This window comes from Culex pipiens, chromosome 3 (assembly GCF_016801865.2).
Source record: "Culex pipiens pallens isolate TS chromosome 3, TS_CPP_V2, whole genome shotgun sequence".
NCBI classification, from domain to species: Eukaryota; Metazoa; Arthropoda; class Insecta; order Diptera; family Culicidae; genus Culex; species Culex pipiens.
In genome coordinates, this window is record NC_068939.1 from 140135886 (window position 1) to 140279234 (window position 143349).

At 39.9% G+C, this 143349-nt stretch overlaps 10 protein-coding genes across 11 annotated transcripts; 6 read left to right on the plus strand and 4 right to left on the minus strand.

Annotated features, from left to right (window-relative positions):
* The first annotated feature begins 15136 nt into the window (after positions 1 to 15136).
* LOC120425870 (uncharacterized) lies at positions 15137 to 28512 on the plus strand. The gene is made up of 2 exons (XM_039590492.2): positions 15137 to 15319; positions 20653 to 28512. The coding sequence occupies exon 2, from the start codon at positions 20957 to 20959 to the stop codon at positions 25598 to 25600; it is 4644 nt and encodes a 1547-aa protein (XP_039446426.1). The 5' UTR covers positions 15137 to 15319; positions 20653 to 20956; the 3' UTR covers positions 25601 to 28512.
* Positions 28513 to 31913: 3401 nt separating this feature from the next.
* LOC120425862 (elongation factor 1-alpha-like) lies at positions 31914 to 33598 on the plus strand. The gene is given in 2 exon segments (XM_052710172.1): positions 31914 to 32171; positions 32174 to 33598. Coding segments are annotated over 2 exon segments (546 nt in total). The 5' UTR covers positions 31914 to 31936; the 3' UTR covers positions 32485 to 33598.
* Positions 33599 to 43583: 9985 nt separating this feature from the next.
* Positions 43584 to 53955, minus strand: LOC120425860 (circumsporozoite protein-like). The gene is made up of 2 exons (XM_039590483.1): positions 53821 to 53955; positions 43584 to 44588 (listed from the first exon to the last, which is right to left on the minus strand). The coding sequence occupies exon 2, from the start codon at positions 44580 to 44582 to the stop codon at positions 43584 to 43586; it is 999 nt and encodes a 332-aa protein (XP_039446417.1). The 5' UTR covers positions 44583 to 44588; positions 53821 to 53955.
* A 1159-nt stretch (positions 53956 to 55114) lies between these two features.
* LOC120425867 (MAU2 chromatid cohesion factor homolog) lies at positions 55115 to 57604 on the plus strand. Its single transcript, XM_039590489.2, has 3 exons — positions 55115 to 56159; positions 56221 to 56683; positions 56740 to 57604. Exons 1-3 carry the CDS (start codon positions 55229 to 55231, stop codon positions 57200 to 57202), a joined length of 1857 nt encoding a protein of 618 aa, XP_039446423.1. The 5' UTR covers positions 55115 to 55228; the 3' UTR covers positions 57203 to 57604.
* Positions 57605 to 62528: 4924 nt separating this feature from the next.
* On the minus strand, positions 62529 to 94785 carry LOC120425859 (uncharacterized). The gene is made up of 8 exons (XM_039590482.2): positions 94571 to 94785; positions 93300 to 94513; positions 90068 to 90180; positions 89427 to 90014; positions 69918 to 71131; positions 64003 to 64479; positions 63707 to 63941; positions 62529 to 63639 (listed from the first exon to the last, which is right to left on the minus strand). Exons 1-8 carry the CDS (start codon positions 94703 to 94705, stop codon positions 63494 to 63496), a joined length of 4122 nt encoding a protein of 1373 aa, XP_039446416.1. The 5' UTR covers positions 94706 to 94785; the 3' UTR covers positions 62529 to 63493.
* LOC120425857 (poly [ADP-ribose] polymerase) lies at positions 85696 to 90465 on the plus strand. Its single transcript, XM_039590480.2, has 3 exons — positions 85696 to 86069; positions 87401 to 87660; positions 87730 to 90465. Exons 1-3 carry the CDS (start codon positions 85811 to 85813, stop codon positions 90211 to 90213), a joined length of 3003 nt encoding a protein of 1000 aa, XP_039446414.1. The 5' UTR covers positions 85696 to 85810; the 3' UTR covers positions 90214 to 90465.
* Positions 94786 to 95326: 541 nt separating the features above from the next.
* LOC120425864 (zinc finger protein 260-like) lies at positions 95327 to 99270 on the plus strand. 2 transcript variants are annotated; one of them, XM_052711122.1, is made up of 4 exons: positions 95328 to 95625; positions 95682 to 97022; positions 97675 to 97885; positions 97952 to 99270. In XM_052711122.1, the coding sequence occupies exons 1-4, from the start codon at positions 95482 to 95484 to the stop codon at positions 98005 to 98007; spliced, it is 1752 nt and encodes a 583-aa protein (XP_052567082.1). In that variant the 5' UTR covers positions 95328 to 95481; the 3' UTR covers positions 98008 to 99270. The 2 variants fall into 2 exon arrangements, with proteins under 2 accessions (XP_039446419.1, XP_052567082.1); XM_039590485.2 differs by lacking the exons at positions 97675 to 97885; positions 97952 to 99270 and adding an exon at positions 97127 to 97341 and having other exon boundaries at positions 95327 to 95625.
* Positions 98862 to 100709, minus strand: LOC120425865 (ER membrane protein complex subunit 2-like). Its single transcript, XM_039590487.2, has 4 exons — positions 100500 to 100709; positions 99873 to 100438; positions 99719 to 99814; positions 98862 to 99660 (listed from the first exon to the last, which is right to left on the minus strand). The coding sequence occupies exons 1-4, from the start codon at positions 100531 to 100533 to the stop codon at positions 99454 to 99456; spliced, it is 903 nt and encodes a 300-aa protein (XP_039446421.1). The 5' UTR covers positions 100534 to 100709; the 3' UTR covers positions 98862 to 99453.
* Positions 100710 to 103255: 2546 nt separating this feature from the next.
* On the plus strand, positions 103256 to 106124 carry LOC120425868 (DNA replication licensing factor Mcm3). Its single transcript, XM_039590490.2, has 3 exons — positions 103256 to 103461; positions 103534 to 104823; positions 104887 to 106124. Exons 1-3 carry the CDS (start codon positions 103396 to 103398, stop codon positions 106006 to 106008), a joined length of 2478 nt encoding a protein of 825 aa, XP_039446424.1. The 5' UTR covers positions 103256 to 103395; the 3' UTR covers positions 106009 to 106124.
* A 5991-nt stretch (positions 106125 to 112115) lies between these two features.
* On the minus strand, positions 112116 to 112962 carry LOC120425858 (uncharacterized). The gene is made up of 3 exons (XM_052709980.1): positions 112731 to 112962; positions 112328 to 112670; positions 112116 to 112271 (listed from the first exon to the last, which is right to left on the minus strand). Exons 1-3 carry the CDS (start codon positions 112859 to 112861, stop codon positions 112116 to 112118), a joined length of 630 nt encoding a protein of 209 aa, XP_052565940.1. The 5' UTR covers positions 112862 to 112962.
* Positions 112963 to 143349: the final 30387 nt, after the last annotated feature.

Sequence of the window (143349 nt, forward strand, 5' to 3'; positions counted from 1 at the left end):
AAAGAAGTAAATCAACAAAGAATAGGCAAATGATAATTAGACTTGGTATTACTAGTACATTAGGGGAAGGTTTATTTTAAAGAAAACACACAGTTTGTTAAAGCAGCATTATTTGGAAAAAAGAGTGCAAGCATTGAGAGATACGAGAATCAAGAGTTAATAAAATCAAAACCAAGAAGAAGTACGAATCAGTCGAGCAAAATAAAAACAGGAGATAGATGGTAGCTGGAAATTGATAGGAGAGAAACCCCGCTCTGCGACGTTCAGGTACATCCGCAGCAATTGAATCAACATACTGCGAATCAAAACAATACCGTCTACAATCACAAATAACTTCCCTTTCCCACATTGACGCGCCCCTTTCTTCTAGCCGTCTCGACTCTGACCCTCGCTGGTCAAAGGCTTACGATCCGTTTCCACAGGCCACCAGCTAGGTCATCATGAAAACCAAGCCAACGTGGAGGTAAGAAAATAGGACACTTGCAAGGAACTAGAGCTATACTGTCCTGATCAAGAATGATCTAACAGGACTACGGACGTAGTCAGTGACGCTCCTTCCAGGATGTTCCTCGCCTGAGCGTCAACTGAAGAGGTATCATCAGTATCATTCACCGTTGGCCTGCAACAATCAGTGAACAAAAAAAGAAAATATTTTTTAAGATGCAAAACTCAATTAAAAATCAAAATAGACGTTCAAACACTTGAAAACATTTCTTAATGTGAAACAGTAAGGCAGCGCCATATTGACACCACGACTCGAGTTTTTGGAAGCACCTTCAAACCTACGGAGCTCGCGACTGAAAACTACAAACGTATCAATAATTTGGTATTCGATATAATAATATTGAAATTTTTCAATTTGTTTACTATGTCGAACACAGAATCTTGAAATCATGAGGGAAAAGCCTAACAATTATCACTAAATTTGCTGGCACAAAAATTTTAAAATTAAAACTGAAACTGAAAAAATAATTATTTTTTTAAATATTTATGAAAATTTAAAACAAGTAAGAAATTTCAAAATTTTAAAATACAAATATAGAATATTTTTCACGAAGTCCTATAAACAAATGTAAACATTGAGTGAATCCCTCTCACACCTTTTTTAAATGTCCATTGGATTAAATCAGAGCAATGAAAAATTTAAACAAGTAATAAATTTCAAAATTTTAAAATACAAATATAGAATATTTTTGACTAGGTCATATAAACAAATGTAAACATTGAGTGTGCCCCTCTCACACCTTAAATAAAAATAAAAAAAAATTAGAAAATTAAAAACAAATTAAAAATTTAGTAAGCCAAAAGTTTAAAAGAAAAATTAAACTCAAAACATTTTTTTTAATTAAAAAAACTGAACTAAAAAAATATAAAACTTTGAAAGTTTTAGAACCGATTTTTTCTTTTTAAACATTAGTAAATTTTTTTAGGAATTTAAGCATTTAACAATTTAAGCATTTAACAATTTAAAAACCATTATCAGATTGGGTCTGGGGTGAGATTGGGTCATACACATTTCTGCATTTTTGAATAACCCAATCTCAGCCGCCAGACCCAATGCACGGGATTGAAACTCGTCTGAAAAACCTGTATCATTTTCTCATTCGAAACATTGGCGCCACATGGTGGTAGCTGCCCTGTATATTACACTGTGAAATTATCCATGGTCAATCCAAGGAACCAGAAGGTGATAACAGAAATGTCTGTCCAAAAGGGGGCTGCAAAAAAACTTATTATTTTTAACAAATTTTCGACCAAATCAGCAACGAATTACAAGTTTGACAGTCCAACTACTGTTAAAAGTGTGTTTTGTAATTTGTTTTTGCATAACAACATTTTTTTTTTACGAAAGTGCCAAAAATATTCGTGATCACCTTTTGCCTCTTGGTGGTGCTTTGTGTTAGTATGTGTGTGGTGGATGTTTGCGGACGTGCACGCAAAACACAGAACAGTGAGAACTAGCGAAAATGCCTCACTTTCTTCTGAAACAAGTCGCCATATTGAAATTGCTTGAAGATTCATACCCGTGCCCAATGTCAAAGAGAAAATATAAAGAAAATATAATTAAATGACCGATTCTTTCGTGACGGGACAACGTTTGTACGCATATGTTTTCAGTTTTTTGCTGATAACTTTAAAATCTGTGGAAAAAGGTACCAATATTTATACAAATTTGGAAAGAACATTAAATTTCCTATAAGATTCACTCCAGCAAACATTTAAAAACACAAAGTTTGAGTCAAGTGAGATACAAATGTAGCGTGACGGGACAACATCGTACAATTGGATCATTTTGATTTTTATACACAAAAGTGAAGAACTCTGCTCTCCTAGTAAGTTAAAAAAAACCTTTTTCTACAGTTGTTTCTAAAATGAAAAACGAAGATTTTGCTTCCTGGATCACCTAATTTCGTCAAATTTTGTTGATTTGACATGTACTTCTTTTCGTGACGGGACAACGCAGATATTTTGCAAAAGAGGGTTTTGCTCGCGTTGTCCCGTCACGAAATGAAGCAACTGTGAAAATCTCTACTGACTAGTCAACTTTAACTAATTTGGGGTCGCTGAGCTCGAATATGACTCCTAGAATACTCCAAAGTATTCAGGGAATGTGCAATCCAAGATGGCGGCCAATATGGCGGTGCTAGAATATTCGATATTTTATAAAGAAATGTAACAGGGAATGAACAGGTCAAATTCAACTAAGGGTTGTTGAACTCGAATATGAGCCCTAGAATATTCCAAAATACTCAGGGAATGTGCGATCCAAGATGGCGGCCAATATGGCGAAGCTAGAAAATTTGTTTTTTTTTCAGATGTGTAACAGGCTATCAACGGATCAAATTTAACTAATTTGGGGTCGCTGAACTTGAATATGAGCCATATAATACTACAAAGTACTAAGGTAATGTGCAATCCAACATGGCGGCCAATATGGCGAAGCTAGAAATTTTGATTTTTTTCAGGGCAATCAACGGGTCAAATTTAACTAATTTGGGGTCGCTGAACTCGAATATGAGCCATAGAATACTCCAAAGTACTCAGGGAATGTGCAATCCAAGATGGCGGCCAATATGGCGAAGCTAGAAAATTGAATTGCATTCCCTGAGTACTTATTTATTTATTTGTCACCATCTTCGGCATTATGCCGCACAGACCGTTCTAAGGACTTTCGAATATTTTAAGGCGTATATCCGAGTTCATCATCCTCAAATTAATTAAATTTGACCTGTTGACTGCCTGTTACATTTCTGTATAAAAAATCCCAATATTCTAGGTTCGCCATCTTGAATTTCACATTTCCCGAATACTTTGAAGTATTCAAGAGGTCGTATCCGAGTTCAGCGATCCTTAATTAATTAAATTTGACTAGTTGAAATCATTTATGGTGGTTTTTCCATTCAGCCGCCATATTAGACGCCATCTTGAATATCTCCTTCCCTTTGAGACTCAGGGAAATCAACAGGCAAATTTGGATTCAGGAGGGTCGAGACACGATTTGCTTCTAGACACGAGAAATTAGCACCTTTTTTTGAATTCGTGCCTTGACCAAAAAGTTGGCGTGACGGGACAACGCAAACTTGCGTCAGTCGTAACTCTGGTTCCTTTTGACCAATTTTCGATTTCTAAGAAGCATTTTAAAGGGTTTTTCGAGTAAGAAGAGAATCCAAAATATGATGCAAATCCGATTTCACGAACCATTGCAAACTAAACAATTGTAATTTTTCGTGACGGGACAACGCTTCCATATACCCCCTTTTTAAATGTCCTGTATAATTTTATACCTACAGAATCTGCTTTTGTCAATAAGAGGGCTTATAAAAGAGTCGATTTACTATAAAATTCCGTTTAGAATGATTAAATATCTGCATTCCATCCATTAATTTGAGCAATTCGACGCCAACATTTCAAAAAGCATCATGTACAAACCATGCGTTTTGAGAAAATCGCATTTGAATGTTGAGCATCCATTTTCAATTCCCATTTTAATATAAAAGCAAAATAAGATGTTCTAATGATAACAAACGATGAAAAACGTTGCTTTTATTGATACTTGATCATCCAAATTCAATAAAACATTATTTCCGTAATTTTATTTGAGAAAAACAAAAATATTTTGTTTTGAAATCACCAACGTCTATATCACCCTGCTGTCATTGAGGGAGACGCTTTGTTATGATTCGTTTTTCTTCGCCGAATGTACATGGCGCTTTGTTCATATTGCTTTTTTTCCGTCACGAGGTTCATGTAGTCTTTTGTTTGACAGGTTGACAGGGCTAAATAAACAGGGACTGCTGATGGCAGAGATTTTGTTTATGTTACTTTATTTAAAATCATGATTAAACAGACTTTACTGAAGTAACTTTTGCTCATTTTTGGTGGAGAGGTAGCTTATTAGGAGTACTTTCAGAATATGCAATAACCCAGAAAGTGTCAAAATGTACATGATGTCTTTTGAAATGTTACCGTCGAATTATTTAAAAAAGTTGGGAAAATTAAAAATTTCCAGCGTTTATACATTATACAACTTCTGCTCACAGATATGTTTAGAATAGGAACATCGATGTGGAAATATGTTTTTTGTGCGGTTCAAATAGTTGTAAAACATGGAAAATTAACAGATCCATCCACAGTTCAACTTGAAAAAATGAATGCTTGGTAAACAAGCGCTAAGAATCGGTCAAATCAGAAAATTATCAAACCAAAAAATGCAAAAATTTAAAAATTCCAAAAACTAGGAATGTGATTGAATTTTGATTGTTCGAAACTTTGTCAAGATTTCATTTCAGACAATCCAACAAAGAAATTTTAATGTTTCGAAAAATGTGGGTTTCTAACTAACAAACGTCTGATTTTCTGTAAATTGAGATTTAAAAATTTAAGAATTTTTGTATTTAGGAATTTTAGAACATAAGGATTTGAGAATTAAGTAATTTTAGAATTAAAAAAATTAAGCATTTAGGAATTTCAGCAATTTAGAATTTAAGAATCGTCGTTCGAGGGGTGAAATTGGGTCATACAAATTTCTGCATTTTTTTATGACCCAATCTCAGCCGCCAGTCCCAATGTCACTCTGGATGACGGAATATAAGAATTGAGCATTTGGGAACTTAGGGATTTTTAAATGAAGGAATAAAAGGATGTTTGAGTTAAGAAAATCAAGAGAAAACAAAATATTAAGTTGGAATGACAAGTCCACAAGCCCACATTTCAACATTTTAATCAATTATTCATGACAAAATTGTGTTAATGCAATCATTACTAAGTTTTCAATAGGGCGTCCAATTTTCCGGGTTTAGAATTTCCCGGGAAACGGGAAACATATTTTTAAAATGGCGGGAATTCCCGGGATCCCAGTAATTTTTTTAAACAGTTATAAAATCTATGTATTTTATATAGTTGTTATATTTTCAAGCTAAAGATCGTAGAATTAGCTCAATAATATAACGAGGTTGACTTGACTTTATAGCTGTCGGCCACTATTCCTAGTACCAACCACTAGTGTCTTCCTTTTAACTACAAGTACTTCGCCGCCCTGGGCTCCTAAGTGTATGAAAGTATGGCACGGAGCGACGGCGCCGGATACCCATATTTACACTCAGAATTTTCGAGCGCCCGCCGCGGGATTCGAACCGGCAACCTTTGGATTGAGAGTCCAGTGCGCGGTCCGATTGATCCACACGGGCGGGACTAAATAATATAAATTGGTGATAATCTACATTAAATGTATTAAATATTATTTTCAATATAAACAAGGACGAAATTGAATTTAAAAACGTTTTTTTGTGTCTTTGTTGTGCTTTGGATTTCAAACGAACTACAATTTTTTATTCCAATGTGGTTCAAATTTAATAAGTCTTTCATAAATATATTTATTTTATTTATTTTTTTAATATGACATGATTAGAAAAGTTTAAAAAATTCATTTGAAAATGTATAAAAAACAATAAGCGACAAGAAATAAAATGACAAACTAGTCAGTATAAAATTTTAGATAAGTTTTAAATTTTTTGTTCTATATAAAACATATTTTACAAATTGTGTTTGATGAAAAATAATTTAATTTGAGCTATTACACTACGGCAAACAAACTCGCACTTTTGGCAGTTTACTATTTAGTTTGCCTGCTTTGTTTGTTTGCCTGGTTTTGTTTGTACAAACGTCATTCTGCATACATTCTGCCTTGTTTTCGAGTTTGGCAAACTGTCAAACACGAAAAAGTGCGAGTTTGTTTGTTTGCGGTAGTGTAATAGCTCCTTTAGGCTGTTGCAAATATTTTTCGAAGTTTTTGTCTCCACCCCTTCAAAAACGGTCTCAAAAATCAGGGGACAAAAAAAATATTTTTTTAACTTTAAAATTTTAATGTGTGCAATCGGCTAAAAACATTTCAATATGCATTCCTCTGCGTTGAAACCTCGTTTTAAACATATTTGAAACATGTTTAAATTAATTTAAACATATTTTAGTGAGTTTTACAGCACCGGAAAGTTAATTTCCGCAAAAAAAAATCGTTAAAGCTTAGATTTTTTGAAAACTAATGAAAACTGCTGTGTAATGAGAGATCGAAGTAGGTCGCGCTGCGGGTCGGACGCAAATTTTTGTGCTCCTGTCATTTACATGGAATTTTTAAGTTTTTTATGTTTGAGACAAAATTTAAATGTCTCTAAAATTATTCGAACGGTTTGTGAATGTTTTAAAACTTGTGCACCTGGTGAAGGAGGAAACTTTTTCGTCCGCGCCGGAAGAGAAGTGAGAAGGAGACCATCAACCAAGTGAATTACAAAATTCGCGTTACGGGACAGCTTTATACCGGACGGCGCTGGGTGGCGATTGCCATCCAATTCTGGTCAGAAGAAGATTAGTGGACGTTGGCCAATATGCACAACTAGGTGGAGCTGAGGGTCTGAAATATTGGAACCGTTAGGATCGCTAATCAAAATTTGGATTTGTGTTTCTGCGGCATAAAACGGCTGTTCAAGATCGTGTTGTTCAAACCCGGTGAGGAATTTCCTTTTTGCATCCTTATTTAAATTTCAAGTGTTGCAGGAGCGGCCGTGGCTGACTGGTTACGGTGTTCACTTTATAAGCGAATGGTTCTGGGTTCAATTCCCATCTGCTCCCAATGAGAAAGTTAAAGAAATATTAATTCTTGAAATTCCTGAACATGAACAAAAAATCAAAATTGCTCGAGGCGGGGTTCGATCCCCGTCCAGATTCGCGGCTTTATGAGCATGACTAGAATTAGGAATACTGCTAACAATTATATACGCGCTGGATCTTTGTCCATATGACGAGTGTCCGGAAGTTCTGAATAACGTTTGGATCAAATTGATGCAAACGTTCTTTAGGGCGGGGCTTGTCGATCCAGCGGAGGTACCTCGCGCTCGGCTAGCCAGCGTAGAAATGGGTCACCGAAGCTTGGCAGAGCTAACACCTTCCAAATGCCTATGCGAGTTATTTGCATGTATAGGAGGTCAAAATCTAAAATACATGGAAACAACTCAATTTGTAAGAAGCGGCCGCGTGGCCCCGTTTGGTTGGTTGCACACACACACACACACACACTAATGAAAACTGCTGTGTAATACATCTTTGCATTGAAATGTTGAAATTCTGTTCGTTCCTTCGCAAAAAACAGCCCTATATTTTTTTCAAAGAAATTTTTTCACGTAATGCAAAGAAATTTTTTCACGTAATCCTAAAATGAAGCTTAGATTGCTGATATTATTGTTTACAGCGATAAAGCTTATTTTTCTGAGTACAATGACCCTTTGTACGACCACAAAGAGTTTAAAATGGATTTTTAAATCAATTTTGAAAAATTATCCTCGCGGACCTTCTTGACAGAAAAGCTCCTACTTGACAGCTCGTTCTAAAGGCCATAGTTGATCCATCGAAAAAATGTTGTCTTGTCAAAAAAAAAATTGCATTAAAATGAAAAAAAGTGATCAGAAATGGTTTTTAAGCGTGTTTTTTACCGTTGTACATAAAAATTGACATAGGGCTTTAGTACCCAATTCCCATTTTTTGGACTTGTGTGAATCGAACTCCTTTTTTCCGGCGGCTCCTTTTTTCACCCAAGCACCTCTAGCGGCCAATGAGAGAACTATGTACTCCTAGACTCAAACCTGAAATAACGCCATCTGTGTGCACAGACAAACAAAAAACGTTACATAATCCACCCTTACCCAGTCACGATGTTCTAGCAGGATTCTAGCAGAGTTCTTACAGAGCTGGATATTCTTACAGAATTCTAGCAGAAATGTTCTACCGTTCTAGCAGGATTCTGGCAGAACCAGCTCTACTAGAATATTTCGTGACTAGGTTGCTGCCTTCCTCACTTTTAGAGGGAAAATAGACACAAAAGAGCGGACCTTTCAGTGTTCTATCAACTTGATTCATTATTCATACCATCAGATTGGGTAGTCAGATCTTTAGGGCACTTATCTGGAGTTTTTTTAAAAGGTCCAATAAACCAAATTTTCAGTTTTTGCTTTTTGGGTGTTTTTTAATACCCCTGACTCAAGGCGGTTTCAAAAACACCCAAAAAGAAAAAAAACTGGAAATTTGGTTTATTGGACCTTTAATGCTAGTATGCAGATCGAAAGGAAAGGGGTCAAGAAACAGCTTTACGAACAGCAGAACAAAGGTGAGGGAGCGATTTCTTGGGGCTTCTTGGGGCCTCTCTGACTTGCTTGCGCTACCGCTGCTGCCCATTTGATTTTTTTCTTGACCGGTTCCTTCCGAAGTGCGTAAAAAATTCCTGTTATGTGCTTATAGCTTTTGATCCCTATAGGGTTGTCGGATCTTCAATCTTTTGAACTCGTTGGAAAGGTTTTTTTACAAAAAACACCCTTTTTACAATCTTCTGGACTTTTGTTAAAATCGTTTTTTTAGCGTAACTTTTGAGGAACTAAACTTGATCGAAGTAGGCGGCGAGGCAGGTCGGACGCAAATTTTTCTGCTCTTGTAATTTTTATGAAGTTTTTCGGTTTTTTTTTCTATCTGTTTGAATTAAAACATAATAATTCGGATGAAATCGACCAAACCAATGAATAGGGATTGTAGAATATACCCATAGCACTCATAAAAAAAAAAATGATGCATATGAATGTAGTGGCAAGCGTTGGGCCACACCAGCCCAATCTCCCTTAGAAACTTAATATTTTCAGATATTCCCCCCTTTATGCGGCTCGTATGATATGAAGGCTCATGAAATCGACCAAACCAATGAATAGGAATTGCAGAATATACCCATAGCATTCATATAAAATGATGCATATGAATGTAGTGGCAAGCGTTGGGCCACACCAGCCCAATCTCCCTTAGAAACTTAATATTTTCAGATATTCCCCACTTATGCGGCTCGTATGATATGAAGGCTCATGAAATCGACCAAACCAATGAATAGGGATTGTAGAATATACCCATAGCATTCATAAAAAATGATGCATATGAATGTAGTGGCAAGCGTTGGGCCACATCAGCCCAATCTCCCTTAGAAACTTAATATTTTCAGATATTCCCCACTTATGCGGCTCGTATGATATGAAGGCTCATGAAATCGACCAAACCAATGAATAGGGATTGTAGAATATACCCATAGCATTCATAAAAAATGATGCATATGAATGTAGTGGCAAGCGTTGGGCCACATCAGCCCAATCTCCCTTAGAAACTTAATATTTTCAGATATTCCCCACTTATGCGGCTCGTATGATATGAAGGCTCATGAAATCGACCAAACCAATGAATAGGGATTGTAGAATATACCCATAGCATTCATAAAAAATGATGCATATGAATGTAGTGGCAAGCGTTGGGCCACATCAGCCCAATCTCCCTTAGAAACTTAATATTTTCAGATATTCCCCACTTATGCGGCTCGTATGATATGAAGGCTCATGAAATCGACCAAACCAATGAATAGGGATTGTAGAATATACCCATAGCATTCATAAAAAATGATGCATATGAATGTAGTGGCAAGCGTTGGGCCACATCAGCCCAATCTCCCTTAGAAACTTAATATTTTCAGATATTCCCCACTTATGCGGCTCGTATGATATGAAGGCTCATGAAATCGACCAAACCAATGAATAGGGATTGTAGAATATACCCATAGCATTCATAAAAAATGATGCATATGAATGTAGTGGCAAGCGTTGGGCCACATCAGCCCAATCTCCCTTAGAAACTTAATATTTTCAGATATTCCCCACTTATGCGGCTCGTATGATATGAAGGCTCATGAAATCGACCAAACCAATGAATAGGGATTGCAGAATATACCCATAGCATTCATATAAAATGATGCATATGAATGTAGTGGCAAGCGTTGGGCCACACCAGCCCAATCTCCCTTAGAAACTTAATATTTTCAGATATTCCCCCCTTTATGCGGCTCGTATGATATGAAGGCTCATGAAATCGACCAAACCAATGAATAGGAATTGCAGAATATACCCATAGCATTCATATAAAATGATGCATATGAATGTAGTGGCAAGCGTTGGGCCACACCAGCCCAATCTCCCTTAGAAACTTAATATTTTCAGATATTCCCCACTTATGCGGCTCGTATGATATGAAGGCTCATGAAATCGACCAAACCAATGAATAGGGATTGTAGAATATACCCATAGCATTCATAAAAAATGATGCATATGAATGTAGTGGCAAGCGTTGGGCCACACCAGCCCAATCTCCCTTAGAAACTTAATATTTTCAGATATTCCCCCCTTTATGCGGCTCGTATGATATGAAGGCTCATGAAATCGACCAAACCAATGAATTGGGATTGCAGAATATACCCATAGCATTCATATAAAATGATGCATACGAATGTAGTGGCAAGCGTTGGGCCACACCAGCCCAATCTCCCTTAGAAACTTAATATTTTCAGATATTCCCCCCTTTATGCGGCTCGTATGATATGAAGGCTCATGAAATCGACCAAACCAATGAATAGGAATTGCAGAATATACCCATAGCATTCATATAAAATGATGCATATGAATGTAGTGGCAAGCGTTGGGCCACACCAGCCCAATCTCCCTTAGAAACTTAATATTTTCAGATATTCCCCCCTTTATGCGGCTCGTATGATATGAAGGCTCATGAAATCGACCAAACCAATGAATAGGAATTGCAGAATATACCCATAGCATTCATATAAAATGATGCATATGAATGTAGTGGCAAGCGTTGGGCCACACCAGCCCAATCTCCCTTAGAAACTTAATATTTTCAGATATTCCCCACTTATGCGGCTCGTATGATATGAAGGCTCATGAAATCGACCAAACCAATGAATAGGGATTGTAGAATATACCCATAGCATTCATAAAAAATGATGCATATGAATGTAGTGGCAAGCGTTGGGCCACATCAGCCCAATCTCCCTTAGAAACTTAATATTTTCAGATATTCCCCACTTATGCGGCTCGTATGATATGAAGGCTCATGAAATCGACCAAACCAATGAATAGGGATTGCAGAATATACCCATAGCATTCATATAAAATGATGCATATGAATGTAGTGGCAAGCGTTGGGCCACACCAGCCCAATCTCCCTTAGAAACTTAATATTTTCAGATATTCCCCCCTTTATGCGGCTCGTATGATATGAAGGCTCATGAAATCGACCAAACCAATGAATAGGGATTGCAGAATATACCCATAGCATTCATATAAAATGATGCATATGAATGTAGTGGCAAGCGTTGGGCCACACCAGCCCAATCTCCCTTAGAAACTTAATATTTTCAGATATTCCCCACTTATGCGGCTCGTATGATATGAAGGCTCATGAAATCGACCAAACCAATGAATAGGGATTGTAGAATATACCCATAGCATTCATAAAAAATGATGCATATGAATGTAGTGGCAAGCGTTGGGCCACATCAGCCCAATCTCCCTTAGAAACTTAATATTTTCAGATATTCCCCACTTATGCGGCTCGTATGATATGAAGGCTCATGAAATCGACCAAACCAATGAATAGGGATTGTAGAATATACCCATAGCATTCATAAAAAATGATGCATATGAATGTAGTGGCAAGCGTTGGGCCACATCAGCCCAATCTCCCTTAGAAACTTAATATTTTCAGATATTCCCCACTTATGCGGCTCGTATGATATGAAGGCTCATGAAATCGACCAAACCAATGAATAGGGATTGTAGAATATACCCATAGCATTCATAAAAAATGATGCATATGAATGTAGTGGCAAGCGTTGGGCCACATCAGCCCAATCTCCCTTAGAAACTTAATATTTTCAGATATTCCCCACTTATGCGGCTCGTATGATATGAAGGCTCATGAAATCGACCAAACCAATGAATAGGGATTGTAGAATATACCCATAGCATTCATAAAAAATGATGCATATGAATGTAGTGGCAAGCGTTGGGCCACATCAGCCCAATCTCCCTTAGAAACTTAATATTTTCAGATATTCCCCACTTATGCGGCTCGTATGATATGAAGGCGTCTCGTGGCGCAGGGGTAGCGGCTTCGGCTGCCGATCCCGATGATGCTATGAGACGCGGGTTCGATTCCCGCCTTATCCACTGAGCTTCTATCGGATGGTGAAGTAAAACGTCGGTCCCGGTTTCTCCTGTCTCGTCAGAGGCGCTGGAGCAGAAATTCCACGTTAGAGGAAGGCCATGCCCCGGGGGGCGTAGTGCCAATAGTTTCGTTTTTTTATGATATGAAGGCTCATGAAATCGACCAAACCAATGAATAGGGATTGTAGAATATACCCATAGCATTCATAAAAAATGATGCATATGAATGTAGTGGCAAGCGTTGGGCCACATCAGCCCAATCTCTCTTAGAAACTTAATATGAAGGCTCATGAAATCGACCAAACCAATGAACCGGCGGACAAAATTTAACCTCAATCTTGTTCGTGTACGTGTACATTTGCACGTACTTCCATCAGATGACGGCTTACATCCAAGGAAACTATATTGGGCATTACATTGAATATTTAATATTTCAAAATGATTTTATTTTTCAGCGTTGTCTGTTAAAACCCTTCGGAAGTCGCGTTGTTTGGAGTTTTTTTTAAGTGTCCTTACAAAGCGTGTACAAAGTCCAATTCGGGAGCAACATTTGAAAGGGGCGGTACGACATTGTTCTTACGGCCTTTCGTCCCATTTAAACGCGTGTAATTAAAGGCCGTAAAGCAATGTCGTACCGCCCCTTTTAAATGTTGCTCCAGATTTAAAATAATTTGGGCATTAATGGCGTTTATGCCCAATAATTCGACCTTCTTGTCTAACTCCACGGAATTCACATTCTATCATCATCTGGCGCCCTGTGATTGGTTGAAAAGGTTTTGCGTTTGACAGCCATAATCAACTGTGATAACTGTTGACAGTGGTGTCAGATAGTTAAATGGTTGATGTGATACAGACATACTCTGTCCTGATGTTTTAAAAATTCTGTAAAATGGCAAAATTAGAATTCTCATAACTTGCTTAACTTTAGCCTGGTCTACAATAGGAAACTCGCAGGATCGCAGATGCAAGCGCAAGTTTTAAACACATGCAAATCAATCTGATCTTCTACAATAAGGATTTCTAGGCCCAGTGAAAAAAATATAATTTAACTTTAAAATGACGAACTTCTCGTCACAGTGTCCTGATGCAAACAATGATCGAGCTCGAGCTGTCACAGCCCTGCGAAGTATGTTGGCTGACATATCGGGCGGCCAGTAAAAAAAACAGCTAGAAGTCGCCTGACAAAAAACTTTTGCTAGAAAGAGATAGGAAACCTGATGCAAACAAACCTCCAGCTGTAGTGTAAACATACTTTGAATGTGTTGGTAAATTTCTGACTAGAAAGCCTTATGGCAATGCTGCGGTGCTGCGATTCTGTACTAAAATCGCAGACCGCAGGTCACATGTTCTAAATTTTGAAATAAATGAAAATTTTCGCAGGATTTCTGCGTTGACAGTTCCTAATGGGAAATCACAGCAACCAACGCAGCCCATTGTAGATACTCGCAGGAAAGTCTGCGTATTTTGAACGAAAAATTTTCACATCTGTCATCGCGGCGCTGCATAGGATCGCAGCAGTTTCCCGATGTAAATCAGGCTTAACTTATTCAAGAATAATACTTTTTTGTATCTACTCTGATTCCGAAAAAATATGAAAATTGTTGAAGTTTGGTTGGGCGCATGCATTACTGAGTGTAGTAGGCGTACTGCGGTATTACGTATTTGTCAAAATCATAGACCGAATAGCAAAATTTGCCAATTTATTTTTTTAAAAAAAAGGTCCTATAAGCTATTTTTGTTCATATGTTTACAGGACCTAATAAAAAAAAGTCTAGATTTACCGTTTATGATAGTACTGTCAGTCCCCACAGCAAAACCACATCGCCCTACTGTCAAAAAAGCTAAATATTAAGACCGGGTTATACGAAAAAAAATTAAAAGGGTTATTTTAGAAATGTTATTTATTTTTGGAAATGCATCCAAAAAACTGAAGATCTGACAACCCTATCGAAAGTTATGATCACTTAAGTTTTCAAAACAAGCCTCTCTGAAGCCGGAGCTCAAAAACTTTCATAAAAAAGCGGATGAATCATGCATATCCTTTCTTTGACTGAGTAATCAAAAGATCTTTTCAATGCATTGAAAAAGATGGAGATTTGTCAACCGTATCAATAGTAAGAATATTTTGAATAACATTATACTAGATCCATCAAGCGACCATCGTTGTATTCGTAATCAAAAGATCTTTCAAGTTTAATAGATCGAAGATCTGACCTATCCAGGTTTTTAAGCGAAGATGGCGTTCGAATGGTGAACGTCCGAAATATCAAAATCGCGCAATAGCACCAAAATTAGAAAAAAATGTGTCTGTCATGCCATGGCACACTTTTTTCGTATTGTTGGTACCACGGCGTGATTTTGACATTTTGGGCATTCGCCTTTCAAACGCCATTTTCGCTTAAAAACCTGGATAAAAAGGTTATGAGTACACTCAACCAATCATTGACTTCCAGGTTTACAAGGAAGAGGAAAATCGTTACCAAAAAGTATCAACTCATCTAAACGAAATCATGGAATGATGGAAGTCGGCATGGTCGTAATGTTTTAAAATAAAATGCTACAGACATTTCCTCATTTCAGTACATACATTGCAAAAATAGCAAAACAGGCATCCCTGCATCAACATAAACTCAGGGGTGGTAAGCGAGTCTTTCCACCCGGATGTGTTTCAGTTAGCTCCGTAGTTTGGTGTATTTTTTCGCGAACTGGGGATTGTTTAGGAAAGTTTTTGAGAAAAGGTAAGTGAACAGTTAGTAAAACAGAATTGGTTGGTGAAATTACCTGCAAAAACATAGAAATTCTAAAATTCAATGCATCTATGTGTGAGTGTGTGTAGGTGATATTCACCTGCTCAGTCAAGAGAAGGCTGTGTTAGCAGTTTGGCAAGGGAAACAGATTAGCCAATGTTTGACAGATCCAAACGCGCTGCACACCAACAAGCAAAGCAAAACTGGCATATGCAAAATATACGTTGCGCAAGTGTGACAAGGGGGAAAAGAGATGGGGGGTACGTGAGACTGTGACGTCACGCTAGACTATTTCTTGAATACTGAAAATTCAGTCTTAAAATAAAGCTATCAAAGTTTAATGTTTAATAATTAAGACGGTCACCGCAAAACTAGAATGATTTGGGGCAATGGGGTTGGGACCAAATTGTTAGGATATTGGCCACAGCCTGAAGTGGCCAGTGCCCTGGGGAAGGATCTCCCGGTGGGACATTATTCGAACTATACGACTTGGGGCAATATGGGTATCAAAATTCATGGTTTTTGAAACTGGTAATGAAAATGGCTACACTCAACTCCCGGTGGTTGGTCCCTTTTTCGATTGACACTTTTTTAGTTTGTTGGTTGGTCAAAGTCAAACTAAAAAGACGAACTGTCACTTTTTACACGACGCTCACGCACACTATCAAAACAAACGTTTGATAGTGTGTGTGTGAACTCCGTGTAAAAAGGATGTCAACAGTTGGTGTCAAACCATTGAGGTTTGAGTGTATTTTGACCGGATTGACCACCCCCAGAGTGGCCAGTGCCCTGGGGAAGGTTCTACCGGGGGGACATTAATCGAACCATACGACTTGGGGCAACATGGGTATCAAAATTCATGGTTTTTGAAACAGATAATGAAAATGGCCATTTTGATCGGATTGGTCAGACCCGGAGTGGCCAGTGCCCTGGGTAAGGTTCTACCGGGGGGACATTAATCGAACCTTACGACTTGGGGTAATATGGGTATCAAAATTCATGGTTTTTGAAACTGGTAATGAAAATGGGCATTTTGACCGATTTACAAACTAACCCGATTTGGAACCAAGGTGACCTGATTTTGACATATTTCAAGAACCCTCAAGAAGAAGAAAGTGGAATTCTACACCCACGGCCGAAGAAGCGAACGATTTCAGTCGTTCTTCGTGGTTTACCTGATGAACTGAAACCGGATGAGGTCAAGTACCTGCTGAAGAGGGATCTCAAGCTGGACGCGCTGGAGGTGCATGTCATCAAGCGGAAGGAAAAGTCCACCGTGGACGAAACTCCTTAAAGTGTGGATACACCAATCTGAAGAAGCTCTCTGCAATGAAAGTTGTGGCAAGCACTATCATGCGGTTGGAGGCCTACCGGAACAAGCGGCCGAACGTGACCCAGTGCAGGAACTGCTAGCAGCTGGGTCATGGAACCAGGAACTGTCACCTCAAGGGAAGGTGCAACAACTGTGGGGGTCCCCACAAGACGGACGAGTGCAAAGTCCAAGAAGCCGAGCCGAAGCGGTGTGCCAACTGCTCTGGAGCCCACGAAGCCACGGACCGCAGCTGCCTCAAGCGTGCAGACTTCATCCAGAGGCGCCAGCAGGCGTCGAAACCGAAACCGCCTGCAAGGAAGGCGGAGAAGCAGAGTCCAGCAGTTCCGGCGTTTACACCGGCGGAGTTCCCTCCGCTGTCGGGAGCTGTGGCACATTTTCAACGAGTACAGCGCCAAGTTCCAGACCTTCAAGACCCGCGTGGACCAATTAAGACTCGTTAGTTACATGCTCGGCAAATACGGAGGAAAATGAGCATCTTTTTTTAATGTATTAACCATAATGTAGAAAAACATAAAATTTCATATTTCAGAAAATGTATTAATTCGACTTACAAGATGATTTGCAATCACTCCTGAAAGTTTCACGAAGATATTTCATGATTAAACTGAGTTAGAGACGATTTACGCTCATAATTTTGCCATGCGCAAAGCAAACTGTCAAACTTTGTGAACGTTTTTCTCTGAACACCGAGTTGTTTTACGGGTGCCACGATATCTCGAGATGGGAAGGACCAAATTGGCTGAAATTTGAGGTTAAGACTTACAAGACATATTCCGTGTGCATGATGAAGCCCGATTTTGAAATTTTGCATTTTAAAAAAATACAACGATTTTTGACGAAGAACTTCGTCTTAGGGCTCTATACAGGGTAGCAATCCAAAATTTCGCGAAGCGAGATGAAACGCTTTGGTTTCACTTTTCCCTCTCGGCAAATTTCCCCTCTTCTTAGCGCACGCTGGTTGGTTGAACAAACGTTTCCCAATCAGTCAATCGAGAGACGTGAGATTGATGTATCTAAAATCACCCCCACTCTACCTCATAATTTTCGGGTCGTCGACGGGCAACAAGCGAATAAGGAGGTATAGGAGAATGGGTGCAAAAAGGCGGGGCATACGTCCCCGACCTAAATCAATAAAAAGCGGCTCGGTCAGTCCCGAAAATTCATTCTGTTGCTGGACGTCGACGAGCCAACACCAGGAGCAGATGGCCTGGAGGCCCGGTAGCAGACGGCCTGGAGGCCCGGGGGCAGATGGCCTGGAGGCATGGAAACGCCAAGACATGCCAGCCGGCATGAGCGGGAGTTGACCATTGGAACTGGCAACCACCTAGAGTGGCCGGAGCCCCCGAGGGTGTTCCGATAGGGGGACATTTGCGGAACCATAAGAGTTGGGGCAATATGGGTATCAAACTTTAGGGTTTTTGATACTGGAAATGAAATTTGACATTTTGGCAGTAGTGGCCACCACCTGGAGTGGCCGGAGGCCCCGGGGATGTTCCGATAAGGGGACATTTGCGGAACCATAAGAGTTGGGGCAATATGGGTATCAAACTTTAGGGTTTTTGATACTGGACATGACATTTGACATTTTGGCAGTTGGAGGCCCCGGGAGCAGGAGTGTAGCCAGATTTTAGATTTGGGGGAGGGGGGGGGGGCTGGAAGAAGAAATTTTCTTCTTCTTTACATCTTTTTCCCTCTCTCCCAGATGTCTTCCAAAAAAATTAGGGGCGGGGGGGGCGAAGCCCCCGTTATCCAACGTCAATTATGCGGAAAGCAATTTCCGTAACTAATCTTATTCCAGATTTCACTAGCAAACCAAAAACTCATTCAATTTTTTTGGTCCTATGTCTTTCGGTTATGTCTCTGACATACCATGAACATGAGCATGAGAGACCACCCATGGTTGTCCTTCTCCGTTGCTGAACAGGACCATAATATCCCATCAGCACAACCGGTCACACGCTTCAACGATCAAATGATGTTTCCCTTATCAACAGCATGCATGAATGCGCTGGAAAGATAAAACATCACGATCATCAAAACTAGAGCCGGTGCGAATAGGAAACAGTCGTTGGCCACCAACGGCGCCCGCCATGTCAGTTTGTAGATCTCGAGGGAATGGGACGGGAATGTTAGTTAGCACAGGCTGCTACCAAGGGTGGGTTCTATACGATATCCACACCCCCGCGTGTGCCGGAAAACTACTTCTACTTGGGATTTTGTTAGTGGGTAAGGGTAATGGCCAGGATTCAACATAGAGGATGATGATGCGACCCAATAATCAATAAATTTTGTTTAATGGTGTGATGTATTATGCATTCTCAAGGCAATCAGTCGGAGTATGCGGATGAGACTATTCCCGGTTATTTGGTGTTGAGTTTAGCATAAATGATTTAATCTTAGACAGCCGGCTGTGGAAAGATAAAACCAACTAAAATGCGAAAACGCGAAACCGCCCGGATCGAAATACACACACAATCGGGGGGACAACAAAGACGGAAACGGCAACGAAAATCCTGCGCGAGGACCGCGACGCACACCGTTCAAATTCTCCAACTCAACTGTCAAACATCCCGAAACCGCCCGGATCGAAATACACACACAATCGGGGGGACAACAAAGACGGAAACGGCAACGAAAACCCTGCGTGATGACCGCGACGCACACCGTTCAAATTCTCCAACTCAACTGTCAAACATCCCGAAACCGCCCGGATCGAAATACACACACAATCGGGGGGACAACAAAGACGGAAACGGCAACGAAAATCCTGCGTGATGACCGCGACGCACACCGTTCAAATTCTCCAACTCAACTGTCAAACATCCCGAAACCGCCCGGATCGAAATACACACACAATCGGGGGGACAACAAAGACGGAAACGGCAACGAAAATCCTGCGCGAGGACCGCGACGCACACCGTTCAAATTCTCCAACTCAACTCAGAAGTCTCTGACATACCATCTTGAACTTTTTTTCACATAAACTTTTTGAAAATCGGACTTCGGACCGATTTAACGAGTCTTCACTGCCCTGAAAACAGATGTAAAAAAAAGTTTAAGTGTGTGCTCAAACCAACCTTGGGTGGTTTCTTGAAGAACCGACCATTGCCATCGCCTGTCAGACTGCTTTTTGACCGCGCCGAACCAGCTTTCCGAACAGGAAGCTTATTTCTGCACCAAGGGTAATGTTCGGTCTACACCCGAACGTTTTGCAGTGATTTTACCTAACTTCGCGCTATCAGTGTTCAGCGTGCAGCCGACGCAACGCTGCCAACCTGACAGCGAAGAGAGAAGGAGAGAAAACCAAGAAAAAAGGCGCGCGCTGTCCGCATTTATACGCTCACCTCGCACCCTACAACTTTAACTTTAATAAATAGAGTTATCTACGTGCGCATGTATTGCGTGTACGCAGGGTTACCAGGTGAAAATTTGAAAAATCTGGCAAAGTATCGATTAAAAATCTGGAAAAATCTGGCAGACGAAAATCTAACAATTCTGAATGATTAAGAGGAAGAAGGATATGAATTATTTCAAAAGTGTTTAGATTTCAGAGGTTTTAACTGATTTTATGTCCTAAAAAATGTTGAATTTACATTTACTTTAAGAAAAACTCATTCTAAATTTTATGATTTTTGATTAAATTCGCTCATTTTAATCAAAAAGTTGTTCAAAATGGGCATTAAGTGAAAAATCTGGCAAAATCTGTCAATATCTGGCACTGAGAAGGGTGAATCTTTATTCTGGCTGACACTTGAAAAATCTGGCATTCCCAGATTTATCTGGCAACCTGGCAACCCTGCGTGTACGTACACGAAGGGTTTTAGGTTAAAATTTGTACCCGCCAGCAAAAACAAATGGTAAACTAGTATGCCTTCTTAGATAACTCTATAGTCTGTAGAGTCCTCCCGTGACAATTTCACCGCCGACCGAGTTGTGACGCAACAGGGTTGTGGAGTCGTTTAACACTATCATATTTCATATTTCGTTTCAGATACATCAAATTGCTGCTAACAACTGGATACGTCTACCACCCCTTCATATAACAAGTACTTACTCAATATTTAAAAGTTTATGAAGGAGCTATTACACTACGGCAAACAAACAAACAAACTCGCACTTTTTGACAGTTTGTCAGTTTGCCTGCTTTGTTTGTTTGCCTGGATTTGTTTGTACAAGCGTCAGCCTGCATACATTTTGCCTTGTTTGCGAGTTTGGCAAACTGTCAAACACGAAAAAGTGCGAGTTTGTTTGTTTGTTTGCGTTAGTGTTATGGCTCCTTAAGTAATACCACAGAAATGAGTTTCCGTAAAAATCGACGAATTGACACAACCACCGATGAGGCCATTAAAATTATCATTGAAGCATTTACAAAGTTTCAACAACCTTTACAAAAAATAAATGTTAAATCGCACATTTTTGAAGAAATTTGTTCAAACTTGCATATGAACAAAAAACAAAAATATAAACATAAACAATGCTTACTAATAAACCACCACATTGAAAAGCTTTTAAAAAATGCGGAAACATCTGAGCAAATAGTAGAATGTAAGATCCTTACAAACAATGATAAAGTTGTTATATATAACAATGCTGTTAAGGATAAATTAGTAGAAGAAGTTGACCATAGTGTGTGTGTGAATAATTCATGTGTAGAATACGTTGATGCAAGTGACACGATAGAAGAAATAAATCAACACAGCAATAATGAAATACAACACGAAAGAAACAACAAACCAGACGAAACACTTGAAGAAACATTTCCTACAGAACCCTCGCGTATGGACCAAGTGAATGAAAGTGATCACAACAATAACAGTAATAATGCTTATCCACAATACAATATAAGTTTTCCTTCTTCGGAAGCTCACTATCAATTAGACGTAGAATTCGTAAGTGAAATAGACTTTAAAAGAAACAACAAAAATAACCCATTAATAACACTGAAACATAACATTAAACAAGTGAATGAAAGTGAAAGTAGTGGTAAAAGTGAAAATTTCGGTAGTGATAAAAGTGAAACTGAAATAAGCAACCTCAATCATGATGCAAGTAATGGTTCATTGAACCAATACTTGCAGTACAGTGTCAGTTCTCCTTCATCGGGAGCACATGATCAAATAGAGATGGAATTTGAAAATGTAATGGACAATGATAGAAAAGAGAGAAGTGAAAACATTCAAAGAAGTGGTAAAAGTGAAAATAGAGAAGCAGACATTATCAATAAACAAGTTATGCAAGAAATTGATAAACAAAGTGAAGGTGATTTGTTACAAAGTCATAGTGAGGATCTAGATCAAGTAAACATACATGCTGATGAGAACAAAAGCGAAACTGAGAAAAAACAACAAAGCAACAATGAAAAAAATAATAGAAACAATAGAGATCACAAAATATTAGGTTGGAGGTCAGCTGACTTTACATCGACAGGGTTAAGTTTTATTTGGACAAGACAACAATTTGCTCTTATCACAAATAACAACTTGAAAGGTCTTACCACATATGATGATTCACATAAAAACAGAAAAGAAGCTGAAACATTACAGAAGGCAGAGGATATAACTTCTTATCATGACTTGATCAGAGATGTACATCCTACTTGTGTTATGTACGTTCACAAAGCAAGGTATACTCCTGGTTTAAGCAAAATGAAAACCTGCACTATAGAAACAGTCTGCCAATTCCAGGAATGTAAACGGTTTATTTTAAGAGCCAAATTTTTGAACAGCGGTTCTGAAGATATAAAATTTGACATTTATGAAGACATGAAAACAATTAACCACCCTGTCCCGATGGCTACACAAATCCGAGCTAAGGAAAGAATAATTTGTTTGCAAAAAACGTGCAAGGTTACGCCAGTAGATTACCATCGGAATGCAGTTATGGAATACTCAAATGATCCAAGAAGAGTTGAAAATAAACTTTTGAAAGATGCAACAACAGCAGAAACCATAAGAAAACTATACGAGGATAGGAGAGCGCGAACGAGAGAAGATAAAGACCACTTTGTTTCTCTACAAAAAATGTCGGACAAACCTGACACATTTATATGGCATTTATCATATAAACCATTTTTATTGATTATTTTAACCGAAGACATGATAGCAACTGTATTACAAGCAATTAAATTGTATGGTCCTTTAGACTGGTATTTCGACGCAACTGGATCTTATTGGAGAGATCCTAGAAATTGTCACATTAATTCACAACTATATATGTATAGTTTGATCACTAGATTTGCATCTAATGTAAGAAATGAAAAACTTATGACTTTTCCATTGGCAATAATATTTACTACAGCACATAATACCAAAAACATCGAATTGTTTATTTCATTGATTCTCAATGCCATTGAACGAAGAACCTCAAAACATAACTACGAGATTTTTCGGACAATCACAACCGATTTTGCTATGTCAAATTTAAATGCGTTGACAAAAGCATTGAACCAACTCACGATTGTTGAATATTTGAACAAATGTTATAATTTGATCGAAAAGGTTGAAAAAGAAAGCTCCGTAATAGATATTGTAATAATAAAACTCTGTTCCTCTCACTTATCTAAACTTTTTGAGAAGGCAATATGGGGGTTTTTCAAAGATAATGAAGCTACGGGTCTTGTTGTCTCACAAATTTTGAAGGCATTGTATAATATTCGCAATATTGATGAAATATACAAACTATTAAAAAAACTTTGGCAATATTTGCTGTCAGAATGTGAAGAAGAGAGAATTGCTACTTACCAAAATCTGAATGAATACAAACTCAAAGTTACGGGAAAACGATTGTATGGACGATCAGAACATGTTGTAGATATTAGTTGTTCAGATCAAGCTGACATGAGTACAGAAGAACAGAGCAAACCGAATGATGAGAATAAAGAAGAGTTTAACTCGGACACTATTTACGGTAACAGTCCTTTCTACAAAAGAGCCTTTTTAGACTTTAAATCTATTTTGAACAAAAAAAATCCAGATTTTGAATTTTTAAATAAACCTACATGTGACTTCATTTTGATGATCATTCGTAGGTACATAACATATCTAGTCCTTTTTACGCCTACGCTAACTTTTAAACAATATGATGGGTTGAGTAAAGATGACAACGATGCAGCTAATCGCGCAAACAATGGTGTGATTGAAGCGCACCACAAAAATACCAAGCAGGATATAAGATCTATGGAGCTTTTTGTAGGGAAACCACCTATACGTTTGGATGATTATATAAAATTCGTTTTCAAGAAAGATATTGAAGCAAAAATAGTTTCGTTCAAATTACAGATTCCTAATTCGAGAGTTACAAGAAATTGTCGATCAACCGAAAAGAAAAAATCCACAACAACTCCTACTAGAAAAAGAAAGTCACGAAGTTTAGAAACAACTCCTGCGAAAGTAAAAAGAAATTACACGCCATCAATATCCAACTCTATTATGATGTCTAAAATGCGATTGTCCGATATTAAAAATACTAGAGAGACTTTTGTTAAGAGGATTCAACCTATTTCTCATACTAACTTGAGCGGTACAATTAAAAAAACCAATAGAAAGTTGTTCTCCCCATCAGTTAAACATAATTCTAACTTTATTTCTATTATTCCTGATGTGACAAAAACACCTGTTGCAGCATCAACACCGAAAAATGAACAAATAATAAATAAAAATAGAATGATTCAACAAACAACCGTTGAGAGCTTACCGAATGACAGTACATTGAGTGCTTTAGAAGTGATTCCGGAGGAACAATCAGAACAACTAGAGTTTGAAGATGACGCTAAACTACAAGTTGCGATATCAACGTCACGGCAAGAACAAAAAACCAAAAAAAATAAATTAATCCCAATAACTACAGCTTCAGCAACAAGTGAATCCCAACCCACTAGTAGTACGATAAGCGCTTTGGAAGTTATACCAGAACAAGTGGATGTATCTTCTAAAGCTAAAGAAAGTGATCTTTACTATTTCTCGGATAACACTGCAGCATGCTATGGAATTAGTTATCAAGTACAACCTAATTACTTAATTTCGAATGTTAATTACTATACAAAACCTAGACCTGAACAATGCAATATATTGAATGTGGCAGTAAAGCAACAAACAACACTAACATTTGAAGAAATTTTTTGCCTGTCCAAAAAAAATTACCAAACTAAATTGATCAACTTTTTGGTTGATTTTTGTATGCTTATATTTTCATCAATGTACAAGAAATCAATCTCAATTTTAAAACTTTCTGATAGTGACATAATGTTGGGAATTCTGCGACCATCAAGAGATCCTGAAGTTAATAATTATAGAAAAAAGCAAATAATTGATATTTTTACAGATCATTTTAACTGTAATCAAGTGATTCTTCCATTATTGCGTTACGAACATTACACTTGTGTAATAATTGATCAAACTGCAAATACGTTCTGTTTATTAGATTCATTACTTTTCAACAATGAACAGCGAACTATGATTAAAGCAACTTCACTGAAAGAAAGTTTTATCAACAACATTTCAAACATGTTAAAAGATTGCCACGGAACCTTTGATGCATTTATAGAAAATATGAAATCACTGAAATTAATATATAGACAAAATAACTATCAAACAGATGATTATAACTGTGGAGTTTATTTACTTAATAATGTTGAAATGATCTTGCAAGCAAAAGAACCACTTTACGATGGTTCGTTTAATCCTACTAAGTATCGAAAACACTTGATAAACGTCATCATCACGCATTCAGATAATGTGTTAAACATTTGCCCGGGGTGCTCAGTAATTGAAAAGTCTTTCTTTGAAATAAACCCATCATCACCTAAGAGTTTGTCTATTAACACTAGTATAAATGATTGGATAGAATGTGTAGTTTGTAAGAGATTTTGGCATACATCTTGCGCTCTTCGAAAGCATGATCCAAATAATATGTCATCTTTTACATGCTTAATGTGCCAATGAAACCAATGATCAAATGACCGTAAGTAAAATTAGATAAATTTGATAAATAAATCACTTTTACGAAGGATGTACAAAAAAAGTAATGTTTGACTATTATGTTAAACGAATATCTATAAAAACACCAATTCCAATCTACTTGGAAATAATACATGCATAGAATATTAATGCAAAGAACTATGTGTATGTTTGTGTTAATGTTACTATATTAGTGCATGTTTGTATGTGTAGTAGAATGTAACAAAATGGGTCATTTTTGCGGGCATTTAAGGGTATGATCCCCTAGGTGAACTGAGCTCGAATCCCAAATACGAGCTTGATAGGTTACGATAGGACCTGGCGCTTTGACTTTAAAGTTTCGGTGCGGTGCGTTTTGGTTTTTCTAAGTTTTGAGTCCCGTTTAAAATTCAAAGTCAAAGCGCCAGGTCCTATCGTAACCAATCAAGCTCATATTTGGGATTCGAGCTCAGTTCACCTAGAGGATAATGCCCTGAAATGCCAGGAAATTTCACCCGTTTTTCTACATCCTTATGTGTAGTGTTTAGGTATTGTGTGCGCGCGCGCGTGTGTGTGTGGTAATGTATTAGTGCATGTATGTATATGTAGTGTTGAGGTATTAGTGCATGTATGTATATGTAGTGTTGAGGTATTAGTGCATGTGTATATGTCGATATGTTAGTGCATGTAATGTACAAAACAAAGAATCATAACGATTGAGTCAACTCATCTAATAACATTTTTATCTAATCACAAACCAACCCTATTTCAAGATACTGAAAGGGATACATAAATGATATTCAAAATGATGCCAAGGCGGACAAAAAAAACCCATACCAAAAAATCTAACATATTCGTTAACGTATAATGTCGTAAACCGGTTTGGGTTAAATCTGCCAGTTATTTTTTTTTATCATGTAGAGCTTATGTATCTCTAAAGTTTCTTGAGATGTAGTTATGAAATGTACTTTGGTTAAACAAAAGAATACTGTTAGCCCAACTACATTTTGATTGTATAACTGCCGGTCACAAGCCCGGAAAAGATGAGTGACCCAAACCGAATACACAAGAACCCCTTTTTACGCTCCTCGATTTACGCCAAAATCGTCGTTTACTCTCTCGAAAACCCCGATTTGCGCTCAAATGCCGTTCGAGTGAACATATATGAAAAATCTGTGTAACTCTTGATTTCCTCCTAACATCATTCTTTTAGAACTCTTGAATCGAACAGACGCTCAAGTCTTAAGCCTGATCTACATCGGGAAACTGTTGCGATCCTACGCTGCGCCGCGATGACAGATGTGAAAAAAATTCGTTCAAAATACGCAGACTTTCCTGCGAGTATCTACAATGGGATGCGTTGGTTGCTGTGATTTCCCATTTGGAACTGTCAACGCAGAATTCCTGCGAAAATTTTCCTTTATTTCAAAATTTAGAACATGCGACCTGCGGTCTGCGATTTTAGTACAGGATCGCAGCACCGCAGCATTGTCATTGTAGAAGATCAGATTGATTTGCATGTGTTTAAAACTTGCGCTTGCATCTGCGATCCTGCGAGTTTCCTATTGTAGACCAGGCTTTATTAAACTCTGGACCATAACCGTAACCTACACATAAAATATGTAAACAAATTCATCGTATAATCAGAGAGATCTGTCAGACGGTTGGTTGGTTGGCGAATGACTGGACATGGCGTACCATAGGTACTTCGAGTACCGCAGGAATAAAATAAACCCACCAAGCGGACCATTAGCCTCTTGTCCAGTAACTCCGATACTCTGAGCTCCCCGCGGCGCTAGCCAGGATACTAGTAACCATTGGAGAGATCGGGTAACCAACCCCGGTGGGAACTATGGTAGTATGCTGACAGAGAAGGGGGGCTCCATCCTCTTCGGAGGGTGTAGCTATGCCGATAGGCCTCGTGAGAAAGGCCCCCGTTACGGTGACGAGAGAAAACCGGAGTTGGGTCTCGGTAGCTTCAAGGTGGCAGCCCCACCCCGAGACTAGGTATTCGCAGCCCCAATCCGGCTGCCTACCGAAAATCACACCATTACGAACAATCAAGAAGAAATAAGGATCCGGAACAAACGGCATAGACCTAGGCACGAAAAGGACACCGATTGGAAACTCGGAACATGGAACTGCAGATCGCTACGTTTCGATGGGTATGAGTACGCTGAACGAGCTCAAACTCCGCAACTGCGATGTTGTAGCACTGCAGGAGATGTGCTGGCAGGGAGCGAAGATGTGGGAGGATGATGCTTTGGAGCTCACCATGTACCAGAGCGGCGGAGCCGAAAACAAGCTGAGAACCGGTTTCATAGTGTTGGGCAAGATGTGGAGTCGTGTGATAGATTGGGAGCCGATCGACGACTGGATGTGTAGATTGAGGATTAAAGGCCGTTTCTTCAACTATCACATCTTCAACGTACATTGACCACACGAGGAATCATCCGATGCCGAGAAGGAAGCGTTCTACGCGAAGCTGGAGTAAAAGTACGACAGCTGCCCGCAGAGGGACGTCAAGATCGTCATCGGAGATATGAACGCCCGCATAGGAAGGGAGGAGATGTACAAGCCGGTGATCGGGCCGAACAGCCTGCACACCGTCACGAACGACAACACCCAGCGGTGCATCAACATCGCAGCCTCCCGCGGTATCGGCAGTGCCGCTGAAGCCGCGCTAGGTAGTACGGTCCGAGTTGGAAAGCAGCGCTGGTTCGACGAGGAGTGCCAGCGGATACTTGACGAAAAGAAAGCAGCTTATGCGGTGAAGCTGAGAGCCGCAACTGATGAGAACGTGGCCAGATACAAACAAGCGCTGAAACAGCAGAGAACGGTCGTCAAACTCAAGAAGCGCCAGCTGTTTCGGCAGAATGAGACGTGAAAGTTCTACGAGAAGGTTATGGGCTGCGATTAGCAGAGAAGCGAGTCAGACGTGCGTTCCTCACACACAAAAAAAAAAAAAAAAATGTGCAAAAAATGCCTCACGGCAAGAAAAAGAGGCGGTCCTCACCAGCAGGATCGGCAGATTTGAAGAAGCTAAAGAATGCCGAAACGCTACCTGCAAAGCCAGGCAGTTTGAGCAAGAACGCTCAAAATTCGTGTGGAAACCAGTTCGCTACCCTCCCTTTGGACGTGAGCGAGAAGGAAGAATTTGAACGACGGGAAAAGGTGTCACCCATTTTTGTGAAAACATCGTCATCGGATTCGGTGCGAAAGTGGCTGGCCGGGTTTATCAAATCTGGTGCTTTACGAGCTTCCATTCGCTTGTGTGCTGATGGACTCAAAATTCTGCTACCTACCAGCACGGGTATGAATCTTCAAGCAATTTCAATATAGTGACTTGTATCAGAAAAAAGTGAGGCATTTTCACTAGTTCTCACTGTTCTGTGTTCTGCGTGCACGTCCGCAAATATCGACCACACACATACTAACACAAAGCGCCACCAAGAGGCAAAAGGTAGTTACGAATATTTTTGGCACTCTTGTTAAAAAATATGCGGTTTTGCAAAAACAAATAACAAAACAAACTTTTAAGTGTAGTTCGACTATCAAACTTGTAATTCGTTGCTGATTTGTTGGTAATTTTTTAAAAAATATTTTTTTTTTGCGACACCCCTTTTGGGCGGACATTTCTGTTGTCACCTTTAGGTTCCTTGGATTTGCCATGGATAATTTCACAGTGTAATAAACAGGGCAGCTACCACCACGCGGCGCCACCGTTTTGATTGAGAAAATGATACAGGTTTTTCAGACGAGTTTCAATCCCGTGCTACCAGAAAGGATTACAACTACGTTCGGGATTTCCTGAACAGCACAAAGATTGAATACTACAGGTAAACGCCCCATGAAACAGGTCCTCCGTGGCCTGTACGACATGGATGTGAGTGTGCTGAAAGAAGAGCTCAAAACTCTTAAGTTGAACGTGATCGAAGTCTTCAAGATGACGAGACATTCCAGTTTGACAGCTCGCCCAGAGCAGACGTGTGTCCTTTGATTGGAGCTTAGCGCGTTTTTGACGGTGTTTTTTCTAACTTTCGCCGACGGCCATGGCGGCGGCCGCGACGGCGGAGAGTGAGTGGACGGAGCACAGGACCGAGGATGGAAGGCTGTTCTACTGGAACGCGGCCATGAAGAAAAGTGTGTGGGAGAAACCGGACGGGTTCCAGCCCAAAACGCAGGCGGCGACGGGCATGGAGGTGGAAGACTCCGAAGGAGGAGGAGAGGACGGGGGCGAATTTCGTCCCGTGATCAAGGTTCGGCGCAGGAAGGCTAAGGAGGAGATCAACGACGGCAATGGCCAGGAAGTGGAGAAACTGCTCAGCAACAACAAGTTCAGCCCGCTAGCGGAGAAGAGCAACAACAACAACAATGCGAACCCAGCAGCAGAAAAAACCACCCCCGTGGTGCCAGCACCCGGCAAGTCGGCCGGGGAGAAGAAGCAGCCGCCGCTGGTGGTGAAAGAAACGAGTTTCGCCCGCCTTGCGAAGGTGATGTCGACATGTGATGTCCAGCCGGAACACAAACTGACGCGGTACGGCACAAAAATTACGTGCTTCTCGAGCGACGACTTCGACACGGTGCAAGCTCACCTGAAGAAGAACAAGGTGCAGTTCTATACGCACGGAAAGCGCAGTGCGAGACCGCACCGGGTAGTAATGCGAGGTCTCCCGAACGCGGAACCGGATTACGTCAAGGAGCTGCTCAAGACGGAACATCAGTTGGACGTCTTGGCAGTACACGCCATCAGGCGGAAGCAGCAGCTTCCCGCCATCGATGAGACGCCTTTCATCGTGCTCTTCCCCAAGGGGCACACCAGTTTGAAGGAGTTGAGTAGCAAGGTAAAGAAAGTGGGACCAGTCGTCGTCCGGTGGGTGGCCTACCGGAACAAAGAACCGCACGTGACCCAGTGCAAGAACTGCTTGCAGTTCGGTCACGGAACCAGTAACTGCCATCTCAAGCCCAGGTGCAGCAGCTGTGGGGGTGCCCACAGCACGGAAAAGTGCAAAGCAGAAGAAACGGAAGCCAAGAAGTGTGTCAACTGCTCTGGATCTCACGAGGGTCTGGACCGCAGCTGTCCCAAACGTGCGCAGTTCATCCAGTCGAGGCAGCAGGCGTCCAAGCCGAAGCCGCCAGCATGGAAGAAGGACAAACAGACTCCGGCACGTTGACCGCGGCGGATTTTCCTCCGCTACCTGGAGCGGTGCCGTCCGTCGGGACGGAAGAAAAACATCCTCGTCCCGCAGGAAGAAGTCCAGATAATACTGGCGCCGGCGCCGGTGCATCCCCGAAGGCGGATCAAGGCGAACCGAAGCTGTACAGCGAGTCGGAGCTGTGGTCCATTTACAGAGAATACAGAGGTCGCTTGAGGCAGTGCAAGACACCCGAGGAACAGATTGACGTGATCGCACACTTGCTGACACATGGCACGAGAAAATGATAATCTAGATCAGTTCCGGTTTTTTTTTTATTTTTCTTTTATTATTTTTTGTACTTTTGATCCTCGGTCCTAACCTGGTCACAGCACCTAAAAGGACCTAATAAAAATAAGTTATGAACAAAAAAAAAAAAGATGACGAGACACAACATGGACATCAAGTATCGTGATCAACTGTACCTGGTTCATCTCGAGAAAGAATCGACAACGCCGTCTGAGCTGAAAGCAGTTCGGGCAATTTTCAACATCATCGTGACTTGGGAACGTTATCGTCCAGTGCACCGTGACGTGACACAATGTTCGAACTGCTTGCAGTTTGGGCATGGTGGAAGGAACTGTTTCATCAAGAGTCGTTGTGCAACATGCGGAGGTGAGCACAAAACTCAAGCTTGCGAAACAATCAACGAGAACATCGAAGCCAAATGCTTCAATTGCGGTGGCGACCATTCGACAAAGAATCGGAGCTGTCCAAAACGAGCTGATTTTGTAAAAATCGGCAGCAAGCGACGACGAGGCACCAACCAAATCGTCGCAAAACTCCACCAGCATACACGGGCCAGCATCAACGGATCAAGGCAGTAGCTAGGCCAAGGGGTAAGACACAGAGTAACTGAGTGACTCAATTTTACAAAATTACTCATTGTGGCTCAAAGTTACTCAGAGTTACTCAAGCTTCCCCATGATTTTTTTTTTCACCGAGTTGCGGAATTTGTGAATAAACCAGTGTTTGACAGAGCTTGACAGAAGAGCGTGTTTACAGTTAAGTTAGAAATATTTTCACGCCACGATGCTGCTAAAGTTTCCATAGTCATCATTCAACGAAACCCAGAACAATCTATTCCGCCTGTTACGGATTTCGCTGATCGTCGCCGCCTGTACCGGTGAATTCAAGACCCAAGAGAATGCCCTGCTCGCCTTCACCCCCCGGTGTCAAACAGCTGATCGTCGATGTCAACAAGATGGAATCGTACAACGAGGCCCGTTTCGAGAAAATCAAGAAGGAAGTGTCGTCCTACATCAAGAAGATCGGCAACAACCCGACCACCGTCGCTATCGTGCCCATCTCCGGATGGCACGGAGACAACATGCTGGAACCGTCTAGCAAGATTTACTAGTTCAAGGGATGAGCCATCGAGCGCAAGAGGGCAAAGCTGACGGCAAGTGCCTGTTTGTGACTATGGATGGCATCCTGACGCCGACCCGCCCCACCGACAAGCCCATGCATCTGCACCTAAAGGACGTCAACAAAATCGGTGGCAAGGGAACGGAAACCGGTGTGAACAAGCTCGGTATCGCCATCGTATTCGCCCCGGTCAAGTCCGTCGAAATGCACCAAAAAGCCATTCCGGAGGCCGAGTCCGGAAACAACGTCAAGAACGTGTCTGTCGAGGAGTGCGTTGTGGTACGTCGCCGACTCAAAGAACTCATCGTGCTGAACCACTCCGGTTAAATCTCCAACGTATACATCCCAGTGCTGGCTTGCCACACCGCAAGTCCACCAAGGATCATCCAAAGTCTATCGAGTCTGGTGATGCCGCTATCGTCTTCCGGGTCCCACCCAATCCTTTTTGCGTGGTAGCCGCAAAGACCACCAAACAACATTCGATACTAGCGACCACGAGGACAGTTCTCTTGAGTGAACCAGAAGACGATTTCCGTTTATTTCCTGCGGGTACTTGCGAGAATTCAGCTATTTTCAAAGGAGTCAAACAAAACTAATAAATAAAAGTGTTTATTTTTGCTTGGTTTTTTAATGCGGTCGGTTTCGATACCTTTGGCGGCCGATGGCCTGGTTGAGCAGGTTCTTGGCGCCGTGACTTAGGAACGTGTCACACTGATTTTAAACCATGTTCCGAATCGCCCACGAACCGTTCCGCTGAATAAACTTTCTGGCCGTGTGGATTTTCATAGTTTGGACGATCGTTTCGGTGATGCCGGTTTCGAAGAGCGTTTATTGTCACGCAGGCGACGGCGTGGGCCTTGTCAAACTCCATCCGGATGTTGTCGTCCAAGATGAGGAAGCGGAACAGAGAGCACGCCTGCTTCATAAGACCCTTAAAATGCTTCAACACGCGAACATCGTCAGATCGCGTGGCGATTCATCTCTTAAATGAATACCTTTGCAACCATTGCACATAATGGCTCGATCTTTCGACTCGGACTACAGCAATTTGATTTGTGGGTTTCACAAGCTTGTGGTACGTATCACAAGTGAAGATCGAAAACGACTGCCAGTAGTCGCGGGACAGTACGGGGAACTTGATTTCTACTAATCCACTAGCACCCTACACACATTTAGATCATCCTCCTCCAGATGACGATGCGGAGACGTCCTGCAGCTGCTCAGCGCAAAACAAAATATTTCGTGTGTGAAATGCCGATTTTTTTACGCTCCACGTTGTTTCTGTTCAAGCTTGGTTTTTGCGTCTGTCAAAGTCAGTCGTCTCTGGAGCCAAATGTCAGTGTCAAAATTCGTTACGTCGTTTGGGAGGATTGAAAAAATTTGAGTGGCTCAATGTTACTCAAAATTATTCAGACTTTCTCAATATAACTCTCTGTCCTACCCCTTGAGCTAGGCAGTAGTGACCTGTATTCACCACAAGAACTTCTGAATATTTTCATCGAGATGACAACAACACTGCGTGTTTGCAAAACTCGTGCGAAACAAGTAAGAACGCTTGGAGGATTTATCTTAAAATACAGTTCGCAGTTTACTCGTTCTAATGATTTCGAATATTTCAATGAATAAATTTTGTTTTAGTTTTGTGTTAGGATTAGTTGTTGAAGTGTTTTTTTTCTTTTCTACCTAAATCTATTCGATTCAATGCAAAAATGTAAAACAATTTGTAGTTTATGTGTAGTGAATGTGAACAAAAAAAATAAAAATCAAAAAATATAACAAAGATGAAGAGCATTCAGCCATGCCACTTAGAATGTAAATGAAATGTAATTATTATAAGATAGTTCAATAAAGAAACTTAATTACAAAAACCCGATTTAATCCCACCTGGGGTGAGATAGAGCCTTTCTTACAAAAGGAAGTTAACGGCAGTTGATTTTTTTTTTAAAGAAATAGCAAAATAAAGAATGGTCCATTCATAATACAATTCTAAACTCAACCTTATTTTGACAAAGAACTTTGTCCTAAGGTTTCTATACGGGGTGTCAATCCAAAATTTTCGCGAAGCGAAAACGTTACGTGACGAATTCCCCTCTCGGCAAATTTCCCCTCTTTTTGGTGCACGCTGGTTGGTTGAACAAACGTTTCCCAATCAGTCAATATAGAGACGTGAGATTGATGTATCTAAAATCACCCCCACTCTACCTCATAATTTTCGGATCGTCGACGCGGCAAAAAGCGAATAAGGAGATGTAGGAGAATTGGTGCAAAAAGGCGGGGCATACGTCCCCGATCTAAATTAACAAAACTAGGCTCGGTCGGTCCCGAAAATTCAGTCTGTTGCTGGCCGTCGACGAGAACACATCAGGAGCAGATGGCCTGGTGGCCTGGTGGCCCGTTTGCAGACGGCCTGGAGGCCCGGGAGCAGATAGCCTGGAGGCATAGACACGCCAAGACATGCCAGCCGGCATGAGCGGGAATTGGAATTGGCCACCACTTGGAGTGGCCGGAGTCCCCGGCGGGTGTTCCGATAGGGGGACTTTTCCCGAACCATAAGAGTTGGGGCAATATGGGTATCAAACTTTAGGGTTTTTGATACTGGACATGAAATTTGACATTTCAGCAGTAGTGGCCACAATCCGGAGGGCCCCGCGGATGTTCCGATGGGGGGACATTTGCCGAACCATAAGAGTTGGGGCAATATGGGTATCAAACTTTAGGGTTTTTGATACTGGATATGAAATTTGACATTTCGGCAGTAGTGGCCACCACCTGGAGTGGCCGGAGGCCCCGCGGATGTTCCGATGGGGGGACATTTGCGGAACCATAAGAGTTGGGGCAATATGGGTATCAAACTTTAGGGTTTTTGATACTGGATATGAAGTTTGACATTTCGGCAGTAGTGGCCACCACCTGGAGTGGCCGGAGGCCCCGGGGATGTTCCGATGGGGGGACATTTGCCGAACCATAAGAGTTGGGGCGATATGGGTATCAAACTTTAAGGTTTTTGATACTGAACATGAAATTTGACATTTCAGCAGTAGTGGCCACAATCCGGAGGGCCCCGCGGATGTTCCGATGGGGGGACATTTGCCGAACCATAAGAGTTGGGGCAATATGGGTATCAAACTTTAGGGTTTTTGATACTGGATATGAAATTTGACATTTCGGCAGTAGTGGCCACCACCTGGAGTGGCCTTAGGCCCCGGGGATGTTCCGATAGGGGGACATTTGCCGAACCATAAGAGTTGGGGCAATATGGGTATCAAACTTTAGGGTTTTTGATACTGGATATGAAATTTGACATTTCGGCAGTAGTGGCCACCACCTGGAGTGGCCGGAGGCCCCGGGGATGTTCCGATGGGGGGACATTTGCCGAACCATAAGAGTTGGGGCAATATGGGTATCAAACTGTAGGGTTTTTGATACTGCACATGAAATTTGACATTTTGGCAGTAGTGGCCACCACCTGGAGTGGCCGGAGGCCCCGGGGATGTTCCGATGGGGGGACATTTGCCGAACCATAAGAGTTGGGGCAATATGGGTATCAAACTTCAAGGTTTTTGATACTGAACATGAAATTTGACATTTCAGCAGTAGTGGCCACCACCTGGAGTGGCCGGAGGCCCCGGGGATATTCCGATGGAGGGACATTTGGCGAACCATAAGAGTTGGGGCAATATGGGTATCAAACTTTAAGGTTTTTGATACTGAACATGAAATTTGACATTTCAGCAGTAGTGGCCACAATCCGGAGGGCCCCGCGGATGTTCCAATGGGGGGACATTTGCCGAACCATAAGAGTTGGGGCAATATGGGTATCAAACTTTAGGGTTTTTGATACTGGACATGAAATTTGACATTTTGGCAGTAGTGGCCACCACCTGGAGTGGCCGGAGGCCCCGCGGATGTTCCGATAGGGGGACATTTGCCGAACCATAAGAGTTGGGGCAATATGGGTATCAAACTTTAGGGTTTTTGATACTGGATATGAAATTTGACATTTCGGCAGTAGTGGCCACCACCTGGAGTGGCCGAAGGCCCCGCGGATGTTCCAATGGGGGGACATTTGCGGAACCATTAGAGTTGGGGCAATATGGGTATCAAACTTTAGGGTTTTTGATACTGGACATGAAATTTGACATTTTGGCAGTAGTGGCCACCACCTGGAGTGGCCGGAGGCCCCGGGGATATTCCGATGGAGGGACATTTGCCGAACCATAAGAGTTGGGGCAATATGGGTATCAAACTTTAAGGTTTTTGATACTGAACATGAAATTTGACATTTCAGCAGTAGTGGCCACAATCCGGAGGGCCCCGCGGATGTTCCAATGGGGGGACATTTGCGGAACCATTAGAGTTGGGGCAATATGGGTATCAAACTTTAGGGTTTTTGATACTGGACATGAAATTTGACATTTTGGCAGTAGTGGCCACCACCTGGAGTGGCCGGAGGCCCCGGGGATATTCCGATGGAGGGACATTTGCCGAACCATAAGAGTTGGTACAATATGGGTATCAAACTTTAAGGTTTTTGATACTGAACATGAAATTTGACATTTCGGCAGTAGTGGCCACAATACGGAGTGGCCGAAGGCCCCGCGGATGTTCCAATGGGGGGACATTTGCGGAACCATTAGAGTTGGGGCAATATGGGTATCAAACTTTAGGGTTTTTGATACTGGACATGAAATTTGACATTTTGGCAGTAGTGGCCACCACCTGGAGTGGCCGGAGGCCCCGGGGATATTCCGATGGAGGGACCTTTTTCGAACCATAAGAGTTGGTACAATATGGGTATCAAACTTTAAGGTTTTTGATACTGAACATGAAATTTGACATTTCGGCAGTAGTGGCCACAATACGGAGTGGCCGAAGGCCCCGCGGATGTTCCAATGGGGGGACATTTGCGGAACCATTAGAGTTGGGGCAATATGGGTATCAAACTTTAGGGTTTTTGATACTGGACATGAAATTTGACATTTTGGCAGTAGTGGCCACCACCTGGAGTGGCCGGAGGCCCCGGGGATATTCCGATGGAGGGACATTTGCCGAACCATAAGAGTTGGTACAATATGGGTATCAAACTTTATGGATTTTGATACTGGACATGAAATTTGAAATTTCGGCAGTAGTGGCCACACTCCGAAGTGGCCGGAGGCCCCGGGGATGTTCCGATGGGGGGACATTTGCCGAACCATAAGAGTTGGGGAAAAATGACTGTTAAACTTCTAAAATCTGTTTCTGGAAATTTAGAATAACTATTTCGTAATCAATTAGAGCCCTGAATAGGGCAGCTCAGCTCCACTTGCAATTTTCATCCCCTTAGTTCGATAGGACGTTGATATTATGTCTTAAAACTTTACAAATCAAACAGCCTGTTTCAGAGCCACGAAATAGACCACAAAAGAGTTGTCTTGTGTAATTATAAGGGAATCATGGGGAAATTTGGATCGGACGTTCTAATCGAAAATTTCAACAATCATCTAGCAAAGTTCTTTGTCATACTGGTCATGTGTAACATAACCACCTGCACCTTTTTTCACATAACTTATAAAGCGCTGGTTTTTGCCCCATTTGCCATGGCCGGTTGTAAGCTGTGCTCGCACACAAGCATTTTCGATTTTTAAAATCAGAACAAATTATTTTTGAGGCAGAGAATTAGCTCACAATTTGCGATGTTCGTAATGTTTTCTGCATATCGCTAAATTGTTCGTATTCTCTGAGTGTTTTTTGCACTTTTCAAAATATTAAAAATTAACGAGAAAACAAAATAATTCCGTCTTGCTCCAATGCGTTAAAGTGGTTACAAAATGACTGGCAGAAAGTGTTTCAACACCCGAGAATTTGCCGTGTTGTAAACAACGATGCAACGGTAAAGCCGCATAAATGTTCTTGAAAGCTTTGAAACGCCTACTGTAATTCACTAAACTGTCATTTAGGCGTTAGGCAAAATTGTGAGCTTTCAATAAGCAAGCATTTAGGCGTTTTTGGGATTGGGAAGCATACAACGAATGAGCGCTCGGTGGGACTTCACTACGACAAACGCAAACGTACCGAATAAACCACCTTGGTGCGCTGGTACGATGAACAAAAATACTAATACACAAAAAGGCTAGTACCGAAGCTAGAAAACCAAACCCGCGATGTGCGTTGTCACTGGCACATGGGAAGCTTAGACGTTTCCCAGAAATTCGTTCGCTCAGAGTTCGATCAGAGAATGAGCAAAACAAAAAAGAAAGGCAAAAGAATGAGCATGAGGCTTCAGAACAGATAGCTGCTTGCGTCAAGTTTGCGTTCACTGAAGCTTAGCATAGAAAATAATGATAGGCGATGTGTGATGAACGAGCAATCGATAAAGCAACTTGCACTAAAAGGGGGTAATCTAGTATCAAAACTCTAAACGCGCCAGCATCACGCGCCAGCATTGCTCGCGTCTGCATGTGAAGCTCAACTTGACAACTTGTCGACGAGGCGACGAAAATCGATCGTCCATGATTTTTTGCAGATTTTTCGAATGAATATTTCTCGAGAAATGATTTGGGAACGAAGCTTGATTTGGCGTCGGAGCCAAAAGCAAACCCTATACCTTTCTTTAGTAAGAAAGGCAAAAATGGAAATTTTCTAAAATCTGAACGGTAAATCCGAATGAGGTCAAATTTGTTTCAGAACATCGAGTATGGTCTAGATTATGATGTGGAGAAAAAAAATTAGATAAAATGCCAAAGGAATAGTTTTGGCATTTGATGAAAATTGGCTTTTACCTTTTTTAGGGGTTTTCCCCCTCACAGTGAATTAGTCCACAAGCTGTAAATCAAGAACCACATTACCGACATGGATGAAAATTTGGGAGGATGTAGGGCTGGAAAAATGCAATTTTTTGGATAAATAAACGATTTCAATACTTCAATTTTCGACCGAATTTTCATTTGAAAACCGCCTGATTTGGTGAAAACACACTCCGAGTCCCCATAAAAAATGGATAAATTCAAATTTGGTATGGAACTGGTTCAGGTTCAGCACATCCCCTTTCAAATGCGCCCAAGAGAGCTCAAATCCATAATGTGGGCTCTGAGAAACCCCCTACCACAAAATTGAGCACTTTTTTACCACACACGGACGTCACGCGTGCTCTACAGTAAATTAAGCGCCAAAATTCGGATATTGGAGGTAGACCAATTCTGTCATTGTCAATCGATCGGGCGTCGAAAATCGATCGTTCATGATTTTTTGCAGATTTTTCGAATGAATATTTCTCGAGAAATGATTTGGGAACGAAGCTTGATTTGGCGTCGGAGCCAAAAGCAAACCCTATACCTTTCTTTAGTAAGAAAGGCAAAAAAGTACGAGAAGGTTAACCGGTCCCGCAAAGGCTATGCGCCGCAAGCCAACACTTGTCGGGGCGCCGAGGGGTACCTTCTTATGGACAAAGGCGAGGTGTTGAACAGGTGGCAGCAGTTCTTCAACTAGCACCACAACGGCGATGTAGCGCATGGAGACGGCTTCGAAGCCCAGCTTAGACCGCCCGCTGCTGACCAACAGTTCCCGGCACCTGATCTGGAGACAGTGAAGAAGGAGATCAGGCAGCTGAAGAACAACAGGGCCGCCGGTAAAGATCGGTTACCCGGTGAGCTCTTCAAATATGAAGGAGAGCAGTTGGCGAGGGTGAACCACTTGGTGATCTAAGATCTGGAGGGAGGAGAAACTACCAGAAGAATGGATGGATGGTGTCGTATGCCCTATCTGCAAAAAGGGCGATAAGCTGGACTACGGCAACTACCGCGGCATCACGCTTATCAACGCGCCTTATAAAATCCTCACCCAGATTATCTGCCGTCTGCTGACACCGTACGCACGGAGTTTCGTGGGCATCAAGGGTTACGACAAGATGACAGCTTATCCAATGCGCTGTTTAACATCCGACTTGCGGGAGTTGTGCGAAGAGCGGGTATAGACACGAGAGGCATGATTTGCAACAGGACAGTCCAACTTCTTGCTAGAGACGGTGAAAAGGGTTTACACCGCCCTTAAGACGCAAGCAAGACGAATTGGATTGGCCATGAATACGACGAAAACAAAGTACTTGAAAGGGAGGGGCTCAAAGGACGTTGACCACCCAAGACTCATCCCTTTAGCTGTGGATGGCGATGTGCTGGAGGAGGTGAGCGAATTCGTATACACTCAAACCCCGATGGTTTGACACTAACGGTTGTCAAACGAACGGGGTCACGTTTTAGTTTGACACCCCTTTTACACGGAGGTCACACACACTACCAAACGTTTGTTTTGATAGTGTGCATAAGCTCCGTGTAAAAAGTGACAGTTCGTCACTTTTTAGTTTGACTTTGACCAACCAACGGGGTACAAACTAAATGCCGTGAGGCATTTTTGCACTTTTCAGGAGTACCTCACTGATTGGTGGTCCACAAATGAATGAGCCCTCGGCGTGATCCAAATCACAGGTCTGCCCAACCTTTTCAGCTACATTTTTCACATTTTTGATCGTCAAAATTACAATTGTTGATTTTTTTTATGATTTCATTGATGGAATCGGTTCTCAAATGACCAGTGAACATAGCTTTGATAAAAGTTTGAAAAAATATTTTTGCAGGTCGTTTTTATATAAGTTTTAAGTGAAAAATTGGGTACTAAAGCCCTATGTAAATTTTTATGTACAACGTTAAAAAACACGATTCAAACCCATTTCTGATCACTTTTTTTTTCATTTTTTTTGACAAGACAACATTTTTTCGATGGATCAACTATGGTCCCCTTGGAACGAGCTGTCAAGTAGGAGCTTTTCTGTCAAGAAGGACCGCGAAGTTAATTTTTCAAAATTGATTTAAAAATCCATTTTAAACTCTTTGTGGTTGTACAAATGGTCATTGTACTCAGAAAAATAAGCTTTATCGCTGTAAACAATAATATCAGCAATTTAAGCTTCATTTTAGGACCCAATTGGTCCGGCCCGCGGGCCGGATTGATTTTTGACGTAAAATGTAGATACAAACGACTTGTTTAAATATTTTTTCAAACTTTTGGTAAAGTTATGTTCACTGGTCATCTGAGAACGGATTCCATCAAAGAAACCATGAAAAAATGAACAATTGTAATTTTGACGATCAAAAATGTGAAAATTGAGCCGAAAAGATTGGGCAGGCCTGGTATAGGGGATTTTCTCCGGGTGATCAAAAACACTTTGAAATTCACCTTCCTAACAAAACCTTTATAATTCTGATCACTATTTACAAGCACGTCTTTACTCAAACGCGCTTTGGCTCGCGCCGTTTTCGTCCGTTGCGTCGTTTTGTGCTGTCACATTGGCAGCGCCGTCGCCGACGCAGGGCTGGACTCACGCACACTGGGCGCAAATCCGGGCAAAACATTCTGTTCAATGTCGACGTGCTCACCTGGCTCTGGCACGGGGACAGATTCTGGGTCGTCCGATTTGGCACAACCTCGTTCTTCTGACGAGGCCTCGGTGTTCAAGCGGCAACCGTTGTACACCGTGCACATCGGCTCGCTACGGTCGCTGTCCGAAAACAGCGGACAGGATTCATTGACGAGGAATTGTCGCAGTGTTGCGTTGACCTACCCGCTCGAAAACCGCACTGGTATTCGCCGACAAATGTCTCGGTCTTTGGTCGCAGCTTGCATAGGATTCTGGATAGTACTTTGTACCCTGACTTGAGGATTGTGATGTCTCGATAGTTGGCACAATCGAATCTTTGCCCCTTCTTGTAGATTGGGGTGACGAGCCCGCCTAACCAGTCGGTCGGAAGCTGTTCTTCGCACCAAATGTGTAGAATGATTTGGCGCAGGATCTCGGTCATCCGCATCCGTGCATGAAAAGTTTGGGCGGAAGTCCTTAACAGCCTTAGCCACTTCCTCCAGCGTTAGCACCTTTTCCATCTTCCTCAACCTGTTTGGACAATTCCATTTCCACATCACGGGGAAGGCGTGGTTTTCCTTCATACACCGTTGACAGTTGCGTAAAACCTTCACTTATCGTTCGCATTGTACACAGAACCCCGATGGTTTGACACCAATTGTTGTCAAACCAACGGGGTCACTTTTTAGTTTGACAGCTCATTTACACAGAGCTCAAACTTATTACCAAACGTTTGGTTTGATAGGAAATCTGAGTCCCATGTAAAAAGTGATAGTTCGTCACTTTTTAGTTTGACTTTGACCAACCAAAGAGGTACAAACTAGGGTACAAACTAAAAAAGAATCATAAGAAAAAGTGACCAACCACCGGGGTTGAGTATTGTGCTTCTGCTTCGCCAAGTACCCTTTCGTCGTACTTCCGTTCTTTTCGGCGGTGGGTTCGTTTCTCAGCTCTTCGCAACCCACTGTATCGGTCGCAGTTTCAGCGCGTACCCTTAACCAGCATATGTTTTCTGGCCTCGTTCTTCTCGTCCGATATTTACTGGCACTCCGCATTTGGGTTTGCGTTCTCTGGTCGTGCCGATCACTTCGTTGTGTTGACGATGCTCTGGAGGGCTACCCATTACTTTGGTGATCTCTAGGTGTACTTGTATTTCACCCAGCACGATAAAAGCTCTCCCTAGCTCGCGTGTATTCCGCTCGCCGTACTCTCGGTGGTCCTTCCCCTTCCAGCACACCTCCTGCAGCACCACGACTTCGAGACCGCGGAGCCACAATTCGTTGTAAAGAATTCGGTCGCTTCCATCGAAGTTGAGAGACTTACAGATCCTCGTCTCGAGTTTCCAATCCCTGGATCCCCGAAATTTAAATTGGCGATTGGATCAGCTCGCATCTGGAGTTCTCTGCACTTGAGTTTTATGAGGGGTGCGTGTAGCCATCCGGAAACTCCACGAGAAATTCGTCCCATGGAACACCGAGATAATGTTCTTTACGCGTCTAAGGTACTTCACGAAAAACTAAAATCAAATTTCGATCGCGAAAAAGATGTTACTTTTCTTCGTTCGTTCGCGCACATGAAAAAACATTTTCCTTCCGTTCGCGGTTTCCTTGGTGACGCGCAACGCGATTTGCTAGGTCACACAACCTGACGAGTTGACTTTTATTCGAGCAAAGAGGGTAAACACAAAGTGGGTTGTGTTTATGTAAAAGAATGCGCGTGGCAAATCATACTGCGCCTAAAGCTAAACTAAACCTTATCACCAGGGCCGCACTTAGGGATGACTTCCAACACTTCCGAGTTTCGTTATGCCGGAGCAACTGCTTCATTTTGGCGTGATCACGTTCCTCCGTTATGATTTTCCATTCCTAGGAGCAGAACACATGGAATATTTTATTTACATCGGCACCTATTAAACAACTTGACTGCGAAATGGTTTTCTGGGGACAATTTCATTGGAGAAATCAAGACAAGATAAGGGGAGGGATATACAGAAATAAAAAACCAAAATGTATGGAATCAGTTTATAGCTGTATTTTCGCTAATATCTGTACTGGTTGGCCGGGTACAGTAGCTGCAGCAGTGCCTGCATTACCTGCGGCGACGGTGACGGCGACGGGGCCGGGGCCGGGAATGCGCCGTATCCAGCGTACTGGGCGTTCTCTACGGTTGGGTAATTAGCCCAATTCGAATGTCCAGCCTGGTAAAAATGTCCACCATTGCCCCCAACGTTCACTCCATTATTCGGCGCCAGAGCGCCGCCCGCACCCCCAACGATACCACCGTAAATAGGCGCAGTACCGCCCGCTCCGCCTCCACCATGGTGAATGGCCGAAACACCTCCGGCACCCCCACCAACATGGTGAACCGTAGCAACAGCGCCCGCGCCTCCGCCACCATGTTGAATGGCCGATACATCGGTCGCTCCACTATCGCCCGCTCCACCATCACCTGCTCCACTACCGCCCACTCCATTACCACCCGCTCCACTACCGCCCACTCCACTACCACCCGCTCCATCATGGTGAACGGCCGCTACAGCGCCCGCGGATTCACCGCCACCATGTTGAATGGCCGAACCACCGCCTGCTCCACCGCTACCAACTCCTTCAGCAACTTCTCCTCCCGTGGTCGGCAACAAAACACCGTTCCCGCCGTGGCGCCGTTCCACCGAATGGTCCGTTCGATCCCGAGAAACGTCACGCTCGGGCCCATCAGTGCGTTTATTCGGACGGGCGCGGCGATCGTGGTATGACACCGGGTAAGGCAGGTACGTTACGCATGTTTCAAGGAACGTTGAGCGCACCTGGCGGTTAGCAACCAGATTCTTAAGGTCGTTCTCACAGGCTCGAAGATTGTCGTAGAATTCGGCCGTGATAGAGACGCGGCGTGGAACCGTGCATGCGGCTTCCAATCCGTGCTCCTTGATCGCTTTGCCCAAGTTGTTTGCTGATTGCAGCAAAGCAAACAAGTCGACTGTAGAGACATTAATGATGGACCGCTTCCCATCTTTGTTTCGTTGGTCGTTGGGGTTGGACATTGCGATCTGAAAAATATAATAAAAGAATCTTCAGTAATGAAATGACTTATATTAGCATGACTGATGTCTTAAATGCAGGAATTCGAAAGCAAACTAGCAAGATTAAAAATAAAAGAAAAACGTTACTTAATCCACCCTTAGGCTAACACACCCCTGAGGGCTCCGGCCAATCCGGATTGTGGCCAGCACTGCCGAAATGTTGAATTTCATGTCCAGTATCAAAAACTATTAGAGTTTGACACCAAAATTCCTTAAACTCTAATGGTTCGGCAAATGTCCCTCGATCGGAACACCCCTGAGGGCTCCGGCCAACCCGGATTGTGGCCAGCACTGCCGAAATGTTGAATTTCATGTCCTGTATCAAAAACTATAAGAGTTTGACACCAAAATTCCTTAAACTCTAATGGTTCCGCAAATGTCCCTCGATCGGAACACCCCTGAGGGCTCCGGCCAATCCGGATTGTGGCCAGCACTGCCGAAATGTTGAATTTCATGTCCAGTATCAAAAACTATTAATGTTTGACACCAAAATTGCTTAAACTTTAATGGTTCCACAAATGTCCCTCGATCGGAACACCCCTGAGGGCTCCGGCCACTCCGGATTGTGACCAGCACTGCCGAAATCAAAAACTATTTAAGTTTTACACCAAAATTGCTTAAACTCTAATGGTTCCGCAAATGTCCCTCGATCGGAACACCCCTGAGGGCTCCGGCCACTCCGGATTGTGACCAGCACTGCCGAAATCAAAAACTATTTAAGTTTTACACCAAAATTGCATAAACTCTAATGGTTCCGCAAATGTCCCTCGATCGGAACACCCCTGAGGGCTCCGGCCACTCCGGATTGTGACCAGCACTGCCGAAATCAAAAACTATTTAAGTTTTACACCAAAATTGCTTAAACTCTAATGGTTCCGCAAATGTCCCTCGATCGGAACACCCCTGAGGGCTCCGGCCACTCCGGATTGTGACCAGCACTGCCGAAATCAAAAACTATTTAAGTTTTACACCAAAATTGCTTAAACTCTAATGGTTCCGCAAATGTCCCTCGATCGGAACACCCCTGAGGGCTCCGGCCAATCCGGATTGTGGCCAGCACTGCCGAAATGTTGAATTTTATGTCCAGTATCAAAAACTATTAGAGTTTGACACCAAAATTCCTTAAACTCTAATGGTTCCACAAATGTCCCTCGATCGGAACACCCCTGAGGGCTCCGGCCACTCCGGATTGTGACCAGCACTGCCGAAATCAAAAACTATTTAAGTTTTACACCAAAATTGCTTAAACTCTAATGGTTCCGCAAATGTCCCTCGATCGGAACACCCCTGAGGGCTCCGGCCACTCCGGATTGTGACCAGCACTGCCGAAATCAAAAACTATTTAAGTTTTACACCAAAATTGCTTAAACTCTAATGGTTCCGCAAATGTCCCTCGATCGGAACACCCCTGAGGGCTCCGGCCAATCCGGATTGTGGCCAGCACTGCCGAAATGTTGAATTTCATGTCCAGTATCAAAAACTATTAGAGTTTGACACCAAAATTCCTTAAACTCTAATGGTTCCACAAATGTCCCTCGATCGGAACACCCCTGAGGGCTCCGGCCACTCCGGAATGTGACCAGCACTGCCGAAATCAAAAACTATTTAAGTTTTACACCAAAATTGCTTAAACTCTAATGGTTCCGCAAATGTCCCTCGATCGGAACACCCCTGAGGGCTCCGGCCACTCCGGATTGTGACCAGCACTGCCGAAATCAAAAACTATTTAAGTTTTACACCAAAATTGCTTAAACTCTAATGGTTCCGCAAATGTCCCTCGATCGGAACACCCCTGAGGGCTCCGGCCACTCCGGATTGTGACCAGCACTGCCGAAATCAAAAACTATTTAAGTTTTACACCAAAATTGCTTAAACTCTAATGGTTCCGCAAATGTCCCTCGATCGGAACACCCCTGAGGGCTCCGGCCAATCCGGATTGTGGCCAGCACTGCCGAAATGTTGAATTTCATGTCCAGTATCAAAAACTATTAATGTTTGACACCAAAATTGCTTAAACTTTAATGGTTCCACAAATGTCCCTCGATCGGAACACCCCTGAGGGCTCCGGCCACTCCGGATTGTGACCAGCACTGCCGAAATCAAAAACTATTTAAGTTTTACACCAGAATTGCATAAACTCTAATGGTTCCGCAAATGTCCCTCGATCGGAACACCCCTGAGGGCTCCGGCCACTCCGGATTGTGACCAGCACTGCCGAAATCAAAAACTATTTAAGTTTTACACCAAAATTGCTTAAACTCTAATGGTTCCGCAAATGTCCCTCGATCGGAACACCCCTGAGGGCTCCGGCCACTCCGGATTGTGACCAGCACTGCCGAAATCAAAAACTATTTAAGTTTTACACCAAAATTGCTTAAACTCTAATGGTTCCGCAAATGTCCCTCGATCGGAACACCCCTGAGGGCTCCGGCCAATCCGGATTGTGGCCAGCACTGCCGAAATGTTGAATTTCATGTCCAGTATCAAAAACTATTAGAGTTTGACACCAAAATTCCTTAAACTCTAATGGTTCCACAAATGTCCCTCGATCGGAACACCCCTGAGGGCTCCGGCCACTCCGGATTGTGACCAGCACTGCCGAAATCAAAAACTATTTAAGTTTTACACCAAAATTGCTTAAACTCTAATGGTTCCGCAAATGTCCCTCGATCGGAACACCCCTGAGGGCTCCGGCCACTCCGGATTGTGACCAGCACTGCCGAAATCAAAAACTATTTAAGTTTTACACCAAAATTGCTTAAACTCTAATGGTTCCGCAAATGTCCCTCGATCGGAACACCCCTGAGGGCTCCGGCCAATCCGGATTGTGGCCAGCACTGCCGAAATGTTGAATTTCATGTCCAGTATCAAAAACTATTAGAGTTTGACACCAAAATTCCTTAAACTTTAATGGTTCCACAAATGTCCCTCGATCGGAACACCCCTGAGGGCTCCGGCCACTCCGGATTGTGACCAGCACTGCCGAAATCAAAAACTATTTAAGTTTTACACCAAAATTGCTTAAACTCTAATGGTTCCGCAAATGTCCCTCGATCGGAACACCCCTGAGGGCTCCGGCCACTCCGGATTGTGACCAGCACTGCCGAAATCAAAAACTATTTAAGTTTTACACCAAAATTGCTTAAACTCTAATGGTTCCGCAAATGTCCCTCGATCGGAACACCCCTGAGGGCTCCGGCCAATCCGGATTGTGGCCAGCACTGCCGAAATGTTGAATTTCATGTCCAGTATCAAAAACTATTAGAGTTTGACACCAAAATTCCTTAAACTCTAATGGTTCCACAAATGTCCCTCGATCGGAACACCCCTGAGGGCTCCGGCCACTCCGGATTGTGACCAGCACTGCCGAAATCAAAAACTATTTAAGTTTTACACCAAAATTGCTTAAACTCTAATGGTTCCGCAAATGTCCCTCGATCGAAAACCCCTGAGGGCTCCGGCCACTCCGGATTGTGACCAGCACTGCCGAAATCAAAAACTATTTAAGTTTTACACCAAAATTGCTTAAACTCTAATGGTTCCGCAAATGTCCCTCGATCGGAACATCCCTGAGGGCTCCGGCCAATCCGGATTGTGGCCAGCACTGCCGAAATGTTGAATTTCATGTCCAGTATCAAAAACTATTAGAGTTTGACACCAAAATTCCTTAAACTTTAATGGTTCCACAAATGTCCCTCGATCGGAACACCCCTGAGGGCTCCGGCCACTCCGGATTGTGACCAGCACTGCCGAAATCAAAAACTATTTAAGTTTTACACCAAAATTGCTTAAACTCTAATGGTTCCGCAAATGTCCCTCGATCGGAACACCCCTGAGGGCTCCGGCCAATCCGGATTGTGGCCAGCACTGCCGAAATGTTGAATTTCATGTCCAGTATCAAAAACTATTAAAGTTTGACACCAAAATTCCTTAAACTTTAATGGTTCCACAAATGTCCCTCGATCGGAACACCCCTGAGGGCTCCGGCCACTCCGGATTGTGACCAGCACTGCCGAAATCAAAAACTATTTAAGTTTTACACCAAAATTGCTTAAACTCTAATGGTTCCGCAAATGTCCCTCGATCGGAACACCCCTGAGGGCTCCGGCCAATCCGGATTGTGGCCAGCACTGCCGAAATGTTGAATTTCATGTCCAGTATCAAAAACTATTAATGTTTGACACCAAAATTGCTTAAACTTTAATGGTTCCACAAATGTCCCTCGATCGGAACACCCCTGAGGGCTCCGGCCACTCCGGATTGTGACCAGCACTGCCGAAATCAAAAACTATTTAAGTTTTACACCAAAATTGCATAAACTCTAATGGTTCCGCAAATGTCCCTCGATCGGAACACCCCTGAGGGCTCCGGTTACTCCGGATTGTGACCAGCACTGCCGAAATCAAAAACTATTTAAGTTTTACACCAAAATTGCTTAAACTCTAATGGTTCCGCAAATGTCCCTCGATCGGAACACCCCTGAGGGCTCCGGCCAATCCGGATTGTGGCCAGCACTGCCGAAATGTTGAATTTCATGTCCAGTATCAAAAACTATTAGAGTTTGACACCAAAATTCCTTAAACTCTAATGGTTCCACAAATGTCCCTCGATCGGAACACCCCTGAGGGCTCCGGTTACTCCGGATTGTGACCAGCACTGCCGAAATCAAAAACTATTTAAGTTTTACACCAAAATTGCTTAAACTCTAATGGTTCCGCAAATGTCCCTCGATCGGAACACCCCTGAGGGCTCCGGCCAATCCGGATTGTGGCCAGCACTGCCGAAATGTTGAATTTCATGTCCAGTATCAAAAACTATTAGAGTTTGACACCAAAATTCCTTAAACTCTAATGGTTCCACAAATGTCCCTCGATCGGAACACCCCTGAGGGCTCCGGCCACTCCGGATTGTGACCAGCACTGCCGAAATCAAAAACTATTTAAGTTTTACACCAAAATTGCTTAAACTCTAATGGTTCCGCAAATGTCCCTCGATCGAAAACCCCTGAGGGCTCCGGCCACTCCGGATTGTGACCAGCACTGCCGAAATCAAAAACTATTTAAGTTTTACACCAAAATTGCTTAAACTCTAATGGTTCCGCAAATGTCCCTCGATCGGAACACCCCTGAGGGCTCCGGCCAATCCGGATTGTGGCCAGCACTGCCGAAATGTTGAATTTCATGTCCAGTATCAAAAACTATTAGAGTTTGACACCAAAATTCCTTAAACTCTAATGGTTCCGCAAATGTCCCTCGATCGGAACATCCCTGAGGGCTCCGGCCAATCCGGATTGTGGCCAGCACTGCCGAAATGTTGAATTTCATGTCCAGTATCAAAAACTATTAGAGTTTGACACCAAAATTCCTTAAACTTTAATGGTTCCACAAATGTCCCTCGATCGGAACACCCCTGAGGGCTCCGGCCACTCCGGATTGTGACCAGCACTGCCGAAATCAAAAACTATTTAAGTTTTACACCAAAATTGCTTAAACTCTAATGGTTCCGCAAATGTCCCTCGATCGGAACACCCCTGAGGGCTCCGGCCAATCCGGATTGTGGCCAGCACTGCCGAAATGTTGAATTTCATGTCCAGTATCAAAAACTATTAAAGTTTGACACCAAAATTCCTTAAACTTTAATGGTTCCACAAATGTCCCTCGATCGGAACACCCCTGAGGGCTCCGGCCACTCCGGATTGTGACCAGCACTGCCGAAATCAAAAACTATTTAAGTTTTACACCAAAATTGCTTAAACTCTAATGGTTCCGCAAATGTCCCTCGATCGGAACACCCCTGAGGGCTCCGGCCAATCCGGATTGTGGCCAGCACTGCCGAAATGTTGAATTTCATGTCCTGTATCAAAAACTATTAGAGTTTGACACCAAAATTCCTTAAACTCTAATGGTTCGGCAAATGTCCCTCGATCGGAACACCCCTGAGGGCTCCGGCCAATCCGGATTGTGGCCAGCACTGCCGAAATGTTGAATTTCATGTCCTGTATCAAAAACTATTAGAGTTTGACACCAAAATTCCTTAAACTCTAATGGTTCGGCAAATGTCCCTCGATCGGAACACCCCTGAGGGCTCCGGCCAATCCGGATTGTGGCCAGCACTGCCGAAATGTTGAATTTCATGTCCAGTATCAAAAACTATTAATGTTTGACACCAAAATTGCTTAAACTTTAATGGTTCCACAAATGTCCCTCGATCGGAACACCCCTGAGGGCTCCGGTCACTCCGGATTGTGACCAGCACTGCCGAAATCAAAAACTATTTAAGTTTTACACCAAAATTGCTTAAACTCTAATGGTTCCGCAAATGTCCCTCGATCGGAACACCCCTGAGGGCTCCGGCCACTCCGGATTGTGACCAGCACTGCCGAAATCAAAAACTATTTAAGTTTTACACCAAAATTGCTTAAACTCTAATGGTTCCGCAAATGTCCCTCGATCGGAACACCCCTGAGGGCTCCGGCCAATCCGGATTGTGGCCAGCACTGCCGAAATGTTGAATTTCATGTCCAGTATCAAAAACTATTAGAGTTTGACACCAAAATTCCTTAAACTCTTATGGTTCCACAAATGTCCCTCGATCGGAACACCCCTGAGGGCTCCGGCCACTCCGGATTGTGACCAACACTGCCGAAATCAAAAACTATTTAAGTTTTACACCAAAATTGCTTAAACTCTAATGGTTCCGCAAATGTCCCTCGATCGGAACACCCCTGAGGGCTCCGGCCAATCCGGATTGTGGCCAGCACTGCCGAAATGTTGAATTTCATGTCCAGTATCAAAAACTATTAATGTTTGACACCAAAATTGCTTAAACTTTAATGGTTCCACAAATGTCCCTCGATCGGAACACCCCTGAGGGCTCCGGCCACTCCGGATTGTGACCAGCACTGCCGAAATCAAAAACTATTTAAGTTTTACACCAAAATTGCATAAACTCTAATGGTTCCGCAAATGTCCCTCGATCGGAACACCCCTGAGGGCTCCGGCCACTCCGGATTGTGACCAGCACTGCCGAAATCAAAAACTATTTAAGTTTTACACCAAAATTGCTTAAACTCTAATGGTTCCGCAAATGTCCCTCGATCGGAACACCCCTGAGGGCTCCGGCCAATCCGGATTGTGGCCAGCACTGCCGAAATGTTGAATTTCATGTCCAGTATCAAAAACTATTAGAGTTTGACACCAAAATTCCTTAAACTCTTATGGTTCCACAAATGTCCCTCGATCGGAACACCCCTGAGGGCTCCGGCCACTCCGGATTGTGACCAACACTGCCGAAATCAAAAACTATTTAAGTTTTACACCAAAATTGCTTAAACTCTAATGGTTCCGCAAATGTCCCTCGATCGGAACACCCCTGAGGGCTCCGGCCAATCCGGATTGTGGCCAGCACTGCCGAAATGTTGAATTTCATGTCCTGTATCAAAAACTATTAGAGTTTGACACCAAAATTCCTTAAACTCTAATGGTTCGGCAAATGTCCCTCGATCGGAACACCCCTGAGGGCTCCGGCCAATCCGGATTGTGGCCAGCACTGCCGAAATGTTGAATTTCATGTCCTGTATCAAAAACTATTAGAGTTTGACACCAAAATTCCTTAAACTCTAATGGTTCGGCAAATGTCCCTCGATCGGAACACCCCTGAGGGCTCCGGCCAATCCGGATTGTGGCCAGCACTGCCGAAATGTTGAATTTCATGTCCAGTATCAAAAACTATTAATGTTTGACACCAAAATTGCTTAAACTTTAATGGTTCCACAAATGTCCCTCGATCGGAACACCCCTGAGGGCTCCGGCCACTCCGGATTGTGACCAGCACTGCCGAAATCAAAAACTATTTAAGTTTTACACCAAAATTGCTTAAACTCTAATGGTTCCGCAAATGTCCCTCGATCGGAACACCCCTGAGGGCTCCGGCCAATCCGGATTGTGGCCAGCACTGCCGAAATGTTGAATTTCATGTCCAGTATCAAAAACTATTAATGTTTGACACCAAAATTGCTTAAACTTTAATGGTTCCACAAATGTCCCTCGATCGGAACACCCCTGAGGGCTCCGGCCACTCCGGATTGTGACCAGCACTGCCGAAATCAAAAACTATTTAAGTTTTACACCAAAATTGCATAAACTCTAATGGTTCCGCAAATGTCCCTCGATCGGAACACCCCTGAGGGCTCCGGTTACTCCGGATTGTGACCAGCACTGCCGAAATCAAAAACTATTTAAGTTTTACACCAAAATTGCTTAAACTCTAATGGTTCCGCAAATGTCCCTCGATCGGAACACCCCTGAGGGCTCCGGCCAATCCGGATTGTGGCCAGCACTGCCGAAATGTTGAATTTCATGTCCAGTATCAAAAACTATTAATGTTTGACACCAAAATTGCTTAAACTTTAATGGTTCCACAAATGTCCCTCGATCGGAACACCCCTGAGGGCTCCGGCCACTCCGGATTGTGACCAGCACTGCCGAAATCAAAAACTATTTAAGTTTTACACCAAAATTGCTTAAACTCTAATGGTTCCGCAAATGTCCCTCGATCGGAACACCCCTGAGGGCTCCGGCCAATCCGGATTGAAGCCAGCACTGCCGAAATGTTGAATTTCATGTCCAGTATCAAAAACTATTAGAGTTTGACACCAAAATTGCTTAAACTCTAATGGTTCGGCAAATGTCCCTCGATCGGAACACCCCTGAGGGCTCCGGCCAATCCGGATTGTGGCCAGCACTGCCGAAATGTTGAATTTCATGTCCAGTATCAAAAACTATGAAAGTTTGACACCAAAATTACTTAAACTTTAATGGTTCCACAAATGTCCCTCGATCGGAACACCCCTGAGGGCTCCGGCCACTCCGGATTGTGGCCAGCACTGCCGAAATCAAAAACTATTTAAGTTTGACACCAAAATTGCTTAAAATCTAATCCCAACTGAATGTAACGTAATTAAGGAACGCACCCTTAAAAAACACGTATTGAGTGAGCGGGTCTTCACGGGTCATTTTGTTAATCAAACCTGTTTCTACATTAATTTGATCGAGAAATTAAAAGTGAGAGTGTATGCAACATGGAGTTTAACTTTCTGTGAAGTTGCTGTAAAGATTACCACGGCCCTTTTAAAAGTTTATTTCCATGTTGCACGCACACACTCTCACTTTAAATTTCTCGGTAAATTGTATCCACTTACCTTTTTCTCAAAAACGTTCAATTAACCAGTTCGCACGAAAAATTTAGCACGGAGCACAACACCACAACTGGATTGAAATACTTCCTTACGACAAATGATTTGATGTTGATTTCAGGGATGCTGGTTTTGTTTTTTGACTATCTGGCAGCTCTGCCAACCGTTACCACAGTTGATTATTGCTGTCAAACGCCAAACCTTTTAAACCAATCACATGGCGCCAGATGATGATGGAATGTGAATTTCGTGGAGTTAGACAAGGAGGTCGAATTATTGGGCATAAACGCCATTAATGCCCAAATTGGTTTAATTGGACTTTGTACACGCTTTGTAATGACACTTTTAAAAAACTCCAAACAACGCGACTTTCAAAGGGTTTTAATAGACAATGCTGGAAAATAAAAACATTTTGAAATGTTAAATATTCAATAGGGGTTCTTACCATAAAAATCAAAAATTTTGCTGTTATTGTTATCAATAAAGTTTATTTTTAAATTGTTCAAACTATTTTGACTTGTAAAATTTTTCGTTAAGTTAAGTTAAGTCTTATTAACAATCCTAACTGTTTAGTGTAAGGTTCAAAAACAGTTGGAATCATTAGAATTACTCCACAAAAACGTCATCATTTGACGATCAGTTTGTTAAGGTTTTGAATAGTGCCGTAACTACATTTCTTTTAGTAGTGATATAGTTTGGACTATTCCCCCGATGGTTTTTGATTATGGGGAGGGTATTAGTTGGGCTGTCCCGCCCGTGTGGATCAATCGGACCGCGCACTGGACTCCAATCCAGAGGTCGCCGGTTCGAATCCCGCGGCGGGCGCTCTAAAATTCTTTGTGTAAATATGGGTATTCGGCGCTCCTTGCCATACTTTCATACACTTAGGAGCCCAGGGCGGCGAAGTCCTTGTAGATAAAAAGGAAGACACTAGTGGATGGTACTAGCAATGGTGACCGACAGCTATAAAGTCAACTTCATTAGTGGGCTTTAAAGGAAAAATGTGTGGAGGTTCGAAAAAACTAGCTGAATATTTGAAGTGTCATTCATATGTTTATAGGACCTAATAAAAAAAAAACTCTAGGATTGAAAATAAGGAGTTAGATTCACGTTTTTTTTTGTTTGTCTGTGCACACAGATGGCGTTATTTCAGGTTTGAGTCTAGGAGTACATAGTTCTCTCATTGGCCGCTAGGGGTGCTTGGGTGAAAAAAGGAGCCGCCGGAAAAAAGGAGTTCGATTCACACAAGTATTTTTTGGCAACACTGGCCCAACAAGAAACGTCAAACTTTGAAAAACAACAACAAAAACAAAATCCGCGTCGTCGTCGTCGTCGTGGAAGCTGTCCTTTTTTTCGCGGCTTGCGTGCCAATTCCCTGCTCGGTTGTGGTCGATTCCTCGAAACCGGCCGCGCTATGACGTCCTCCCAGGACGCGTGCTACATTTCGCTGCTGGGACTGGCCGAGTACTTCCGCACGTCGTCGCCGCCCAACATCAAAAAGTGCATCCAATGTCTGCAGGCGTTGTTTACGTTCAAGCCGCCGCTCAAGGTGGAGGCCCGGACGCATCTGCAGCTGGGGCAGATTCTGATGGCTTATACGAAGAATACCGAGCTGGCGCGGAATCATTTGGAGCAGGCGTGGATGCTGTCGGAGAATATTAATAATTTTGACGACGTCAAGTTTGACACGGCTAGTTTGTTGGCGCAATTGTACCAGCAGCAGGAGCAGAGTTCGCTGGCGAAGCCGGTTCTGCGGAAGGCGATCGAGCTGTCCCAGCACAATGTGTACTGGCACTGTAAGCTGCTGTTTCAGTTGGCGCAAACTCACGCGACGGACAAGGAGTATGCGCTGGCGTCGGAGCTGTTGGCGGTTGGGGTGGAATCGACGGACGAGTCGAACGCGACGTATTTGAAGTCGTTGTTTCTGCTGAGTCGTGCCATGATCATGATGATCGAGCGCAAGAGCAGCGACGTGCTGGCGATTTTGAACCAGGCCGGGACTATCATTGATAATGCGATTCAAAACATTCACCTGAAGGAGTACCTTAAGGTGTTCTTCTTCGTGCTGCAGGTGTGCCACTATCTGCAGCTGGGCCAGGTGAAGACGGTCAAGACCAGTCTGAAGCAGCTGCAGCAGAGCATCCAAACGATAATGGCGCCGAACTGGCCGTCGGACGAGCAAATCTTCGGCCAGAACAGTACGGAAATGTTCATGTGGCTGCCGAAGGAGCAGCTGTACGTGCTGGTGTATTTGGTGACGGTGTCGCACTCGATGATGGCCGGATACATGGACAAGGCGCAAAAGTACACGGAGAAGGCGCTGACGCAGATTGAGAAGTTGAAGTGTGAGTATTTCCGGAATTGTTACTCGATTTCCTTTTGCTCATTTAATACTGTTTCTTCCAGCCCAGGAGAACAAACCGATCCTGGCGGTGTTCCAGATCATCCTGCTGGAGCACATCATCATGTGCCGGCTGGTGATGGGCAACAAGTCGCTCGCCATCAAGGAGATTGCCCTGGCCAAGGACGTCTGTCTGTCGTCGTCGCACAAGTTCCTGCTCAAGAAACATTCCCCCCAGCTGCACTGTCTCCTGGGCCTTTACTCGATGTCCGCCAGCCTGTTCGACCACGCCGAACGGCAGTTCTACACCTGCATCCAGGAGACGACCGAGCGGGACTTGAAGCTGTTTGCCAACCTGAACCTGGCGATCGTGTATCTGCGGATGAAGCGCGAGCCGGATCTGCGCGCCATTCTCGACCAGGTCCAGCAGGAAAATTCCCTCTGCTCCAACAGCCAAGCCCTGATGGGAAGCTTCTACTACGTGCAAGGCTTGAACGCGTTCCACAAGAGCAGCTTCCACGAGGCAAAGTAAGTAGAGGTGAGGTGACTTCCAAGACATCACTTAACCCTCCTTCTTCTTTCAGACGCTTCCTCCGCGAGACCCTCAAGATGGCCAACGCGGAAGACCTGAACCGGCTGACTTCCTGCTCGCTCGTCCTGCTCAGCCACGTCTTCCTCAGCATCGGCAACTCGAAGGAAAGCATGAACATGGTGACGCCGGCGATGCAGCTCGCCTCCAAGATCCCCGACATCCACGTGCAGCTGTGGGGCAGTGCCATACTGAAGGACCTTCACCGAATGCTCAAGGAGCCCGCCCTCGAGCAGGAAGCGTACAACAACCATCTGAACTTTTCCCAAAATCTGATCGCCGACCAGCTCAAGTGCACCAAGTTCCAGGAGCACACGCTCATCAACTGGATCCAGGGCGATCCGCCGATGCCGATGCTGACGACGCAGGAGCCGATGATGGGCGAACCGTCGCAGGCGGCTGCGGCAGCAATGCGCGTTGCGGCGGGAGCACCTGGCCAGCAGGTCATCTTTCAGTAGAGCGTGTTTGTGTGTGCGTTTCTGTGTGTCTTTATGATATCTTCTACATAATAAGCTCGAAAAGTGCGGTTTGAGTTTTTTTTTTCCCACGATCATGCATCCAGTTTAACGTATCGAGTCGACACTTGATGAAATACATTAATCCTACCCACAAATAGCAAAAGTTGTTTCATATTGATAAGGCACTTCTGATCTTTCCTTCATCTGGGGCGTATCGGGATAGCAGTTTTAGCAATATTTTGCCTAACATTTTGCTTTTTGAAGTGGTTTCGGTTAGACCAGATTCAGAGCAACAAAAACTGTTCAATCATTCCCAAATTTAAAGCTTTCAAGTGCTCTAAAACGTGCTGTCCCTATTCAGATTGTAGTCCCGTTTCGCCCCAGTTGACGGTATTTGAAAAATCGAAACAAGTACGAAAGATTCAATTACATTCGAAAAAACTGCCCATATCTCGAAAACCGAAGCAGCATTTTATCAAAAAAGTGGTATTTCGATTGCGTATTTAAATTGGCATCAAAAGATAAGGCAAAAAAAAATCTCAGACCACCCTCTCTAGTGGACAGTCGCCAAATAAAAAAAAACTGCTACTGTTTGAAAGAATAATGAGCAATTCCAGCCCAAAACAGGAATTCTTTAGGTACTTTTTTCTCGACCCTCTCCGATTTCAATGAAACTTTGTAGACATGTTATCCTAGGCCTATATAAGCCATTTTTGTGTATATGGAGCCAGTTACACTCGATAATGACATTTGAGAAGGGCGTAAGTGTTTTAAATATTTTTGTATTTCGTAATTTAAATATTGATTTATCTCGAAGCCGTTGCATCGTATCAAAAAGTGGTCAAAGACAAACTTGTAGGAAATTTGACGGGCTTTCCGAAAAAATACACTGAAAGAAAAAAACACTCCCCCTTTATGAGATTTTTTAATTTTTAAGTTTAAAAGTCAAATTTGAAGGTGAGCCCACAATTTTTTTTCGCTCAAAATTTTTGTGAAAATAGCCTAAGACGTTACAAACAATGCAGGATGGAGCAACTCACCTTAAAAAAATACAAAAATCATTAACTGAAATTGTTTTTTTGAAAAGTGCCCTAAACTTCAAAATATTCAGAAGCCGAATACGGGAATCGATTCTCCAGACAATTTTACATAAAAGTTTCCATATTGACCATTGTCCTAAGTCCAATCCTTGTGAAGTTACAGCGGTTTTAAAAATAAACGTTACTTAATCCACCTTTAGGTGGTTGGTGCCTTCCTCGCATATTTTTATCAAACTATCTGAGATCCGGACTCAAAAAAGTTTATTAAAAACACTAAAGTACTTATAACTTTTGATAGGTTTGTCAGATCTTCAATTTTTTGGGCTTGTTGGAAAGGTCTTTTGATTACCTATCCAACGATGGGTCGCATAATAGATCCGGACAACTTTTTAATCAAAATATTTGAGATCCGGCCTCAAAAAAGTGTATAAATAACACTTAAGTGCTCATAACTTTTGATGGGGTTGTCAGATCTTCCATCTTTTGAACGCGTTGGAAAGGTCTTTCAAATAAATTCCTAACAATATGTAGCATGACGGGTTTTCTTACAAAAACCACCCTTTTTTACAATATTTCAAACTTCAGCCAAATCGTTTTTTTAGCATAACTTTTGAAGTACTTTTCAAAACGTCATAATATTAACTAGGGTCTTGTGGGACCCCAAGACGGATCGAATGAGATCAAAACGGTCCAAATCGGTCCAGCCAGTCCGGAGATAATCGTGTGCATATTTTTCGGCACGGACTCACATCCAGACACACGCACAGACATTTGTTCAGATTTTGATTCTGAGTCGATAGGTATACGTGAAGGTGGATCTACGAGGTCATATAAAGAAGTTCATTTTTCAAGTGATTTTATAGCCTTTCCTCATTGAGGTGAAGGCAAAATTGTTGAAAAAAGAGGTTTTTGGATGGTTTTTGGCAATTTCTATAAGACAGACTTAATTTTTCAGTCCCGAAAATATTTTTACCGGAAAGCTCGTCCAATTTCCCATAAGTTTGTCATTGACCACATTTCTATTGGATGTATGGGCTTACAGATATAAGCTAATTTATAATCCAGGTTACTTTACTACACTGAAAAAATATTATGTATGCAGTTATCGGCCTTCTGGTCGTCGGGGACCACCACAGGCACGGGTACGTTCGAACCGGTTACTCCTTGATTCTCGTTCTGTGGAAGACAAACAAAAAAAAAACGGTTGAAATAGAAAGTTTGAATTTACTGGAGTTGCGAAAGGACATTTGTGGATGGGTTTTATTCACGGGTTCACACGAATTTGAACATAAATTTAAAACGAAACTCACCATCGCCGCAGACCCATCGTCAGCGCTGATCTATGATACCTCGCTGTCGTCCAGGTTCTCGGTTCTTTCTAGGTTCAACTCCTGTAGAAATATAATTAAGGATTGATCCTAAATATATTGATCGTAATTTGAGGGTTTGAGATAAACTTACCTTACATAATTCAAAAGCTGTATCCAACAATGACTTCGGATTGTTTTTCATTATCGCTTTAATTCGTTCCTGCATTGTTGTACAATCCAGGCAACTGTGATGACAACGTTTGCACTTTGTAGCATCTAGGGTGTGTATTCTTAAATGGCTTACCAAGGCATTGTGGCTTACTGCACGGTGCCCGCACATTGGGCAATTCGTTACGAAGGTTTTGCTCTTCTTGGTGCAACACTCTTTCGCGTGTTTGCTAACGTACACAGAGAAGCAGTCATTGCAATACGTTAATAAGCTGCACTCCCCCGCGGGAAAACGGATTAAATGTTTTGTAAATGCATTCTCTTCACTAAACACACTTTTGCAGGATGAACACTTTCCGAATACAGCAAAGTCGCTTTCACAGAATTTGAACTGGTAATGTACAAAACTTAACGTTTCAGACAGTTCTTCGATTTTGTCCGTTGGATAAATTCCGTACTCTTCGCCTAGCCGCACCAAACTCCATTCGTTTTTCAATGTAGTCAGTACCAATATCTTGGTGTTAGTGTCAACAATAATTTTCTCGCTTTCGGTTTTTTTAAGTTTCATCAAATAATCCGCCGAAATGTTCTCAATCTTATCGAGCTCCTCATCATTTTGTCGTTGTTGACATTCAGTCGTCCTACCGACGAATGGACAAAACTTTCTGAAAATAATAGAAAGTTAATAAAAATATTATTAGTGTTATAACAAGCTATTTCAAAACAAATCGGCGTAGAGATAGTGTTTGACAAAGAATATAAAATAGTAGTTTATGCAACAAGTTGCAGAATGAACTAGATATTTTTAGCACACATAGTATTTATCCAACTCGGTAAACCACGTTGCATAAGAATAAGCATTATTGACCACCCGCAGTTGAGCAATTCTCTACGAAATCGCTCAATTTTAATTTTTGTATTTTTTAATCCGGCTGAAACTTGCAGGCCAAGGATTGATACCTAAGAGCATGCAATGGCACTGACCTTGTTGCGTGCTCTTCGGTTGACGTCCACGTAAGGAACATCCTGGAAGGAGCGCAACTTACTACATCCGTAGTCCTGTTAGATCATTCGAATTATCTTGATCAGAACAGTATAGCTCTGGTTCCTTGCGAGTGTCCTATTTTCTTACCTCCACGTTGGCTTGGTTTTCATGATGACCTAGCTGGTGGCCTGTGGAAACGGATCGTAAGCCTTTGACCAGCGAGGGTCAGAGTCGAGACGGCTAGAAGAAAGGGGCGCGTCAATGTGGGAAAGGGAAGTAATTTGTGATTGTAGACGGTATTGTTTAGATTCGCAGTATGTTGAGTCAACTGCTGTGGATGTACCTGAAACATCGCACAACGGGGTTTCTCTTCTCATCTTTCTCAGCTACCATCTATCTCCTATTTTTATTTTGCTCTACTGATTCGTACTTCACCACTAATTCTTCTGTTTACCATTTGGTTTTGATTTTATTAACTCTTGATTCTCGTATCTCTCAATGCTTGTCACTCTTTTTTTCCAAATAATGCTGCTTTAACAAACTGTGTGTTTTCTTTAAAATCAAGTCTAATTATCATTTGCCTATTCTTTGTTGATTTACTTCTTTATTTATTCATTTAAATAATTTTATATCTTGCCCATCATAACAATAATCTAAGCTTGTTTTTTTATCTCTATTTATTAACTATTGCCTTTTTCTACATCTACTACATCAAGCTTATTCTTTTTATTTTTTAACACACAATTATGATTCTCTTACTATTGCTTCTTTATAAAGTATATTCTCCTTTACTGTCTATTGTTTTCTAACAAGTGAGGTTCGAGCCCTTACTCAATTTATGGAATGATTGAAGGAATAACACAAATACTACTATTGTACATTTGCTATTTTTTTATAAAATGCTTAGGTCCAGAAAATTGTAACAAAACACCGCGACATAAGAATTATCAACAGATAAACACGACTTAACATTAGGGAATATTTCAGGAGAAAACAATACACAGTAAAATAACAATTAGTTTTTGAATTCAAACTAAAAATAAAACAGTTTTTGCTTTAATGAACGTTGCTAGGCACACTATAAATGGTTAGGCGCTTATACTTACATCAAACCCTACGTAATGTACCACCCCCGGCCGAGTTAAAATGCGTAACCGGAAAAGAAGGTGTGCATGCCTGGCACGAACACTCAAAGCGTGTTCTAGCGTGCTGCTCGTACTGACTCAGAGCAAGGGTGAGATGTAGGTGTAAGGGCAGTGCGTGTTCGTCGGGAACCTGGTGCATAAGATCGGTCAAGGCCCGTTCTTACACTGAAAATTGCGAATTGCGAATTTTTAATCCGGCTGAAACTTTTTTGGTGCCTTTGGTATGCCCGTATGCCCAAAGATGCCATTTTGCATCATTAGATTGTCCATATAATTTTCCATACACATTTGGCAGCTGTCCATACAAAAATGATGTATGAAAATTCAAAAATCTGTATCTTTTGAAGGAATATTTTGATCGGTTTGGTGTCTTTGGCAAAGTTGTAAAATGATACACGGTAAAAAAAATTTAAGCGATATTTTATTTAACTTTTTGTCACTAAAACTTGATTTGCAAAAAAACACTTTTTTATTTTTTGATTTGTTTTAGAGGACATCAAATGCCAACTTTTCAGAAATTTCCAGGTTGTGCAAAAAATCTTTGAGCGAGTTATGAATTTTTGAATCAATACTGATTTTTTCAAAAAATCGAAATATTGATCGCATAAATTTTTCAACTTCATTTATGTTGTTCGCTTATTTTCAAGGGATTATTTCTTTCAAAGTGAGTAGAATTGCTTTCATTTTAAAGTTATGTATTCCATAAAGACCACTGTAAAGACTACTTTGTTTTGCACGATAGATTGAATAAGCCATTTAGCTAATACATGTATTTGTATGAATAAATTTGAACTTTTGCGCTTAAGAGAGATAATCATAAGAACTTGCTTAAGGAACTCCGGAGTTCGCGGGATCTAAACAATGGCAACCACAATAAAAACAGACTTAAATAATTGAGCCACTTAAAAACTAAATAAAAAAATACTCTCGAAACCGCTCGACCCGGAGTTACCCTAATCACATCGATGCTTCACTACTGCTTGAACATTGGTAACAGCCATTTAGCTATAATTGTTTTGTTTTTTTTAAAGATATACTGTCATGAATATTGCTGGATTTTACACTGGAACAACACGCGATTGCCTTACTTTAATATTGGCATTATACTACTACTGATAAAGATACGATTTATTTGGTTTTGTAATTATTTTTAAGTATATTAATTTATGACACTATTTTTTGCAAGCGATTGTTTCTAAATATTTATTTAAAGCGACGAAATATGTTTAAAAAAGAATTTAAAGTTCCAATATTTTAAAATGATAAAAAAAATCATTTAGAAACATTCGAAATATTGGAATTAATGTTTTTTTTTTAATTTGATTTAAAAAGTCAAAAATAAATTACATCACAGACAAACATAAACAAATAATTGAACAATTTTATCAGAACGTCATCAAGCACGAACCACACAAAATGTGTGGTAGTTTCAACTGTCAAACACGTGGAAATGAGTTGTGGTGAATATAAAATTGCCGTGGTGAGTTTCGGATCATTCAAACTGACCGTTAAATTGCTGATTGGTGGAAAGAGATTTACGGACGCGATCGCTTGCAATAATTTTGGTGAATAATTTAGCCACGATATTAGCGAATAAAAAAATACAGACAAAACGCACCTTAATCTACAAATACGTACTTTTGTCAGGAGATTGTCCGTTCGTGCGTCTTGCGGTGGGTGTTCCGGTTGGCAGCGCTGCTGAACCGCCGGTCGCATAAATCGCAGCCGTAGTTCTTCTCGCCCGTGTGCACCTGCATGTGGTGCTTCAGCTGGTAGTTTGTGGTAAAGGCTGAAAGAAAGGATTTTGTTTTTTTTTTTTATGGGAACAAATGTTGAAAAGGCCTTTTTCTAAGCACCTTTTTGACACAGCTCGCACGCATAGGGCTTTTCGCCCGTGTGGGCTCTCATGTGCACCGTCAGGTGAACCTGCAGCATGAACGTCTTGCCGCACTCCTGGCAGCCGTAAGGCCTTTCCTTGGTGTGGGTTCGCATGTGGATCTTGAGGTCCCCATTTCCGGCATAGTTCTTCTGACATACGGTGCACGTCACGTTTTTGACCTTTTTCTCGCCCGTGTGTTGCCGCATGTGGTTCTGGAATTTTGTCATTTTCAACAAATATAATTTACTTTCAAAATTAAAAACAAAAACTAACCCTCAACTCTCCCTGGCCCGGATAGGCCTTTTCGCACAGTTCACACTGGAAAGGCCGCTCGCCCGTGTGGATTCGCTTGTGAATCACCAGATTCCCATTTTGGTTGAACCGCTTCAGACAGTACGGACACTCGTACGGCTTTTCGTTCGTGTGAATGCGCTTGTGAGCCGTTAGCTGCCAGCTGAGCGTAAAGCCCTTTTCGCACACGTCGCAGATGTGGCACTTCTCGCCGCGGTGACACTTGACGTGGGTGTTGAGCAGACTTTTGCTCCCGAACTGCTTCGGGCACAGCTCGCAATAGTACGGCTTCTCGCCGTCGTGTCGCCGCATGTGCACGTTCAGCAAGTTGCGCTCGTAGAAGCGCGCGTTGCATATCTCGCAGGCGTGGGCCTTTTCGCCGGTGTGCCGCAGCACGTGGTTCCGCAGCTGCTTCTGCTCGGCGAACCGGCGCGAGCAGTAGCTGCACTCGTACTTTTTCTGGAAAATACATTTTTTTTTTTCAATTCAATTCAATTAGTTTATTAGTACCTAAATAATCAATTTACAATTTCGTAATTCTTATAACCTAATAGAGTTTTAGAGTTCCTTTCAACTATGATTTGTACTATAGTTCATTTTGATGTAATTGGATATTCTTACATGGATTTGCCAAAAGAAAGAACCTTCGAAAGCCATATTTTTTAAACTATGATTTTAACCCTGATCTATAAAGGAGCTATTACACTACGGCAAACAAACAAACAAACTCGCACTTTTTGTCAGTTTGCCTACTTTGTTTGTACAAACGTTAGCCTGCATACATTTTGCCTTGTTTGCGAGTTTGCCGCAAACTGTCAAACACGAAAAAGTGCGAGTTTGTTTGTTTGCCATAGTGTAATAGCTCCTTAAGTCTAACTAACACACTGATTTCTTTCCCCACAGTTTTTGTTTGTTTTAGTGAATTAAACCTATTTTCCCATAAAAAAAAATCGGACAGGTTAATTATGGCGACTAGTTATCAAGCCGGGAGCAATGTTTTGAATGCGGGTTTTGGAGATTTTTGTTGGTGAGAGCAGACATGAACAAAAATTCAAAAAATCTGAAATTCTAAAATTCCAAAATTCAAAAAATCAAAAAGTACCTACCCAAATTTAAAAATAAAAAAAAATTTAAAATAATGTTTTTCAAATTGATAGATTTTTTATCTTTTTTAATTTGTTGAACTTAGTTTTTTTCGTCAAATTTAAAAAAATCATTTTTTTTTGTTTTTTTTACTTACTGATTTCTAGCCTTTTTTTGAATAGGCCCTGTAAACAAATGCAAACATTGAGTATGTACCTCGCACACCTCCATCGGACTAAGCGGGATACACTAAATGTTTACATTCGATCGTAGGACCTAAAGCCTAGATTTTAGTTTTTAAATTTGTATTTTCGTTAATTTCATAGATTAGGGGAACCATACCCTTTTTCAGTCTATTTCTATTATCGGCCTATCAGCACTTTGATTATGAATTACAGCTTTCATAAAGTGTTTTTGACTGTTCCAAAGTAACAAATAGCTCAAATAAAAATGAGCAAGCAACTCTCCATTGTTTATGTCAGGGGTGCCCAAAGTATGGCCCGCGGGCCAAACGTTGCCCGCAAGGTTATATTTTGTGGCCCGCGGACCCATTTTGTATGATAATGTAAAATGGCCCGTTGACCACTTGTAAGTGATTTTATACTTTTTCAAAATTATGGTTTATTTTAAGCTTTTATATGCTAATCTTTTTTATTTTTTTGTTAATAAAAAGAAAATTATGATTTATCAATATTTTGATCCCCACTTTAGGATACAAATAATTTGTTCAATATATTTTATAATTAAAACGGATAACGAATCTGATTGACTATCAACTGATACAGGTAGACAAAATGTGGAAATCGGAGGATCAAGTTTGCAGCAAATATTTTACAATGCTTTCGTCGATCAACCCACCACTCCACCATTATTAAAAAATTGACTCGAAAAACCAGGAGCAAAAATATATTTCCAAAAAACTTAAAAAAGGAAATTTAAGTGCATTCAGCTGAAATTAATTAAATATGCATTCCTTTGCATTTAAAATCATTTGAGCATGTTTGGGTTTGTTAAAAATAATTTGAATTTTAGTGTATTTTCGATGAAATAAATAAATGTTGTTTCGCTTTTTTTGAAAATAATGATTGCAGGATAACTATACGGAAGCTTAAAACATTTTCTAAAAGTTGTTTTTTCATTGAAATGTTGAAATTTTGGATCTCAACGATTTTTCATTAGCCACACTTAACTTATAGAAGAATTGTTCAACATGTAATGTCACCACCATTTTCGAAATATAAAAACATTTTTTTTTTTTTTTTGAAAACACAAGTACATTCTGCTAAGAACTTTTTTTTTTCAAATACCAGAAACAATAAAATCAACAATACCGATAGAAACTCTTTATTTTGTGGTTTCTATTATTTTGAAAATATTTTTTTTTTAAATAACAGAAATGTAATCTTTTACATTAAAATAACGTAATTTATTTTTTTAACAACCTTTTTTGCAAATTTGGCCCGCAAGCTCATTTGAGCTTAAAATTTGACCCGGCCTCCAAAAACTTTGAGCACCCCTGGTTTATGTAAATAAAAATGTTGATTTAATAGCGGAAAACTGCAAAAGTGATGAGAATGGGTCGAAATGCTTAGAGTGATTAGAATGGGTATATTTCCCCTATGTCAAGCTGCTATTTTTAAAGAGCATTTTATGATTTAATTTTTTAAATTATTTTAATTTACTTTATCAATAAAGCTCAGATTTTTGTTTGAATTTTTATTTATTTTTAATTTTTTTTTCTGTAAAAAAATCAATTTGAATTGTGTTTTAATTTTTAATTTTTTTATTTGTATTTTTTTTTATTTATTAATTTTTTTTCGTGGGGAAATCCCGAAGAACCGAGAGCAAATTTGCTACCGACAGGTATCGCGGTGGGGTTTGACATCGGGTGCAAATTTGAATTGCTTCGATGTTTGCCACCAGCGCTGGAGATGCACTTAGCCAAAAATAAATCAAAATCTTTCGGGTAAAAATGTTGTGATTCGTTTATCCGAAGATTCGATTATCGTAAGCAAAATTTTGATGAGGTTTTAATCCTTAGTTCTTTGTTTATATTTTTATTTTACTTTTTTTATCCTAATTTCTATATACCTAATTCTAAAAAAAAAATTAAATGTGGAATTTTGTATTTTGCAATTTAAGGTTTTTTTTTTTGGATTCATTAAATTATTTGCGTATCTAAAATTTGATATTTTGCAGTTTTTAATTCTGGAATTTTCAATTTTGAAGTTTTCGAAATAGTTTCCGATTTCTTTATTCTTAGATTTGGAATTTCTGAATGGAGCACTGATTCGAATGGTAGAAATTTACTTTTTCTGTTTTTTTATATTTTTTTTTAATAAATGAAGATTTAATTTGTTCCATTACAGATTTTTTGAATATTTTTTTTTATTTTGGATTTTTTTTTTGGAAGTTTAGAATTTTTACATTTTTGAGTTTTAGGATTTTTAAAACTTTAATTTTTTTTGAACTTTTGGAATTAAATCTTTTGTATATCTGTTATTTTTTTTAATTCCTGCATTTTTTATTAGGAATTTCAAAAAATTTCGAATTTTAGAGGTTTTCAATAGTAATTTTATTTTTTTAACTCCATTCTGAGGAAAATCCGATTTCTATATCCTTAGAATTTGAGTTTCTGAACTGTTTTTTTTTTGTTTTGAAATATTGGATTTTTTTTTTATTAAAATAGTTGAATAATTTATAACTTTTAAATCTTTTAATAACATAATTTTTAACTTTTTTGATTTTTAAATTTCTAAATTCTGTGAAATTTCTGACACTTTTGAATTTTTAAATTTTTTGGTATTTTAAAAGTTTTATAATATAAATACTTTTGAGGTTTTAAATTTAGAAACCTTTCAAAACTTCCTCAAAAAATCAGAGAGCAAGAAAAATTGTTATTGACTGAAATTTAAATTTTCGCAGAAAAAAAACTCGTAAAATCGATTGTATAACGCTTATTTAAACAAATTTTGAATTCTGGGACCACAGGTCAGTAAAAAGACGTAACAGTTTTGTAAAACTATATTTTCATAAATTCATTGATATTTTGCATATAACTGTAATGATGTATAAAGAATTTTGCGATAGTTTTTCCCTCGAAATTTTGAAAATTAGGCTTAAAATTTTGAATTTTGAGTTTTTTAATTAACTCTTTAGATTTGAAATTTCTGATTATTATTGGTTTGAATTTAGGATTTTCATAATTTAAATTTTTCTGAAATTATTATTTCTGGACTTTTAAATTTTTAAACAAATGAAGATTTTCTTTATTGTTGACCGGCCCGTGGCTTAATGGCTACGGCTCCCGCCTCATAAGCGGAAGGTCGATTCCCGACCGGTCTCCTTGAAATTATTCGACTATAATTGATCTTTGAATATGGACAAAAAAAACCCATGGAATCAGGTGGGATTCGAACTCACACCTTTGGATTGGTAGTCAGATGCTCTAGCCACTCGGCCACCGAGGGGTTGACACCCCTTGAGAGAATTAATCTGTAGTGCTGAAATAATGTCACAAGGACATTTACTATTTAACACAACAATCCCTTCCCTAACGATTCCCCTACACACACCACACACCATATTCTATAAATAACTCAAAGTGGTTGGTACGGTATGTCCCCACTTCTTCTTCTTCCCCTGATGATTCTATGAAATGTGGGTTCCGTTCATAGAATCTGTCTCTTGCGGTTAAGGCAACGCATTAGGCCGGGCCGCTTTAGTGAGTGTAATACATTTCGGGGGTTCTCGAAAGTACTCTGCCCACCATTGAAAAAACGGCTAATATCCACTTTTGGCAAAAATGAGATATTAGCACCAGGTGGTAGAAGATGTTCCAACGCATCTTCTGAAACTTGAATTTCACTGAAATAATGTTTAGACTTGGCTGCCGATGCGAAAAACCAAACGGCTAATATGCCACTTTAATGGGAAATTGCCTTGATGGAGATTTTGTGACAAACACTAAAACGCGTTTTTCTCGAATTACTTGATTTGGCATAATAGCCGAATTTTCAATTATGGGCAGTACTGCAATCATTAATAATGACAAGAAAGAACTTAAGGCGTAATCTAACCATAAGTTCTTTCCGGATGATTTCTTCGGACTGGCTGCGCTTGTGTTTGATTAGATTAGATTAGATTAGAAATGAAGATTTTCTTTATTGCACAATTTTTAAATGTTTCAATTTATTTAATTTTAATTTGTAAATTTATTGACAGTTGTAAATTTTTAAACTTTCATATTTTGGAATTACATTTTTTGTATTTCTGTATTTTTTTTTCTGCAATTTTTTTAACATTCTGAACAAAATAATTTTCTATACCCTAAGATTTTGAGTTTCTGAATTGGTTTTTTGGTTTTAATTTTGATTTTCAAATTTTTTTTTAATTTGGCACAGTTGACTGAATTTCCAGGTTCTTGAATTTGAATTTCCAAACTCTAAAATTTCAGACAATTTTTTTTGTTTAATAAAGTTTGTTCGAAAATAGACTTTTTAATATTTTAACAAATTTTGAATGGAATTAAAATTTAGTTTAGCTAATCCGCCAAACAACAATCCGAGTTAAAGGAACGGCTTGTATTTAAATCGCGCATCTAATGTTGGCATAGCAGTACTTTGGCGTTCGATTACAGCTTCTAAATGGCGTGTTCAACCCATGTCAAGCAATAAATATGTAGTTCATTGGGAAGTGAACAAGCAAGTTTCAATGGAAACATTTGCAAAATAAAAATTAAATAGTGAGAATTTTCAAATTAGGACTGAATCCTTAACCTGCAAACCTTACGAAAAATACCCCCACTCACTCACCTCGGAATGTTTCTTCTTCATGTGCACCCGGAACTTGCGCCGATTTTCGAAGCCCACGTTACAATCGTCGCAGTAGTGCTGCTTACTGGCGCCATGGTCCTTGTCGCCACCGTCACCTCGCAGCTGCTGTGGCTCATCGTTGATCAGACTGTCCAGGTTGGCCTGCTCCAAGCGTTCCTGGGCGGGGTTTTCCGACCGCGGAGGGGCCGACGGGGCCAGCTGCTGTTCCATCGACTGAATGTACTCGTCGGTGAGGGCATCTTTGAGGTAATCGTAAGGTAATTCGTCGTCGTCGTTTTCGTCCAGGTCTTCTTGATCTTTCGGGATCTCCGCGCTCGTTCCACCGATGAATTCGGACAGTTCTTGGCGCAGGTTTTCCAGAACCGTCGATTCATGCTGCTGCTGCTCCTGCTCTGAAGGCGTTTCTTCGACAATCAGTTCACCGATCGGAGCCTCCTCCTCCGGTTGCGATTGGACAATGATCTCCTCCGTTACAAGTATGTCCGAAGGAGCCACGAAGCTCAGCTCGACGTTTTCGCTGGTCGTCGATTCCGTCTCTACAATCTCCTCGGAACACCTTCCTCCCCCTCCGCCATTCATCAGCTGAAAACGCAGCTCCTCAATCGGAACGACAACGGCCGACGTTTCCGTGTTCCCGTTGGCATCGGTCAGCACCACGTTCAGCACTTCGTACTTGGTCTCGCTGTCTTGGTTGATCACGACGGATTTCTCGATCAAGTTCCGGATCGTGCCGTCCGATCGCTCGCACTGCTGTCGGAAGCTGATGATCCGTTCCACCTCCTGCAGACACTCCATACATATGTGACCCGGCAACCCGTCCGATTCCTCCACCGAAATGACCCGACCCACACAGGACATGACCGTTTCCGCCAGCCCAAACTCAAACAGATCCTTCAGGTCATCCCTCTCCTTCTCGACCAAACACGTCCGACAAACCCGGTCCAGATAAACGATTTTCGGTGGACCACCAGCCGTCGCCGCGACTTGCGGCTCGCCAGAATCGTCCTCTTCCGTGACGACCACGACGGAGGAGGATTCCGGAATTGCTTCACTGGTGGGGTGCGCCTGCTCCGCGCAGAATGTCACGAAAGGGCCGTCCATCGTGCGCGGGATTAAAACACAACGAATCGAATCATTTTGAGAAAGTGAAACGCGACCGCGGAGAAAAAATCCTGTTTGGGCGGAAGATTCCCCTCGCAGATGCGATTACAAGAAAAGTGGAACAAGCAAAATTGCAAAAATAGCTTTGTTGACAAAATGCAGTTGTCAAACTTTTTTTCTTTTCGACAAACTTGACGAACACGCAAAGCCGACATTAGTCTTTTAAGACTTAAAATTAGGCTTTATCGAACCTAACCGTGTTAAGTCTTTTTAAGCCTAATGATGGGTTAGTCTTAAAAAGACTAGTTTCGTTTTAGTACGAAAAAGGCTAAATTTTAGGCTTAATGTTATCGTCAAAAAGCCTAAATTTTAGGCTTTTTCGAGAATGCGAGGGGATCAGAGCGGACATAATCCAAGATGGCGGAACTTGATTAAGACTTATTTTTAGGCCTAAAAAGACTTATTTATAGGTTTAAAAGACTAATTTTTAGGCTTTTGCAAGAAATGGGAGGGGATCAAAGCGGACATAATCCAAGATGGCGGAACTTGATTAAGACTTATTTTTAGGCCTAAAAAGACTTATTTATAGGTTTAAAAGACTTATTTCTAGGCTTTTGCAGGAAATGGGAGGGGTCAAAGCGGACATAATCCAAGATGGCGGAACTTGATTAAGACTTATTTTTAGGCCTAAAAAGACTTATTTATAGGTTTAAAAGACTTATTTCTAGGCTTTTGCAGGAAATGGGAGGGGATCAAAGCGGACATAATCCAAGATGGCGGAACTTGATAAAGACTTATTTTTAGGCCTAAAAAGACTTATTTATAGGTTTAAAAGACTAATTTTTAGGCTTTTGCAAGAAATGGGAGGGGATCAAAGCGGACATAATCCAAGATGGCGGAACTTGATTAAGACTTATTTTTAGGCCTAAAAAGACTTATTTATAGGTTTAAAAGACTAATTTTTAGGCTTTTGCAAGAAATGGGAGGGGATCAAAGCGGACATAATCCAAGATGGCGGAACTTGATTAAGACTTATTTTTAGGCCTAAAAAGACTTATTTATAGGTTTAAAAGACTAATTTTTAGGCTTTTGCAAGAAATGGGAGGGGATCAAAGCGGACATAATCCAAGATGGCGGAACTTGATTAAGACTTATTTTTAGGCCTAAAAAGACTTATTTATAGGTTTAAAAGACTAATTTTTAGGCTTTTGCAGGAAATGGGAGGGGATCAAAGCGGACATAATCCAAGATGGCGGAACTTGATTAAGACTTATTTTATGCCTGAAATGCCTAGGGGATCAAAATGGCGGGAATAAACGGTAGAAAATAAAATATTGTTATATATTATCTAATTTTTAATAAAAAATGTGTTTATTCGGTGATTCGGTAATTTCGGAATACGACAGATTCACGGATGAGTACAGCTTTTACCTGAAAATAAAAAATCAATATTTTGAAGATGAGTTGTGAGAGTTTGATAGTTATTTAAAAATTGGGTTATTTCATTTAGGAGTTTAGCTCAGCACTGGATTGGCGTAGTTTGACAAGTTCAATTTTTCGAAGATCTGACTTTAAGAATTTAAGAATTTAAGAATTTAAGAATTTAAGAATTTAAGAATTTAAGAATTTAAGAATTTAAGAATTTAAGAATTTAAGAATTTAAGAATTTAAGAATTTAAGAATTTAAGAATTTAAGAATTTAAGAATTTAAGAATTTAAGAATTTAAGAATTTAAGAATTTAAGAATTTAAGAAATTAAGAAATTAAGAATTTAAGAATTTAAGAATTTAAGAATTTAAGAATTTTAGAATTTAAGAATTTTAGAATTTAAGAATTTAAGAATTTAAGAATTTAAGAATTTAAGAATTTAAGAATTTAAGAATTTAAGAATTTAAGAATTTAAGAATTTAAGAATTTAAGAATTTAAGAATTTAAGAATTTAAGAATTTAAGAATTTAAGAATTTAAGAATTTAAGAATTTAAGAATTTAAGAATTTAAGAATTTAAGAATTTAAGAATTTAAGAATTTAAGAATTTAAGAATTTAAGAATTTAAGAATTTAAGAATTTAAGAATTTATGAATTTAAGAATTTATGAATTTATGAATTTAAGAATTTAAGAAATTAAGAAATTAAGAATTTAAGAATTTAAGAATTTAAGAATTTAAGAATTTAAGAATTTAAGAATTTTAGAATTTTAGAATTTTAGAATTTTAGAATTTTAGAATTTTAGAATTTTAGAATTTTAGAATTTTAGAATTTTAGAATTTTAGAATTTTAGAATTTTAGAATTTTAGAATTTTAGAATTTTAGAATTTTAGAATTTTAGAATTTTAGAATTTTAGAATTTTAGAATTTTAGAATTTTAGAATTTTAGAATTTTAGAATTTTAGAATTTTAGAATTTTAGAATTTTAGAATTTTAGAATTTTAGAATTTTAGAATTTTAGAATTTTAGAATTTTAGAATTTTAGAATTTTAGAATTTTAGAATTTTAGAATTTTAGAATTTTAGAATTTTAGGATTTTGGAATTTTAGAATTTTAGAATTTTAGAATATTAGAATTGAAGAATTTAAGAATATAGAATTTTTGAATTTTTGAATTTTAAAATATTAGAATTTTAGAATTTTAGAATTTTAAAATTTTAGAATTTTAGAATTTTAAATTTTTGAATTTCTGAATTTTTGAATTTTTGAATTTCTAAATTTTTTAATTTTTGAATTTTTGAATTCTTGAATTTTAGAATTTTAGAATTTTAGAATTTTCGAATTTTAGAATTTTAGAATTTTAGAATTTTAGAATTTTAGAATTTTAGAATTTTAGAATTTTAGAATTTTAGAATTTTAGAATTTTAAAATATTAGAATTTTAGAATTTTAGAATTTTAGAATTTTAGAATTTTAGAATTTTAGAATTTTAGAATTTTAGAATTTTAGAATTTTAGAATTTAAGAATTTTAGAATTTTAGAATTTTAGAATTTTAGAATTTTAGAATTTTAGAATTTTAGAATTTTAGAATTTTAGAATTTTAGAATTTTAGAATTTTAGAATTTTAGAATTTTAGAATTTTAGAATTTTAGAATTTAAGAATTTTAGAATTTTAGAATTTTAGAATTTTAGAGTTTTAGAATTTTAGAATTTTAGAATTTTAGAATTTTAGAATTTTAGAATTTTAGAATTTTAGAATTTTAGAATTTTAGAATTTTAGAATTTTAGAATTTTAGAATTTTAGAATTTTAGAATTTTAGAATTTTAGAATTTTAGAATTTTAGAATTTTAGAATTTTAGAATTTTAGAATTTTAGAATTTTAGAATTTTAGAATTTTAGAATTTTAGAATATTAGAATTGAAGAATTTAAGAATATAGAATTTTTGAATTTTTGAAATTTTAAAATATTAGAATTTTAGAATTTTAGAATTTTAAAATTTTAGAATTTTAGAATTTTAAATTTTTGAATTTCTGAATTTTTGAATTTTTGAATTTCTAAATTTTTTAATTTTTGAATTTTTGAATTCTTGAATTTTAGAATTTTAGAATTTTCGAATTTTCGAATTTTCGAATTTTCGAATTTTCGAATTTTCGAATTTTCGAATTTTCGAATTTTCGAATTTTAGAATTTTAGAATTTTAGAATTTTCGAATTTTCGAATTTTAGAATTTTAGAATTTTAGAATTTTAGAATTTTAGAATTTTAGAATTTTAGAATTTTAGAATTTTAGAATTTTAGAATTTTAGAATTTTAGAATTTTAGAATTTTAGAATTTTAGAATTTTAGAATTTTAGAATTTTAGAATTTTAGAATTTTAGAATTTTAGAATTTTAGAATTTTAGAATTTTAGAATTTTAGAATTTTAGAATTTTAGAATTTTAGAATTTTAGAATTTTAGAATTTTAGAATTTTAGAATTTTAGAATTTTAGAATTTTAGAATTTTAGAATTTTAGAATTTTAGAATTTCAGAATTTTAGAATTTTAGAATTTTAGAATTTTAGAATTTTAGAATTTTAGAATTTTAGAATTTTAGAATTTTAGAATTTTAGAATTTTAGAATTTTAGAATTTTAGAATTTTAGAATTTTAGAATTTTAGAATTTTAGAATTTTAGAATTTTAGAATTTTAGAATTTTAGAATTTTAGAATTTTAGAATTTTAGAATTTTAGAATTTTAGAATTTTAGAATTTTAGAATTTTAGAATTTTAGAATTTTTAAATTTTTGAATTTTTGAATTTTTAAATTTTTGAATTTTTGAATTTTTAAATTTTTGAATTTTTGAACGCACACACACACACACACACACACACACACACACACACACACACACACACACACACACACACACACACGGAGTAGCACACGCGCAAATTTTCAAAATTTCGCTCATAAACACACACACACACACACAGCACTTATTCACAAACACAACCACCACCACCATAATTTTCACCGTCGGTTGTCCACTCCCGCTTCGTTGCCCTTTTTCGCTTCCACTTTGGATTTCAATCCCCGGCGGATTCATTCCGAGATTTTCTGTCCACACGTCCATATTCTGTCCACACGTCCACGCCGTCCACAAAAAAAAAGTTGCTTCCCTCCTGCATCCGCAAAAAAAAACACGCCTTCCCGTCTTCCTCCACCGTACCGAGAACCAGAATTTGGGAACCCGGTAAACAGCAGACATTTCGTTCGGCCGCCGTCTCACTCCGGCCGAACCTTCCGGCAGGAAAAACACAAAAACTTACCTGCAAACTGGCCAAAATCCTGCCCCTGTCCGACGAACAGCAACCACCACCGGCAACATCAACTTTTTCTGATTTGACATGTCAAATCGTGAACCAAAGTTTATAGTACAGAAAAGCCTTAAATTTAGTCTTTTTCTAAGTTTTGCACTAAGTTCTAAAAAAAGCCTAAAATTTAGGCCCAAAAAAAGACTAATTTTTAGGCCTTTTTCTGACAATACTGACCGAACTTCAAAAAAGGCTAAAAATAAGTCTTTAAAGACTAATGCCGGTTTTCCGTGAACACGGAAAACCGGCATTAGTCTTTAAAGACTTATTTTTAGTCTTTTTTGAAGTTTGGTCAGTATTGTCAGAAAAAGGCCTAAAAATTAGTCTTTTTTTGGGCCTAAATTTTAGGCTTTTTTTAGAACAAGGTAGGGAACTAAGAAAAAGACTAAAATAAAGGCTTTTTGTTAGAACTTGAAATTTTGTTCGAAACTTGACTTGTCAGATTGGTCAGAGTTTGTTTGGTTGTTGCGCGGTGTGGACCAAGGAGTTGTCAGGTAAGTTGGACAATCGTTGTGGCCGGAATTTGTGGGTTCAAAGGTTGAACCGGTGTCGTAGTGGTCAGACCACACGTGATGGAGCTGGAGGAGGAGACTGGGTATGTAATTTTCGGCGCACGGTAACAATAAGAGAAGACGGAGCAATCGACTCCCGGCAAGTCGTTGAATGTTCTGTCTGAGGGAAGAGGTGAAAGAGGACAATTACCCAACTCCCGGCGGCTGTGTCATTCAAGGGAAAGGCAAAGGGAAGGTTCCTTTTTGGTGGTGCGTCGTATTTTAGGTACGATGGAGGAGGTAAATGTGCAGCGCCGGGAGTTGTGGATAGTTGTTTCCGCGGGAGATTGCGGTCCAAGCGGCGGAAGAGGAGGCAGACGAAGCACCGGGTGTTAAATGTTCCGCTCAAGGGAACAGGACGATTCAACGACGATTCAAGTGAAATTGAGACGACGTAAAATCACGGAATCAATCCGCCGGGGATTGATATTGAAAGTGGAAGTGGAAAGTGGAATACAACGGAGAACGGAATTGGGTGAGGACAACGAACGGTTGTGGTGTTGGTGTGTGTGTGTGTGTGTGTGTGTGTGTGTGTGTGTGTGTGTGTGTGTGTGTGTGTGTGTGTGTGTGTGTGTGTGTGTGTGGGTGTGTGTGTGTGTGTAAAAAATTCTACAATTCTAAAATTCTAAAATTCTCAAATTCTCAAATTCTCAAATTCTCAAATTCCACAATTCTAAAATTCTAAAATTCTAAAGTTCTAAAATTCTAAAATTCTAAAATTCTAAAATTCTAAAACTCTAAAATTCTAAAATTCTAAAATTCTAAAATTCTAAAATTCTAAAATTCTAAAATTCTAAAATTCTAAAATTCTAAAATTCTAAAATTCTAAAATTCTAAAATTCTAAAATTCTAAAATTCTAAAATTCTAAAATTCTAAAATTCTAAAATTCTAAAATTCTAAAATTCTAACATTCTAAAATTCTAAAATTCTAAAATTCTAAAATTCTAAAATTCTAAAATTCTAAAATTCTAAAATTCTAAAATTCTAAAATTCTAAAATTCTAAGATTCTAAAATTCTAAAATTCTAAAATTCTAAAATTCTAAAATTCTAAAATTCTAAAATTCTAAAATTCAAAAATTCGAAAATTCTCAAATTCTACAATTCTAAAATTTTAAAGTTCTAAAATTCTAAAATTCTAAAATTCTAAAATTCTAAAATTCTAAAATTCTAAAATTCTAAAATTCTAAAATTCTAAAATTCTAAAATTCTAAAATTCTAAAATTCTAAAATTCTAAAATTCTAAAATTCTAAAATTCTAAAATTCTAAAATTCTAAAATTCTAAAATTCTCAAATTCTCAAATTCTAAAATTCTAAAATTTTACAATTCTAAAATTCTAAAATTCTAAAATTCTAAAATTCTAAAATTCTAAAATTCTAAAATTCTAAAATTCTAAAATTCTAAAATTCTAAAATTCTAAAATTCTAAAATTCTAAAATTCTAAAATTCTAAAATTCTAAAATTCTAAAATTCTAAAATTCTAAAATTCTAAAATTCTAAAATTCTAAAATTCTAAAATTCTAAAATTCTAAAATTCTAAAATTCTAAAATTCTAAAATTCTAACATTCTAAAATTCTAAAATTCTTAAATTCTAAAATTCTAAAATTCTAAAATTCTAAAATTCTAAAATTCTAAAATTCTAAAATTCTAAAATTCTAAAATTCTAAAATTCTAAAATTCTAAAATTCTAAAATTCTAAAATTCTAAAATTCTAAAATTCTAAAATTCTAAAATTCTAAAATTCTAAAATTCTAAAATTCTAAAATTCTAAAATTCTAAAATTCTAAAATTCTAAAATTCTTAAATTCTAAAATTCTAAAATTCTGAAATTCTAAAATTCTAAAATTCTAATATTCTAAAATTCTAAAATTCTAAAATTCTAAAATTCTAAAATTCTAAAATTCTAAAATTCTAAAATTCTAAAATTCTAAAATTCTAAAATTCTAAAATTCTAAAATTCTAAAATTCTAAAATTCTAAAATTCTAAAATTCTAAAATTCTAAAATTCTAAAATTCTAAAATTCTAAAATTCTAAAATTCTAAAATTCTAAAATTCTAAAATTCTAAAATTCTAAAATTCTAAAATTCTAAAATTCTAAAATTCTAAAATTCTAAAATTCTAAAATTCTAAAATTCTAAAATTCTAAAATTCTAAAATTCTAAAATTCTAAAATTCTAAAATTCTAAAATTCTAAAATTCTTAAATTCTTAAATTCTTAAATTCTTAAATTCTTAAATTCTTAAATTCTTAAATTCTTAAATTCTTAAATTCTTAAATTCTTAAATTCTTAAATTCTTAAATTCTTAAATTCTTAAATTCTTAAATTCTTAAATTCTTAAATTCTTAAATTCTTAAATTCTTAAATTCTTAAATTCTTAAATTCTTAAATTCTTAAATTCTTAAATTCTTAAATTCTTAAATTCTTAAATTCTTAAATTCTTAAATTCTTAAATTCTTAAATTCTTAAATTCTTAAATTCTTAAATTCTTAAATTCTTAAATTCTTAAATTCTTAAATTCTTAAATTCTTAAATTCTTAAATTCTTAAATTCTTAAATTCTTAAATTCTTAAATTCTTAAATTCTTCAATTCTTCAATTCTTAAATTCTTAAATTCTTAAATTCTTAAATTCTTCAATTCTTAAATTCTTAAATTCTTAAATTCTTAAATTCTTAAATTCTTAAATTCTTAAATTCTTAAATTCTTAAATTCTTAAATTCTTAAATTCTTAAATTCTTAAATTCTTAAATTCTTAAATTCTTAAATTCTTAAATTCTTAAATTCTTAAATTCTTAAATTCTTAAATTCTTAAATTCTTAAATTCTTAAATTCTTAAATTCTTAAATTCTTAAATTCTTAAATTCTTAAATTCTTAAATTCTTAAATTCTTAAATTCTTAAATTCTTAAATTCTTAAATTCTTAAATTCTTAAATTCTTAAATTCCTTAATTCCTAAATTTATAAATTTATAAATTCTTAAATTCTTAAAGTCAGATTTTCAAAAATTCGAACTTGCCAAACTACGCCAATCCTGGTCTACTGATAAACTCTTAAATGAAATCACTCAATTTTTAAATAACTATCAAACTCTCACAACTCATCTTCAAATAATTGTTTTTTTTTCAGGTTAAAGCTGAACGCATCCGTGAATCTGTCGTATTCCGAAATTGCCGAATTACCGAATAAAAACATTTTTTAAAATATTTAAATAATATATAACAATATTTTATTTTCTACCCTTTATTCCCGCCATTTTGATCCCCTAGGGTTTTCAGCCATAAAATAAGTCTTAATCAAGTTCCGCCATCTTGGATTATGTTCGCTTTGACCCCTCCCATTTCCTGCAAAAGCCTAAAAAATAGTCTTTTAAACCTTCAAATAAGTCTTTTTAGGCCTAAAAATAAGTCTTAATCAAGTTCCGCCATCTTGGATTAAGTCCGCTTTGACCCCTCCCATTTCCTGCAAAAGCCTAAAAATTAGTCTTTTAAACCTATAAATAAGTCTTTTTAGGCCTAAAAATAAGGCTTAATCAAGTTCCGCCATCTTGGATTATGTCCGCTTTGACCCCTCCCATTTCCTGCAAAAGCCTGAAAAAAAGTCTTTTAAACCTTCAAATAAGTCTTTTTAGGCCTAAAAATAAGGCTTAATCAAGTTCCGCCATCTTGGATTAAGTCCGCCTTGACCCCTCCCATTTCCTGCAAAAGCCTAAAAATTAGTCTTTTAAACCTATAAATAAGTCTTTTTAGGCCTAAAAATAAGGCTTAATCAAGTTCCGCCATCTTGGATTATGTCCGCTTTGACCCCTCCCATTCCCTGCAAAAGCCTAGAAATTAGTCTTTTAAACCTATAAATAAGTCTTTTTAGGCCTAAAAATAAGTCTTAATCAAGTTCCGCCATCTTGGATTAAGTCCGCTTTGACCCCTCCCATTTCCTGCAAAAGCCTAAAAATTAGTCTTTTAAACCTATAAATAAGTCTTTTTAGGCCTAAAAATAAGGCTTAATCAAGTTCCGCCATCTTGGATTATGTCCGCTTTGACCCCTCCCATTTCCTGCATAAGCCTGAAAAATAGTCTTTTAAACCTTCAAATAAGTCTTTTTAGGCCTAAAAATAAGGCTTAATCAAGTTCCGCCATCTTGGATTAAGTCCGCTTTGACCCCTCCCATTTCCTGCAAAAGCCTAAAAATTAGTCTTTTAAACCTATAAATAAGTCTTTTTAGGCCTAAAAATAAGGCTTAATCAAGTTCCGCCATCTTGGATTATGTCCGCTCTGATCCCCTCGCATTCTCGAAAAAGACTAAAATTTAGGCTTTTTGACGATAACATTAAGCCTAAAATTTAGCCTTTTTCGTACTAAAACGAAACTAGTCTTTTTAAGACTAACCCATCATTAGGCTTAAAAAGACTTAACACGGTTAGGTTCGAAAAAGCCTAATTTTAAGTCTTAAAAGACTAATGTCGGCTTTGCGTGAAAGGAGGAAAGCGGGCTAACGTGGCGCACTGGGCCTGCAGGAAAAGAAAACGTCAAGGTTTCTCAACAGGGGTGGGATAAGAGAGAATTTTTTTTTATTTTTTTTATTTTTTTTAATTTTATAAAGAATTGGGTACTAAAGCCCTATGTCAATTTTTATGTACAACGGTAAAAAACACGATTAAAAACCATTTCTGATAACTTTTTTTCATTTTAATGCAATTTTTTTTTTTGGCAAGACAACATTTTTTCGATGGATCAACTATGGTCCCCTTGGAACGAGCTGTCAAGTAGGAGCTTTTCTGTCAAGAAGGATCGCGAGGTTAATTTTTCAAAATTGATTTAAAAATCCATTTTAAACTCTTTGTGGTCGTACAAAGGGTCATTGTACTCAGAAAAATAAGCTTTATCGCTGTAAACAATAATATCAGCAATCTAAGCTTCATTTTAGGACCCAATTGGTTCCTCAAATTGGGTACTAAAGCTTAGACTAAAGCCCTATGTCAATTTTTATGCACAACGGTAAAAAACACGATCAAAAACCATTTCTGATCACATTTTTTCATTTTTCGATGGATTAACTATGGTCCCCTTGGAACGAGCTGTCAAGTAGGAACTTTTCTGTCAAGAAGGACCGCGAGGTTAATTTTTCAAAATTGATTTAAAAATCCATTTTTAACTCTTTGTGGTCGTACAAAGGGTCATTGTACTCAGAAAAATAAGTTTTATCGCTGTAAAAAATAATATCAACAATCTAAGCTTCATTTTAGGACCCAATTATGCTTAATTCGCTGATGTTATTAATATACCAAATTAGACTGGTTGCAACGCGGCTCTACTTTGTTCTAGCTGTTTCATTTTTCAAATAGAACTGAAACAGACCACCCGCAACGCGGAGTTGCAGTTTTATTTTTCGAGCAGTATTTTGAAACCGGAATAAAACTGCTCGACGAGTTTGTTTCAAACGTGAGACGATTTGGAACTGGAATAGAACTCAGTTTCAAAAAAAATCAGATATATAGAGATATCCACGTATTCTTACACACACACTATGATGCTGTGTTGATAATCATACGCACACAATTAAAAGCATTTTTTTGAAACAACATTTAGATCAGCGCGTTGCGAGCACCGTGTTCTAGTTTCATTTCCGCCAGTTCTAAAAATTTAAAACTGCTTGCAATTTGAAACAATTATAAAACTTCGCGTTGCAACCAGTCTTAGGGTGTAATACGGTGTAATATCAAAATCGATTTTCCAGCACAGCAATTTTTCAGTTCCTTTTGGGGTCCTAAACAACTCCCCAAAGTTTGGGAACGATTGGTTTAGTCCTCACTTTGCGCAAAGCAATTCAATTTTCCATATAAATTTGTATGGGAAAAACCAAACTCGTCTAAAACGTGATTTTCGAGCAAAAAACACGTTTTAGACGAGCTTTGAACACGCTGTATCTTTTTTTAGGAGCAAGTTAGCACCATACTCTCTTCGGGAAAGTTGTAGAGCACCTTCCAGAGCATTCGAATATGAATCCGGTTTTAGTACAGCGTGAAACGTAGATTTTATAAATATCAAAATCCAAAAAAATGGTTTTTCCCATACAAATTTATATGGAAAATTTAATCGCTTTGCGCAATGTGAGGACTAAACCAATCGTTCCGAAACTTTGGGGAGTTGTTTAGGACCCCAAAAGGAACTGAAAAATTGCTGTGCTCGCTAAATTTGGACAACTTTATTTTTTTCCCTACAACCATATTACACCCTAATACCACATACCACATGCATTCTTTTTGATTTATTTTAGAGCCATCAGTAAATTCACATTGTTGATTTTGGAAATGTGAAAAAAATGACAGCTTATAGAAATGTCATCAGAACCTTAGATCAATTCTCGATTAAATTTTCAAAAGGCCCTATCTGCATAGGAAACCCATGAGGGATAGATTGTTTTGAAAATTTAATCTAGAATTGGGTCCTAAAATGAAGCTTAGATTGCTGATATTATTGTTTACAGCGATAAAGCTTATTTTTCTGAGTACAATGACCCTTTGTACGACCACAAAGAGTTTAAAATGGATTTTTAAATCAATTTTGAAAAATTAACCTCGCGGTCCTTCTTGACAGAAAAGCTCCTACTTGACAGCTCGTTCCAAGGGGACTATAGTTAATCCATCGAAAAAATGTTGTCTTGTCAAAACAAAATTTTGCATTAAAATGAAAAAAAGTAATTAGAAATGGTTTTTAATCGTGTTTTTTACCGTTGTACATAAAAATTTACATAGGGCTTTAGTACCCAATTATCAATTTCAAACTAGGGTGTGTGTCTTAGATAGTTTTTTTTTCTGCTGTAGTTTGAGGTGTGCACTTTGTTGGAGAGCTTTTTACAACTTTCACGATTGTTGCAAAATCTCTGAAATCCGCAATAAAAGGATTAAAAATATTCAAAAATGGTATATGCTGAAATTTAAATAAATAAAACACAATTTCAAAAAATTAAAATTTAAAAATTGAAGGACTGAAACAAATAAAATAAAAAAATAAAAAACATCTAAAATTTTATAATTTAAAAACTCATTTTTTTTTAAATTCTGGATTTAAAAATAAAATAAAAACACTTTTTATACAAATTCATAAATTCTAATACACTGAAAACTCGTCCTTGGTAGTTGCTACCATATTGTAGGGTTAAATTGAGAGCGGTATTGTAATTTGATTTTGTAATTTGTACCATGCAATTGGGTACAATTGGGTTCACTTGGAACGAGCTGTCAAGTAGGAGCTTTTCTGTCAAGAAGGACCGCGAGGTTAATTTTTCAAAATTGATTTAAAAATCCATTTTAAACTCTTTGTGGTCGTACAGAGGATCATTGTCTAGGTCATTGTACTCTGAAAAATAAGCTTTATCGCTGTAAAAAATATATCAGCAATCTAAGCTTCATTTTAGGACCCAATTCGTGGAAGTATGGTACATTTTACCATATTTGCGTTTACTTTTACCACAGAGAACAGATGTACATCACTGAACAAAAAGCACCGAAAAACGTGTGTAAAAATTCAAACCAAGATACGTTGAAAAGAGCTAGGGTGTGCATCATCCGCCTAGATAGCGCCACTTCAAAAATCACGATGACCTACAGAAGCAGAACGTTGGACCATCCATTCACTGCACAAAACATTCCGAACGAACGACATCAGACCAATGTCTGACTGTCCTTCATCGTAGGGGTACGATTTTACGCGCGAAAGAAAATAACAAAATCAGCTGTGAAGGTAAACAAAACGAAATCAGAGTTAACATGTGGAAAGGTACTATTTTAAGCTATCGCTCAAAAAAATATTTTTTAAACAAGTTTTCTGTTATGTTTTTGTTAATGTTAATGCATTTTTCATTATTTGCAGTCAATTGAAATTGTACTGAAGTGAATTTAGTTTATAAACGACGAAAATATTATTTTTCTGAGGAAATTATTGAGCCAGCTTCATTGTTAAGTCAAGTAATCTCAGCTGCGACGGTGGCGCCGCCAAGTGTATCCTTTACACCCTAATTTCTTTGATGCAAGATTGTATGCAACACATTTTGTTAGTGCTGCAGTGCTTACACACAAGTTCGAGCCTAGATGTACATCTGTTCTCTGTGCTTTTACCAAAAAGCCACAGTTAATTTAATAAGCAGCATTTTTAGCAAATGTTCTTAAAATTAGCATGGTCGGACTTTCAGTGTATTTGTCGTCAGTGTATTCGTAAATTCTAAAATTCTAAAATTGTAAAATTCTAAAATTCTAAATTCTAAAATTTAAAATTCTAAAATTCTTAAATTCTTAAATTTTAAATTCTTAAATTCTTAAATTCTTAAATTCTTAAATTCTTAAATTCTTAAATTCTTAAATTCTTAAATTCTTAAATTCTTAAATTCTTAAATTCTTAAATTCTTAAATTCTTAAATTCTTAAATTCTTAAATTCTTAAATTCTTAAATTCTTAAATTCTTAAATTCTTAAATTCTTAAATTCTTAAATTCTTAAATTCTTAAATTCTTAAATTCTTAAATTCTTAAATTCTTAAATTCTTAAATTCTTGAATTCTTAAATTCTTAAATTCTTAAATTCTTAAATTCTTAAATTCTTAAATTCTTAAATTCTTAAATTCTTAAATTCTTAAATTCTTAAATTCTTAAATTCTTAAATTCTTAAATTCTTAAATTCTTAAATTCTTAAATTCCTAAATTCTTAAATTCTTAAATTCTTAAATTCTTAAATTCTTAAATTCTTAAATTCTTAAATTCTTAAATTCTTAAATTCTTAAATTCTTAAATTCTTAAATTCTTAAATTCTTAAATTCTTAAATTCTTAAATTCTTAAATTCTTAAATTCTTAAATTCTTAAATTCTTAAATTCTTAAATTCTTAAATTCTTAAATTCTTAAATTCTTAAATTCTAAAATTCTTAAATTCTTAAATTCTTAAATTCTTAAATTCTTAAATTCTGAAATTCTGAAATTCTTAAATTCTTAAATTCTTAAATTCTTAAATTCTTAAATTCTTAAATTCTTAAATTCTTAAATTCTTAAATTCTTAAATTCTTAAATTCTTAAATTCTTAAATTTTTTAATTCTTAAAATCTTAAATTCTAAAATTTATGAAACAAAATTTCGTTCAAGATTTCGTCCAATAAAAAATGTCTGCATTTAGTAAAAAAAACAAATATCGCGCTACGGAATTTAATTCTGCCCCATGCGCAAATCCAGCCATTCCCACCTTTTTACCGAATTTCGCGCCAAACACGCTGCCGCCGATTCGACAGTTTTCTTCGTAAACACCGTAAACACGCACTTCAACCAAAGCAGGCCGCGACTTTTCATTCATTCTTGTGCTTTCGTGTTCGCCGGGTCGAAACGAAAAAGTCCTCTGACTCTTTTTCAACGCGCAATTCAACCTGTTCCTGTTGGCGTCTGCAAAGGTGCTAAACTTCCGGAAATGGACGCCCAAAATCTGCCGTTCGTGTCCGAGTACGCCAAGAGTGGCCGCGCGTCCTGCAAGCTCTGCAAAGACAAGATCGACAAAGACGAGCTGCGGCTCGGCGCGATGGTCCAGTCGGCTTTCCACGACGGCAAACAGGCCCAATGGTACCACGAGCGGTGCTTCTTCGGGAAGCAGCGGCCAACGACGGAAGGGGATGTGGCCGGGTTCGAGAGTTTGCGCTTCGAGGACCAGAAGCGGATCCGGGAGAAGATTGGTGAGTTGGAATTTGGGTTCGCGGGTTGGGAATAAGGGATTTCAAATTTCCGAACATCTCATCAACCCCAATGCTCCTCTGCTGGCGCGCAACCAATCCGGGTACAGAAAAGGCTTCGGAACCACCACAGCGTTGGCGAAAGTGGCTCACGACATCTACTGCAATTTGGACTCCAATCGCTGCACAGTGATGGTTTTAGTAGATTTTTCACTGGCATTTAATTGTGTCAACCACCGACGACTCGCGACGAAGCTACACGAAAAGTTCCGGTTTTCTGGAACGGCGTGTCGACTTATCTTATCTTTTCTGGGGCAGCGGCAGCTGTCAGGGAAGTAACTGACGGCACTCCGCAAGGGTCATGTTTGAGCGCACTGTTGTTCAGTATGTACATCAACAATCTGCCGACGACTCTGAAGTGCAACTACCAGTTATATGCCGACGACCTACAGATCTACCTTTCCGGGCCGATATCCGAGGTCGAGAGACTGATCGAAAACGTGAACGACGACCTTGAAACGATCACCCGGTGGGCCTCCAGAAACAGCTTGCACCCAAACCCGAAGAAAACGCAGGCCATCATTTTCTGTAAGACCGGAAGAGTTGAGCCTCGAACGGAAATTGTCTTCGACGGAGAGGTTGTAGCTCTGTCGGACTCTGTTACAAACCTCGGGCTGCAGCTCGACAGCAACATGACATAGGAACAGCAAGTCAACACCGTGGTCCAAAAGGTGTTCATCACCCTCAGGACGCTCCGACGCTTCACACCTGTGATGTAGTGTACTACCATGGACTCTCGGCGGCACTCAAGGATCAACTTCACGGTACGGTTTGTCTACCGCCTTCGACGACGGGACACAACCGCAGCCGCCAGAAATACCATCCTGGGACACGATCTGCCGTCGAACTACCACCTTCGGACATGCTGCTTTATCAAGCAAGGGTTCGATGGCAATCTGCCGGAGTACATCCTGGAACATCTGACACACGGTCGACAGCAGCGCACGCAGTCGCTCATCATCCCGAGGCATACGACGTCCAGCGGAAAAAGTGTCCTAGTTGCGGGAGCGTCGTGTTGGAACAACCTTCCGCTGGAAGTAAAACTGAAACCAACCTTGCCAGCTTTAAAAAATTCTTTAAAACGATTAGTTATTAATCAGCTTCAGCTTTAGTTTCAGTTTTTGATGTTTGTTACGTTTTATTTTGGATCCAACTGTAATGTTTAAATCCTTGACCTGGTGCACAGTTTATACTAACAGGCTATCGTAACAAATAAAACAACAAATAACAAATTGAGACGGTCTGTTTTTTTTTTTTTTTTTTTTTTTTTGCAGCTTCCCTCGGGGGTGGGGTCGTCGAGGCGGCGCCGGCCGGCAAGGGAAAGGGGAAAGGTAAGAAGCGTAGCGCCGAGCAATCGAACGCGCTGAAGGACTTTGGCGTGGAGTACGCCGCTTCGGGGCGGGCCGTTTGCCGCGGGTGCGAGATCAAGATCCTGAAGGATGAGGTGCGGATCAAGAAGGTGGACTACACGACCGAGGTCGGCATGAAGTACGGCGGGCAGGCGCTGTGGCACCACGCCGAATGCTTTGCCAAGGTGGGTTTGACTTTTGTTCTTGTGGAGGATGACGGAGGTTCGGGGTATTGATTCTGGTTTTTGTTTTAGCTGCGATCGGAGCTGGGTTACTTCGAGAAGGGCGAAGCACTGCCCGGGTATCGCAACCTGAAGAAGGAGGACATGGAGACGGTCAAGCGGTTGCTGCCGGCGATCAAAGCGGAGGAAGTTCCGGCCAAGAAGCTCAAGGGCGAGCCAAAGGACGAAGAGGAGACGAAACAAGAGGCGATCGATGAAGCGTTGTACGCTCAGCAACAGAAGGCGCTCTTCAAGATCCGGGACAAGCTAAAGGACGCTGACATTAAGAAGCCGGAGATCCACGCGATTCTGCGCGCCAACAATCAAGCCATTGCGGAGGGCGTGGACGCGTGTTTGATGCGCGTGAGCGATATTCTGACCTTCGGAGCGCTGAAGCCCTGCACCAAGTGCGGTGGCCAGTTCGTGCTGCAAAAGTCGGCCTACATTTGCGAGGGCAACCTCACCGAGTGGGTCAAGTGCCTGACGGCGGAGGCCAAACCGGCGCGCGTTCCGGCCATTATTCCGGACGAGATCAAGCAACAGTTTCGGTTTTTGGCCAAGTACAAATCGGTGGTGAGCGATCGGGTCATCAAGTACGTCCCGCCGAGTCTGAGCACCACGATGAAGAAGGTCAAGAAGGAGGAAGAGCTGACAGAGCCGAAGATCAAGCGCGAGAAGCCCCCACTCTACAACCTGGAGTTTGTCATCCTCGGCAAGACGGAAACGCCCAAAGACCAGCTCAAGGACAAGATCGTCAAGCTGGGCGGCAAAGTGACCACCAAAATCACCAACACGGTCGCGGCCATCATCTCGACCCCGGCAGAGGTCGAACGGATGGGCAGTCGCATGCAGGAGGCCAAAGATATGCAGATCCAGGTCGTGCCGGAAGATTACATCGAGGACGCCAAGGCCGGCGGCGCGATTTCGTACATCACGAGCAAGTCTATCTGCGACTGGGGCTCGGATCCGCACAGCCGAATCCCGCAGGACGAGGAAAAGTCCAAATCGAAGAAGAGCATCTACACCAAGTCCGTCCCGTCCAAGGTGACGCTGAAGCTGAAGGGCGGTCTCGCGGTCGATCCCGACTCCGGCCTGGGCGAAGTCGCGCACGTCTACAAGCGGGACAAGTTGATCTTCAACTGCGTGCTCAACAAAGTCGACATTCAAACCGACAAAAATTCCTACTTCAAGATGCAAGTGCTGGAGGCGGACAAGGGCAACAAGTACTGGGTGTTCCGCGCTTGGGGCCGCATCGGAACCACCATCGGGGGCAACAAGCTGGACAAATGTGGCACGGTCGTCGAAGCTACGAACCTATTCTACTTCCACTTCGAAGACAAAACCGGCAACTCTTTCGATGCCCATCTCAACGGAAGCTTCGCCAAGCGACCGGGCCTCTACTACCCGGTTGACATCGACTACGGCGACGAAAAGACCAAGAAACTGTCCGAGAACAACAACATCAAATCGAAGCTGGAACCGGCGGTGCAGGACCTGGTCCGCATGCTCTTCGACGTCGACACCATGAAGAAGGTGATGCTCGAGTTCGAACTCGACATGGAAAAGATGCCGCTCGGAAAACTCTCCCAAACGCAGCTGCAAGGCGCGATGAAGGTCCTCTCGGAGATTTCCAACCTGATCGCCAACGGTGGATCCAACCCGCAGTTCATCGACGCCTCCAACCGCTTCTACACGTTCATTCCACACAACTTTGGCGTCCAAACACCAACCGTCCTCGACACCGTCGAGCAGATCAAGGAAAAGCAAACCATGCTCGAAAGCCTCATGGAGATCGAGATCGCGTACAGTCTGCTGAACGCCGACACGGACGAAACCAAGAACCCGCTCGACGGCCACTACGACCAGCTCAAGACGGAGATGCAAACGCTGGACCAAAAGTCCGACGAGTTCAAGCGCCTCGCCCAGTACGTCAAGAACACGCACGCCGCCACCCACAACCAGTTCGACCTGGAAGTCTCGGAAATCTTCAAAATCCGCCGCAAGGGCGAAGAGCGTCGCTACAAACCGTTCCGCAAGCTGCACAACCGCAAACTCCTCTGGCACGGATCGCGTCTTACCAACTTTGTCGGTATTCTCACGCACGGTCTCAAGATCGCCCCGCCGGAAGCCCCCGTCACCGGGTACATGTTCGGCAAGGGTATCTACTTCGCCGACATGGTGTCCAAATCCGCCAACTACTGCGCAACCTCGCCCGCAAACTCGACCGGTCTGATGCTGCTGTGCGAGGTGGCCCTCGGTAACATGATGGAGCTGAACCAGGCCCGGTACGTGCAGAAACTCCCCGACAACATGCACAGCTGCAAGGGTGTCGGCAAAACGCAACCCAATCCGGCCGGCGCCTACGTCGGACCGGACGGCGTCGAGATCCCGATGGGACCGGGCGTGACCGATTCCAAGCTGCAGTCGGCACTGCTATACAACGAGTATATCGTGTACGATGTGGCCCAGGTCAACTGCCAGTATCTGTTCAAGATGAACTTCAAGTACAAGTACTAGGAGGTAGGTGAGCGGCTCTCTCTGAACAAATTCGGTTGATATTTACGCCCCGCAGTACAAGTAACCACCCACAAATAATATTCACCAAAATAACCCCTTCAGTATACGTTCCACGTTGAATTCGTTTGTTTTCAGGTTTCTTTTTTTTGTTATTTAAAATGTTTTATCGATCAACTTGAAGTTGTTCCACAGTGTCCGATGCGTTACCCCTCTCTTGAATGACATTCATTAAAGCTAGTTTGATAGGTTTAAGTCGCGTGTTCTTTTGATTGATTAAAACAGTCCGAAATTCCGAGTTCCTTGAAAGGTGATCTTGGCGTAGGTCCTAATCAAACAGTGTCATGCCGATGACGGAGTACGTACCCAGAAGAAGCTCAAGTCCAATCCGAAGGTAACCTATTCCCCTTCCAAATCCGGATATCTTGGAGGTCGTCTTAGTTCTTAGGCATCTCTATAGGGTATCCAATCAACACATCCACTTGGGGGGCACTTCCTCCGTTGATCGTGAGGAGTCGACCAAAAGGACAAATGAAATCAATGGCACCAACCTGGCTATTGCGAGCTTTATGCTCGGCTAGGGTACGGTCAACCAAGCTAAGCTGAAACAGCTTCAAGATTCCGGAAGCCGCTACCAAGCGATGGTGTTGACAGCGTGATAAGACGGGTCATGAAGCATTTGACGTTGTTGGAGAGAAGCTGTTAAGCGGAGAATTTCCACAACCTTGGAAGCAGCGGACGTTGGTGATACCGATACCTAAAGTACCAAAATCGACGCGTCCGGAAGATCACATGCCAATCAACATTTTGCTACTCTATGAGAAGGTTCTGGAAACGGTAGTGAAGGAGCAGGAATTTAGTCCTGTCGGTGTTCGTAGACCTGCAGCAAGCATTCGAGACCATTGACCGATCCAAACTGAAAAATCAGTACTGCGTCGCTATGGTGTACACTCAACCCCCGGTGGTTGGTCACTTTTTCGTTTGACACTTTTTTAGTTTGTACCCCGTTGGTTGGTCAAAGTCAAACTAAAAAGTGACGAACTGTCATTTTTTACACGGCGGTCACGCACACTATCGAATCAAACGTTTGGTAGTGTGTGTGAACTCCGTTTAAAAGGGGTGTCAAACTAAAAAGTGACCCCGTTCGTTTAACAAAATTCGGTGTCAAGCCATCGGGGTTTAAGTGTACGCGATTCAGAAGCTACTTGGACAGCAGAACGCAGGTGACTCGTTACAACGGTTCTACATCATCAGCCACGGCAGTAGATCTTGGAGTTCCTCAGGGCAGTTTGTTTGGACCGCTTCTCTTAATTTTGTATATCAACGACCTGAAGCACTGAGGTGAGTTCAAGTAAACCTTTTCGCTGATGATACAGTACTGTTTCCCACCGGAAAGAACTTTCACCGAAAGGCTGAATTTCAGCGACGGCGTAAGCAGAGCGGTTCGGATTGATGGCGAGGAAATCGAGAGGGTCGAGACGATCAAATATCTCGGAGTGAAGCTGGGAGAAAAATGGAACTTTAATGATCATATTGACTACACAATACGGCAAGCAGCCCGCAAATTTGCAGAATAAATCGTTGCCTGACGACTAAAACCAAAATGGACGTGTACTGATACTTTGAAAAGAATGCAGATTAGCTCCTGAAAAGTGCAAAACTGGCTAACGGCAAGAAAAAAGGGGCGTCCCTCACCAGCAGGATCGGCAGATTTGAAGAAGCTAAAGAATGCTGATGCGCTACCTGCAAATCCAGGCAGTTTGAGCCAGGACACTCAAAAATCATCTGGAAACTTGTTCGCAACCCTCCCCGTGGACGTGAGCAAGAAAGAAGAAGTTGAACGAAGGGGGAAACTTGTGAAAACTTCGTCATCGGTGATGATGATCCAGGTAAACGTCCACATCCTCCGAGTCCTGTACGACATGGATGTGAGTGTGCTGAAAGAAAAGCTCAAAACTCTGAAGTTGAACGTGATCGAAGTCTTCAAGACGACGAGACACAACAAGGACATCAGTCTGCGATCAGCAGAGAAGCGAGTCAGACGTGCGTCCCTCACAAACCAAAAAAGTGCTTAAAAAGTGCAAAAATGCCTCACGGCAAGAAAAAGAGGCGGTCCTCACCAGCAGGATCGGCAGATTTGAAGAAGCTAAAGAATGCCGAAGCGCTACCTGCAAAGCCAGGCAGTTTGAGCAAGGACGCTCAAACTTCGTCTGGAAACCAGTTCGCTACCCTCCCTGTGGACGTGAGCGAGAAGGAAGAATTTGAACGACGGGAAAAGTTGCCACCCATTTTTGTGAAAACATCGTCATCGGATTCGGTGCGAAAGTGGCTGACCGGATTTATCAAATCTGGTGCTTTACGAGCTTCCATTCGCTTGTGTGCTGATGGACTCAAAATTCTGCTACCTACCAGAAAGGATTACAACTACGTTCGGGAGTTCCTGAACAGCACAAAGATTGAATACTACAGCCATGACAATCCAGGTAAACGCCCCATGAAACAGGTCCTCCGAGGCCTGTACGACATGGATGTGAGTGTGCTGAAAGAAGAGCTCAAAACTCTTAAGTTGAACGTGATCGAAGTCTTCAAGGTAACGAGAGACAACAAGGACATCAAGTATGGTGATCAACTGTACCTGGTTCATTTCGAGAAAGGATAGACAACGCCGTCTTAGCACCAAGACGTGACGCAATGTTCGACCTGCTTGAAGTTTGGACATGGTGGAAGGAACTGTTTCATCAAGAGTCGTTGTGTACCCTTTCGGAGGTGAGCACAAAACTCAAGCTTGCGAAACAATGAACGAGAACATCGAAGCCAAATGCTTCAATTGCGGTGGCGACCATTCGACCAAGAATCGGAGCTGCCCAAAACGAGCCGAGTTTGTAAAAATTCGGTTGCAAGCGACGACGAGGCACCAACCAAATCGTCGCAAAACACCACCAGCATTCACGGACGTGGATTTTCCTGCTTTGGCGTCACCAGGAGCGGGATCTGCTCGAGTGGTTTCAAATCTGTAGGCATTGCCGTTGAATCAGAAAGAAGAAGACTGAATTTTCTATGATAACAGAAAGTAAAATCAAATTTATTACACTAAACCCAACACCTCCTCGCCGTCCCCACTCTCTTCCTCCTCGCCGTGATCCTCTTCAACTTCAAACTCCCCGACAATGAGTTCCTCCACGCCGTCCAGCACCTCTCCACCCAGCGCCAGCTTATGTCTCTTGCGGTGCTGAAGCAGGCCACTGCTTTTAATAAAACTGCGACCACAAACGTCGCACGTGTGGGGCCGATCCCCGCTGTGAATCCTCCGATGGGCGGCCAAATCACCCTGCTGCGAAAAACACTTGCCGCAATCCACGCAGGCGAAGGGCCGCTCTCCGGTGTGGGTCCGCTGGTGAATCTTCAACAGGAAGACCCGCGCAAAGGCCCGATTGCACACGGTACAAACGTGGGGCTTCTCTTTGGTGTGCGTTTGGTGGTGCACCTTCAGGTTGCTCGACTCGGCGAAGCCACGCCCGCAGATGTCGCACTTGTACGGCTTGATTCCGTTGTGGCGTCGTTCGTGCAGCTCGAGCGCTCCGACGGTGCGGAACCGTTTCGTGCAAAAGCTACACGGAAAGGGGCGTTCCTTTGTGTGAACGCGGATGTGAGCCGTGAGGGCCGAGTTGGACACGAACGCCTTGCGGCAAAACTCGCAGACGTGTTTCTTCTTAGGGTTGTCTGTTGGTGGGCTGCTGTCGTCGTGACCTTGAGCCAGGTGAGTCTGCAGATCGGACTCGTTCTCGAACGTCTTAAGGCAAACGCCGCACACGAAGCTGTGGTGGCTGGCCAAATGTTTGACCAGATTCTTCTGCATCGCAAAGCCCGCTCCACACTCCGGACAGACAAAGTTCAGTTGCAGTGGCCTGGGCCGAACCACCTTTTCAACGTTTTTCTCTTTGGTTTTGAGCTCCTCAAAGTCATCCGGCTGCAGTTCGCTGTCCTGGCTGCTGATCAGCTCGTCGTAGTCGAACTTGGCCAGCTCGGGATCGTTCGGATCGTCGGCGATGATGAACTGAATCCTCGGCTCGCCACTGTCCCGCGTGTCGCCGTCTTCCTCCTCAAGCTTAACCAGCCCGGCCGTGTCCAGCTGGTCCTGCTCCTGCTCAAACACCACATCGTCGTCCTCCTCGACCACCGTAATCGACGCGTTCTGCAGCACCTGTTCCGTCTTGGCGCACCGGTCCCGGAAGCGGGCCGCGTTGGCCAGATCGTTGAGGCAGTTGCCGCAGATGCTCTTGGAGTATGCGTCTTCCTCCGCAATCTGTAACGACCCTGGGTCTAGATTTCAAGTCATCTCGGAAAAGTCTGGAACACTCACCTCGATGCCGCCACACGTTGCAATCAGGTCGCAAATGCGGCTCTCGAACTCGTCCAGCACGTCGAACACGAAGATCAGGTCGCGCTCGTCCTCGGTCAGGCAGCAGCGGCAGCACTCGGGAACGACGGTGGCCATTTCGGCGGCACCACTTGTGAGTTTGATGTGTGTGAAATTTTCTCGCGGATTCTTGTTTATTTTGGTTGCTACGGGATACAACGAGGGTCAGCTGTTCGCAGAAACGTCAAAAACAGCTGATTGGACTAAGGTAACTTGATTGATTAGGTAGTTTAGGAGGTTTGATTTAGGGTGGTACTAAATCCTTCATCTCCAGCTTTTTTTTTGTTAAATTCAAAAGGCCTGAAACCCCAAGATCATCTTCGTTATGTTCCGTAGATTCAGAGAAAAATTGATTAAATTTTAACAAGCGTGCTGAAATTTGTTTCAACGAATCTTCTCGGTGGTTTACGCTTTGCAGTAGGCCTGGTTGTTGCAAGATTTTTGCCGTTCATTGCAAATGTAAACAAAAAAATGAGGTGCAGTGTTAATGCTACAAGAATAATCATCATAACGGAGAACTTTAGATACTTGAAGAGCACTTCCCGAGATTTGCAAATTTTGGATTGCTTCCCCGTGTAGAGCCCTAAGACGAAGTTCTTTGTCAAAAAATAGCCGTGAGGTCAAGCGATCTTCATTTCAAGCAGACGGTCAGGGCTCGTATCCCGCTCGGTCACTTCGCAATTCTTTTTTGGAGGAAGGAAAGATGACCGCAACCACCACATCAAGGCGTGAAGATAACACTTCAACCCGATTTGCCCTTTTGGAAAGTTGATCCCGTCCAGCTGAAGTTTGTTTGTAAACAAACCGTTGACCCATATATTTTCGCTTGCAACAAAAACGCATCCAAAGCTGCGATGGACGAAACCATCAGCTTGGACCAGCTATCGCTGGCGTTCACTTGCCGAACCTGTCTAAACACCGACTCCCGCCAGCAGCTGGTTCCGATCTTCGACGGTCCCTTTGAGCTGCTCCAGCAGCTGCAGTTCCTCAAGCTGAAGGTGAGTTACCTCCACCCCACTGGAAAGCGCGTTTACCAGAGTGGTCTTCTTTCCAGATCGCACCGGACGACGGACTTCCGGCCAGTATCTGCAGCGGTTGCGTGGAACGTCTAGCTTCCGTCGACGCCTTCCGCACGCAGTGCGAAAAGGCGCAGGAAGTTCTGGACAGCTACTTTGCTGGGAAGGTGGTCGAGGAGCTGCAGTACACGGATGTGGAACAGCTGGAAGAACCGGCGGAACAGGATGAAGATCTGCACTGTTCGGTTTGTGGGAAGGGTTACAAGCGGAGGGGTCATCTGGAACGACACCTACTCAAACACAAGATTGGGGATGAGACTAAAGTGGAACCCGTGGCACCTGCCACCAGCTACGTCTGCTTGAAGTGTGGCAAGCGGTTCATGAAGGTGGAAACGCTGCTTCAGCACAAGACGGACGGGAAGTGCGTCTCGGCGGAGCAACCAGCGTGTCGTTTCTGCTTCGAGCGGTTTTCTACGGAGCAAGAGCTGGAAGCTCATCTGGAGCAGGCTCATCCGAAGGATCGTCCACACGCGTGTCCACTGTGCAAAAAGACATTCCAGAGTGTTTCGAACCGGAACACTCATCTGCTGCTACACAACGGGGAAGGTTCGGTAAAGTGCAACGAGTGCGAGCAGTCCTTCCGGAGCAAGGTATATCTGAGGCGACACGTCAAAGCGGTTCATACGGTGAGCCATCACGAGTGCGACCAATGTGAGGCTACCTTCACCAGCACCGCCAAGTACGAGTACCACCTGAAGTCGCACAATCCGAACAAAAAGTACCAATGCCGGGACTGCCCAAAGTCCTTCCTTCAGCAGCACCACCTGATCAATCACGAGCGCATCCACTCCGGCATGAAGCCGTTCCTTTGCAACGTGTGCGGCAAGGGCTTCATGCACGAACCCAGTTTCAAGACGCACCTGAAAATCCACGCCGGAGTCCGACCACACGTCTGTGAGATCTGCTCGAAGAGCTTCGTTCTGCGAGCTACGTACGTTCAGCACGTGGCCAAACACGGGAATATACGGGCGTACCAGTGCGACCACTGTGGCAAGGACTTTGTTCAGCGAGCGGCGCTCGCGGCTCACCTCAAAACGCACAGCCAAACAGAGCAACCGGACGAACCAGCAAAGAGCAAAGCAGAAGATCTCCAGCCCAAGTTGGAAGCACCAGTGAAGAGTGCCAAGAGCTTGAACTTCATGTGTCAACAGTGCAACCGGGTGTTCAAGCTGCCCTCGTCGCTGGAGTCGCACATGAAGATCCACCGTGAGGAGCGGAATCACGTTTGTGGTGAGTGCGGCAACTGCTTCAAGCGGGCGGAACATCTGCGTGTGCACATCAACGGAGTCCATCTGAAGCGCAAGCCGTACAGCTGCGAGGTGAGTCGCGTTATCAGTTTGGGGGTGAAAGGCTAGTTTATTTATTGCAACAAAGTAACTAACTTAGATTACGCTCACAAATGAAGTAACGGCCATTTTCGTAGCTTCCCAAACCCCATTTCCACAGGTCTTCTGACTTTTGGTATCCCAAGAAGATGCAATTGCCATTAGCATGATCGACGTAATTTCGGCGTTCCTGATAACTGCTCACCACGTCAAACCAGTTGAACCAGGTAATGCGACCGCCCGTCGAGTACCAGTGAAAGTTGCGTCGATCGCCCAGGTCGTTTCCTCCCGTCCAGAACTCTGTATCGACTCCCTTATCGGTTCCATTGATGGCGACCTCGATGCGCAGTTGATCTTCCGCACTGCGCACTCTGGTCAGCTTCAGCCCAAGATAGTGGCAGTACTCCATCGCTTTGAACCAGTTGGCCTGGAAAGAGTCTAAGCTGGATCACTCAAAGTAACAGAACTCAATTCAAACCTTAAAATTGGGAATCACAAACTCGGCCTTGTCCTCGCACTCTGCCTTCGGACCAAAACCTGTGGTGGACACCGCCACGCTCAGCGCTAAAACGCCCAAGAAGATTGCACCGCGCATCTTGTCTGCTCAAGCTACCAACTCAAACTGATAAGACTCTTTCGTCCCTAGGTCTGCCACAAGACGTTCGCGCAATCGGGCGATCGGAACGTGCACATGCGACGTCACAACGGCGACGATCGACCTCACAAGTGCGCCTACTGCGACAAGAGCTTCGGACTGGCCAAAGCGCTGCGATCGCACGTCCGCTTGCACACCGGCGAGCGACCGTTTGTGTGTTCGCTGTGCCAGGCGGGCTTCATTTCGTACAGTGCGCTGGCGGGTAGGTTGAACATGTTGTTGCGGCGCGTTTTGGATTTGATTTGGATTGTTTTTGTTTGCTTTGCAGCACACACGTTGAAGCACCAGGAAGAGGAGCTGATTCGGAGTGAACTACAAACGTGAATAGAAGGTATGTTTGTTTCGAATAAAGAAAATTGACATTTGATTTTCAGCTATCTTTAAATGTGTGAAACTCCCTGGATCCTGGACAGTAAAGAAAGCTTCTCAAATCTTCAAGATTCCTCCGTTGTCGATCAAATGCAATAAGCCTAAACGCAAATAGATGACGAAAATTCTACTACATTTATCAGATAGAGATGTTAGTCAAGCATGACTTCAAAACTCCATAACTAATCAGTGACCAGAAGAAAGAAGCCTGCTCGCAAAGAAGTGTCAAAAACAGTGATCGCAAAATGAACTCTTCGGCATTTCTTCGATGGAGATGCATGACTGCAACACGGAATGCCTCATTCTGGTGATCGGAAGCAAGAAGCTTTAACGCAAAAAGATGTCTGAAACCGTAAAAAGATGTCTGAAACCTATCGCTGCGTGATCACTCACTCGTACCAATATGTTAGTTACGAGGCTACCAAAAAAGTTGTAAAGCCGACATTCTAGTTACGACTACAAACCAGACCACTTTTGCTGCGCTCACCATCCCAAATCAACCATCCTGATTCATTTGAGTGGCGACGAGAATGGTATTTTATACGGCATCGAATGTACAAAGGTTTGAATGATGAGGCCAAGGCCAAGAAAGGAGGACTGTGGTGAACCACCCTATCGCAGCGTGGTGCTAATCATGTGTTCAAATATGTAAATACAGATGTTATGAAACGGAGATGAAACCCTTATTTGCTGATCCTGCCAGTCTCTAAAGCAAATTGTATCGGAAACGTATAGAAAATGAGCTTCTTGAATCGGACGTCCGTGTCAGAGGAACGCAGTTTTTTTAGCGCAAAACAAACAACTGTATATCTAATGTGAGAAAAAATCCTTTATTAAAGTTCGTTCCTAAATGCTTGCCGTTCAAATGATTACTCACTAACTTATCCCATTACATACTTTTTGCCTTTTTTTGTTATATTCAAAATGTGAAAATTAACACATTCTACAATTATACGGCGTACACATATTTTGCTGCACAACAAACATCCAAATGACTATCGTTCTTCGGGTAGTTCACTCTCCACAATCCGGTTCACTACTTCCCGCGGACTTGTTTTTTTGTTTTTGATGTAGTTTCGAATGGATGACACTATTTGTTTTAATGGGAGATTTGTTTATTTCGCATGCAGATGAAATTACTTTCGCAAGGGTACGACTCCAACCTAGACCAATTTTTTAAATGATATGCTAACGTGCCTCGCCTCTTCTCCGCGAACTTCTCGAACAAAACCTTGCACGCATTTGTACAACACAAAATTCTCCGTCAAGTTCGAGTTAAAATGCACGGTTAGGGTACTTCGCGTGTTAGAGAAGTAAAGACCGGCCGCCTACTGCCACCGGAAATTGAGCTAGAAAATAAAACGAGCAAACAAGCGGTTCTCGATGAAGCGGGGAGACGGGTCAATTTGCTTTGGCAATGTCCAGCCCGCCGAAGACTTGCTCCAGGGCGGCCACCTCGTCCTGGGGCTTTTTCTCCCCCTTGACGGGTTTGGCGGAGTTGGCTGGCGCCGTTCTCTGCTGGATCTTGGCGATGGTCCACTGGGCCAGCTTTTGGGCCTCTTTTCGCTTGGTGGTGGTGGCCTTCGAGTTGGCAATGTGGCCGCAGCACTGAAAAGGAAGCAGGGTTTGGCTCGGTTTTCTTGGGATTAGGAAGTTGCTTTCTTACCAGGAACAATCCGTAAAGCGCTCGCAGGTTGTGGTTGTTCAGCTTAACTGCTTGGCTGTAGTACGATTTAGCGATTTCAATGTTGTCAAGGCCACCCTAAAGCGAGAAGTAACTGTTAGTACCATTCGCACGAACCCTCCCCATTACGCCCTACCATAGTGTACCGGATGTCCGCCAGCCGCTGGTGGATCAGATGGCTGTGGGGATTGTGCAGCAGCACCTCCTCCATGCAGAACGCCGCCTTCGCAAACTCCCCCTCCGCCAGATACAACGTGCACAGCTCGTGCCAGCCCTCCTGGTCCGACATGAACCGCTTCATGTAGTCGCACAGCTCCCGGATCGCCTCCCCGTTCCGGCCCTGCGCCTTGTAGATCGCCACCTTGCGCTTCCGCGGCGCCGCGTTCGTCTCGTCCTTCTTGATGATCTGATCGAGCACGTCCAGCGCGTCGTCGTACCGCTCCAGCGACTCCAGCAGCATCGACTTGTACTTTTGAATGCGCAGCGAGCCCGGGAACTCCGCCGTCAGCACCCGGATGCAGTCCTCCGCCGCCGTCGTCCGGTTACAATCCAACGCCGCAATCATGACCTGCTCCAGCACCAGGTGGCGCTCGTTGCCCAGCTTGCCCTGTTTGTCGCACAGTATCGCGTCCCACAGCTGCATCACATCGTCACTCTTGCGCTCGTTATCGTCACGCCACTTCCGGAACAGATCCCGAACATCTACGGCAGAAAAAACTAAAATCAAAACATCACCCCACCAAGAAAACTAGGCAATCCTTACCTGACCAACTCATCTCCTCTAAATTGTACGACATATTGCACTTTGAAAATCAGTAAACCTTACCCGCGACGATTCTGTTGTTACAAACTGTCGCTAAATTATTCATTAATTCCAATTAAAATTAATTGGAAAAGTTACACACTTGCGAGCGGGTGAAAATTTTCACACGATTCTCGAGTTTTTTTCTGCTCCTTCTTTTGCTGCGAGTTGGCAGCTATGTCAAAAATAAGAGAAAAGGAAAGTACTGTCATCGCGTGGCCCAGGTGGCGTATAAGGACGTTTTTTTTGGGACGAGCAGGGATCACGCAACAACAATAATCAACATAATTGGGTACTAAAGCCCTATGTCAATTTTTATGTAAAAAGGTAAAAAAACACGTTTAAAAACCATTTCTGATCACTTTTTTTTTTCATTTTAATGCAAATTTTTTTTTTCACAAGACAACATTTTTTCGATGGATCAACTATGGTCCCCTTGGAACGAGCTGTCAAGAAGGACCGCGAGGTTAATTTTTCAAAATTGATTTCAAAATCCATTTTAAACTCTTTTTGGTCGTACAAAGGGTCATTGTACTCAGAAAAATAAGCTTTGTCGCTGTAAACAATAATATCAGCAATCTAAGCTTCATTTTAGGACCCAATTGCGTGTGCGTACACGAAAAAGATTGAGGTTAAATTTTGTACCAGCCAGCAAAACAAATGGCGTGCTAGTGTGCGTGAGATCGGGCTTATATCACTCTATTACTGTTTCGAAAATAGTTTATTTATTTTACAGAGCGGAAAAGCACTCAACCGTCAAAACCAGTTATCAAACTGATGTTGACGTTTCAACACCATTGTTTGGCATTTTCCGAACACGTAGTTTCAAGCTTTTGACAGTCGTTGTCAGTCGTTCCAATCAGCGAATTTGGATTCGCTCATTCCAATGCAGTTTCATTCGAATTAGTGAATCCGCCTCGGAATCCGCTCTGAACTAGAACCTTGAAATTATAAGGGACGCATTTGGGCGCATTATAGGACGCCTATTGCTTTTTTGACAAGCAATCCAATGGTAAAAACCAAACAATCATTGAATTTTATGGCAGAAATATTAAAAAATATAAAAATTTGGAAACACAGAAATTTAGAAATAATCTCTTATTTTTTTTATTTATTTTATCAAATATTCATAAATTAAATAAAAAAAAATCATAAAAACACATTAAAAAAAAACAAATATTTCAAAATTTAATGGTTTAGAACATCAAAAATTCAAATATGTTTTATAAGGCTTTCTAGGACCAGTGAAAAAAAAATTAACTCTTCTGGCACAGTGTCCTGATGCAAACAATGATCGAGCTCGAGCTGTCACAGCCCTGCGGAATATTTTGGCTGTTATATCGGACGGTCAGTAAAAAAAACAGCTAGAAGTCGCCTGACAAACAAACTTTTGCTAGCAAGAGACATCAAATCTGATGCAAACAAACCCCAGCTGCCATGTAAACATTCTTTGAATGTGTTGGTAATTTTTTGACCAGAAAGCCTTATAAAAAAAACAAAGCAAAGCAATCCACTTTAGCGACCCCCGGGTCTTTTGTGGTCTCTGTTGCAAGTCACCCAAAACCTCTTTTACGCAAATGAACCGACGTTTTACTTCCCCATCCGATAGAAGGCCAGGAGGATAAGGCGGGAATCGAACCCGCGCCCTATAGCAACTTAGGGATTGGCAGCCGAAGCCGCTAACCACCGCGCCACGAGGCCAGAAAGCCTTATGCTACAATTGAAAAAAGTCTAAGGAATTATAATTTCAAAAACTATAAAATTTAAAAAAGTAGGAAATCATATATTTTCAAACCCAAGAATTAAAAATTAAAAAAAAAATGGAATTTGAACATATTTAGAACATTTTTAACCCACCGGCAGTCACACTTTGTAATGACACTTGTAGAAAATGCCAAAACACGCGACTTCCCGTCCAAAACTCTCGTCAAAATTTCCAATCTCTAAATTCTCTAAATTTGAGTTTCTAACCTAAAAATCTAAAATAAATGTTTATTTTTTGTAATTGAAGATGGTGGCAAAGAAGTTAAGAATTTACGAATTTAATGGTACGTTCGTTTGATGGCTAGTTCGGCACTGAGTGCCGCACTCAGAGCTGTCAAAGTGTTTCTTTGAAGAAACTCGCGCTAGTTCCGCACGAGTTTCGCCGCCATCTTGGAACTGAAACTCTAGTGCCGCACTCGATATTTTTTCAGTTTCATGCGAGTTCCACGCACACTGTCAAATGACGTTCGATTGAACCATAACTGACACCGACGAGTGCGGCACTCAGTGCCGCACTGGCTCTTCAAACGAACGTACCATAAGATTAAAGCAAGGATTCCAGAATTTAAGAATTTAAGAATTTAAGAATTTAAGAATTTAAGAATATAAGAATTTAAGAATTTAAGAATTTAAGAATTTAAGAATTTAAGAATTTAAGAATTTAAGAATTTACTAGTTTAATTTTTTTTAATGTGGAATTTTTGAATTTTAAATAATTTTAAGTTAAGTGAAATTAAATAAATTATTTCAAATTTAAGAATTTTTAAATTACAGAATTTTTCTTCCAGAACGCGAGAATAAAGATTTCTCGCGAGCTGCGTACCAGACTCATTCTCTCTCAGCCAAAACTCGCCACCTGGGTTCATCCGTTCCCTGTCGCAAAGTGCCGTCAGTCAAACTACGCTTAACTCGTTTTGGCGCGCGAATTTGTTGTGTCCCCGCATTTTTGGCCGCCTGTGAAGCCATTCGCACCTCGGAGTCCTACAGCAGTTCAAAATTTCCGCAAAGTTGTTGAAAGTATTTTCTGTTAAATTTTCGGACAGTTTGTTAAGTTTAGTGCTTGTTGGTTACGTTTTAAGTTGAGGAGTACGCAATGGCCGACGAAGACCAGCGCATTCGCGACATCCAGCGGGACTATCTGGACTTTCTGGATGATGAGGTAGGTTTTCCGCTTTGGGGGGTTGGGCTGGAACCGCTTTTTGTGACGATGGTTTTTTTTTGGTTTTGGTAGGAGGACCAGGGTGTGTATACGGCCCACGTCCGCAAGATGATCACGGACAGCGCCAAGCGGTTGGTGGTCAACGTGAACGATCTGCGCCGCAAGAATCCGGATCGGGCCAAGGCGCTGTTGAACAGTGCGTTCGACGAGCAGCTGGCCTTTTCGCGAGCGCTGAAGGAGTACGTTTCGACGGTGGATCCAACGTACGCCAAGACGCATGAGGAGTTCTTTGTGGCGTTTGAGGGAAGCTTTGGAAATAAGCACGTTACGCCGAGGTCGTTGACGTCGATTTTTTTGGGGAATTTGGTGTGCGTGGAGGGAATCGTTACGAAGGTGTCGTTGATCCGGCCGAAGGTCGTCAAGAGTGTGCACTATTGTGCGGCGACGAAGAAGGTCATGGAGCGACGGTACACGGATTTGACGTCGTTCGAGGCGGTTCCGTCGAGTGCGGTTTATCCGACAAAGGACGATGATGGGAATCCGCTGGAGACGGAGTTTGGCCTGTCGACTTATAAGGATCACCAGACGCTGACGATTCAGGAGATGCCCGAGAAGGCTCCGGCTGGACAGTTGCCGCGTTCGGTTGATGTGATTTGCGATGATGATCTGGTTGATCGTTGCAAGCCTGGAGATAGGGTTCAAATCGTGGGGAATTATCGTTGTCTGCCTGGGAAGCAGGGCGGTTACACTACGGGCACGTTCCGGACGATCTTGATTGCCAACAACATCTCGCAGTTGAACAAGGAGAGCACGTTGAGCGTTTCCCGAGAGGAGATTAACCTGTGCAAGAAGTTGGCCAAGAACAACGACATTTTTGAGGTGTTGTCGAAGAGTTTGGCCCCGTCCATTCACGGTCACGAGTATGTGAAGAAGGCCATTTTGTGCTTGCTGCTGGGTGGAATCGAGAAGAACCTTTCGAACGGAACGCGCCTTCGAGGAGATGTCAACGTGCTGCTGATCGGCGATCCCAGTGTGGCCAAGTCGCAGATGTTGCGCTACGTGTTGAACACGGCTCCGCGGGCCATCACGACGACGGGTCGAGGTTCCAGCGGTGTCGGTTTGACGGCAGCTGTGACCACCGACCAGGAGACGGGCGAGCGTCGGTTGGAGGCCGGTGCCATGGTGTTGGCCGATCGCGGCGTCGTTTGCATTGACGAGTTTGACAAAATGAGCGACATCGATCGAACGGCGATTCACGAGGTCATGGAGCAGGGCCGGGTGACCATTTCGAAGGCGGGAATTCACGCGTCGTTGAACGCGCGCTGTTCGGTGTTGGCCGCGGCCAATCCGGTGTACGGAAGGGTGAGTTGTCAAACTGACCACTCTTAAATATCATGACTATTTTCTCTCACTTTGTAATTTTAGTACGATCAGTACAAAACTCCGATGGAAAACATTGGCCTGCAGGACTCACTACTGTCGCGTTTCGATCTGCTGTTTGTGCTACTGGACGTGATCGACGCCGACCACGACCGGATGATTTCGGACCACGTGGTGCGGATGCATCGCTACCGCAGCAACAAGGAACAGGACGGCGACGTGCTGCCGATGGGCGTCAGCGCGGTGGACAATCTGTCCACGATCAACCCGGAAGAGCGCGAAAACAAGGAAACTCCGATGTACGAAAAGTACAACGAGTTGCTGCACGGAAGCAGCCGCAAAAAGAGCGACAACATCCTGTCGGTAGAGTTCATGCGCAAGTACATCCACATCGCCAAATGTCTCAAGCCGAAGCTGACGGAAAGTGCTTGCGAACTCATCTCGAACGAGTACTCCCGACTACGGTCGCAAGATCTGATGGACTCGGACGTGGCCCGCACCCAACCCGTCACCCCGCGTACCCTGGAAACCCTCATCCGTCTGTCAACGGCCCACGCCAAGGCCCGAATGGCCCGCACCGTCACCGACAAGGACGCCCAAGCCGCCATCGAGCTCATCCAGTTTGCCTACTTCAAAAAGGTGCTCGAGCGCGAGAAGAAGAAGCGTCGCCGTGCCGAGGACGGTTCCGACGGCGAAGAACAAGCCGACGCCGATTCCGAAGAGGAAACCGAAGCCCCCAGCACGCAAGGCTCCCGAACCTCCAGCCGACGCGCCAAGCGAACCCGCATCGACGACGCCGACTCCGACACCGAAGAGCTCGTCTCGCCACCTCCGGACGCCGGTGACCTCACCCGCCGTCAAACCCTCTCCGGCCCAAGCACCTCAGCACCGACAACCGCAACCGCAATGGACTCGGAAGACACAGCGGCCACCGCAACCGAAGTGCAGGAAGTTAGCGAGGAGCGGCTGAAGCTGTTCAAGCAGGGCGTCAACCAGGCGTTCCGGGCGGCCCGGGAGCAGTCGCTGGCGCTGGACCGGCTCGGCAAGTACATCAACGAGAACAGCGGCGCGGAGGCGTTCACGCAGGGCGAGATGCGGGCGGCGATCGAGCGGATGACCGAGGACAACCAGATCATGATGGCGGACGAGATTGTGTTCTTGATTTAGGGAAGAGTGGGTCTTTTTTTCATGATTATTTTTTTATTATTATTATTACTATTATTCCTCAACGTGTGTACCTAACAGTTGTTTACTTTTACATGATTGCATAATAAAAACTACTTTTAAAACTTGAACCCGTTTTGTCGCATAATTGCTTCGAAACTTATTTCTAAAGGATCAGTGCTGAGCCCGACTCTCTACAACATCCTTACCTCCGACGTGCCGATGATCGATGGAGTGTCATACGCATTCTTTGCGGATGACACTGCTTACTTGGCATCGGATAAGGACCCGAATATCGTCGTCACCCACCTACAAGCGGCACAGAACAACCTCGAGGAGTTTCAGCGGAAGTGGCGCATCAAGCTGAATGCTGGGAAAACCCAGTCCATCTTCTTCACCAGGAGGCGTGCTGCTCGGCACCTTCCCCGCAGATCGATCAGCGTCAACGGCCAGCCGTACCTGGGAGTGGTGCATGACAAGAAGCTTAAGTACGACAAGCACGTGAACTACATCATCGGGAAGGTGGATCGGTCCACCAAAGCGCTCTACTCCCTGCTGAATCGGCGGTCGAAGCTGAGCATCAAGAACAAGTCGCTCGTTGTCAAGTGCATCATCCGTCCAATGCTGACCTACACTGCTGCGGTCTGGAGCAACTGCGCCAAATCGCACCGTAAGCGACTCCAGGTGAAGCAGAACAAGCTGCTCAAGATGGTGCACAACCTGGACCCGTGGTACCCGACCGACGATCTACACAAGCTGGCCGGCGTCGACACCATCGACGCAAGCATCGAAAGGGCAACGAGAACCTTCAGGACTTCGTGTGGGATGTCAACGAATCCGCTCATCGAAGCACTCCTCCGTCAACAACTGTGATATTAGTTTTTAAGCCAAACATAGATCTAGGGTTTTTTCTCAAAATTTATTTTCCCTAAAAGAACACCCAGTTAGCAAAATCTAAACGCAGAAATATGTATCCTCCCTGCAAAGGCTTATGAATTGATCTCAGTTGAAAGGTTCTCCAAATCTCTGAATTGCAAATGTAACATCCTGGAACAGAACTGTTAAATTCTAATAAAAACACAATTGAAAATTGAAATTGAAACTTATTTCTATTGAGAGCCCGTTTTGATCATAAAATATTGATTTCAGCAAAGTAAATGTCCATCGATTTGGTTTGGAGCTGAAGCCCCAGAAATCTTTGCTGGACTTGTCTGAAAATATTCAGAATAAATACACTGAAAATTTATCAAATAACCTAAGCTGAATCTACGGCACTTTTGGCTAAAAGTGAAATAACTTCCCTTTCTAACTTTTCAATAGTTGATAGCTATGATAGATATGAATTGAAAAATGTTTGTATTATTCTTAATACCTAATACACAGGGCTAGTGATTTTTCGCGATTTCACGGAAGCCGCGTTATCCGTGAAATTCGCCCTTGGCCGTGAAATTTGGGAAATACCATGAAACGCCGCGAAATTTGAAATAATCAATTGATAAATCGCTACATTATTTTTTTTTTAAATTCAAGCACTTTAAAAGATTTTTAAGAAGCATTTTAAAAGCAGTTTACAAATAAAACAGTATTGAAAATTATATCTTCAACTATTTTTGAAGATATTGTTCATTAGAATATTCAACAAAATGCAGATAGTTTCTTTATTCCACAAAATTCAAAAAACATTTTAAAAGAACATTAGAGCAATTCCAGCCCGAAACAGAAATGTTTTAGGTACTTTTTTCTCGACCCTCTCCGATTTCAGTGAAACTTTGTAGACATGTTATCCTACGCTTATATCCAGGTTTTTAAGCGAAGATGGCGTTCGAATGGTGAACATCCGAAATGTCAAAATCGCGCAGTAGTACCAACATTAGAAAACAAATGTAGCTGTCATGCCATGGCACACTTTTTCGGAATATTGGTACAACTGCGTGATTTTGACATTTCGGACGTTCACCATTCGAACGTCATCTTCGCTTAAAAACCTGGATAAGCCATTTTTGTGTACAGTCATGCCTCGGTTTTGCACGCCTCGGTTTTGCACTGCCCCGGTTTTGCACCGTTCAGCTGCCTCGGTTAAGCACGGCCCAGTGCTTAACTGAAGCACAGAGCTTATGGGTTTTTGGCTATATGGGAGACATTGGCTTTAATCGTATGAAAAATTATGCAAACATCACAAAATTATAGTGTTTTGGAATCAAGATGATGTCAGTTATCCATTAAAATTATTATTTCATGAAATTTTTCACAAAAATACGTATTTTTCCTGTATTTCTAAAATGCATTTTTTTTCTCTAAAAAATCCAAAAATATATTGTTATTGCAATATGGCTATCAAATGATCATGTTTTTTCATACATTTCGGATGTAATAACAACATTTTTAGAAAATACTCCAATTTTCACTAAACTACGTTTTTCGAAAAAAATACACAAAATTTATTTTTTTACAATATGGGTATCAAACGATCGGGATTTTTTCATACATTTCGAATGTAATATAAACATTTTTTGAAAATACTCAAAATTTTAACAAAACTACGTATTTTCGAAAAAAATACTCAAAATTTCCGTTTTTACAATGTGGGTATCAAACGATCGGGATTTTTCATACATTTCGAATGTAAAAACAATATTGTTTGAAAATACTCCAAATTTTCACAAAACTACGTATTTCCGAAAAAATACTCAAAAATTTCCGTTTTTACAATGTGGGTATCAAACGATCGGGATTTTTTCATACATTTCGAATGTAATAACAATTTTTTTTGAAAATACTGAAATTTTTCACAGAACTACGAATTTTTGAAAAAATACTCAAATTTCCGTTTCTACAATGTGGGTATTAAACGATCGAGATTTTTTCATACATTTCGAATGTAATAACAACATTTTTTGAAAATACTGAAACTTTTCACAAAGCTACGTATTTTTGAAAAACTTTTCAAAATTTCAGTTTTTACAACATGGGTATCAAATAATCGGGATACCTCTTGTAAAAAACGGAAATTTGGAGTATTTTTTCAAAAAGTTGTTATTACATCAAAAATATATGAAAAAAACTGATCATTTGATACCCATATTGCAATAACAATATATTTTTGGTTTCTTTATAGAAAAAAATGCATTTTCGAAATACAGGAAAAATACGTATTTTTGTGAAAACTTTCATGAAATAATAATTTTAATGGATAGCTGACATCATCCCGATTCGAAAACACTATAATTTTTTGATGTTTGCATGATTTTTCGTACGATTAAAGCCAATGTCTCCTATATAGCCAAAATCCCATAAGCTCTGTGCCACGGTTATGCACGCCTCGGTTATGCATCCGGGCATCCCCCATATGCGGTGCTAAACCGAGGCATGACTGTATACACTGAAAACCCAACCATGGTAGTTGCTACCATATTGTAGGGTTAAATTGAGAACACGCACCGACGTATTTTTGCTAAAAACATTCCGTGCTTGGATTGACTGATTAACGCAGTCAGTTTTACTATGTCGGTATGGTAATTTTAACCCTCGATTATGGAGAGAATGATAATGATTTCGTATTTGCTACCATGCAATTTTGTGGAAGCATGGTACATTTTACCATATTTACGTTTACTTTCACCAAAAAGCCACAGTTAATTTAATAAGCAGCATTTTTAGCAAATTTTCTTAAAACTACCATGGTCGGGCTTTCAGTGTATGGATCCAGTTACACTCGATAATGACATTTGAGAAGGGCGTAAATTGCTTTAAATATTTTTGTGTTTCGTAATTTAAATATTGCTGTATCGTATCAAAAAGTGGTCAAGCACAAACTTGTAGAGAATTTGACGGGCTTTCTGAAAAAAATACACTGAAAGAAAAAAGCACTCCACTTTAATAAGATTTTTTGATTTTTAAGCATAAAAGTCAAAAAATTTGTGAAAATAGCCTAAGATGTTACAAAAAGACTCGCGAAAAATCCAGGATGGAGCAACACTCCTAAAAAATACAAAAATCATTTACTGAAACTGTTTTTTTCAAAAGTGCTCTAAACATCAAAATTATCAAAAACCGAACACGCGAGTCGATTCTCCAGACAATTTTACATAAAAGTCTCCATATTGACCATTGTCCTAAGTCCAATCCTTGTAAAGATACAGTGGTTTTAAAAATTAAAATGTTGAAAAATTAGGTTTTTTGATGGTTTTTGGCAATTTCTATATGACAGACTTGATTTTTCAGTCTCGAACATAATTTTACCGGAAAGCTCGTCCAATTTCCCATAAGTTTGTCTTTGACCACATTTCAGATAAAAGCTAATTACATTGCTCATAACTGAAAACATAATATTTTTGCAGTGTAGTATTGTAACCTGGATAGTAAATTAATCAACATTTCTTTGAAAGAAAATATAAAAATAGCTTTCTTATTTTAAAGTTTTCGTAAAATTTAATTAATAAATCAACGATATTAAACAACGATGAACAAATAGCATTTAAATGTTTTGAATATAAATTATGTATTTTAATTCAAATGATTAGTAAAATAATACATATTGAAAAAATATTTGTTAGCCATTTTTTCTTGAATTATCAATAAATGTAAAAACTGCTTTTAATGAAGTTTTTCTTGAACTTTATTAAAATACTAAAATTTTCCTATTGCTTAAGTTGAGGATAGCAAACAAAATCTTTTTTGCACTTATTTTAATGATTCTAGTTTTGATGAATCCTGAAGTCCTGAACCTCTAGGACGTGCTTTGTTTTGGAGGTTTTGAAGCAAATTAATGTTATAAAATCTCAATAAAATTAAAACAGCTGTATCATAAATTCTTGACTTTCTTTTATAAGGTCCTATGAACAAATGTTAACATTGAATGGTATCCCTTACACACCTCATGTCAATGTTGATTGCAGTAAGCGGGATACACTCAATGTTTACATTTGTTTGTAAGACCTAATAAAACAATCTAGAATTCAACTGACGGAAATTCTTCAAAATTTTCCAAGATAAATCCAATACTCCTTTTTTCATATAAATTATTTGTGTCAGGGGGTTTATTTTGTATCTAGAACTCGTCAGCTGTGTGCTATCTTGTGACAACGACCATTTAGTACTATTCGAGAAAATTGATTTTTAAAGTTTAATGATACATATTTTCAAAACTATGAATGGTAGAGTCAAACTTTTTGAAGCAATCGGTTCGTATACTATCGCTTAACAAACGCTCCAAGTTTCAACTAATTTGGTTACACCAGTAAAAAGATACAGTAGAATATGTAATCTAAAATCTGAAAAGCATGTGTCACAAGTGTGTTTAGAAAGAAAAATTGTACTACGTGTCACAAGTGTGCCCAGAATTCCCATACAAACTAAAATAGACATAAATCAATAGTTTAACCGACTTAATCAGTATATTTTTAAAAACAAAAGATTGCATTGCATTTAGAAAATGTGTATCAACATAAATTTGTGAAAAACAAGAAAAAAATTCCACATTTTCCAACAACATGTATGACGTGTCACAAGTGTGCACGATCATTTTGATGATAAATTGGTCTATGTCACAAGTGTGTATTGCGATATCCGGGAAACGGAAGCGAATTTTCAAAATCTGGTTAAAGCATCTTGTAGTGTTTGTTAAGTAGAGCAAAACGTCATCATTAACTCATTTTCGACCAAAATGGTCTATGTCACAAGATAGCATACAGCTGACGAACTACTGCCATATTGTAAAACACTTTTCTGTTAATAATTTTGCTAAAAAAATACATTTTTACGTTTATTTTGAGCAGTTTATAGAGTACCGTGAAATTGCCGTGAAATTTCAATGTTTTGAAATTGGCATGCCGCGTAATTTAAATTTTTTGGCGTGAAAAATCACTAGCCCTACTAATACAGTACTTGATTGTAAACTGGGCTGAGAAAGTAGCCGCACACATTCTAGACGTTTGACGTTAAGTCAAATTGAATCAGAACGACTAAATAGGTACAGATGAATCCGATGGTCTGGAAAGCAAAAGTTTCAAAATTAATTGATTTTTATCCCATTTCGTATTCCTCAAATACCGAAAGAATCAACGTTCCATTAAGCACAAACAGCTGGCATGAAATCTCTGGACATCTTTGGTCTATTTGTGCGGAAAATAGGAGCAACTGAAATTAAGCAATATAATTATTGAATAGATAAGAATGTACAAATTTGTTTGTGACGTGACCTCATCTCGGATATCTTCGTCCGTTACGAGTTCGATCGCTTTGTGAACAACAATTCCCATCTGTTTGGCCTGTATTGATGTAAACTTATGATTCAAATCGTGTTAGATATATGCTTAATGGTTACCTCGAAGGACACTTGGGCTCCCATCATGGTGTACATAAACTGATAGAGGGAGTAGTAAAAGCTCCAGCTCACGTTAATGGACACCACGAAGATACTGTCTCCATCGGCGCTCACCACGGCCCGGTACACGGAGAACCAGGAAAGGATCGTTATTAACGTTGCTCCCAGGTGGGTCAGCATTAGCTGTACCGCGAAAATGTCGTTGTACCTGTCCGTTAGCTGTACCAGAAAGTAGTGAAGATCCGCTATTTGGGCAATCCGTTCGCTTAGAAGTGGGCGATTTCTCGAAATACTAGCAAGTTTGAAACTGTTCACGTGCTCTGGTTCTGTGGGAAATAGTTGACTGGTAAATTTGAAGGTGTTATAAAATTATTTTTAAAATATCATGAAAGCAATAAATTACCAGAAATACTTATGAAGAGATTTAAACCGGAACTGAAGACAATACTCCATTAAAACATTCTGCCCACTGTAGTTTGAAATTACGATGTTGATGGCACAAATACTGAAGAAAAGCACAGAAAATTTAATCATGGATCCATGCGATATTTTAATGGTTAGATAAGCAGTTAACGCTGACAATGTTACAAGAAATGACGAAATAAGCAACGCTGCTGAATTTATCCAACGATTTTGAGATTTTTGATCAATTGGATATTCAATAGCTGAAAGCTGAAACAGAGATAGGCAGACATCCTTCAAAATTTTTTCTTCTTGAATATTTTCAAAAGTACCTTTAAATCAAAGTCATACAGCGAAAACACCAAACGGGCAATTTTCTTGCAGTACATTGCATTAATTGCCGCCACCAAGCTCGTAAACACTGAAGCCATTTGCTGGAACCACCGAAAGCCGTTGCTCAAAATGTAAGAACTCGAATTAATGGTGGCAAAGTCGGACAAAGAATGAACCATGAAAAATCCCAAAAATACCACACTCGAAATGATGGCTCCCCACGGGACGCGTTTGGGCACCGGGATCTTCCCTTGGCCACGATAACTCAACGGGGACAGCCCTAGCAGTTGGTAGAACTGCTGGCCAACCCAGAGCACGTCCCACAGGTTGTCGTGCTTGTGCACATTTTTAGTGAACTCTTTGAAAAATTTGCTCATTTCTTCCAAGTGGAGCGTTGGCGCGAGAATGACTTCAGTTTATTAGGTTGGTTATACACGTTGCGCTCTGTGTGAATCATTAATTCATGTGACCAATTGTGATACATTTAGAACGCCACATATAAATATGATACCATCAGTCACAAAATGTTGGAATGTGCTTCAATTGGGATCAATATTCTTGAGAAGCACAATTAGGCACTAAAGCCCTATGTAAATTTTTATGTACAACCGTAAAAAACACGATTTAAAACCATTTCAGATCACTTTTTTTCATTTTAACGCAAAAAATATTGACAAGACAAAATTTTTTCGATGGATCAACTATGGTCCCCTTGAAACGAGCTGTCAAGTAGATCCTTTTCTGTCGAGAAGGGCCGTGAAGTTAATTTTAAAAAATTGAATTAAAAATTCATTTTAAATACTTTGCGGTCGTTCAATGGGTCATTGTACTCAGAAAAATAAGCTTTATCGTTGTGAACAATAATATCATAAATTGAAGCTTAATTTATGGACCCAATTCAAATTTATCATTTAAACATTTGGGATCGATTGATTAAGTTCCTTGTAGCTACAAGCCGATTGATTTTTAGTTTTTTTTTATTTCGGCGTTTAGGAAGAAAAAGAAAACAAGAAAAGAAAAGAAGTAAACTTAAAATTAAATTTGTACCAGCCTTACGATTTGCACGCCTGCTATTATTTAATGATTTATTGTTTCGATTTGCATGACTGCTTTAAAAACAAGAAAAAATATATATTTTCTTGAAGTTGTATGCTTTTTACATGCAGTTAACTGCCGTTCTACGCATAATTGTCCCATGTCAGTTTTGGACGATTTTGACTTTATGACATTTTTGAGTTTAGTCTGATGTGTACTTTAAGAAAAACACATAAAATCTGGTACTTTGTTCGGAAACTCATTAAAAACAACACCAAGTCTGTTTGTCCCATCGTTGAACTTCTACGCATAATTGTCCCACCAAGTATTTTCTTACACGGAATCATTAGTTTTACTAAGCATTATGTCTTGTTTACCTGTTGTATAGCAAGAGAATCACAAATAAGGATGATAAACTGCTAACTGGGGCGATTAGGGACACATAGGGCGAATAGGAACCCACGGGACAATTATGCGTAGAAACACAGAAATCGGTCGAAAAATTTCAATCGCGTTTTTCTCAGTTGCACTTTTTTGAACATGGGACAATTATGCGTAGAACGGCAGTTAAGCTGTTATAACGATTGATCCTCACAATTATTCTGCCATTTGAGTTGCTGTCCTATCCAATTTTGATGATAAACATTATTTAGAATTGAAATAAGAACAATTTTCATTTTTTTTTAAATTTCTCGGGAAATTTATTGAAAATTTCTCGTTACTAGGGATTTTTCAATCCCCGGGAAATTTGACTCTCTATCTTTAAAACGTTATTCGAGCTGTTGTCAAGCCTGCAATTCTTGAATAATTTTTCATTTCGACGTAACTGCTATTATTTTATTTGCATACAGGTTGAACTGAACAGCATTCAGTAATTTAGTTTTAGTTTTAGGTAGGGGAGAGTGGGGAGACTTGATCCCCTTTTTTTGTATCGCACATAACTCTGTCAATTTCTCACAAAACAATGAACTTTTTGCATGAATTGAAAGCTTAAACATTCAACTATGTTTGGCTGATAAGGGTATTTCATGAGATAAACTCTTCGAGTCATGCCAAGCGTTTTAAAAAAATATTTTAAACCAGCAATTTCAAAATGTTGGGGGTAATTTGATCCCCCTTTCAACATTTTGAAGAAATCTTAAGCAAAATGTTTCTTATTCATCCAAACTTTTAATTTTCTATAAGTTGCAGCAATTTCACATTAAACCTGTACGTTTGCGTTCAAAATATAACAAGTTTAGCATGCAAAATATTTAAAAACTTAAAATTTTCTTTTTTAGACCAAAATTAAGCATGTTTACAAATGCTGGTAATTTTTGTTTAGAAAACTCTTGAAAAATGGTTCAAACTGCAGTAAGTTATGTACAACTATACTGCCCATAATTGAAAATTCGGCTATTATGCCAAATCAAGTATTCCGAGAAAAACGCGTTCTAGTGTTTGTCACCAAATCTCCGTCAAGGCAATTTCCCATTAGAGTGGCATATTAGCCGTTTGGTTTTTCGCATCGGCAGCCAAGTCTAAACACAATTTCAGTGAAATTCAAGTTTCAAAAGATGCGTTGGAACATCCTCTACCACATGGTACTAAAATCTCGTTTTTGCCAAAAGTGGATATTAGCCGTTTTTTCAATGGTGGGCAGTATACTAAAGGAAACTATGTATGAAAACCCAGCTCAATTAATTAATCTTGAGGCTGATTCGAATGCCTATAAAAATGCAGAGATCAAGTCTCCCTAGACGCACTTTTTTAAACAATTGATTGTAAAAATAGTATGACGATAAATTTAACATCAAATGCGTAAGGGTTTTGGAGTTGATAAGTTTATCAAACAATTCATGTATAAAAAATATTTTTTTGAATAATTTTTGAGTGTTTTCTATCCTTATCAAAACAAAGAAAAAAGATCTTTTGGAAGTTTTTTGCGGCACTTTTTAGAAAAATGTGTGTAACTCAATCTAAACAATTTTTAATTTTTTTCTTTGTTTTCTACAATGAGTTTTAGTAAATTTCGCACAACTTTCTAGAACAAAGCTAATTGTTTTACCCACATGCTGACGAGATACAGGCTTGGGATCAAGTGTCTCCGGGGATCAAGTCTCCCCACTCTCCCCTATGCAGAAGCCTGTCCCATTTTGAGGTAATGTCGAGGAATTTAAGGTGCTCACTTCTTAAATGATAGATTATGATGTCAGAAACAATGTTTCTTAGACAAGAAAAATAATAAAATCATTTCTCGCACCCTTTCTTCGATTTACTGAAAAAGTAACTTTTTTGAACAAATTTTCTAAAATCGTTTGGAATCAATACAAAAACTAACTTAATCCACCTATGTGGTTGGCGCCTTCCTCACTTTTTACCAACATTTGGTGATATGATGGGTTTGGACACCAATTCCATCTATTTCTCAATAAAAAAAATACACAAATGTCACTTAAGCGGTCATAACTTGAGACTGAGCGTTGTCAGATCTTCAAACCTAACCAATGATGAGTCGGATGATGGATCCGGACATAGTTTACATACATTTAAGTGAGATCCGGCTTTAAAAAAGTACATTCATATCACTTAAGTGGTCATATCTCGAGACAGGGTTGCCAGATCTTCAATGTTTTGGACTCATTGGAAAGGTTTTTTGATTACCTAACTAACGATGGGTCAGATGATGGACCGGACATAGTTTACATACATTTAAGTGAGATCCGGCTTCAAAAAAGTACATAAATGTCACTTAAGTGGTCATATCTCGAGACAGGGTTGCCAGATCTTCAATGTTTTGGACTCATTGGAAAGGTCTTTTGATTACCTAATCAACGATGAGTCGGATGATGGATCCGGACATAGATTACATACATTTAAGTGAGATCCAGCTTCAAAAAAGTACATAAATATCACTTAAGTGGTCATAACTTGAGACAGGGTTGCCAGATCTTCAATGTTTTGGACTCATTGGAAAGATCTTTTGATTACCTAACCAACGATGGGTCGGATAATAGATCCGGACATAGTTTTCATAAAGATAAGTGAGATCCGGCATCAAAATTCCAGCACCTGATTCGCAACTCTGACACTTTTTTATACGTAACTTTTGAACTACTTATCGGATCTTCAAACAATTCAATAGTGCAGTATGGGGCACCAAAACAAATCGAATGCAACTTGTTTGACTCAAATCGGATCAGCCAGTGCCGAGAAAACTTGGCAAGAATTTTGAGCACCAATGTGAATACGCACACACATACACACACACACACACACAGACATTTATTCAGTTTTCGATTCTGAGTCGATAGGTATACATGAATATAGGTCTACGAGCTGTTTTTCATTTTTCGAGCAGGATTATAGCCTTACCTCAGTGAGGAAGGCAAAACTGTTTCAATCAGGTGTGTATTTTCTTTAAACGATAGTTTTTTGTCCATAGATTAAGATGCACTACCAATATTGGACCGAAATTTATGGTTTTAGCTTTTCCCAAGCGGATTAATGACGAAAAATCGCATTTTTTAAAACTTTTTTCAGAAATGCTCATTTAATTTAGAGTAGCTTATTTTTCCCAGTTAAACCCAGTCCTGCATTTGAAATTCAGATTTTTTTTAAAGGGCTTTTTCTCAGAACCGGTGTGGTTAAGTTTGAGATATTCATTGATTCTTATGTGAAATTGTTCGAGGAAACACTTAGTTATCAAATAAAAAATATAAAGTTAAGGAATGGGCCAAAATCACGTTTTAAGCATTTGAACCATAAATCTCAAGGAAACAACATTGAAAGGCATTTGAGGGTTGATATTTTATTTTTAATTAATTCCTTGGACAATTTCCTATAAAATTCAATCAGAAGAAAGTCTTTTGGTGTAATAGTTGGAAAGTAACGAGTAAAAGAATAGGAAGTTTTTTAGATAATCGCCAAAAGAAGGGCGGTGCCAAAGAAAGATGGATGGTCCATTCGGCAATAAACTTGAGATTTCTGTTAACAATCGATAGATGAACGTTCCCTCCAAGTTTGGTCTAAATCGGTGAAGATCGTGTCCTAAAGTGTACCCAGTTGACTTGACATGGAATGACCCTAATAGTAAATTCGAAAGAAACGTTTGCCTGTTAGGAACCATCAAGGGATCTTCTGACAGTCACTGAACGTCCTTGGGATTGCACGTTTAAAGTTGAAAAAATATTGCTCTGAGCGTTGTTTGTTCAGTTCACTTCAAAACCACATTTTATGCTGTTCACAGATGTAGTACCGACAATGCATCAGCGAAAGGAAACAGGATTTGTACTCGATATTCCCTTGTTCAGTAATGTAACCAAACAGGATTTTTGCAGGTTATGTTCCGCGGTGATCCTTAAATTAACATCAGTTAGCTTCTGCTTCTGGTTTTTTTCTCGAGCCTACAGATCATTCATGTATCGAAACTCCTCCGACCACTTCAGACTGATGTTCGATAGTGCAGAAAGCATGAATCGCCTCCGAACATCGGCTTGCATTGCAGTGTCAGTCGATATGCACTGAGAGCTGTGTTTTGAAAGTTAGGCAAACCCAACCTAGCCCATGGTCCAGTGGGTTTTCTGCTGCTGCTGCTGCAGCTACCTTACCCGGGTTGGGTATGAACTTTAGAGTTTCTGCGCCTTGTGAAACCCGACCGTCCCGCAAAAAGGTTGGCAATCAAGCGGCCATATAGAGTGTGGCGCAAATTTCTCCATTGATAAATGTTATACCTATATCTGGGCGATGACCATCGTTGCAGGTAAATCGATATCATTATGCCATGGTCTACAGAATCGGTGGCGGTGAAGAGTAATGTAAATCGTTCCGCCTCAGAGGGCTTTCGTGGCGGTGGTCACCACCATGGGCCAAGCCCATCTTCTTGTGCGAGCCAACTTCCGTGGTTCAATCAAGATAACGTTCTCGAAATGGCACTGCTGACCTAATCACGTTTGACATTTTTCCTCCCCTTCCTGGGGGTACTTTAAGGCATAACTGTTTTCGGGAACGACGACCACTAACCTACTGCCGCAAATGTACTTGCTCAAGTTGTTCATTCTGGGGACGGTTAACCGCACACCGATTTCCGGCTCTGGTGCTTATTTGGTGCACTCCCTAATGGCCATCATCTGCCATGAAGATGAGCCCCCGAAACTGCCAAAGGTGCAAAACTAGCCGGAACAAAATCCCCCTTCAGAATGGTAAACCAAGTTGTGGAGAAAGAAAGAGAGCGCGGTTCGTCGCTTGTTCGGGCCGTAGCGCGCGTTGAAGTCTCCCCCGCGCGATTCAAGATTTGGTATCACGGAAACCAATTTGGTCGTAGCCCACGAGAGGGAGAGGATGCCCGGCCAACCTGCCATTATATAATTTAACGTCGAACCGGCTGCTGGGTTTATGATGGGGTCTTGAAGTGAATGTATGTTACTTGTTACTTGAAGTTTTTTTTCTTCTCTTCGCTAAAGACCCCAAACTTCATTTACGTGGAAATGTGCCACAAAGTTAGTGGTGAAAAAAACAAACTTAATTTGGAGCGGAATTGAGCCGGGGTTTCGCGGAACGGTAGTGGCATGTGGAGAACGTAAAAATGTTATCAAATTAAGCACACCCCCTTAGCTTACGATATATGATGTAACTCTACGTCACTAGGGGGGTTTTAACTAGCACGATGGGCCTATCAATTAAATCACGTAGATTTTTTCTCACTAGTACAAATTTCTTCAACTTTATCAACATTGTTACAAATCTTCAATAGTCATTTAAAATAGTGACTTTTGAGAGAAAATGCTTAATTGGGTGCAGCCAAAGAAATTTTTGCACAATTGAAACAACTGCAGTCATACGAAGTATTTGCAGTCAAAAACAATGTTGATGGTGGGATATTTGCATCACGAGATGTTCGCTTGGGTAGTACTTTCTTTCTAAAGCATACTGATGTTTCATCTCTTTGCTCCCTCTCTAAACCGCGAGCTTTGTTTAGTCCATTGCCGTTGTGAGCTGTAAATTTATCGACATTTAACATGAGTTCGGTGCATAATGATGCCGGTTGGGAAGTGTCTGTGAAATTTCCTCCCTGTCTGCCATTCATTCGTCGACCCTTAGTTTCCCCATTTTCGTTTATTTACATTTTCTTGATGATTTTAGGGTAGGTAGCTGCTGCAGTCAGTTTGCTGAGGATGAGCGTCAGCGTCGGCTAATGAGTTCCAATGATGCAAAATATATTGCAAAACACTTTTACTTTCTTTCGTTTAGGTCTGCATAAGAGATGTTGGGCTATTACTTCACATGGGAACTGAGGAAAACTAAATTTAGGGAGATTGTCAAATAAACTTTTTAACCGTTTCTAAATAAATATTTAAATCAGTTAAAATGTTGATGCTTTGAGATTTTTTAACTTTAAGAAAAGAAAATTTGAAGAGTATGCTATCGGTTAAAAATTAAAAATGTAATTATAATATTTGAAAACATTGTTTTGCATCAATATTAACCTTCGGTATTTTTCGATCAACCCAAGTATTCGAAAACTGGAAAAAAATCCTCAAAACAGTTTTTCGAACGTGTTCTCGAACAACTTTCTCATTAAAAGCTGGATATAAGATTGAGTTATCTGATACGAAAACCATTTATTTTATTTCCATGAATTTTATGAAATTTTGATTTTATTTTCAGGACTGCGAATACGACACCGGCTTCTAAAAATTAATCAACGTCGACTCCGACTCAAACTCCGGCTTCTAGAGATTTAGCGACTACGACGCCGACTCTGGAGAACAACTCTGACTTCTGTAGTTCAGCTGTTCAAAAAGACTCGACTCCACCGACTCTGACTATGTCTCCAACAATAACTCCAATATGCAGTTGTTTAAAATTAACCGACTCTATCTTTTGAATATTCGGTGACTTCGGCTTCTCAGATTTTGACGACTCCAAATCCGGTTCCTCAAAAGTACCCGACTCCTCCGACACGGGCTCCACTGCCCTGATAATTTCGCAACTAGACATTTCTACCTTTCTTGCTTTTGGAACAAAACTTTACTCAGATTGTTTGAAAATAACATAAAATCCCAGAATAAAAGCCCATTACTAATTTGAAAGTTTTTACGCGCAGGTCTCGCCCAAATTTGTGTTTCAATTGTGAAATTCTTGTAGTTTTTAGATATCTCGTGTCGGAGGGGCGGTACGACCCCTTTCATGTTTGAACATGCGAAAAAGGGGTGTTTTTCAATAATTTGCAGCCCGAAACAGTGATGAGATATACATTTGGTGTCAAAAAGGCTTTTAAGTAAAATTGGACGCCCGATTTGATGGCGTACTAAAAATTCCGAAATAACGTATTCTTCATAAAAAAAAAACACTAAGAAAGTTTTGAAAACTCTGCCATTTTTCGTTACTCAATTGTAAAAATTATGTACTTTTCGAATCTACATTGACCCAAAAGGGTCATTTTTTCATTTAGAACTACATTTTTCATTTTAAAATTTCGTGTTTTTTTTCTAACTTTGCAGGGTTAGTTTTTAGAGTGTAGTAATGTTCTACACAGTTGTAGAGCAGGCAATTACAAAAAAAGTTTTGAAAAAGTTTCTTTTTTCTCTTTGTTTCGTCGTCCGTGTCTGTCGCGGGTGACCATAAACGGCCATGATCAACGACGACCAACTTTTTCAAAACTTTTTTTTTCGAAAATCGCGATAACTCGTGATGCAAACCCCTTATGTTTATATATGAAAATTTTTGTAATTGTCTACTCTACAATTTTGTAGAACACTCTAAAACACTCTAAAAACTAACCCTGCGAAGTTAGAAAAAACACGAAATTTTAAAATGAAAATTTTTGTTCTAAATGAAAAAATGACCCTTCTGGGTTAATGTAGATTCGAAAAGTACATTAAATTTCCCTTAAAATGACATGTTCCCATTATCTTTTACAAGTAACTAACAGAAAATGGCAGAGTTTTTTAAACTTTTTTAGTGTTTTTTTCGATGAAGAATACGTTTTTTCGGAATTCTGAGTACGCCATCAAATCGGGCGTTCCCTTAGGACAAAGTTTCAAACAAATCGAAGAAGGGCCGGGGCAACTTTTGTGTGAGTTGGCGGAGAATTACCCCTATAACTTTGTCGAAGGGTGCAAAACGATTCGAGATGATCCTGATTTTTGATGATTTTTTTCAGTAAACAGATTTTTTATTTACTTCCTATATCGATGCCTCTGTGCTATATTATGCTAACTAGATAGGAAAATTAACAAGCATAGTTCAAGAGAGCACAGAGGCATCGGTATATGTACTCCTTTTATTTCAAGTACATAAGCCGATTTTTCTCTCATCAGATTTGTAGGGATTTAAATTTCCTACAAGAATCCCACACTTGAACAAATTTGGGCGAGACCTGCGCCACCTGCTGCCAAAATCTTGAAGGGATGGTTTTCCCCATACATTTTTGCGATTTTCCCCATATAAACTTCAACAATAAAAAGCGACTCCTAAACCCTAATTGATTTTGCTCAAAATTGGCACAGTTACTTATTTTTGCCAAATGAATTTCCGAAATTGTAAATTTTTCTTGTCACCCTACTCTAGCGTGTCAGGAAAAGTAAGTTCTTTCAAAACGAACGAGTGATTTATTTTGCAGTTCCAGACAACACCCTTTGAATTATACCCGCTTTGAATGTTATTTGCCGACTTGCCGTGAAGAAAAGTTGCAAATTTCAAAACAGTATTGAAAATTATTACTTTTCTACACAAGTGCTGAAAACTTCTAGAGTTTTTGTTAAAAGTATGCCCTATGTTTATAGGATCGTTCCAAATAAAAATCTAGAGGTGGACTTTTCAGCACTCGATTTGATGGTGAAATAGTAGTTTATGCAACAAGTTGCAAAAAGAGGATTTTTTCAGCACGAGTCGTACATTTATCCAACGAGGTTCACCGAGTTGGATAAATACGACGAGTGCTGAAAAAATCAAGTTTTGCAACGAGTTCCATACAACATTTTTTCCAATTTCGAAAAACACCCATTGAGTGAAATTTTAAGTCGAATTTTCATGTATTTTGTCAATAAATCGTTTAAATCAAAAAAATGTTGAAAAGTGTTACTTTTCGAAACAAGTGCTGAAAAGTTCAACTTTTCAGCACCCATTTCAGTGCTGAAAAGTAGAACTTTTCAGCATTTATTTTGAAAAGTGTTGCTATTCGATTCTGTTATTTTTGGTACAGAAAAGTAGGCTATTTCGTCGTTCAAGAATGACAGGAAAAGTAAGTAGTTTCACGACGGAATTGCAAAAAGAACTTTTCAGTACCTGATTTTTTGGTTAAAATTTTAAGAGCGAATATTAACCTTTTGCTAAGCTAGTGAAGGAACACTTGCCAACATACCCTGCAATCAACATTACCAGATTGGGTTCAACGACCTTCTCGGGGTGTCGTCGGCAATATTTTATTGGCAACCCAAAGTGAGCGTGCCCGTGTGCGCTTCTGGTCTAGCCAAAGTCCAGAGGCACCTTAGTAGTGGTTCCGATGGTGGTAAGGATGGCAGAGAGGAGTCCCCAGAGCGCGGATGGCTGACAGGTATAAACATTCACTTTTTTTTCCTCCCGCAGGGCTCCTCGCTTAACCAACTCAAGTCTGCGCGCTGATGGCTCTCAAAAGTGGTTGAGCGAGAGCTTCCTTCCTTATACGAGCGAGCGCGGGTTGTTTATAATGCCACCGGGGGCTGCAAAACTGGCCACGCAACCGGACGAGTCTGCTTGGCCGTAGACACCGTGGCATTTATGGACGCATGTGCAGGCCTTTGGCCAGGTCGCCGACAGATGGATGGATGGCTAAAATTCCGCGCGAAACTCCTGGCCCTGGCCGAGGAGGAAGCTGGTTTCGCGGGCCGATTGAGATTGAGTAGTGGTTACTTACAGGTTTTTGGATACTAAGAGATCGATTGAATACTAAATATTAAGCCACTCAGAAATATTGATGACTTTTCTTCCAAGCAGAATGCCTCTTTAAATTACTTGTTCACATAAATTACATCAACTGTCCCTTTCCCATTTTCCACTTAAAAACTAATGCTTGGAGACAAATATTAGCCCACAAAATAAACACACCGATGGCGCACTTATTAACATTAAACCTCATTGCATTCAATGCTCTCACTTTGAAGAACTCTCCCTTAATCTTCCACGCCATACCTTATCCCAACCACATCCAAAAGAAATCTTTTGTCAATAGAGAGTTTAAAAGTGAAATTAAGCCCCAACGGTCAGTGTCGCCGGCGTCGTCTGGCGGTCATTGCAGGTACATCTGAGGGCATTTTTCAAATTGATAGCATACCGTTTCGAGAAAAAACCGCATCGACAAGTAGCGTCCATTGTCGCTAATCACCAGTGCAGATATAGAGACACGGTTCACGTGGCCGCCGCCAGTTGACTTCTGGAGAAAAGTTCGAAGCGCATTGTTTACATGATTTATTACCGCGTCCCCACGACGCAACCAGTGAGCCGTGATACTACGCAGTCCGTTAAGGTGGAAGGGGTGGGGGAAAATGCTTTTTGACTAAGTAATTGAATATGAAACTAAAAGGTAGACTCATGCAGTTAGACCCTTTCTTGGCATAAGTGGATAGTTGTCTTCTTTGGCATTCACTCAAAAAAGCAAGGATGTTTCATTTACCCTTTTTGTATACACTGGTACGTTTAACCCCCTGACTCAAAATATGCATTGCAAAAAATACGAATTTGATTTTTTGAAAGTAGAATTTTCATCTGCTCAATTTACGATTTAGCTATCCACATTTCACTGAGGTTTTTAATAAATTTTACAGAGATTTAATAATAAAATTACTCAAACTGCATTGCGTTTTCTTTTTGTGAAGTTTGAAATAACGTTCTTTTGTATTTTAAAAAATGTTCTTGTCATAAAGAAAAAATGTTCGTGTATAAAATTTCTTTTAAATTCATATTTTAAAATCCATGGCACGTGCAATCAAATTTTTTGTCACTGGAAATTTACAATCAACATTTACAACTCAACCTCCGGTGGTTGGTCACTTTTTCGTTTGACACTTTTTTAGTTTGTACCCCGTTGGTTGGTCAAAGTCAAACTAAAAAGTGACGATCGGTCACTTTTTAAACGGCGCTCACGCACACTATCAAAACAAACGTTTGGTATAGTGTGAGTGAACTCCGTGTAAAAGGGTTGTCAAACTAAAAAGTGACCCCGTTCGTTTGACAACAGTTGGTGTCAAACCATTTTTTTTAAACTGCTTCTAAAATGCCAGATAAATATATTGTGGAGTGCTTCGAAATCTATGTTAAAATATACTGAGGAGCAATTTAACAATACATTATTTCGAATTTCGCGGCATTTCATGGTATTTACCAAATTTCACGGCCAAAGGCTAATTTCGCGGATTACGCGAAATCGCGAAAAATCACTACATCGTCAGCTGTGTGCTATCTTGTGACATAGACCATTTTGGTCGAAAATGAGTTAATGATGACGTTTTGCTATACTTAACAAACACTACAAGATGCTTTAACCCGATTTTGGAAACTCGCTTCCGTTTCCCGGATATCGCAATGCACACTTGTGACATAGACCAATTTATCATCAAAATGATCGTGCACACTTGTGACACGTCATACATGTTGTTGGAAAATGTGGAAAATTTTTCTTGTTTTTCACAAATTTATGTTGATACACATTTTCTGAAGGCAATGCAATCTTTGGTTTTTGAAAATATCCTGATTAAGTCGGTTAAACTATTGATTTAAGTCTATTTTAGTTTGTATGGAAATTCTGTGCACACTTGTGACACGTAGTACAATTTTACTTTCGAAACACACTTGTGACACGTGCTTTTCAGATTTTTGTTTACATAATTTACTGTATCTTTTAACTGGTGTAACCAAATCAGTTGAAACTTGGAGCGTTTGTTAAGCAAGAGTATACGAACCGATTGCTTCAAAAAGTTTGGCTCTATCATTCATAGTTTTGAAAATATTTATCATCAAACTTTAAAAATCGATTTTCTCGAAAAGTACTAAATGGTCGTTGTCACAAGATAGCACACAGCTGACGACATAGCACTAGTTATGATTAGGTTTAGTAAATTTTCACGCTCAAAAATAGCAATTTCACGGGGACCATAATTTTAAAACACCAAACTTCACGGAAATTTTACGGAACGTGAAAAGCTTGGAAATCTCATGTTAAAATTATAGAAAGTAGTTTTTTTTTTCACTTAATTATACATAATTCAAGTGCATGTTCATATTTTTTTTGTTTTGCAAAATATTTTATTTATAAAGCTGAACAGTTTTTTTTCCAAATTCCGAATTCCAAATCAATATATAAATTCATAGTACTGGAGCATAGGAAATTGAGTTTTCTTTAACACTTTGAAAGACTATCAATGCCCGATGAACCAATCTTAAAAAAATCATCTCCCTCTTTAAAAATTTCATGCAAATAAAAAATGAAAAAGCAAGAATATAATCTGTAACGAAATATATAAAATAAAATAAAACACTTTAAGATTTCCTATTTTCACAGAGACAATTAAACCAAATCATAAAATTTCGAAAAAAAAATCACTGGACTCAGAATAAATCTTAAATATTCTAGCGCCCGAATTCTTAGATCAAAACAGTATTATGAAGCAAAATTCATTTTATCTTTTATAAACCATGGTTTAATCTTGTATTTTTTTGTATTTCCACCTTTAAAACAAAACGGTAGTAAAATTGTTATTAAAGTGAATGTAAATATGATCAAATTTAGTAAGTTTATTCTACTGATGCTCCTTATATTGGTATCTGATTTCTCAATATTTTTCTCTGTAATTATGGAATTTTCAGTCCCTTCTAACAGCTTATTTTAAAATAAATGAATGTACTTTAAAAAAATCCAAGCAGTTCTAAGTTGATGTTTTTTTTAAATAATACAATTAACATAAAGATTAAACATGTGCATTAAACAAAGCGAGCAAAACGCAATCAAATTGAAAATGAAATTTTGTTTGGTATAAGAAAACTGAAATCATCGTACACTTTGCCTTTTGTGATTACTTTGAGGACCCGATTTTTTTTCTTGCGAATAGTTCTTATTACGCTGTTAAATGAAAACTATTATTGTTTACTTATTTTATTTGAAAATGTTTTAAATTCCACGGATGAAAACCCATTTCCATATTTCATTTTGGTCCGTATTTCATACTGTCAACGAAATCTGGAAAATTCACTAACCCTAGTATAAAACATCTTGTGATGTCTGCTAGCTTAACTTTTTCTGGCTTTGACTTTTCGAAATACATTGTAAATACGGAGTTGTAAATTTGATTGAAATATATGCCATTTTAAATGGCATTAACGGTGCACATCAACCAGATCTTTTCCACTCAGATTTTTTTTACAGACATTTTAGTATCTTCAAAACTACGGATACTATCAAAATATTTTTTTATTCATCCCTCAACGTACTGTCCCCAAAGTAATTTTAAACAAAGTTATAGTATTTTACAATCACGTTGTTGCAGGATTGGGTCCGTAAGTTTGAAAATTTTGAAATAAGAAGACAACAAGTTCCTTCGTTGCTGTGCACCCTTAAAACATTTTTTTCAATTCAGCGGATATTCTTCTACTTGAAGTAGCTTATGACATTTTAATCAAAGGGTACAAAAGATTTAGTATTTTTTAAGGTCAAATATTTCATTATTCAGTTTTTCAATCAAATATTATTCGTTATACTCCACTTACTTTGTCGTTAAGGGCTCACATTTGGCATGAGTCCGTCTCATATTTTAACAAACAAACGTTGAAAATTTAATCAAAATATGGGCATCTCAATACAATCTCTAGATCAATCCGATTCTTTAAAAAACTACCTCCTTACCGAATACCGATATTACGCGTACTCCCCTATAAAGGTCATGAAGCATTTTCGTTTTTTACTGAGGAACTCAGCACCAGCTGACATTCGCTGGAAAATGCCACAGTTGCTCTAAAATACCCAGTGAAGGAGGGCGGGTAATCACTGGGAAATGGAAATTTAATAGCCCCCCGCATGGGTTGACTTTCGTTCCGATTCTGATCCGCCGGACGACAGCCGGGAAAGAAAAAGTTCAAGGTAAACATTGACGACGACACTGCACCGAGGCGAGGTTCGTCGCTTGCTGGTTGGTTGGTCAAATAAATCACCTGAACTTTCCACCGAGACCCTCGCCGCCGGGCGGGGCGGTGTTTGTTTTCGATTTCATTCATATACATATATTTTGAGCTGGGGGTTTTTTTACCGAGAAATTAAAGGGAAAAGGGACGGTAATGGTCATAATTTGTATATAAAATAGATTTTCACTGCACTGCTGAGCTGGAGAGATGATGTTGGATCGGTTCGCAGCATGGGAAACATTTTCACGGGTGGTAGCCATTTAGAAAGTGATTGATGTGACAATGCTGAAAGTATATCGCAGGGTCGATTTGTGTGGTCACAGTTTGATGTTTTTGATGTTTGTTTTCTCGATCTTATTACTTTTTTAAATTAAATTTGAAAGCTAGCGAAATATAAGTTAAAATCTGTATAATCAATGTTTTTGATGATCTTATTGTCAAAACGTGACTTAAGTGGATCAACAAGTTACTCTTCTGGATGTTTTTTAATTATGTTTCCTTCACCACATCAGATAAGTCAAAGCTGCCACCGGCAATTCCAAGCTGGGCACGTCCAAATGCCAACAACTCGTCGTTGGCCGTGCTATCTTGTCGCACGTGCATTTTGAGACAAATTGAGTTAAGAAACGCCATTTATTGCAGCTCACAATGCCTCACCTTTTGACCTTCACAGATCACCATAAATCGATTTCAGTCAGAGATATTCATTGCCATTTATTTGTTGCCACTTTTCATATGATATCTTGACGCATCCTGAATATTGCTGTGAGTGCGACAACTGGCCAAAGGGATTTCGGGTCCGAACGCGTTTGACACACGTACATGCCCGACTACAGTAAACATTTGTAATTACAACTCGGGACTCCTGCAACCAAATTCAACCAAACTTCAATGTACAGAATGGTCAGCCAAACAAAACATGTTTACTATTGTTTACATTGCGTGGTCTTGTTTACGTTAGAACGCTTTTTTTTCTTGGAACGTCAAAAAGCGACGTGTGACAAGATAGCAGGACAGCGTCGAACTGGAAGTGGTTGCGGTCACTTTTTGGTCGCTTCAGATCAAAACACTGACCGCGGCGACAACCTGTCTTGAGTGACAAGGAAGAAGCTGTGCTGATTGAGTTCAATCACGCGTTGAATTACGGTTCGTGTTAATCAAGCTTAAGGGTTGGATCGGAAGTGGAAGTACTCGTTTGATTACTGACCAAAAAATAAACCCTTTTAACTTTGACGGAGATTTCACATATTTGGAACAACTACGAGGTGTTTAACATTTGAAAACTGAATGACTCATTTGCCATTGACCGGCGATTCTGCCATAAATCCAGCGTCAATGACAAATACGCTCACGGGACAATCGTGAATAGAGTATTCGTCCCAAATATGGCTGAAAATAGAACCAATTTGAGCCGATTAGTCAACGAAAACCAACGCAAAAAGTTATTATGTTCTTCATTCTTTCCGATACTAAACGAGAGACATTTTCTCACACGCAAAATAGTTTCTTTAGAGATCTTCTTAACTGATTCGCTCAAACGATTAGAACTGTTACCATTCATTTTGGAAGCCGCAAACGGATATGGCGGCATACGTTGGGCGGTCATTATGTCATCTTCAAATGAATATGTAGCTTAAATGGCAACCTGACTAATGACGCAATTAGTCTCTGGCGGTGGGAATGCTATGGACGTGACTGGACTAGTTTAGTAATAGACCAATATTAGGAATAACTCAGCATTTATATTAGAGTTATTGTCAGAACGTTGCATTGCAGAAATTGAATTGAATTTACAAAAATCAGAGTAAATTATCACACAAAAAGCAGCACCTACAGAGCTCATGAAATTCACAAACCCCTAATAGTAAAGAAATTCCTGACTGTTCTCACGCGGCTTTCCGACGAAAAAGTACAGAAACAAACATAAACAACCCGCAGAACATAAGATTAATTGACATGAAAGCATTTAATTTAATTAATCCAAACACTTTGCCGGGGGAAGGAAGGTTCACGTACACGAGCGAGCAGTCATTTTCATTTTCGTGCCCGGGCAATTGTCCGCCGTACTCATCCCGTTTGCTAGATTAGAAGGGTGGGCCACGTAATGGACACGACAACTCTGCCCCGTCCTGCTGCTGCTGCTGAGCCCTAGAAGTCATCAAGTCCACCTGTACAGAAGAAATGGGGAGTGTGGAGGACGCGTTCAGAGGTAATAATTTCTAAATTAGCGTCACCGTAATCTTCGGGTCGGGTTTGTTTGGGTGGGTCCCGCGCGGACACCGCACACTCCTGCGGGTGCGGGCTATTATCAAGATGGGTTCGGAGCTGGAGTTCTTGGCTTGGAGTCTGGGAAATGTGAGAAAAAATTAATTACTTCCATTTCGTTGTCGTATCTCGGCGGAGAATTCTATCGAATTTTTATACGTTCTATCGTGGCTAGGTGGCTCTTGAAAGTCCAATATTTTGGATTTTCCTCAAAAAAACCGTACACGTTTTTTTTCAATACAAACAGTACCTGTACCCTACACTCTTGAAGACTATCAGGGCGGAATTTCCAAAGCAACTTTAGTGACAATATATAACTCTTTTGTGGTTTGCCATGGTCCTGGTGAATAGGTTGATAGAGTTTAAAGTTACCACAATGCACAGTGGTCCAGATCGCAAAATTAAGTGGAAAATGGATTTTCCGAAAAATGGTGACGTTTTGGAGCTTTGGTGTCTTCAGAAGAGTTGTTGCAAATGGAAAGGGGCAACTTTTGGTTTGGTTCAAAATTAGGGTGGTTCACGATTAGGGTGATTTTGAAAATCTAACTTTTCAGGAATATTTTTGGGAATTTTTTTGTCTTCTAAAAAGTTGATGGGCTTGCCAATCCAAGCAACTTTGTCGAAGACACCAAAATTTTATCTCGTAATCTACGCCTTCTATGACCAAATTTATAAAAAGCATCTGAGCAAACCTTCAAAAATCAGTTTTTTGAACGTGGCAATTCAGGGTTAACTTTTAGAGAAAAGTGATATTCGGAGCACTTTTAGAGCTCTACAAAACGAACATTTTCATTTTTTGACATGTCAATTTGGACTTAAGGGTCAAAAGCTACAGCCATTTTAAGGTAAAAAAGATGCAAATTTAAAACTTAAATATCTCGAAATGGCGCAAGCCAAATTTTAAGCACTAGGTTGCATTTGAAAGAAGAGATCTAGCACTACAAACGCTGAAAAAATCTCAGGGGTGTTTTTCTTTAAACTTGAGATATCTTCATTTGAAAAAGTCTAATTTTCAAGGGAAAACCATATGGGACCACCCTAACGAAATTCGAAAATTGTCCAAATATATGTTTTTCCATGTAATTTTGCCCGCTGAATCTGAATCTGCCCTCAGAATTGAGCCAAAATGTCAACAAATCGATTTTTGGTCATATTTTGGGTTTCCATGTAAAATTATCATTTAAACCCAAAATATGACCAAAAATCGATTTGTTGACATTTTGGCTCAATTCTGAGGGCAGATTCAGATTCAGCGGGCAAAATTACATGGAAAAACATATATTTGGACAATTTTCGAATTTCGTTAGGGTGGTCCCATATGGTTTTCCCTTGAAAATTAGACTTTTTCAAATGAAGATATCTCAAGTTTAAAGAAAAACACCCCTGAGATTTTTTCAGCGTTTGTAGTGCTAGATCTCTTCTTTCAAATGCAACCTAGTGCTTAAAATTTGGCTTGCGCCATTTCGAGATATTTAAGTTTTAAATTTGCATCTTTTTTACCTTAAAATGGCTGTAGCTTTTGACCCTTAAGTCCAAATTGACATGTCAAAAAATGAAAATGTTCGTTTTGTAGAGCTCTAAAAGTGCTCCGAATATCACTTTTCTCTAAAAGTTAACCCTGAATTGCCACGTTCAAAAAACTGATTTTTGAAGGTTTGCTCAGATGCTTTTTATAAATTTGGTCATAGAAGGCGTAGATTACGAGATAAAATTTTGGTGTCTTCGACAAAGTTGCTTGGATTGGCAAGCCCATCAACTTTCTAGAAGACAAAAAAAATCCCAAAAATATTCCTGAAAAGTTAGATTTTCAAAATCACCCTAATCGTGAACCACCCTAATTTTGAACCAAACCAAAAGTTGCCCCTTTCCATTTGCAACAACTCTTCTGAAGACACCAAAGCTCCAAAACGTCACCATTTTTCGGAAAATCCATTTTCCACTTAATTTTGCGATCTGGACCACTGTGCAATGATAAAGAACCTTGTTAGCTTAGCTTGGTTGACCGTACTCTAGCCGAGCATAAAGCTCGCAAAAACCACAATGATAAAGAACCTTGTTATTGACTTAATATTTTGAAACAAATAGAAAAAAAATCGTATAAAAAAAGTAGATATTTAAAATTATTTTCTTTCCTTTTTGAGTGAGTTGCTATTTTTCCATTACAGTTTGTTTTCATCTATCAGCTTTGATTGTTTATAATTTTAAACAATGTTAAGTCAATACTTTTCATTCTAACAAAGAAATTCCAAAAAGAATGTGAAATAAATATTCAAAGCTCCAATTGAAGAAAACGCAAAGCAGTTTAAGGTTTTTTTTTTAATGTTGTTTGAAATGCATACATATTAAAAACCTAACTTGATCTACCTACGTGGTTGGTGCCTTCCTCACTCCTTACGAAATCATAAAAAAGATCCGGAAATAATTTTCACCTGGATTATAAACTTTTTGGAGTGCGCAGAAAACATGGTTTCAGGTATGGAACCAACTATGTTCAATAAGGATCTTGTCTCAAAAAATATTGACAGAGCTGCCTGATCTTCGATCCTTCAGACTCGTTTGGAAAGTCTTTCGATTGCCTACCCAACGATAGGTTGGATGATCGATCCGGGTATAGTTTTTGTAAGATATGTGAGATCCTGCTTTAAAAAAGTAAATAAATGTCACTTAAGTAACTTAAGACAGGGTTGCCAGATCTTCAAAAACTGGGAAAACTGAGTGACAATTTTGGTAACACAGAGTGTTACACAAAAACACACAGACAGACAGACTTTAGTTAACCTATCGATTCTGAGTGGATAGGTATACGTGAAGGTGGGTCTTCGAGCTTTATCTGCAAATTATTTTTTAGAGCAGGATTACAGCCTTACCTAAGAGAGGATGGCAAAAATTGATAAGCAGTTTTTAATATTTATAATTTTCAGAAATTGCCAATACCATCATCTGGGGTGAATCGGGACACATGGTTGCGATTTGAGACAGCTGTATTAACTTCGTTACTGAACAATTTTTAAATATTTTTATTGGTTTCGGATAGAAAAGACACAGATTACCAAAAAATAGTGTATCTATTTCCAAATTTCAATCTATTTTAGTGCTTTAAAACCTTTTGTCCCTATCCAGACGGTAGTCCCGATTCGCCCCAGATGACGGTGATAATAATAAAAAAAACTGGTATAAATGAAAATTTACCTAAACTTTTTTGAAAGACTAAAATTAGCAATAGAGAAATTTAATTTAATTTTTTTCATGGTTGTTTAATTTTATTTATTACTAATTTTACTTTCGGCGAATGTGTTGCATACGATGTGCCTCGTTTTAGAGATATTTCAAGCAAATTCATTTAATTTAATCTCAGTAAAATAAGGATACAGAGAAACCTATTTTTGCGCGATGCGTTACGTTTTCTAATTTGTCGATATCTCTGGAACGACGCCACATTTTTGAAATCTTTTAAAAGCGATTTTTAGGTTTTGCTTAGATCTACAAAATGCGATGAATGTTTTGTGTCAAGGAGTTTTGTTTTATATCTTGAACTACTGCTAACTTTTTAGGTAACTATCTTGTACACAATTATGATAAAAGAAAACATTTTTGCGTTAATTTCAGGCAGATTTTGGAGTACCGTGAAATTGCCGTGAATTTCAATGTCTTATAAGGCAGTTACAAATATTTTTTGAAGGTTATGTCCCAAGTCACTAGTCAAGATCAAAAAAATAAAAAATATAAAAATTCAAAACTACAAGCCATAGTAGGGGAAATTCCCGTATGTTTGGCAGGTTAAGCACTCGCTCCTAACTCCATCCAATTTGCTGATTTTCAATATTTAAACAACTAATTTTGCAAAACTTTTGATAGAAACTTGCTTGCTCACTTCTTATTGAGCTAATTATCACTCCATTTCAGTTGAAAACGCTTTTAGTTCTGACCTGCCAATATTAGAGGCACGCTGGAATTAGATGCTGTTCCCCTATAAACATTTGAATGAAAGAAGTGTTTTAAAATGCATTTACACCTGCCCAGTTGCTTTGCATTCATTAACATTCGAAATATCTAAGTATTGACAAAAAAAATCTCAAGAATTTCTCAAAACTTCAGAATATTTTTGATATTTTTGATCGATCCCATACATTTCAAATTGTTTTCAGTTGATTAGACTTCTATTTCCATACAAATTTTGAAGTTTTTTGTAAACAATTTTTTTTAAATGGTTCAGAGTTATCATTTTTCATGATTTATAATCCGTACACTTACTAACGCCACATTGTTTGTTTGAGCTGGCAAAAATACTTGCAATGATTTAAAATCGTGTAAATGTTTTTTATTAGATTTTCTTAAGATTAGATTCTTTAAATTTAATGTAAGGATTTGGTTAATTAAATTCCGCCCCAATTTAAGATATATCATATCATCATCATATCGTATATGATTTTTATTTTTAAATTTGCATTAAAATTATAAATTAAAATTATTTTTTGTTGATCTAACAAGTTTGCTTATAAATTGCGAAAAATAAACAGAGTGTGCGGTCATAAAATTTTGACAAGAAGTTTGATTTCAAAATTCATTTAATGATGCATACCTATATGCAATTTTTAAGTGAAATTAAATCTAAATTAGAGGTGAAACAATTTGAATGGTACGGATTGGCGTCCAGGAATGCGAATCAAGATGTAAATTTATCTAAATGTTAGAAAGTTCTTTTCTTTTCCTAATCCAATTTTACATAAAAAAGAATGCATAATTTTGTTATGATTTCTCAGTTTAAATAAATCAATTGCAACACTGCTGAATGCCCTCGCTGAGCCATAAGTGCCTGATAATATTATCGACTAGTCCTAAACTATCGCTGAACATTTAAGAGTGATCTCACACACCGGCGAGCACAAACCTGGACCACTGTTTCGAGTCATCGCAATACGGTGGTGATACCTCCCGCAGTGCGATCCCGTGGGATTCGCAGCAATCTCTCCGGGATCCATGGGTGCAGCTCAGACCGATATCTCCAAACGATTGCGCCCATCCCATGCTTAGATCACCGAAAGGAGATTACACGACTATTTGTTTTTGTCCGCAGCCAGAAGCGGAATTCCCCATGACCAGGTCCATTACGTTGGTCGATTTGAGGCGCGCGCGGGGTGTAATTTTGTTTTTTATTCCACGTGGCGGCGGCGACGGCGGACGATGGTGACATCTCCTCGTGGGCTTGTCCACTATCCTGGTTTGGCTTCTGTGCCAGAATAATAAAAAAAAACTAATTCGTAGGACATCGATTACCGTGGCGTGTTCTGCGGCCAGCGTGGAAGATGGCTTCGACCGATAGACCATTCAATTATCTGTACGTCATTTAGTCGCGATGGTACCGTTTTTTGTCAACTCCCTGATGATGGGAATTGGCAAGGTAGTCTTTTTGTACCGTTGGCGTTGGCTGGTCATCAAGAACAACTATTGGCGCGCGTGTTGTCCAAAAGAATCCCACAGCCCGAGATTACGCCATTTAGTTTGATGGCAAACCGACAGCGATTATATTTTTGCCACTTTCGCTCGCGTGATGAAGATGTTCGTCGTCCTTACCGGTGGGGCCTGCAACTACTCACCATGGGACAATTCCCTTTTCCTTTGGAGAAAACATATCGAGAGTGACGATGAGTCAGGCGATCTTCGTTCTAATGAAAATAGCTCTATTGGCGGTTCATTTGATCTTTTATTGGATTCAGAAAAAAAGTTTTCAAGTGTTTTGAACAGTTCAACGACCTCATGATCCATAATTGCTTAAATACCTTGAATCAGAGTCCCCAGCGGATAATTAATACACAAATAATTCAGCGAAAGTGACTTTCTACATCCGTTGAGTTAAATCCCCAACCAGATAAAGCTAAGAAACCAATTAGTGCTTGATTTCTTTCCTCAAATACCTTCGAGCCATCGCAAACACACAAAAAAAAAACAATACCATCTACAACACTCTGGGACGATTAAGACGACGACGACGGCTTTACTCTGACACTGGCGCTGAAGATCAAGTTCAATGGGAGTCAATGATAGTTCACACCACAATCGCCCGGTGAACGATTTTCCCTAGCTGCCACCCGCCGCGACCCCACAAGACTTGAACGGGGCGCGAAAAACTGAACAGAGAGAATGACATGTTTATTTATCAATGTCGCCGCCGCCGTCTCTTTCCGCCGTCGTTTTCGGTTCAACACTCCGAGCCGGTACGGATGAGTTCGTTTTCGATCGCAATGCTGGCTGGCTGGTTGTTTGGTCGCGCGGGGATTGTGGGAAGCAGATAATAACAATGACTCCATTAGTGCACTAAATGGTGGTGATTTATTTTTAATTAAAAGTGACCGCTGATGATCTTGGGTTTGGTATTACGTGGTGGGAGAAAGATTAAATTTAAAATTATGATTAATTCACATGCTGACGATGCAATGCTTTCTCTTCGAATGTGTCTTCCTAAACACATCAGAATGGAATGTCTGTATGAAAGAAATAAGTTTCATTTCGAAAAGCCTATTTCAGTAACTTTCGAAAAGCCTATTTGATTAGCCGAATTGCATGCAATTCGCCTTTTACATACTGAATGTAATTTTTTCTGCACTCAGAAAATATTCAAGCCTGCGGGACTCAAATCGAAAAAATGTATTTTTTTATCAAAAAAAAAGTTTATTAATTTTTAAATTTCAAAATTTAAAATTTTAAGTGCCGTTTCCCGTTACTCAACTGTCAAAAATCGTGAGACTTGTCATTTTATGGGCAATTCAATGTACTTTTCGAATTTAAAATAACCAGTAATTTTTTTCATTTAGAACAAACATTTTCTTTTTTGAATTACGTGTTTTTGTAACTTTGCAGGGTTACTTTTGAGAGCATAACAAGGTGAAAAAGGTGATGATTTTTAAAATATTTGATCAGTTTTTCGAAGCTCACCCCTAAAACTTAATCGTGTGCTTTTGAAAGTATTTTTTTTCGAAAAGTTCAGCCAATTTTGCATAAGAATGACCCTTTGGTGAAAACCATGAAAAGCAGTTTTTCGATTTTTAAAATATTGTCCATAATTTTCCATAAAATTCCTAATAATATTATATCAAAAAATTAAGACAATTTCCAATACAATTGCCTAAGAGACATTGAAGATTAGACCTCTGGTGGCTAAAATACAGCTAATAAAAGAAAATTAAACAAGAAAATTTAAGTTTTTATGTCTCATCCAAAAAGCCGTTGGTTTTCTAGTACCGTAAACCGGGGTGACTTTGATAGGATTTCAATTTGTTTTTGGAATATTTTCCAACAGGTAAGGTTTTTCTCAAGATTATATTTTTTTAAACATTTACTGGGGTAGGCCACATAAAGTCCATGCACTATTTTGGAAAAAAAATTCAATAGTGTTTAGATAAAAAGTTACGTTAAAAATTCTTATTTTAAATTCCGGGGTGACTTTGATAGTCATAGTTATTCTTGTTAAAATCATATTTAAGATGTTCAAACTTTATTTGTACGTTAAAAGGACCATCACTAAAGTAGCTGACATAGTTTTTAAGAAAAAAAAATCAATGTGTATATTCAGTTAACTAAGTTTATAAGCTTTTTAACAAAATACATATAAATTTTAGGCAAAATTGTTAAAAAGTCGTAATTTTGCCTGAAATTTGCTAAAAATAGTTTTGTTTATAAAATTATCGATTTATATTGCATTTTATACTGAATTCGAAGCACGAATCACAAGTTTTCACATTTTACATGAAATTTGTTCTACTGATATTGCCTATAAATTTGGAGATTTTTTTAAATTGTGTTTCAAAAACACATATTATTTATTATTTACAAACTTATTTAACATTCTCCTTGTGGAAAATTGTCCAAAGAATCCGAAAATGCGTTCCGTTTTCCGATTCAAATTCATGTTCATTGAGAAAATCATGATACTTTGAGAAGTTTAAAATAATAACTTGAATCAACATTTTCTTAACTATAGTTAACTAACTTTTTAAACTTTTCAAAATTTTATGAAAAGTTCTTTTTGTGATACGTTGAACACATCCCTACCACGGTCAGTATGATTCTAAACAATTAAGTACGTATTTTAATTGTACTCTTCATTTTACGGAAAAATTGCAAACCTATCAAAGTCACCCCGGCTATCAAAGTCACCCCGTTTTACGGTACCGCATTATCTCAGAAACTAGTCCTGTTATGTTCTGATCTTTTCGAAAATGAAATTTCTTAAATTTTGGGATCAAGACTAACATTTCCAGAAGGTTAAATATTCTTTAACTGGTCATAGGCTCATAGGGAAGGCCCCAACAAGGCCCCAAAAATAAAATGCACGAAATCAGTTGATCTCCTAAAGCAGCGATTCTTAACGGGGATACCGGGCCTACTTGATTTACATGGCAGGGGGTACCGGCCTAGAAGAAGGATGAGAATCGCTGCCCTAGAGAATTGCCAAATTTGATAAATCAACATTGATATTTAAATTGAAAATAATAATTTGCAGAATAAACAGGTTACATGAGTTACGGAAATTGCTTTCCGCATAATTGATCGACGCCACCAACATCGTCAGCATACCCGACAACAGTAACCCAAACTGCAAACAAAGCTAAACTTCGTTTACCTCGCCGCGTTTCAAGCAAGTAACTCGATTAATGCTCACTAAGCAAAACCGCAGTACCTCATGTGTGAGGCTCTGGGGGACTTTTCGACGACAATAAAATCAGAAAATTTTGGACAGTCTAACTAACCACATCGGTGTTATTAATTTGGCGAAATATCTCCCCTTCTACAATGGACGTTCCATAACTCATGATATAACACATATTTTCACAATAATTCTAGATATTAAAAACATCTTGATTTTTAGATAACAAAATTAATGAAATTAAGAATAAAATTACAATAAAAATATTTTTACAACCTTATGCCATCCCATTTCCTTGTAAACAAAGATGATGGATGACAATGGATGTTGATGGGGGCAATTTTTAAAAATGTTTTGATTATTTTTGTTAAGACTGTTTTCTTTAGGTTTTTCTCTCAATTAAAGTCATAAGGCTGGTACAAATATTTTTAAAAGTTTTTGTCACACCCCCCCCCCTTCAAAATTGGCCCGAAAAATCAGGGGGCAAAAAAATATTTTTACAATAAACTTCAAAATTTCAATGAAAATTCAAGTGCAACCAGCTGAAATCAAATTAAAATACATTCTCCTGCGTTTAAAATCATTTTTAGCATGTCTGGGTTTATTAAAAAATCTTAAGATTTTTTGAAAATTTTCAGTGCAAAATCTTTTTTTTCGATAAAATTTTTGTTTTTGTCAGATCTTAGATTTTTTGAAAACTAATGATTGCAAAACAACTGAACTAGTGTAAAATGCATTTTAAAACACTTTTTTCATTTAAATGTGAAGACTATGGCTTGTTATTTAAATTTTTATATTCTTTTATTTTTTTGCCCCCCCCCCCTTGACCTCAAAAACTTTTTTAAATATTTGCATCGGCCTTAGTGCTTTTTTTATATTTCGAACAGGTTTGATTTTTTTAAATTTATTTAGAAATGCTGTTTAATGATCGATATTGCCAAGCAGGGTTGTTAAAATATCAAAATATCAGCTCTCAGCAACTACAATTATCCCGCCTGAATATTCATGCCTCAAATACAACTGCTCTTCTCTCTTCATTGAAACTCTCAGCGCCGAACATAGCCGAACACGTTTTCGTGTTTACCCAATCGCGATTGACAATTTCCTTTTCTCTCTCATTCCCGCTTCCACGATCATCCTACCGCAACAGCGTTTAACCACAAAAGCCGCCACAGAACCAATTTCGCAAACGCAGTTTAACGGGACGTCATGCATGGTCGGCTCCTAATCGCCATCTCGCGTTCTCTCATTGCAGTTTTTGGAGAGATTGAGAGACTCAGCGGTGAGAGCGCATATTCGAGGAAAAGGGGAAGAGTGATAGAGAGAGAATGACATCGCTGGGAATCACGAGACACAAGAAGAGATCTCACAAGCTATAGAGACGGCCACTATACTCTCGGATATTTTTGGTGCAGAGATAATCTATTGATAGCTTTTTTATTACTCATTTACACTGTTGCCATGTTTTTTTGCCCATTATTTGTGATTCTGAAATTGTCACCCTATACAAAGCCTGATAAACATTTTTTATTTGCATTCGAAAGTACACAGTATAAAATATCATGGTCATATTCCATCTGAAAATGAGTACAGATTTTATTGTTGAGTTTTAAAAACAGTCCCGTTTTTGAATTCTAGTCCTTTTTGGATTGAATATCTTGAAAAACAAAAATATCCATTCTCGTTTACCTCTAAAAATACAATTATCAAAAGGATCAAAAAAAAAATCTTACAATGTTTTACCTTGTTGATCCGACTTTTTGTTGCTTATATAAAACATAGATTAAAATGATAAAAAATGCTATTCTGTATTTTACCAATAGAGTTCTCAATTTTCAAAAAACATTAGTCTTGGAAATTATTGATTCGATAACAAAGCAAACAAAATTAAGGGTCCCTGGATGATTCAAATGATGTACAATACGATATGCACTTAGAGTTACCATTCTTCAAACGTATATCTCTGTGAAGAGTGGTTGGAGTGTTAGTCTTACACGGAAGCAGGACCAATCTAACCGTTGATCATTTGTCAAGATTACTTCACTAATCAAAACCATTCGACCTTACCGTGTAATACCTGCATCCGAACAAAAAAAAAAGAAAAAAAAAACCCGCGAATCAACACCCATTAATAAGTGACCCGTTGCGGATTCCACCTGGCGCGTACTGACCGCCAGTTCGCACCAAAGGTCACACCACCTCAAAGTTCCATCACACCGCGTAAAGTTCCACCACCTCGCACAACCGTCCCTAACCGATTCATCCTCTAAGTAAGCGCTTACGCGAAGGTGTGCAATATCTTCGGCAACGATCAAACGCATCAGCAGATGAAATCGAAAGCTGAAAAAGAACAAGTCACATCCGGCACTAGACGATGGCCTTTTGGGATTACACGGACCAAAGGTTTGGCTATTTGGCTAGCGTTATGCACAAGCAGCATACATCACGCAGTCGTCTTCACGGAGAGTTCACCTTCACGCAAATATTGGTTTGGTTGGTGTTAGGGTTGGTGGACCTATTTGGGACTCATGCATCAACCAATGAAAACTATGCTGAAGGTAAACATCTGTCGAACAAAAAGGTGCAAGGTCCAACTTCAGACATCTCACCGTATACTGCTAAGACTCCATTAGTCGGCTTCGAGTTGGGCTGCAGAGTTTTTGTGGAAGTAGCTTAAGTCAATACGTGCACAGGTCAATCGTGTCGAAGCCGCCCGGACATCCCAAGTTGACGCGTTGCGACCTGTAACATATGCGTGATGTGTGGCGACGATCGATTAGAGCCTGTTTAGCGCTTGTGATGAGATCTTGTTTGTTATGCAACATACCGTACGATGCAGGAATGTTTATGTTTACAGTCACCGTGAGACATCGTCCACAGAGGAGTGCACTCTCTGGTGGGCTGAAATGCACTTAAGTTCCGGTATGTAGATGAGAAGGCGAGGAGCTCAAGTCGCAGCATGCAAAAGGTTGATGTGGAAAAATTATGTGTTCAGGAACTTGTTTTGGAATCGATTATGGTGTTACGAGACAGGCTTGTACAACAAGTGGTGGAAAACTTCCCGGTTTGGGGTTATCATTGGTTGGGGTTTTGCAGAACTGCCCTAATACGACTAAGGGACGTAAACCCAAAATTGAGACATACGGGAAGAATGTCAAAACTAAGGCAGTGGAGTCGAAAGCGAAGACGAACCCGAGTCGGAGTTCATGAAGTCGGAGAAGCCGGAGTCTGAGTCGGCAGATTTTCTTTTGCAGGACCCTAAGTCGGGGTCGTAGTTGGCAATTTGTGAGTCGCTTAATTTTGAGAAGTCAGAATTGAAGTCGGTAGTGTCTGTTTTTTTTTTGAGAGCTAAAATCGAAGTCGCTAAAGCTCTAGATCCCTGAGTCGAAGTCAGAGTCGCTAATTTGCAGAAGCCTAAGGGTAATTCTCCGCCAACTCACACAGCAGTTGCCCCGACCCTCTTCGATTTGCGTGAAACTTTGTCCTAAGGGGTAACTTTTGTCCGTGATCACGAATCCGAGGTCCGTTTTTTGATATCTCGTGACGGAGGGGCGGTACGACCCCTTCCATTTTTGAACATGCGAAAAAAGAGGTGTTTTTCAATAATTTGCAGCCTGAAACGGTGATGAGATAGAAATTTGGTGTCAAAGGGACTTTTATGTAAAATTGTACGCCCGATTTGATGGCGTACTCAGAATTCCGAAAAAACGTATTTTTCATCAAAATAAACACTAAAAAAGTTTTAAAAATTCTCCCATTTTCCGTTACTCGACTGTAAATTTTTTTGGAACATGTCATTTTATGGGAAATTTTATGTACTTTTTGAATCTACATTGACCCAGAAGGGTAATCTTTTCATTTAGAACAAAAATTTTCATTTTAAAATTTCGTGTTTTTTCTAACTTTGAAGAATTATTTTTTAGAGTGTAACAATGTTCTACAAAGTTGTAGAGCAGACAATTACAAAAATTTTAATATATAAACATAAGGGGTTTGCTTATAAACATCACGAGTTATCGCGATTTTACGAAAAAAAGTTTTGAAAATGTTGGTCGTCGTTGATCATGGCCGTTCATCGTCACCCGCGACAGACACGGACGACGAAACAAAGAGAAACGCAAAAAGTAACTTTTTCTAAACATTTTTTTCGTAAAATCGCGATAACTCGTGATGTTTATAAGCAAACCCCTTATGTTTTTCAGGGTGGCCACCTCGGGAA

Bases quoted from the DNA above. Each gene is read 5' to 3' on its own strand.
- LOC120425865 (XM_039590487.2), bottom strand. From the start codon at position 100,533: ATGTCGTACAATTTAGAGGAGATGAGTTGGTCAG. The intron at 100,439-100,499 runs GTAAGGATTGCC...TTTCTGCCGTAG, and splicing joins AGAGGAGATGAGTTGGTCAG to ATGTTCGGGATCTGTTCCGG. The intron at 99,661-99,718 runs GTAAGAAAGCAA...CTTCCTTTTCAG, and splicing joins CGCTTTACGGATTGTTCCTG to TGCTGCGGCCACATTGCCAA.
- LOC120425864 (XM_052711122.1), top strand. From the start codon at position 95,482: ATGGACGAAACCATCAGCTTGGACCAGCTATCGCTGGCGTTCACTTGC. The intron at 97,023-97,674 runs GTGAGTCGCGTT...TTTCGTCCCTAG, and splicing joins GCAAGCCGTACAGCTGCGAG to GTCTGCCACAAGACGTTCGC. The intron at 97,886-97,951 runs GTAGGTTGAACA...TTTGCTTTGCAG, and splicing joins TTCGTACAGTGCGCTGGCGG to CACACACGTTGAAGCACCAG.
- LOC120425860 (XM_039590483.1), bottom strand. From the start codon at position 44,582: ATGTCCAACCCCAACGACCAACGAAACAAAGATGGGAAGCGGTCCATC.
- LOC120425867 (XM_039590489.2), top strand. From the start codon at position 55,229: ATGACGTCCTCCCAGGACGCGTGCTACATTTCGCTGCTGGGACTGGCC. The intron at 56,160-56,220 runs GTGAGTATTTCC...TGTTTCTTCCAG, and splicing joins GCAGATTGAGAAGTTGAAGT to CCCAGGAGAACAAACCGATC. The intron at 56,684-56,739 runs GTAAGTAGAGGT...TTCTTCTTTCAG, and splicing joins AGCAGCTTCCACGAGGCAAA to ACGCTTCCTCCGCGAGACCC.
- LOC120425859 (XM_039590482.2), bottom strand. From the start codon at position 94,705: ATGGCCACCGTCGTTCCCGAGTGCTGCCGCTGCTGCCTGACCGAGGAC. The intron at 71,132-89,426 runs GTTGGTGTTTGG...CGCATCTGCGAG, and splicing joins GCTCGACGGTGTCGAGGACG to GGGAATCTTCCGCCCAAACA. The intron at 63,640-63,706 runs GTGCTTAGAAAA...CCTTTCTTTCAG, and splicing joins GTGCGAGCTGTGTCAAAAAG to CCTTTACCACAAACTACCAG.
- LOC120425868 (XM_039590490.2), top strand. From the start codon at position 103,396: ATGGCCGACGAAGACCAGCGCATTCGCGACATCCAGCGGGACTATCTG. The intron at 103,462-103,533 runs GTAGGTTTTCCG...TGGTTTTGGTAG, and splicing joins TGGACTTTCTGGATGATGAG to GAGGACCAGGGTGTGTATAC. The intron at 104,824-104,886 runs GTGAGTTGTCAA...TTGTAATTTTAG, and splicing joins CCAATCCGGTGTACGGAAGG to TACGATCAGTACAAAACTCC.
- LOC120425857 (XM_039590480.2), top strand. From the start codon at position 85,811: ATGGACGCCCAAAATCTGCCGTTCGTGTCCGAGTACGCCAAGAGTGGC. The intron at 86,070-87,400 runs GTGAGTTGGAAT...TTTTTTTTGCAG, and splicing joins GCGGATCCGGGAGAAGATTG to CTTCCCTCGGGGGTGGGGTC. The intron at 87,661-87,729 runs GTGGGTTTGACT...TTTTTGTTTTAG, and splicing joins ACGCCGAATGCTTTGCCAAG to CTGCGATCGGAGCTGGGTTA.
- LOC120425870 (XM_039590492.2), top strand. From the start codon at position 20,957: ATGAGTTTCCGTAAAAATCGACGAATTGACACAACCACCGATGAGGCC.
- LOC120425858 (XM_052709980.1), bottom strand. From the start codon at position 112,861: ATGATTAAATTTTCTGTGCTTTTCTTCAGTATTTGTGCCATCAACATC. The intron at 112,671-112,730 runs GTAATTTATTGC...CAAATTTACCAG, and splicing joins TCTCTTCATAAGTATTTCTG to TCAACTATTTCCCACAGAAC. The intron at 112,272-112,327 runs GTAACCATTAAG...ACATCAATACAG, and splicing joins GAGCCCAAGTGTCCTTCGAG to GCCAAACAGATGGGAATTGT.